We start from the raw sequence: 144179 nt of genomic DNA on the forward strand, positions 1-144179 counted from the left end.
TAGGAGGGATCTCCGCTTTCCTTAGGAGGGAACCAAGGCGCGGACAGGGGAATGAGCGGCCCGCGGTGTAAGTGGTGACTCCAACTCTGAGTCCGGGAATTCGGGCCCAGAGCCCAACCTTAGCCACTCTGTTCTACTGCTACCCAGGGGAGCTGACAAATGCGTGTAGAATGGGGAAGTGGGATCGCTTGGAGGCTGAGTAATGAATGAAGTTAGCACCAAACACGCAGTTAACCTGAGCGTGAATTCGTTGATCTTTCCACTTGGTTTGGCTCAAGTGGTTTCTGTGAATGTTGAATCTTCAAACAAGACATATGTACTTGGCATGTTTTGACTGATTCACAAGGGTGGTTTTATTTTAAAACAACAACACTATATATGCCTATAATCACCTATTCCACCGCGGACAGAAAAAAAGAGAGAATGGAAAACAGGGAAAGTGGCACATTCTCCATTTGTTAGGAGAGCCACAAAATTAGGTTTCTGGGCCTCATCCAACCTTGCTCCTCCTCTCCTCCTTCCTTACTGCTCTCAAAATAATCCCTACTTCTGGTAGCCATCAGAGTGAAGTCTGGGGTATTTCCCTGTGAAGTTTAACAAGAGGATGGGCAACAGCGGCCTTGGAGACAGTGTCCTGGGTTCAAGTCTTCATGCCATCCCTCCCCAGCTGTGTGGCCCTGGGCCTGTCCTCCTCCTCTCTGGCTTTAGCTGCCCCAGGGCTGGAAGGAAGGCAGGCAGGCAGGCTAGTGAGTCTCTGAGGGCTCTTCCAACTGAAATGGTCTATGCTTCTGAGATTCCCAAAACTGTTAATTTTCCATGCTCAACAATGACCTTTATGACTCACCTTGTCCGTCTCCTTCTTTCCTTAATGCTGTGCTGGCCTCACGGGTTTGTGCCTTCCTGGGTAGTGGGCAGTTTCCCCCTCTGTATTTCAGTTCGGTCAGGGTGGATCAGAGACCTGCCGAAGCTCACATCTCTCCACCTGAGGAAGATGCCCAGGCTGCGGATCCTGGAGGGGGCCGTTTTCAAGATGACCCCCAACCTGCAGCAGCTGGATTGTCAAGACTCGTCCGCACTGACTTCTGTCCACACACAGCTCTTCCAAGACACTCCTCGCCTACAGCTCCTTCTGTTCCAGAAGTAAGTATTTTCTTTCTTTCTTTAAACATTTTATTTATTTATTTGACAGACGGAGATCACAAGTAGGCAGAGAGAAAGGAGGAAGCAGGTTCCCTGCTGAGCAGAGAGCCTGATTCGGGGCTCGATCCCAGGACCCTGATATCATGACTTGGTACAAAAGCAGAGGCTTAACCCACTGAGCCACCCAGGCACCTCCTCAGAAGTGTTTCTAAGACACATGTGAATCCCGTCACTGATTTCTGCCCATTACACTAAATTGAACACATGTAACCATTTATAGCGCTAACCAGACCTTCATTCCTCTCCCTCTTCTCCTTTGCATCCTCCCTGGATTTCTGTTCTTCCTCCTCCTTTGGGTGATGTCTCGGTCGGGTACCAGATAGTCCATTGTCCTAATAACCATGCAACTCAGTCTTGTCCAGAGTAAGAGTAAAACTCCAGCGCTCGCTTCAGCAGCACATATACAGAGTAAGAGTAAAACTCCAAACTCTCATGCGTGTCAAGTTTTCTTTAAGCCCAGGCTGAGAAACTTGCTGTGGGAAGAGGGCAGGAGGCATCAGGGTCTTCTCTGTTACTGGATCCACCTGCTTTCCCCCACCCACCTGCAGGCGTTTATGCAGTTCAGCCCTTCCGAGGTTTGAATGGGTCTAGGGAGGAAAGGTGAGAGGATAGAAGGGTCCTACTTGCAGTTGGGACCCAGGGTGTGTCCTTTCAGGCCTAGCTGTCCAAAGTGTCACTGTACTCACCCTCCTGACCTGACTTCTGGAAGGGCAGCATACCTTTGGAGGTGAGCCCAGACCACCTCCTTTCCTGGGGGCCCACATCTGGACCCGTGAAGCACCTTTGCCCCTCATCACTTTCAAAGTAGCCACTTTTCTCTTTTCTCTGTTAGCACCAGCCATAACCCAAGTATTCACTTTGGGGTTTGGCGTGAGAACAAAGGCAACAGAACACACAGAGCACTTAGCTCAGTGCCTGACATATTACGGTACACGCTGTACTGTTCGTGAAGATGATACGGTGGTGGTGAAGAAGGTGATGGGGATGATGGCCGTGACGGTGATGTTGTTGGTAATGATGGTGAACTGGGGACAGTGAGGGTAATCGTGATGATGATGGTGGTGGTGGTGATGGTGGTGAGAGGGAAATTAGCCTTTTGGGCTCCGACTCCTCTTCTGAGCCTCTGACTCGTATGGAAGGTATCAGATTTGGAGCCACGCTGCCCCAGCTCAAATTCTGACCCCATCCCTGGTCACAACACGCCGCCTCCACAGACCCCAGGGTAAGAACACTTACCATCCAGTCACCACATTCAGCCAAGAGGTCTGTCTAAATCATAATCTGATTGAGTCTCCTGCCAAATGAAAACCGTGCAGTGCCTTCTGTGGCCTGAAGGAGGAGGTTTAATCCCTTCTGGCTCATCTCAGGCTCCCCCACCCCCACTGTAACACCTGTGTTCCAGTGCGTGGGGCGGGGGGAGCCAGCCACTTGCTTTCTTGGTGCTCTCAAATGTCTCCATCTGCCCCGCTGGACCCTCTCCCCCCTTCTAGCCTGGCCTATCTCTGCTCTCCTTAGCTCACCCTCAGCCTTCCCTGGGGGGCCTGTGTTAAATACTGAGTCATATTGGGTGCCCTGGCATGGTCACCTCCCACCGGTGAGGGGATGGCCACCTTCCTGGCTGCTCTGCCCACCCAGTGTTCCCAAAGCCTTCCACAGTCCCCTCTGACATGCAGGAGGGAGGGGCAATAGTTCAGCAAAGAAGTGAAAAGAGGGGGCACCTGAGTAGCTCAGTGGGTTAAGAATCTGCCTCTGGCTCAGGTCATGATCCCAGCTTCCTGGGATTGAACCCCATGTTGGGCTCTCTGCTCAGCGAGGAGTCTGCCTCTCCCGCTCCCTGCTGCTCCCCCTGCTTGTTCTCTCTCTCTATGCCAAATAAATAAATAAAATCTTAAAAGGCGGGGGGGGGGCACCTGGGTGGCTCAGTGGGTTAAAGCCTCTGCCTTTGGCTTAGGTCATGATCCCAGGGTCCTGGGATCAAGTCCCACATCGAGCTCTCTGCTCAGTGGGGAGCCTGCTTCCCCTCTATCCCGCCTGCCTCTCTTCCTACTTGTGATCTAAAAAAAAAAAAAAATTGAAAAGAGGTTATTTAGGAGAGCAAATGAATCTTCTTTCACACTAGGGCTCTGTAATTTACAATGTGACCCACACCAGGATGTGAGCCAGGCCCTCCCGTACCTCCATGTAGGTGGTGATTCGAATTGATTTCATCGCATGCAAGCTGCACTGGTGGCAGAAAGGGCCGCCGGATAAGGAAAGGACTCATTTTCCTTATCTGTAAAATGAGCAATATATCATTCTCTCACTGAATTGTCATAATGAGGTAACAGATAATGACTGTAAAGCCCTGGGCAACCTTACCTGCTCAAAAAGATGACAATCCTTTTCCCCTCTCCCCCTTCAGGCAAAATGAAAAATATTTCCTTGGGATGCTGGAGTGCTAAGTAATCTCTGATTCTAAGATTTCCACTCTGGCTCTGTGAAATCGGCTGAAAGCAAGCATGCATATATGTATATATTCATATATGTGCTTTACATTTCCATGTGGACACACCCCTTTGCAATGTGACTGGCAGCTCCTCCCATCAAGAACTGGAGTCTATCCTCCGCCTCTTGAAGCTGCACTTGACCATGTGATTTGCTTAGGCAAGTGGGACATTAGCAAAAGTGACCCAAGCAGAGGCTTGAAAGCAGTTGAGGATTGGAGCTTTTCCCTTCCTGGGAAGCCCACCTGGGAGCCCGCCTCCCTCACACCCCCCCACCACTAGGCTGGGCTAGCCTCTTGAATGATGAGGAGTATATGGAGAGAGGCCCCAACAAACCTAGTTGAGGCTTCATATATGTGAGGCTATCCTAGATCTTCCAGCCGCAGCTGAGCTGGTTCGGACCCCAAGAACCACAGAATCAGGAGAAAGAACAGATATTTGTTGTTTTAAGCTACTAAGTTTTGGGGAAATTTCTACTCAGCAAGAGCTTGATAGACTCCAGCGAAGCATCTTTCAAAGGACTAGTGTTGAGTACCATCAGCAACAGCTCAACTGCAACAGCCCATATTCCAGAGCGTTCTCATTAAGAGATTTTGCCATGTCTTGTGACTGGTCTATAATAGCAATGTCTTACTTTCGGGTAGAGATGTACACTTATAAATGGTCTCATTGTCATAGACTCTTGGCGATATAACACATGGGCAGGGGAATACTGTCTCCATTTGATAGGAGGGGTGAGAGTGACTGAGTTGGTTGGTATCTCTGCTTTACAGATGACAAAAAAAAAAAAAAAAAAAATGTAGTCCAAGGTCATTAAGGAGTTTCGTCCAAAGTGGTATCCTTTGAGCCCTAACAGAATGGTTTTGCAATGACACCACCATGACTCTCTTGCAATAGTTTTGACTAGGTTTTTAAAGCCTGACTTGATTTTTTTTTTTTTTTTTTTTTTAATGTTTCAGCTGTAACTTGAGTTCTTTCCCTCCTTGGAGTCTGCATTCCTCCCAAGTCCTCTCCATCAGCCTCTTTGGCAACCCCCTCATTTGCAGCTGTGAATTGTCCTGGCTCCTCAGGGATGCAAAGAGGACTGTCCTAAGCAGGTAAAACATTTACAAAGCAGATGTCTAAGAGGTGAGCCGAAATTCTCACAGCTTATGGCCTGCCCTTCTTGAGCAGGTTGGCAGCGTGGCAGAGAGAGCATGGAGGACCAGAGAGGATGGTTTTAATTGGTCAAGACAGGAGGTGGGGCTTCTCACCTCCACTTGCATCTCATTGGCCAGATGCTGGTCACAGGCCACACCTACTACAGGGGAGGCTGGGTAATGTAGTGGAGGTTTGTGTCCTGTAGTGGGGAATATGGGCCAAGTCAACTGGATTGTCTCTGCCAAGACAGGCTTATCTGTGTTCCATTTTACTGACCAGTGGTTTGGGGCCCAAACAGACGAAGTGCTTGCTTGGGTTCATGCAGCAGTTGGGTGGAGGAGGCAGGATCTCTCTCCCTTCAAAATGGTGCTCTTAACTACTGGGCCCCACTAGTGAGTCCCCAAGATGCAGTCTGGTCCCCTGAATCATTCAGTCCAAGGCCAGTGGGCTTACAGAGCTCTTGTGGGACAGGGGAAAAGAAGGACTTCCCATTGACTCTTGGCTAGAAGAGCTGTTTTTGCCGTGGGGGCCATGCTCAGGCTGGCTACCAGGAGACCATGGGGGCTGGCTGGGGACACCCCTGGTCATGAGTACCCTCAAACCAGCTCCACCAGCCCCTCTAGCTCACTTTAGGAGACACCAACCTCCATCCTGTGTTTTTTTTTTTAATGTCCCACCCAAACCCAGCTGTGAAGTGGGGATCAGTCTACCCCTCACCCCCTCATGTTATCTCCAAAGATAAGGACCCAAGCCCTTTGCAGGGAAGGGTCTCATTACAGTATTAATGAAAGGCTGAGGGTGTAGCCTCTGCACACCACTTACTACTGTTGATTTTGGCTGCATTACTGAACCTCTCTGTGCCTCTGTTCCCCATCATAAAATCAGGAGAATAGTGGCTACCCCATAAGGCTATAAAGATTAAATTAGTTGCTACAGTAAAGTGCTAACAGTAGTCACTGGCATATGGCAAGAACTCAGAAAACGTTAGCTGGTATGAGTATTATTACTAGTACTCAGCCCGGAAGTAGATAGGTGACTACAAAATGGCAGACTACACTTGGAGAATCAGAACCACTGTTCACAAACCTGCCCTGGGTTTAGGTTCTGCCACTTGCTATCTTGGGCAGTTAGTTCCTTTTTTTTTTTTTTTTTTTTAAGATTTTATTTATTTATTTAACAGAGAGATCACAAATAGGCAGAGAGACAGGCAGAGAGAGGGGGAAGCAGGCTCCCCGCTGAGCAGAGAGCACAACATGGGACTCGATCCCAGGACCCTGAGACCATGACCTGAGCCAAAGGCAGAGGTTTAACCCACTGAGCCACCCAGGCATCCCAGTTAGTTGCTTTTGCTGAGCTTCTGTTTCTTTCTCTGCCCCATGGAAATGATGAGGGAAGCCTACTCCGCTGGTTGCCCTAGGGGTCAGGGAAGTGAAGGATGGAGAGTGTGTGGCCGGTGGGACCTAGAAGACATGTTGTTTGGGTTTGATGAGAGGGACTGTCTGCACTGAGGACTCAAACACCTTCTAACTGGTTGGTCTCCCCTCTAGGGCAGCAGACACTGTGTGTGTACCTGCTTCAGGATCCCGAGACATCTTCTCAGCCCCTCTTTCGCTGTCCCAGCTGCCCACTGTGTGCCATCTGAACCAAAGCACCACCCTCAATTCCAGCTCGCCCCAGGCTGTTTCCTTCACCCACCAACCATCTACACAGGGTCTCACCACCCCATGGAGCACAGCCCCCTCCACTCGACCTGTGGAAACTGGACAGAGTGTCACCAAGCCCCCCTCCTTTCCCACGGATTCTGCCACACAAACCGCATGGTCCCACAGAGGCATCAAGGTGGGGACCACCTCCTCCACGGCCATCTCCACAGCAGATTCTAGCACCTCCAGCGCTCTGCGCAGGACTGCAAGCACAGCTGGGGCAGAGCACCGAGAGCACGCTGACATGCTGGTCCATGCGCCTCCCGTCTCAGCTGCTTTCACCCCCTCCGCCGGCAAACACCCTGGGCTCTTCCCTACCCCCTGGAGCCCGGTGCGGACGCCCCAGCCCAACTACAGGGCACAGGCCACCCTGCAGGTGCCCCACCCGAGTCCTTCTGAGGGCGCGATTCCAGTCTTGCTGTTAGACGACTCCAGTGAGGAGGAGGAGGGGCTGAAGGAGGAGGTGGGAGCTCCTCCCCAGGATGTCCCCTGTGATTACCACCCCTGCAAGCACCTGCAGACCCCGTGCGCAGAGCTGCAAAGGCGCTCGCGGTGTCGGTGCCCTGGGCTCAGCGGGGAGGACACCCTCCCGGACCCCCCCAGGCTGCAGGCAGTGACCGAGACCACCGACACATCGGCCCTTGTGCACTGGTGCGCCCCCAACTCGGTGGTACGCAGCTACCAGATCCGCTACTCTCCCGAGGGCTGGACGGGAAACCAGTCGGTGACAGTGGTGGCGGACATCTATGCCACGGCCCGGCAGCACCCCCTGTACGGGCTCTCGCCCGGCACCACGTACCGCGTGTGTGTCCTGGCCGCCAACCACGCGGGCCTGAGCCAGCCGCAGGCCTCGGGCTGGATGCGGGCGTGCACCGCCTTCACCACCAAGCCCAGTTTCGTGCTCGTCTTCTCGGGGCTGTGTGCTGCCTGTGGCCTGCTGCTCGTCACCACCCTGCTGCTGGCCGCGTGTCTGTGCCGCCGCAGCCAGACGGCACACCTGCAGCGCTATGACACGCACCTGGTGGCCTACAAAAACCCAGCCTTCGACTACCCGCTGAAGCTCCAGACGCTCAGTTAGCTCCGCGCCCCCTCCTCCACTGGAGATTAGGAACTGGCCGCCCGTGTTTAGAAAAGAGACAGAGGGTCAAAGAGGAGGACCCTGTCAGCTCAGAATGCCTCTGAATTTCTGTGAAGCCAGCACTCTTGAGGCACAACGGGAACTTACCATGCAGTTTCTCTGTCCGAGGAACCACTGCTTTCCCTGCCGCCTTCTCTGTGCCCAGAAACGTTACAGTTCACACCAGACCACTCCTGTTGCCACAGCACAGCCTTGTGTGTTATTTGTGTTTTTCAGCAGCCAGTGCCCCTTGGTGTCCAGTCAAATAGACTGGGTGTGTAAGTAGGAAGAGATAAAACAGTTCACACAATTCAGTCTCTTTTGCCATTCTGGAAGTGACATCCTCAAGTCATTTCAGAGACGTTCCCTCTGGTCAAGCTTCTGGCTAAAGCAGGTGGTATTCAAGGAATCAACTCCCCTGGATTCTTAATCTGAGAACTGGGGTAAGGGAGAACTGGTTATGTTTCCTGAGGCTGCCTGGGGTTTATTGCGTCTCTTGGCAAAAAATGTGCTTTTAGCTTTGTAGTTAAAACTGCAGTCTTCTGGGAACCTCTGTGAAACACAAGGATAATCTGTCCTTTTTAAAGTCATTGTCTACTGGACTTCTCCATAGTGTAAGTGGTCAAAGAAATTACTTACTCCTTTTCTTAAGAAAGCGCAATAAGGTCACTTCCAGGATTTGGTCTTTTAAGAGAAGAGATGAACAAAAAAAAAATGTCAAGGCTCTAGCTAGAAGCCAAAGCATTTGCTCTCCATTGCATCAAACAGTGCCTTCATGATTTCTATTTGGAGTGTGGGCAACACCTTTCAACAGCTCTTTTCACTTGTATACCAATGTTCAAAAAGCATTTTTTATAAAATTACAATGTGGTTCATTACTTCTAGGCTTTAATTTTCTAAGTTAGTATTTATTTCACTTTTCTGTGACTACTGGAACAATTACCACAAACTAGGTGGGTTAAAACTACAGAAATCTGTTCTTACGGTTCAGGCCAGAAAACCACAACCAAGGCATCAGCAGGAGTGGTTTCTTCTGGAGACTCAGAACTGTTCCATGCCTGTTCTGGATGCTAGCTGTCCTGGGTGCTCCTTGGTTTGCAAATAAATCCAATCGATGCCTTCATTGTCTTATGGCATTCTTTGCGTCCAAATTTCCCTCTTTTAAAAAAATACTTCTCCCCCCATCTTTACAGAGATAAAACTGACATATAACTTTAAGTTCATGGTGTGCAACCTGATTTGATACATGTGTATATTGGGAAATGATTATAAAAAGGTTCCCTTCACTTCACATGGGTACCTTTTTGTGTGTGTTAAGAACTTTGAAGACCTACTTTCTAAGCAATTTCAGGTATACATTATTAACTATAATCATCGTGCTGTCTTCTGGGGATCATTATCATTTCCAGAACTTACTCATAACTGGAAGTTTGTACCCTTTGACCATATTCACCCATTGTCTCCCACCCCTATGAACCACCAATCTACTGCTGTTTCTAGGAGTTGGGTTTTTTGTTTTTTGTTTTTAAGATTTCACATATAAGTGGAATCATTCAGAATTTGTCCTACTCTGCCTTATCTCACTTTGGTATAATGCCCTCAAGTTCCATCTACGTTGTTGCAAATGGCAGGGTTTCCATTTTTATGGCTGAATAATCATCATTCTGTGTCTCTATGTATTTATACCACATTTTATCCATTCATCCATTGACACTTGGGTTCCTTCTATGTCTTGGCTATTATAAATAATGCTGCAGTGAACATAGAGTGCATACCTTCAAGATGATTTCATTTCCTTCCAGGATATACCCAGAAGTCTAACTTCTCTTTTTAAAATTATTTTTATTAACATATAATGTATTATGTGCCCCAGGGGTACAGGTCTGTGAATCATCAGGCTTAAACATTTCACAGCGCTCACCATAGCACATACCCTCCAAACTTCTGTCTTCTTATAAGGACAACAGGCATTAGATTATGGCCCACACAAATCCAGTAGGACTTCGTCCTAACATGATTACATCTGCCAAGATCCCATTTCTAAGTAAGGTCACATTCACAAGTACCAGGGCTTAGAACTTGAACATTATCTTTTTTTTTTTTAATATTTTATTTATTTAACAGAGAGAAATCACAACTAGGCAGAGAGGCAGGCAGAGAGAGAGGAGGAAGCAGGCTCCCTGCGGAGCAGAGAGCCTGATGCGGGGCTCAATCCCAGGACCCCGAGATCATGACCTGAACTGAAGGCAGAGGCTTTAACCCACTGAGCCACCCAGGCGCCCCTGAACATTATCTTTTAGGGAGACACAATTCAATCCCAAACAGCATTTATTTCTGTTTAAAAAATAAAAATCAAGTATGGGCACCTGGGTGGCTCAGTTGGTTAAGTGTCTGCCTTTGGCTCAGGTCATGATCTCAGGGTCCTGGCATCCAGGCTCAGGTCAGGTTCCCTGCTCAGCAGAGAGGCTGCTTCTCCCTCTCCCTCCCTCCCTGCCACCCCAGGCTCATGCTCTAATAAATAAAATCTTGAAAAAAAAAATCAAGTTTGGGCACCTGGGAGGCTCAGCTAGTTAAGTGTTTGCCTTTGGCTCACGTCATGATCCCAGGGTCCTGGCACTGAACCTTGTGTCTGGTTCCCTGCTCAGTGGGGAGTCTGCTTCTGCCCCTCCCCCCTGCTTGTTCTCTAATAAAATAAAATCTTTAATTTAAAAAAAAAAACAAAAATCAAGTTTGATTCCTACATATCTTGCTTCCAAAATGTGCTAAGGCACAAAAACCATGCTGCAGAAACTCAATACACCCAAATCTCCCCTCAATAGGTGTCTGAAGTTTTGAAAAGGCTTTCTAAAATTCTAAGATGGATCCCAAGTTTCATCAGATATGTAACCAAGAGAATTGGACTAAGCAATCTTTTAAGATACCTACCAGCTCCTTATTAAGAACTGGAAAGCAAAAGCCAAAAATGTGACTACCATAGACTTCAGACAAATAATCATCTCAATGCCTTTTTAAATTTACTATCAGGATTGAATCCATTATATGGAGGCACCAAAATGAATTTGTTGTGCTTGGCTCCATATGAATATACACTCAAACATGCCTAATACAGTTCCAGTGTTTTGTAAACTAGCAGAATTCACATTGTATAATAGTCCAATATCCAAAACCCTCAAGAAACTTGTACCATTTTTCTAAGGGTTGAGGTTTATTAACCAGAGCCAGATTAAGACCTTCATACTAAAGAGACTATGAGCCCAAGACATGAGTAACTCCAAATAGCATCAACACTGAACCAGGAAATAAACATAACGAAGTACAAAATCCCAATTTTTTCCCATAATTACTTTATCTCGACTTCTCTTCCCTCATTTTAAAACATCTTTGTGCTCCCACTTTACTGGTGCCAAGATGTGTTCAATGTGCCTCTTGGGTAGGAATTCCACCTCCAGCCTAACCGCCACCCAAGCTATGAGACTACACAGGGGTTCCAGAAGGGGAGAATGGCCAGCCACAGGTTATCCTCCTTTTCACTCATACACCCTCCATCGGATTCAGTGACACTGTCCCTGGCTGCAGGCTTCAGTGCATTTCAAGCCTGGGAAGAAGGAAGCCAGGATGAATGCAACAGAGGGGCACGCTGATCCCAGGATGCCACTACCAAAAGGCATATATTTTGCTTACAACTTTGCGTCTTAGTTTAACACAGCTTAATATAACACATCTTAGATAAGCTCACTGCACAATTCCATAGGACACCTGGGACAGTGGGCAGCAAGAGGCTTCCACAGTTAAGAGGAAGCAACCAGCAACAGCCATCGTCTTCCTCATCCCTCTCTCTGTGTCTCCCACCCTTCCAAACAGGATGGTGGAGTGAGAGTAAGGACTTTAAGTCAGATGGTCCCAAACAAATGATTTTTACAATGCAAGTGCAAGTGATGTACTTGAATGGACTTTAGGAGTCAAAAAACTTCAACAGTGAGGATCACAGCATGTGAAACAGACCACCAGCACTGAAGGCACTTTTCCAGCTCTTTTATTTCTTTAATATCTTAACAAAAGATACCCCAAAATTTAAAAAACCTTTGAAAAATATACAGTTTCATATTATTTACAGAACATGTAAGTACAGGTTCCAACATCATACAAATGTTGCTACGTTAGAAACGGCGAAAGGCAGGATATAACTCACTGCCTCCTGGCTGGTGCAGCCTAATGGCCACGCTTTCCTATTTCAACCCTCTGTGTCACCTGCTAACCTGATACACAGACTGTTAGGCACCTGAGAGGCTGGAAGACTGCTGAACTTGAACTTCAATACCTTCTGCTGTGACCTTATTATTTTCAAAACTTACTGCATTTTAAATCTCTTCACAAGCCTATTTCATCCGTCACTAAGCTACCTTTATTGTCATTATCCTAAATGATCAAATAGTAACCACGCAAACTATTAATGTGTACACAGTTCTAAAAATCAAACATAAGACTGTGTAGCCAGGTTGTGTCCAATAGATACTTAAACCCAGTAAATTCCCTGGTGCTTTGTAAGCAATCTCCACTCTGTTGAACAGAAGTGGCATCTCTTTAGTTTCCATGCTCTGGACTATGTTTCTTAAAAATGTATTAAAACGTGACTGACGGTAATTGGAATAATTTGGTACCTTAGAAATTAATCAAGAACCCTAAGATACAAAATTCTAAATTATAGTTTTATTTGTATTTAAAAATACATTGGAAATTCTGCATATGCCCATGATCAAGCTTACTTTCAATGCACATTACTTAAATTTTGATGACATGGTTTGTTCTGACAAGTCCTTTTTCAAGCTGAACCCCGAATTAAGGAAACTCCTGTAGATTTCCACTTGCCCTGCCACCAATGATGTATATTGCTTCCTTGCTAATGATGATAGATGGTTTTCATCTGCCTTTTATCACCTGAACAGTTTTTCGACCATAATGATAGTAACTGTAAGCTGATGCAGCTGTGGTGAAAGCCGTGAGACACCTTTTTTGGAAGAAAGAAAAGAAAGGTTTAGGGGTCAACTCTGAAACACAGTAACCATGAGAATCACAAAGAATACATGTAACAGAGTTATTCAAAAAGCAAAAAGGCCATGCGTGTGATTCTTTTTTTAGCTCCAGGAATCTAAAGCTGCTGCTTTTAAGATAACTGTCAAACAGAATCTAGTTAGTGAGCCCAAAAAGAATAATACTAGCGATTGTCACCTTTACCCAGCCGTTATTCTAGGTGTCTTATGCCATCATTTTATGTTCACAAGAACCTTCTCTTACAGAGCAGCAGACGGAGCCCCAGGGAACTTTGCTGAGGGCCACAGAACCTTGACTGAGCCCTGTCCAGAGTCCTATGCTCTTTTCACTGCTCCATGCTGCTGATGGTGCTGGGCTTTTATTTCCTGCAGAATTCGAGCATCTGAGTCATTTTAAATTAAATCCGGCTTTTTAAAAAATGATTTTTCCTTAAGTGAACTGCCAGATTCACTAGATTCTCTTGGAAGTTCCATGAGTGATGCTCATGGCTTGCTGAATGCTCGTGGCCTACCAGGTTACTTTTTGGTGCACCCGTGTGTCTGCTTCCACCAGCTGAGCAGAAGGTCACCGAGACTCTGTTTCTGTTTGATCCCAAAGCTGTGTCAGTTAGATCATCTAAATTCACACCTGAACCAGTGCAACATACGTGTAGGAAGAGCTGCTATTTCTGAGAACTAAGTGGAATACTTTGGAAATAATTTATAAATCAAGGTGAGTTGCTAAGAACTACTGTCAAAGGCAATATGATTGTTGAAAGGCTGGAGAAAAATGATCAAAATCTAGAAAGTTTCTATACTTAGATTGCTTTGTAAATGCTTTAAGTTCTTATATCACTTTAAAGAAACAGAAAATAAAAGTCAGAGAGGTTGTATTATGGATATAGTTTAGCCAAGACAGTGAAAACTCCCAGTTAGACTAATACTCAAAAAAAGGGGCATTGGTCCTCTATCAAAAGATGTAGCATAAATCAGAAAAAAATGTACACATATATTTTAGAAGATAAAATGTTTAGCACGTCTATCATCTTTAAAGCTTCTTTAGCTGAACTGACTTTCGTTAACTAACCATTTTTGGGCTCAGACTGCATCAAGCAAGGCTTTAGTTAAAGTGCACTAAAATACGGTGCTTCAAGTTCAGTGTGGTGCATCTGGACTCTGACAGTTTGAATTTGACGGATTTTTAAGGAGATACATTTCAAAGCTATAAGTAAGCATAATAACATAAAAATCAAAACTCCTTTCTCAAGTTTCCCTTCCATTATGCCCTTGCACCACTAGGCTGGGTGCACTTTCCCCTACCCACTCTCCTACACCCTACCTTGCTCGGGGTCCATCCTTCACCTCAGAGGCCTCCCCCAGTCTCTCCCTGTATAAACCAACTAGGCCTCCTGCTTAATGCCACTTCCTCCCTGAAGCTTTCCCTCTTCTCCCTACCCAGGATCAAGAATCCTTCCCTCCTCCAAAACCCCGATACTTTATCTATACCTCTTCTTCCTTTTAACTTGCATGAAAGCTCCTGTAATTTCTATATCCCATGATATACTTCAGAGCAGTATCAGTCATAAAATATAGCCCCCAACTTTACCCAGCTGGTGCTCCTCAAACACGGTAAGAACCAAGTAATTCTAAGACCGTCGCAATAAGCCATTTTGCTGACATTCTCAGAGAAAATTCTACACTTAGCTTACCACAGTATCTGAAGATAAATGCTGTCAGCATAATTGAAAACTGGAGCTGCCAAAGAAGCTGCCACCAAGATTAACTGGACTGCTGTGTTTACCTTAAAAAAAACAAAACAAAAAAAAACCCTAAAGTCATAAATGAACAGTGCCAAGGAGATCCTGTTTCAAGCTCAAGAGACAAAGGCACAGCCCATCGTGCGGTAACATGACATCCCCGGTGTTGAAATAGCCTTGCCAAAAAAGCTAGCATTCACACCCAAGGGGGAACTTCACTAACCGGCTCATCTGTCTGCACTGGTGCCCTTTACAGTGAGGCTAAGGGCATCTGTCAGAAAATACTATTACCTTGAATTTCCACAGCAATTCAACAATGTTGCAATGTTCTTGGCCTTTTTTCAGTTGTCTGTTAAAACAGTCCCGTGGAATGGAAATAATAAAGCTACCTCTTCACAGGTGAAAATGTCATGAGCTAAGTGACTTGCCTGCAGTCATAGCAGGTTACAGGGCCGAACCCCGAACCCAAACTATCTAGACCTTCATCCAGTGCCCTTGGCTTGCCCAAATGTCAAACCCTAGGAGGTCAGAAAATTGAAATGCATTCATCTCCACGAGAAGAGGCTGTGGAGGCAAGGCATATGTTCCCCGACCCTACAAGACAGCATGGAGGACAGAAGGAAGAAAACAGAGCCAAAGAGGCGCTGGAGACTGCCTACTCATCCTGAGAAGCGCGCTGGGGAAGAGGGTGTGAAGGATGTAGCAGGGGACACGTGCACAGAAGCACCCCTATTGTTCATTCTGCAACCAAAACACAAGGATTCCACTTCATCTTTAGGAAATTAAATAATAAAATTGTCTCGAGAACTTCTTACACCTCTTTGAGTTCCTTTCTAAGCAGTGCTATACTCTGTTATGCTTGATACAAATGTAAGTCACTGGAATCTAAAGAAAAAACAGAAAAACAAAAACCCTATAAACTCCACCCCAGGGAGTTTTACGTATAATAGTAATAACCCATCTGTCCCAAAGATGATCTGTGTCCCTAACCTGTTAAAGTACTGTCACAAGGGACAGGGCAAAAGGATGGTAACAACAAACTTATCAAGGCTACTAGGAAAACAAACGTGCCTTGAGAGGCATTAATGGTGTGTTCTCTGTATGCGAAGACTGGCACAGTTACGGTACTGAAAGGGGCTCAGGAAAACAGGACGGACAACTAAGAGTAGGAGTTGTTTATTAGTAAGTACCGTTTTCCTACCCTTTCCATGTAATCATCAGTGATGAAAACAAAGGGCCTGATTTTATGGTGTTTTCCCCACAGAAAGAAGGGTATTGAAAGGAACCTCCATAATTTCTCTGTAGCCCATCAAGACGCAACTGTATTTTCACCCCATCCACCTTCCCAAAACAGTGACCCTAATACCTCCTTCAGACACTTAAAAGTTCAGGCCACCAATGCAAAACATATGCATATACTACGGACCCAAAAAAGCTCAAAGGACAAGAGAACTGGGTGAATGACCTCACTCTCTATCTCCTATAGTCAGCACACTGAAAGAAATCTCTCTGGCAGCTGCTGCGGACTGAGGCTTATATTATATTCATTATAATAAACATTTACAAGGGAATAACTTAAAAGGATGTGTGTGTCTTACCTTGCTGATGAAGGTTGGTTTTAACCTAGCGGTGGCATAGCAAGGATTGAAATACTTAGAAAGGGTTCGCTGGCAGAAGACAAAAAGATAAAGTTGATTCAATTTATCATTCACGTGTAAAACAAACATTTTGTTATTATATGTAGCTAACAGTTACTGAATATTCACCATATGCCTGGCTCTATGCTAGATAAGCCCTTTATTTGCATCTTCTTTTATCACCCTAAATGAGCAGTGTCTATATTCCTTGTAAATCATACACAGGTTACTGAAAACAGATTTTTTTTTTAATTTATAGATTACTCAATCCCTAGAAAACTCTAACACAGTAACTATCCTGAAGTCTGCCTGACGACATCTGTTTTCTAAATAAACTCAACAAATCTCCCTTATTGCTATTTTCTTTCACAGACTAAAACATGAAATGAGTAAGATCTTGCTGTTTTCTCTGGACTGAGAACCAAAAGATGAGGTGATTATGCTAGGCCTATGTGCTCAAGTATCTGTACGACAATGAACAAATATGCAAACAAACCATTCTGTGTTTATACAACTGTGATTTTATAAAAATCTAGTTTCAGACAATCCATGGTTGAGGCTAAATCAGGCAGCAGAGGGACCTGGTCACACAAACATTCCTAACAGTTTGCTGCTAGGGACAGGGCAATTCATTGTGGGTGATTCAAAGAGCAAGATGACAGTTATGTGTGATTTTAAAAAATTCTTAAAAAAAGCATAAAAAAATTAATGGCCATAAATTACTCCCATAAAGTGAAACTCAAGATACAATAGAGTGGTTCTGGTTTTTTGTTTTTTTTTACATTAAGTTTTAAGTAATAATAAAAGAATTTCTTTTTTTTTTTTTAAACAGACTCACCGGTGTTGGAAGAGTTCGATACCTGACGTAAAAAACAGCAGCAATCAGCATTACATCTCTTGAAATTATCATGTAAGTAAGTGGAACTGAAAATCAAATATAAAATAATTTTGATTGGGATTTTGAAAATTACTGATATTACAGCCTTATGAAGTGGTATTTCATAGAAGTAAAAATGTTGTAAATAAATACTTATTGATGGTTTAGGGTCCTTATAGTGAACCACTGATTTTTATATTCTTCTCTAACCCACCCTCAAACCAAGTGAGGACTATGTCTGCCTTTCAGAATGTCAATCCTCTTGCCTTTTTTTCCTTCTTCCCCATGTTTTTAAGCTGTAGTTATTAACATTAAGGTCAGCCCTACTCAGCCCCCACTATCTCCTTTGTGACCTCTCAGCCTTGTGAATTTGGAAAAATGATCACCATGCTCACTATACTTACATGGAGTTAATGAAATGGTGGAGACTGGAAAAGATACTGGAAGACTCAAACTATTATGCCAACTCCGGAGCTCTGATGGCTTCCACATTCTAGGCTATTTTGTAAACAGTAAAATTTGCTGTATGTAACACTTGTGAAAAAAACAAATATTTTCATTCTTGTCTGGTCAGTTCCAATCCAGGCAACTGCTAGTTTTTTCCTTCTGCCCCATTCATTCAATGAATTCTAATTTTAAAAAGAATCCAATCAGTTGATAATTTTCTCATTATTCTTAATATTCTATAGCATGGTGGTGCCTGGGTGGCTCAGTTGGTTAAGAGTCCAACTCTTGAGTTTAGTTCCAAGTCATGATCTCAAGGTCATGCAATGGAGCCCCATGTTAGGCTCTGTGCTGAGCCTGGAGCCTGCTTAAGATTCTTTCTCTCCTTCTCTCTCCCTCTGCTCCTCCTCACCCCCCTCCAAAAGAGTCTATAAAATGGCCCCAAAGCCAGAGCCAGCAAAATATAGATTAATACCCAAAGAATCGCTGCTCCCTTGTTGAGTAACAATGGGAGGGCAGAGGTCCTGTTTCACTTCACATCCTTCTACCCTATAGGAGGTCTTAACTATGAAAATATATTGTTTCTAGTAGAAAAAAAAAATTTTTTTTAAAAGAAAAAAATCCTGACAAATTGTTTCAAACTAAAATAACAGGGTCATATGTATCCCCCTTCCATAATACTTTCAAACGGCTCTTTTATGAATTACTTTTGAGATGATATTTATGGTCCTCTCCAGTTCTAAAACTCTTTTTTAAAAATTTTTTTAAATTAAAAAAAAATTTTATTGACATATAATGTATTATTAGCTTCAGGGGTACAGGTCTGTGAATTGCCAGGTTTACACACTTCACAGCACTCACCATAGAACATACCTTCCCCAATGTCCATAACCCAGTTCTGACATTCTATTCATTCTGCAACTCGATCAAAATCTAATTACAGATTACAATTAAAATCTGTGTTGGTTACGGCTATGATGTAAGTGTAGCTCCTTCGCCTAGTCCTGGATGACAAGACTATTTGAAAGAGAAAACATTTATCTACCACTCAAGTAATCGCATTTGGAGGACACAGAAGATACAGCTGTATGAGCCAAGTAACAAAACAAGACAGCCATGATTTTTAGGAGACTTCTGTGTCTGTGTAACAGATTTTTCTAAGCAGTCATTAGCTGGCAAAATCTAACCATCAGATTTTAAGATGCAGCACACTCATGCAAATTACATAGAGTAAACCTCCTAAACAGAACTTTAGAAGAAACACTTGTTAGTGTATTTCATCATCATAAGGGAAAAGAGACTAGGACTTAGTCTTAAATAAGTTTCTGCAAAAGAGATGAGGCAATTCAATACACTGCAAAGCCTTGAGTTCTTGTTCTAACTAGTAACACCCACACTACCATTTATTGAGTATCTGGCACTGTTGTACGCATTTCATACATATTGTCAGTTAACCTATACATCGATTCCACAAAACAGGGACCATCATTATTGCCATTTTACAAATAAGGAAAGCAAGCCTCAGGCAGGTTATATAATCTGGCCAAGGTAGTCAGTTAGTGAGTAGTACAGCCAGTACTAGTACTGTACCACTAGTCAACAATACAGTAAGCAGTATAGCCAGAGACCTAGAAGTGGAATCTAGGTCTATGAAATTCCAAGCCTATGCTCAGGCCAGAGTGCGAGGCTCCAGCCCAGCCATGTGAGTCATGATTACCACCTCCAGACTCCGTTTACCATCTGTAACAGCCTGGTGGAGGAAAGGAAAATTAACAAAAATCAAGTGTTCTCCAAACTGCCCACCACAGAATCACCTTGGGAGAGCTTCACAGAAATACAGATGACAGCTCCCTGGGGGATTCGCATGCACAGCCAGGCTGGGACCCTGCCTCACCAGGTGGTCTCTAAGGCCTCTGCCAACTGACAGTGTACATACAGGTTTTTACTTTGGTTCTTTGGGCAATTTTATTGGGTTCCCTGGCTTCTGCATTTTCTAACTGCTCCTCCTTTCTCTCCAGCCTTCCCTTTCCTTTTCTTCTACGGGTAAAACAGCTTTCATTTTGCTTATCAGAGTATAACAGTGTGTTAGTGAGGGTAGAAGGGTGTAAAATGCGTCAGGGGTTGCTCCAAGGTTTTCCTCCCTACTTGCTAACCCTATCTGAAATAGGTAATGTCTGCAACAAAGAGGCACATTACAGACGAATTTTATTAGGATTCAAGAGAAATAAATAAAACAAAGTTACTTTTACAAATCACAAGTGGTCATTTCAATATCATAGTTTATTTCACTGAGAATAACAGAGTAATTACAGAAATTGATTCAAACCAGCAATAAGAATTTGCTATACAGTAAACCAGAAATAATACAAGATACAGAAAAGAACTGTTGTTTAGTAAATGCGGCAGAACAAATGCACCCAAGTACAAATTAACTTAGACTCACATCCCAGACTGCTACAAATGTAACAAACCAAATAAGTTGTTTTCATCCTTATCTCTCCTCCCATAGAGAGCAAGAAGAAAAGCAGAATTATTTATTATCCTAATTGAGGAAGAAAGCACATTTCTTACTCTTGAGGAAACAAAGCTGTTAAAATCAAGGTGGATGGAACTTTTACAAAAATGCAGGCAGTATAAAAGTAAGAAGATGCACGATAGCATATATACAGCTCTCCCCCTAAAACCTGCCTAAAATGACAGTGAAGGAATGAAAAGACAGTCACAAAGAGAATGGGAGGAGAAGACAAATTGTCCAGTTTCACATTTATTAATAAGAACTACTTTAATTCAAACTGATTAAAGATATCTTAAAAAGCCCAACAAATCCCAAGCAAGATAAATAAAAAAGTAACTCATATCAAACTGATCCGAAGGAGGCATCAACAGATGAATGGATAAAGAAGATGTGGTGTGTGTATATATATATATATAGGAATACTATGCAGCCACCAAAAAAGCCAAAACGAAACCCTGCCATTTGCAACAATGTGGATGGAACTAGAAGGTATTATGCTAAGCGAAATAAGTCAATCAGAGAAAGACAATTACCATATGATCTCTCTCATATGAGGAATTTGAGAGGCGGGGAGGGGGTTATGGGGGGAAAGGAGGGAAAAAAATGAAACAAGATGGGACTGGGGAGGGAGACAAACCATATGAGAATCTCAGAAAACAAACTGAGGGTTGCTAGGAGGTGGTGGGGGAGGGATAGGGTGGCTGGGTGATGGACATTGGGGAGGGTACGTGATATGGTGAGTGTTATGAATTGTGTAAGACTGATGATTCACAGACTGTACCCCTGAAGCAAATAATACATTATATGTTAATAAAAAATAATAAAAATAAAATAAAAATAAAGAAACTCATACCAAGATATATTACTATGAAACTGCAGAAAACCCCAAAGACAAAGAGAAAATCTTAAAAGCAGCCAGAGTAAAAACAGTTAACTTCAATAAAGAAATGGATTAGCAGTTGATTTCTTTTATACCAACAACAAACATGAAAATTGAATGATATGTTAAATGTGCAGAAATGACTACCAACCCAGACTTCTAAACTCAATAAAAATATACTTCAAGAACAAAGGCAAAATCAGAGAAAGACATATACTGCCCAATATGATTTATAAGTAAAATTTTAAAAATAATAAAAATTAAATAGAAGTTGAAATAGAAATAGCAAGTAAAAAAGTGGCTGCCAGAAACTGGAGGATGGGAGAAACAGGGAAAGGTTGATAAAAGCGTGCTAACTTCCACTTTTAAGATCAGTAAAGTCTAAGGACCTAATGTATCATACGGTGACTGTAGTTGATTACACTGTATTGTATTAATTGAAATCTGCTAGGAGAGTAGAACTTAATATCCTCACACATACAAAAGAATAAAATGATCTCATAATACAAAAGGATAAAGGCAAAATAAAATTATTTTCAAATAAAAACAAGAATGTACCACCAGTTGACCGATATTAAAAGGATTTCTAAAGATGTACTTCAGATGAAAGGAAAGTGATCCCAGATGAAAGGGTTTAAGATACACCAAACAATGTAAGCCAGAAAAAAGTAAATACGAAGATACATCTAAATGAACACTACTAAAACAATATCATGTGGGTTTAAGAAGTCTATAAAGTATGGCAACAATAACCAAAGTTGAGAAAGGAGTAAAAGGAGGTCAAACACCAAACTTTGATAAGGATGAATAATTTTTTTTTTTAAGATTTTATTTATTTATTTGACAGACAGAGATCACAAGTAGGCAGAGAGGCAGGCAGAGAGAGAGAGAGGAGGAAGCAGGCTCCCCGCTGAGCGGAGAGCTGGATGCGGGGCTCGATCCCAAGACCCTGGGATCATGACCTGAGCCAAAGGCAGAGGCTTTAACCCACTGAGCCACCCAGGCGCCCCAGGATGAATAATTTTTAAGAAAAACCAAATGGAAACAATATAACACAGCCAAACTGGCACACAGGGAAAACAAGTATGATGATAAAAAATCTATACAGACGTAGAAAAGCACATATGAGCCAAATGAAACACATAAAATGGAAGGCTGCTATACAAATATTAGTAATCACAATAAATGTTAATGGATTCAATGTTCCAGCAGAAAGAAAATATTTTTAGACCGGATAAAAATAAAGAAAACCCAACTATCTTCATGCTATTTACAAGAAATATCTAAAATATAAAGACACAGAGAAATTGAAAGTGATTTATCCATCTGGCAAACACTGACTTGATCATTATTGAAGATATGGAGGGTCTCACTTCATAATAAAACATTCAATTTATCAAAAAGACAAAAAAATCCAATTTATATACACTTAACAGCAGGACTTCAAAAGACACAAAGCAAATATCAGACTACAAAGAAAAATAATGGAAAACTAAACACAAAGGAAACTAACCTACTCTCAGTAACTGACAGACAAGCAGACCAAACAAAAAAGAACTCAGTAAAGATTTAAATATCAGGATTTAAAATTTGACCAATATATAGATATTGGATATATAGATATATGGATATATAGAGAACATCACACCCAACCACTACAACTTCAAAAATTCATTTGAAGCACATGTAAAATGTTTATAAAATTTGACTGTAGGGGCGTCTGGGTGACGCTCAGTCAGTTGAGCATCTGCCTTTAGCTCAGGAGGTCCTGGGATGGAGCCCCAGGTCTGGCTCCTTGCTCAGAGGGAACCTGCTTCTCCCTCTCCCTCTGCCTGCCGCTCTCCCTGCTTGTACTCTCTCACTCTCACTCTTTCTTTTTTTAAGATTTTATTTATTATTTGACAGAGAGAGACATAGTGAGAGAGGGAACATAAGCAGGAGGAGTGGGAGAGGGAGAAGCAGGCTTTCCATAGAGCAGGGAGCCTGATGTGAGGCTCAATCCCAGGACCCTGGGATCATGACCCGAGCCGAAGGCAGATGCTTAACAACTGAGCCACCCTGGTGCCCCACTCTCACTCTTTCTGTCAAATAAATAAAATCTTAAAAAAAAAAAAAATTGACCCTATACTCGCTTGAAAGGCTAAAATCAGAGCATGTTCTCTGGATATAAGGTAATTATGCTTAACATTAGTAATAAAAACATACCTAGAAAAACTCACAAATTAAGAAATAAATTTTTATTAACCCCCTAAGTCAAAGAAAGAATTATAATGGAAACAGAATATTTTGAACTCAATAATGGCAAAAATACTTCTATTGACACAGGAGATTCAGTGAAAGGGATACTTAAGACAAAATGTACAGCCCTAAATGCTAACTTTAGAAAAGCTGAAAGGAATGAGTTAAATATTCATCTACAGCTGTGCTGTTCAATACAACAGCCACTAGCCATGCAGGAAAATAAAGCACCTGAAATGTGGCTGGTCTGAATGAGAGATGCTGTAAAATGAAAACTACACTGGCTTTTGAGAGCATACTATGAGGAAAAACTCACTCATTTTTTATGGATTACACATTGAAGTGATAATATTTTTGATCTAGTAGATTAAATGTTATTAAAATTATTTTCACCTGTTCCCTTTTATTTTCAATATAGTTACTAGAAAATTTTAAATTACATATATGGCTCCCATTATATTTCTACTAAACAGAACTGATCTAAAGAATTTGGAAAAAGAACAGCAAGGGAAACCTGGAGAACGATATAAAAGAGCAAGATTTAATGAAGTAGTAAGCATATCAGACAAAGCCCCAAGCTGGTTCTTTGAAAAGATTCATTAAACTGATACACCTCTGTTAAGACAATTCAAGGGAAAAAAACAAAGAAGGGACAAATAACTAATAATCAGGATGAAAAGGGGGACAGCACTGCTACATATCCTAAGGATATCAAAAAGTTAATGTGGATACCATAAATAGTTAATGGTAAATCTTCCTAAATGTTGTTGTAATGGACAAGGTCTTAGATAAACACACAACTTACCAAACAGACAAAAGATGAGCCAGAAAATCTGAATCATCCTATAACAAAAAAAATGAATCCCCTATTTGAAAACTCTTTCCTAAACTCCAGTCCTCAGTGCTTCAGTTAAGTGCTACCAAACATTTAAAGAAGGAATATTGCAATTTCACACAAACATCTCCCAAGAATGGGCGGGAAAACCCTAGACTTCCTAACTCTTTTTATGTGATCAGTATAAATTTAATAGTAAAGCCTAATATATCCTTGTTGGATAATCAGAGAAAAAAATTCCAAACCAATCCTGTAAGTACTGATACAAAATCTTCAATAAAATATTAGAAACTAGGGGCGCCTGGGTGGCTCAGTGGATTAAGCCACTGCCTTCGGCTCGGGTCATGATCTCAGGGTCCTGGGATCGAACCCTGCATCGGGCTCTCTGCTCAGCAGGGAGCCTGCTTCCTCCTCTCTCTCTGCCTCTTTCTCTGCCTGCCTCTCTGCCTACTTGTGATCTCGTTCTCTGTCAAATAAATAAATAAAATCTTTAAGAAAAAAAATTAGAAACCAAATGTAGCAATATTTTCATAATCTATCGTGAGCAAATTAGATTTATACCAGGAATTTCAGGTTGATTCAACATTAGAAAATAAATAATGTAATCCATAACACATTAAGAGCTTAAAAAAGAAAATAAATGACCAATACATGAAGAAAAAGAATTTGATAAAATTCAGTATCTAAATAAAAACTCTTAGCAATGTCCCAACAGAAGTGAACTTCTATAACCTGAAAATATCTATATAACCCTATAGAAAATGTCTTATTTAATAGTGAAATGTTGATAACTTTCCTTTTCAAACTGGAAACAAAACACAGACACCATTCCTATTCAACACTGTACTGCGCAATATGGAAAAGCAAGGAAAAGAAAAGGTAAAAGAACTGGAAAAGAAGAAACACACTATCATTAATTACAGACAATACATAATTGAGGATGTAGAAAATCCAAGAGAATTTACATTATTAGAGTAAGAGGTTTTAAAAATATTTGATTTGATAGACAGAGAGAGCAGGAATGGGGGGGAGAAGGGTAGAGGGAGTGGAGAAGCAGATTCCCCAATGAGCAGGGAAGCCCGACATGGGGCTCAATCCCAAGATCATGACCTGAGCTGAAGGCAGATGTTAACTGACTAAGCTACCCAGGCACTCCGAGAATAAGAGTTTAACAAGTTTTGCTAGCACAAAAATCAACAACAGAAACAGAACTGATTTTAGTCATTACAAAATGGAATAGTAAAAAGCTACCATTTAGAAAAGCATCAAAATTACCAAGTAATAAATACCATGTAATAAATCTAATAAAAAATTGTTTATTACCTCTCTGAAGAAAACATTCTGACATTTTAAAAAGACTAAATAGAGTAGATATATCATGCTCATGGACTGGAAGATCAATATTATAAAGATAACAATTCTTTCAAATAGAGCTATAGACTCAATACAATCCCAATTAAAATTCCAACAGGCTTTTCTGGGGGAACTTGAAAAGCTGATTCTAACATTTACATACAAGGGGCGCCTGGCTGGCTCAGCGGGTAGAACATGGGACTCCCGATCTCAGGGTCCTGAGTTTGAGCTCCATACTGGGTGTAGAGATTACTTAAATAAATTAATTTAAAATACATTAAAAAAATAAAATTTACACACAAAATGGAAAGGGGTAAGAACATCAAAGGTGGAAGGACTTCCTCTACCAGGTATTAAGACTTTTAGCAAAGCAGTACCAATTAAGGATGGTATTAGTATAAAAACAGACAAATCAATGGGGAACTAAGACAACCCAGAAACGGACCCATGTATATACGGACATTGCAGCGAGTGTGTAAAGTACAGACTTTTCCATAAAAAATGATGGGATGGGGCACCTGGGTGGCTCAGTCGATGAAAGTGTCTGATTCTTGGTTTTGGCTCAGGTGGTGATCTCAGGGTTGTGGGATTGAGCTCCAAGCTGGGCTCCCACACACAAGAATCCCCTTGTTCCTCTCTCTTTGCCCCTCCCCCTGCTTGCCCTCTCTCTAAAGAAAAGAAAAGAAAAAAAGAAAGAAAAATTTGTTTTTAAAAAGTGCTGGGATAATGTGATACCCACAGAAATAGCTAGAAATTTAGTTTTTAGGAGAGATAATTTTTTTTCTAAAATATCAACTAGAAAAAATGTAAATAAACAAAAAATCCTAAAAACTTTCCAATACAAAAAATAATCACATATAGGAAAAGGTACCAGAATGGCATGAGACATCTCAACAGCAAGATGGAATCTGGAAGTCTACAGAACAGGGTCTTCAAAATTCTGAGTGAAAATGATCTGCAATTGAAAATTATGCCCAATTCAAATCTCAATCAAGCATGGAGGATAGAATAAAGACATCGTGGATCTCTGAAACTCTGGTTGCCACACTACATCCTTACACAGGAAACAAGAGAAGGTTGCACTCCACCAAAAGGAAACTCTCAACAAGGAAGCCACGGAAACTTGGACAAACAGACCCAACACAGAAGAGAGACAACAGAAATTCCCAGAATAATAGCAAAAAAGAAATCTCAGTTTACAAAACAACATATACCAATTATTCAGGTAAATCTCACAGGAACATTATCTATTATACTAAAACCTGGATACAATTTCTTTGTTCAAACGGAAACATCTGATCAACCTTTGTAAAGTAATAAAACAAAATACAAAATAACTCTAAAAAATTGGAGGCATGAAAGTATGTGCACACATGCACACAGATACAGGATCATTTGGATCTTGAAAAAAATCAACAGAATGTTGCTTAGGTTCCTTTTCCCTCCACAAATTATATTAAAATGAGAGTATTCTTGTCCCTTCAACATCCCAACCATATATAGACCAAAATTCTGACTTTCAAAGAAACACATAAACATGAACATTAATCCAGTTTATTTTTTAATTTGGCATGGGAATTTAAAAGCCTAAAAATAAAAGAGAAAAAAGAGCCTCTAGATTGAGGAGACTACACTATACTGAAATACCATTACACTTCTTCCTATCAAATGGCAATAACAACATGCTATTGAAAGACCATGTGGCGGTGTTTGCTTTATTCTCGGATTCTATTTCTAACACTTGGAAATTAATAGTTTAATCTAAACCAAGGGAGAAAAATTAACAAATACAGCTTAAGTAGAAAATGAACAACTAGAGAAGCGCATGCAAAATAAAAAGCAAAAGATCATAAAATTTAGTTAGAAAGAGTATTCAGATAATGTACAAACTATACATATTATATATATACATATATATACACACATATATACATATATATATGATTTGAAGTTGCATAACAATGTCTAAGTAAAACTAGTAATGTGAAATTTTATAAACATTTTCAGGATTTCAGAGCTCTCTTTTTTTTATGATTAAACTGTACTAAGTAAGCAACAGACTTAAGAAAACTTTAAATTGCTTTCAAAAACCAGGCACTAAGTAAGAATATAAAATACCATTTCAAAAAATTCTAAACTAATATGAATTGGCAATGCAAAATAATATTTGCTTAAATTTAACTTCGAACAACCTAAAACAACAGATTCTACTAATAAACAAGGACATAAATTCTAAAGTAAAATAACAACCTTACAAGCAAAACAGTTCAATGGTTTAAAATTAGGGAAACAGTTTAAAGTTGAAAAATGTATTTTTAAAACAAAAATTATTTGTCTCTCAATCAAGAGAAGTTCTAAGCTGACTAATGTCATTCTTCCCTATGCTATTTAAAAGTACGCAGGATGGCATTCTTACCTGGAATAAGATCTGCATAGGTCAAGCTAATATATAAGATACTGATAAGTATTTTATCAGCAAGTGGATCAAGAGCACTTCCCAAAGCTGATTTTTGATTGGCCCAGTTTCGAGCAATAAATCCATCCAACTGAAAATAGAAGTTTTTTTTTTAAAACAAATGTCACAATAGATACAGAGTAGATATGTTGAAGGTTAATAGATACCAGAATAACAAGTATATTTTCATAAAATGTTAATAAAACCTCTTCTGTTTCTTACCCTCAAACCTTCTCAGTCTTTCACCAGATTGGTCTAAAAACAATTTCACTTTTCTACAGTACTTTTCTTTCTCAAGGCCTTCCGGTATTTCTTTTATTTTCATAAGGCCCTGTTGTGGATTGAATCCAAACACAAACTTAGAGATTTAAAGGACCCCCAACAAAGCCACAGAAAGCATGGCGGACAGAACACGGACTGGTAGCCTCTCCTTTGAGCCTTGGGTTATTTCACTACAGCCAAAATAGCTGCTTTTGCTTGCAAGGACTACGTGTTAACTCTAAGACTTCGATTTTCACTCCTAACTACTTTTCTATGATAAGAACCAACACAACAGTTCTCACTGTTATTTTCTGTTTAGTGCAACTGTTAATTCCATGTCTGACTGTATGTGAATAAAGAACTCAATCCTCAGGGGCGCCTGGGTGGCTCAGCTGGCTCAGCGTCCAGCTTTTGGTTTTTGGCTCAGGTCATGATCAGCCCTGTATCAGGCTCCGCATTCAGCTCCACATTCAGCGGGGAATCTCCTTAGTAAGACTCTCTCCCTCTGTCCCTCCCCTCACCTGCATGTGTGTGCTTTCTCTCCCTTCTCTAAAATAAATAAATCTTAAAAAAACCAAAAATTCTCTGTACCCGGCCTACTTAAAAATCTTCATATGAAAATTACTTACTCGCTATTCCTGGAAGCCAATAATATTTTAAAGCAGAGGTCATATATGGTTACCAATGGGCCAAATGGGGCCTGAAAGGAGCTTTTTGCTTAACCCGTCCAGAGCTTTAAAACTGTAAATTAGGTGCTAATATTTAAATAATCAAGTCTTACCACAAAAGTCCAGATCTCTAATTTCATTCGAGAAATAGAAAGATCTGATTACCCTGGGGCCACAAGATGAATTAAAACCAACTATCTACTGAAACCAACTCTTCCCATTAAATAAGGGAGGTTATTTTCTGGCTTTCCACGTCTCTACCTGGCTTTCATTCACTTTATTTAATTTCAAGCTTCAACAAATGTTTGAATTTTCTAGTCCTATTTCCAAGGACAAAGAATCAAGGAGAAATTAACTTAGACATAATTTAACATGTACATTTTAAAGGAAAAATAAGTCCTCTGTATCTCAGTGAGTGAGTTAGAGGTCTATGGTTAAGAACTTGCTTTTTGGCAGCAGAACATAACTGGTCAAGTCCTGGGTCAGCCCTTTACTATGTGACCTTGGGGAAATTATTTGGCCCAAGCTTCCCTTTCCTCATCTGTATAACCTATCTCAAAGGGTTTATTGTCTTCAGCACATAATGGAATTAATACTATTTAGTACTCAATAAATCCTCAAGGAAAAAAAAAGCAGTTACTAGCTTTTACTACAGCCACTGAAATAACTTATTTTCTTATAAATATACTACATGTAACAATGTCTAGAACTGGGCACTGGGGCCTTGGAAGATTCAGGTTTCAGTTCAGGTTTTGATCTCCAGGAACTTAACCCTAGACTCTTTTTTTTTGTTTTTGTTTTTGTTTTGTTTTTTTGACAGCGAGAGATCACGAGTAGGCAGAGAGGCAGGCAGAGAGAGAGTGGAGGAAGTAGGCTCCCTGCCAAGCAGAGAGCCCGATGCGGGACTTGATCCCAGGGCCCTGAGATCATGACCTGAGCCAAAGGCAGAGGCTTAACCCACTGAGCCACCCAAGCGCCCCAACCCTCCACTTTTCCCCTAGCATTCTGTTCTTCTACCTACATTAGATTCCAAGGTGACCAACATCACAGCTCCTTTGCAGACATCTGTAACTCTCTCACTTCACTCTCTATCCACCCTTACACAAAACTATCCATGTACTTACTCCAGGCCTGCACCTAATCAACTGACCATTGCTCGAGAACTCGTAAGTGGGCTAAACTGGTCTCACTTCAAATTCGGAATCATAAATCTTCCATGGGCGCTCAGGACTGCCTGGCAATCCCACACCTGCCTGTTTACCTTTTCTTTTCACACTGTCTGCTCACACTTCAAGTCTATTCCTCCTTCACTCCCAAAGCCTCTCACTCTAACTCATGATCATATCTATACTTTCCTTGAAAACCAGAAACAGATTGTTAGCACTCCCTTATATTCCCACCCACAAATCCACAACCTACCTGCTGTACCCAGATACATTCTCTGCCTTCCCTGATTCATGATCCTAGGCCCTCTCACCTTCTCTGATTTGCCTCTCTTCTCCCCCATCTCTCTTGCATCATCAATCTCCTCCTTTCTGTCTGGTCATTTAATTAACCAGGTAATTAACAACAAAAATTTACCCGGTACTACCTCCCTTGACCCTACTTCCCTATACCCCTATAAAGTAAAACCTTCTCAAAGCAATGTGTATTGTCATCATACCTCACATTTGTCGCCAAACCACTCTGACGGTCCCCACTCCTCTATAGAGATGGTGCTCATGAAGATCGCCAATGAATTCAACATTTTTAGCATGCTTGACCTCAACACAATTGAAGCAATGTCTTCACTTAACTTTTGGGACACCTGATGGCCTAATTTTCTTTCTTTCTCACCAGCTCTTCTTTCTCAATGTCCTTCACGGGCTCCTTTTCTATTGCTTCACCTACTGCTCATTTCTCTGACCTCTTCTCTTCTTTAACCTAGCCAAAAATCACTTCACGCAGACTTGACCATTCATATGCTGAAAACTCTCAAATTTATCTCTAACCCTGACTTCTTCCAACTCCAAACTACTACTACCCAACTGATTACCTCTACATTGACAGGTACAACAACTCTTGGTACTTTTCTATTGTGTCCTACCCTGAGTGTTGCTCATCACAGAAATTGGTACCGTCATGCACTAGTTGAAAAGAAAACAAAAAGTAACAGCCTTTCAGACGTATTTCTCTCACTGCACACATGCAATCCACTGACATATCAACTCAATCTTCACAACATATCCCAACTTACTCATTTCTCTCCAAACTCCCATCCAGACCAAGCTACTACCACTGCCACTCCCCTAGGTAACTGTAAGCCTCCTAACCAGCCTCTCTGCTTCCATTCTTGCCTTCCTACAATCTATTTCCCATATACAACATCAATCAGGCCTTGTCATTCCCCTGCTTAAATCTGCCCAGTGGCCAATCTAGAGGCATCAAAATCTCCATGAAGTAAATGTGAAATATGGTGCCAGATAGCTCAGGTTTTCACATACACTGTATATTTAGAAAAATGTAAATGAGGCCTGTCTGAGTTCAGTGAATACTGCAATCTCATGTGAAGCTAAAAAAAGGTATGGGCAAAAGAAGAGCAAATCCAGTAACTAAAAAAAGATCTTTTTAGATTTAAATAAATCCATTATCAATATAACGGACTTTGACAGACCTGGAGTGTGTCTGAGTAGAGACCTTCAGGCTACAGAGATAAAAGCAAGGACAAAAAGGGAAAAAAAAAGAGAAAAGAAAGAAAGAAATTGTGAGAATGGGGAGAAACAGTGACAAATAGGAGCTAAACTCTGAAAAAAAAAGTGGGAACCATTCTGAGATGCATATTTGGAAATGCTATATATGCAAATGTCCTCCTTTGTTTACCCTGCAAATTCTTCACTTAATCCTATATTGTTCACCAGTGCTAATGGGCAGGTGGAATTTTGTGTCTGTGAACCTCAAATGGAGTAGCTGACATTACAGATACTATACGACTGTTATTTATAGAAAATTAATTTATCTTCACTCTCACTAAATAAGTATCAAGCAATACTTTCCAAACATAAATCAGTCTGAAGAGGCACCACACCATTACTGCCTGTCTGGGTGCTCACACAGATCTCAGACCAGCCTTGTATGAGGATATAATGTATTTATTTCTACATGCAGACTCTGCCGTGATCTTAAACTTCTCCTCTATCTTTCCACCACTTTCCTCAACTCCGTTTTTGGAGGACGTGTAATTTTAAAAGTCATTTTAAATCCCTTATGCAACAAGGTGGATAATAAATACAAGTAATGCCACACATGCTGATGGCTGGTCAGTCCACAAAAGCCTATTTCACACATATGCTGCCTTCCGTTATAAAATTATTTTCCAAGTTCTAATTTGATAAAACTCGAATAAATCCTTCCCTCCTCTGAAACTGACACAGTGATATAAAGGGGCTATTTTTTCATCTGTCCATCTACTGGGGGAGTGGAAGAAGAAGGATGCCTAATGCCTGGCCCAGGACAGGATCTTCTGCTGGGTAGTCAGATAGACATTGCAGAGCAGGGATCAGAAACCAAATCTGTGTGGATGCTTATAGCCTCCCACCAGCATAAACCTGAGTAGAGCTCTGACCTCTACAAGCTCCCTGGTCACAATAACTGACCCACTGTTTCTGCCCCCCATCAGCCAAACCAGTTGTTGTTAAAGATCAGAGTATTTCTATTACAATAAACAGAAAAGTAGTCTCAGAACTTCTCTCCTTTATTTCTATCCCTAAAGCAAATACTTGGCTCCTTGGGAATTTCTAAAGGTTTTTCTTTAACAAAAAAGTTAAGAACCAAAAGTAAAAAGCACTCCTCCTATGCCTCCCAATAACTTTCCCTTCCTTCCTTAGATCACTTAAAAAATAAAGAGTTCCACACAGACGTTAAAGACAAGTCCTTATACAAAGTACTGGGTGAAATGCATCTTGAGGATTTCTTTCCAGGAAAAAGCAGACTAAGTCTGTGCTATTTCAGTGTACCAGAGACCCTGGGATTTGAAAGGGGAGCAAAAGAGGGGGAGTGCATTTACAACTTACCAAATCAGTTAGCCCAGCTAAAGCAAAAACTCCTAGTGCAATATTAAAATCCTCTTCAATAATCAAATAGCCCAAAACTGGGGCCAAGCCAATTCTTGTCATTGACAACATATTTGGGATTGTCCATGGGTTTTCATACTGAAACACAAAGACAACAAAATTTAAATTAAATGCTAGAAATTCATACTTTAACCATATTAGAAAAATATGCTTACAGCAACTTAGGAGTCAAAAACTATATAAACTTTAAATTTAATACTTTGACTTTTAAAATCCATTCTGTCTTTACAGACCATAGCTCTAAAACTGTCAGAAATACAGAAGATGAAGATATGTCATATACCCATAAAGTGTCTGCTATACGTACACACACATTTCCTAAAGAGAGAAAAGAATATGTATTATTTACCATATAGGTCAAGGCTTTCATATAGGACTTCAGGATTAGAATTCAAACCTTACAACACTCTGCTTTTAACAGTATAACTTCAAGAAGATGTTATACTTCAAGTAGAAAGCTTAGATGAAGTGTCAGGGAAAAACAAACAAACAAAAATGAGCCAAATTATCAACCCCAGGCATTCTGGCCTAAAATGCTTAGCAAATAACTTCTCTCCCTCCCCTGCACATACCCATCAAAGGAAGGCTAAATGCTATACAGTATACAGACATATGATGAAGAGGGGAAAAAAATTTAATTCCATGATCTCATCACTGAATGGATAATTGCTGGAAGAAAATGGAGATAGAAATAGGGATTGAGACCTTTAGGAAATAAAGAGAAATTACGTAAATCTGTTCAAAACAGCCATGAAAATGAAATGTTAAAATTTCCACCTAGAATCTGAGAGCTTTAATATTCCTTGAAACTTCATTTGGAGCCAAGCTGTTTGAAATTGGCACTAACAAAAGGGCTCTTTGGCAGCTACTACGAAGAACATTACTTACTTGCCAAACAAAATCTGTTGCATGAGAATATTTCAACTTTAAAAAGCCCCACCCTAGTGGAGCTAAGATACCCTGCCCAACAGGATAGAGAAATAATACCAAGAAAATGTCTCCCTAAAGCCTGGACTTTTTCTCTACTGGTGAAGGTTGCCAAGTCCTACCCCATGGGACTATCTCCTCACAAGACTAACCCTACTCTTAATTAGTAACCAATTAATCTGAACCTTAACTTTGATTTTTTAAAAACAGTTACAGTTTCCATTTCTAAAGAAATCTTTTTAAATTCCATGAACCATCCCATAAGAAAAAGCAGTTCTCTAAAGATACTAAATCTGTGGGGTGCCTGGGTGGCTCAGTGGGTTAAAGCCTCTGCCTTTCACTCGGGTCATGATCTCAGGGTCCTGGGATCCAGCCCCGCATCGGGCTCTCTGCTTGGCAGGGAGCCTGCTTCCTCCTCTCTCTCTCTCTGCCTGCCTCTCTCCCTACTTGTGATCTCTATCTGTCAAATAAATAAATAAAATCTTTAAAAAAAAAAAAAAAGATACTAAATCTGTGTTTATAAACAAACTGGTAAGAAATGTTCACCTTAATTTTAAAAGAGAATGGGGTCGTTATGGCAGAATACTGCCATTGAAAGCTACAGAAAAAAACTTCAAATTCTCCAGAAACAAATCACCAAACAAGAAGCAGTACAAACCTCTTCTCAAGGACCCTTTATTGAAAGTAGAACACATTATGTAATGAAATGGGAAAATTCTGGGAACATACTCCAAATTCAAGTTCAAAGGTCAGACTGTTTCAGAACCCAGAGAAAAAACTGTTTACCATGATCTGTTTACCATAATGTGGTACCGAGTAAGTCAAACACTGATCCAATATTACAGCTACTCAGAGCGGGGGAAAAAAAGTTCATGACTGAGAAAAAGGAATCACAAAACAAAAGGTCAAAATAGAGTCCCAAAATTAACGTCAGAAATACCTATAGGGCAAAATTAAAGACAAAGCTGGTAACAGCCAGATCATTTCATTTGGTTAATTAATCAACAGAACTATAATGTTGTTGGAACAGTGAAAGAGAGTTCTTTTTAGCTCCATATAAAATATTTTAAAGTACCTCATTAATTTCTAATCATTACATTTGCATAAGTTTCTAAATTACAATTAAGAGAGCTAATCTCAGATTACCCAACCAGATAACCTGTGGCATACTCGACCAACTACTGCCGCTCTGGGAAGGACTTCAGCCACCATATGGCAACCTCAAAGCATCCAGCATTCAAACCCCGACATACTTTAGCTATTAGTGGAGCTGAGACCCCGGCCAGGATGTGGCCACCTCAACCCATGCTGTACAACTGATGAAAGCAGTACAGGGCCCACTGAAGACCTAACAATTGAAGATGTAATAATTGCATGAGCCTTGCTAACATGACATCAAAAGCTCTCCCACATTCATGCTCTGGTGTCTTCTGCCTGGGCGGTATTTCAAAAGGTAAGCGGACAAATATTTCGTTCCATTACCTCAAAAAAAGAGTCGTAATCTTCTTCTATAATTAGAAATTAAAGAACCCTTTAATTACGATTATTTCATTATCCTTCATCTTGTAATACATAAGGTTACCAAAGGTCAAATGATAGTGAACCAAACCTGCACAAGCCAAAAGGTTTGTATACTTTTCTAAAGATTCCTACTGACTTGCCCTAAACATTGGGGAATGGCTTCAGAGAATTAAAAATAGACTTAATAAGACAAGTGAAGGCTATTTTTACCAATGCAATATCCTGTGGCCGATCCCGCTTAAGGTGTGGACAGAAAGGGGGTAGGGAAGGAGGAATTCTAACTTGACCGCCGAGACTAAAGGTGGACTCGGCTGGCACCTCTGAAATTCATCCCAACTGAATGACCTGCCCGTTACTCCTCTTCAGGGAACGGTTTACAAGTTCTGGAACGGAAATGTCTGACTTGGGCAGTCAGAGCACGTTATTTTCGTCCAAGTCCGACCTCCGTGAGGGCCCGCGATCCCGACCCAGGGTTGCCCCTCCGCCGCCTCCTCGGTACATACCAGGCTGGTGGCGCTCGCCTGGCCCCATCGGCCGCCCCGAGCCTCCGCGGCGGCGTCCCCTCCGGCTGCGGGCCCGGGAGCCGCCTTCCCCGCGCCGGAGCAGTGGCCCCGTGGGCTGGCCCCAGGCAGCCGCAGACCGAGCGCGGCGGGACGCAGCCACCAGCGCTCCACCAGGCAGCCCAGGCAGCCAGGCACCGAGCGCAGCAGAGCCCCGCGGGCGCGCCCCTTGCCCGGCCGCACCCCTGGCGCCCATGCCGCGCTGCGAAGGAACCCCCACGAGCCGCGGGCTACGCGCGAAGCCAGCATGGCCCTGCCGCCGCGCCGCGAGGACACAGGCGGCGAGAGCTCAGCAGCCTGGGGCACTGGCGAGCCGCCTCTCCATAGAGTCCCCGCGACGTCGGCAAAGCTCAGCCGCCTCCATGGCAGTTTTCAAACCCCAGCTCGCTTTGCTTATACAGGTGGCACGGAGCCGCCAAGGACGACGCCTTCGCGACGCTTTTGCGACACCGTTGGCGCTGGCCTCCCAGCGCCCCCGGCGGTAGCAGGAGGAGCGTTGCGTTAGGCACCGTGGGCTTGCAGGGAGCCGTAGGTTCGCGGTGCTGTGGTTTTCTTGCTGCGGTGGTGGGGAGCTGAGGTCCACGCGGAGGGGAGCACAGGAACTAGTAGGGCTGGGTGACGGCGGGGCCGATGTGGCCCGAGAGCGTAGGAGCCGTTTCGGATCTCGGCCTGAAGCCCTCCGAGGCCCGTTGGCCTGCAGAAGACCCCCCCTCCGAGGTGTGTGCGGCGCTCTGGGGGTCCTCGTGGGAGGTTTAAATATTAGTAAAGTGTCTGGTATAGAAGTCATTAATACAAGCTCCCTGCCTTTTCCCCTCTTCTGAGCGTTTAATACGCCAAAAATGTGGGTATTAGAAAATGACAGTTTACCAGGAAAGTGTTTATTACAGCTAGGTTCTAGTGCATTCTCCCATTTAATCCTTCCAGCAACTCCAAAACAGGTTTACAGATAAGGAAATTTAGGCTGAGAGAGGTTAAGAAACTTGCTTATTAGAGGAATATCCAAAATAAGAATGAGCTCATTGGTCAATATTATTATACATTAATTACTAATATTGCAATTATATTAATTGCTGACATATTTTGCATTAACATTGCAATGTTGTAGAACTGTTTTCTTAATTGAGTTCTGTGTCAAGTTGGATTTGAATGGGTCTTGCCGCCTCGGCACTGTTTCGCCCCCACCCCCCACCCCAGGCCTGTCTGTGATGACAGACCCACTTTAAAGTTGATCTTGTTAGTTCAGGTAGTTAGGAAAGGAAAAGACCACCTGAATTTGAAAATCATTGTAGATCTGAGTATTTATCAAAAGAATCTTTAATGTCTTATGGGCATATTGAAATACTGACATTGTGAGAAAAGTTGAACTTTCCGTACTAGCAATGTGAAAATAATTTTTTAAAAAACCAAAAAGAAAAAAATGAAAAAAACCATATTGGAATCAAATACCTACAATTCTCATAGACAGACATTGGATAATCCTGTGAAGTGAGAATGAGAAGTATCTCAATCTCTCCTGTGCTTTTCACTCACTAAATTGCCTTTATTCACTCTTTCCACTTCTTCCTAATTTAAGACAGTTTCTCACTGTTTCTTAGGAGTTTTCTTCTCTATGCTGCATCTGCCTGTAATAGTTGGCACTATGTGGGCTTTTATTGTGGTAATCATTTTCCAGTATATACTTGTTTCAAATCATGTTAAGTGTATACAATGATGTATATCAATTACAGCTCAAATAAAACTGGAAAAAATTTAATATGTATGTGTTATGTATATTAAGACAACTTTGCTATGGACTACTGATAGTACTGTGAAGTATAAAGTAGCACGGTAAAGGTCTGGCATTTTGGCCTAAAGGACAATAACAGGTTAATACATAGGACTAAAAATAGGGGTGCTGAGAGACTATGGACTCTAAAAAACAACCAGAGGGTTTTGAAGGGGTGGTGGGGTGGGAGGTTGAGGAACCAGGTGGTGGGGATTAGGGAGGGTACGTACTGCACGGAGCACTGGGTGTGGTGCAAAAACAATGAACACTGTTACGCTGAAAATAAACAAAAAAAAATTTAAAAAAAAAACAGTTAAATTATGATATACCTCCAAAAAAAAAAAAGTAGGGGTGCTTGGCTGGCTTGGTCACTGGAGTGTGCGACTCTGATTTTGGAGCTATGAGTTTGAGCCCCATATTGGGTGTAGAGATTATTTAAAAATTAAATAATTTTTTATTTAAAATTTAAATAATAATATAAAAAATTTAAAAATAAATAATAATGAGTAACAGTGCTTCTAGCAATGCATTTCCCTAACATTTTAAGACAGGAGAATATCCAAGTATTAATCTCTGATTTCATTTTCTAGAACATGACGGGTGTCAATAAATTACAGGTTAATCTGGGATGAAGGATGTAGAAAATGCAAAAACCCTGGAAAACAATTCCATTTATAAGATAGTAGGTACATAAAGTAAATAAAGAGTGTAACATATTTCCTAACATAGTTTGGAGGAGGGCAAAGGAAACCTTAAAATTCTACAGTTAGTATTTGTTTTATAGTAAGTTCATTTTCTGTTTTATAAATCTATAATTGTTCATTTCTATCCAGTAAGATTAAATAGGTGGGCAACTTACATGTCTGAGGGGATTGGGAATCTCTGTCACTGAACTTTTCCCCCAAATTGGGAAAAAATAATTAGAGAAGTCTGTAACAAAAATCCAAATAAGAATCCATATGTAGGAATGCCTGGGTGGTTCAGTCACTTAAGCGTCTGCCTTCCACTCAGGTCATGATCTCAGGGTCCTGGGATCAAACCCTGCCTAGCTGGCAGGCTCCCTGCTCAGCAGGGTGTCTGCTTCTCTCTCTGCTTCTCCCCCGCTCTTACTCTCTCTCAAATAAATAAATAAATAAAACCTTTCTTTTAAAAAAATCCATATGTAAACCCTAAGTCTCATGCTTGAAATTAATTTCAAATTTTTATCTCTCTACTCTTTTTATTAGAATTTTTTTTTAAAGAGCAGAAAATATACTAGTCAGGTATCTTATCCCAACTTCTCTAGTCAATCATATAAGTGCTAACATTAAGAGAACCAAAGAGGGGCGCCTGGGTGGCTCAGTGGGTTAAGCCGCTGCCTTCGGCTCAGGTCATGATCTCAGGGTCCTGGGATTGAGCCCTGCATCGGGCTCTCCGCTCAGCAGCGAGCTTGCTTCCCTCTCTCTCTCTCTGCCTGCCTCTCTGTCTACTTGTGATCTCTCTCTGTCAAATAAATAAATAAAATCTTAAAAAAAAAAAAGAGAACAAAAGAATATGAAAAGAAAAAGGACTGTAAATAAATAACCTTGGATAATTAGCCAAGTTGACAGTGTACTTTAGTTCTGTGAAAACATAAATGCTTTTAACAGCCACTAATATCTATAGTACAATCACAGTGATACTGTGTTTAGCTCCTTATCCTTTAATTGATCCTTTGCTGAGGAAGTTGTAAAAATAAAAATCCCGCCCTTAGAGAGTAGTAGTATCTTGCCACATTTATGCTTTCCTTGGTAAGTTACAAAGCACTAAAGTTCTGGCTGTGCTAACTATCAACACATTTGAGGCTTTTGAAAAAAAAAAAAAAAAGACTCTATCCCAAATGTATTAATATTTTCTATCACTAAATTGACAAACTAGAAATATGTTTGCCCTCCCCTTATATCAGACATATGATGAGGCATAGGTTTGTTATTTATAATAATTTTTTTAGTCTGGGACACTAAACTTGAGCCACTTTCTGTTTCTTGGAACCAGAAGAAAATAGTGATAATGCAAAGAAGTAGCTTTGCAAATGGATCTTATATAAGTATAAATAATAATGATTGGAAGTTAAAGCAAACCAGAAAATTGAAATTGTTTCTCTAGGAATCAAGTTAAATCTTGTAGGAGTGAGTCAGTACTTACTGACACAAAAGCCAGTATCTAGTAACTAGGAAGGCACAGGTTTCAATCATTCTAATAAATACACCAACAGCCTTAAATAGAAAGGAATAAAATGATTTGATTTAGATTCAAAACACAAGAGAGGGAATTCATTGTAGGACCAACCTCCTCAAGACTTGCAGAGATTAGCTCCAACAAAACTCTGTAATTTAGCTCACTCTTTAATTTACTAAGAGATTAAATTATTAAGAGATCTAAACTAGGGGCACCTGGTTAGCTCAGTCGGTTAAGTGGCTGCCTCAGCTCCCGTCATGATCCTAGAATCCTGGGATCAAGCCCCACATCAGGTTCCTGGTCAGTGGAGAGCCTGCTTCTCCCTCACCCTCTGCCTGCTGCTCTGCCTACTTGTGCTTTCCCTCTCTCTGTCAAATAAATAAAATCTTAAAAACAAAAAAAGAGTGAACTAAACTATTTCTTTTTTTGTCAACTTCTAATGCTAATTTTTCATTATTCCTTCCTGCAAAAGTACTGCCGGTACTAAATCTATCAAGGCTTTACCTAAAGTTTTTAGGCAGGCCATCCTTGTAGGAACCTCTAAAAGAAATAAAAGTGCTCACATAGACAGGCATTATCTACAAACGAGGAAGTAAAAAAGGTTGGTTTCAATATATTTACCCTCTTCCCTTTGCAATAGTTTAAAAATAACAAAGGGATTTTTAACATTATTTAGTGCATGACTTGCTTTATTTTCCATTCTAGTCCTCCTTCCTGTCAAAATGTAAGAGTCTTGTTTTCCTTTTTGTTGCTTAGGGTACCCCGTTTTCATGTTTTTATCTATCCTTTCTATTTCAGGACAAGTGGCTGAATTTTGGAAGGTGACAAATCACCCTCATTAACCACCAGAAAAAAAATTAAACCAATGCTGTGGACCCCTTCAGTGATTTTCTTCTGAGAGAAGCCTTCAAATATGAGCACAAGGTAATTTTTTTTCCTCCACAGAATCCTCAGCATTTTAGTTCATCTTAAAGGGGTCCATGTAGGGGACCCTACTGGCTCAGTTGGTGGAGCAAGTGACTCTTGATTTTGGGGTCTTGAGCTCAAGCCCCACGTTGGGTGTAGAGATTACATAAGAACGAATAAAGGGGTTCTTGTAATTACGGAAAATGGAATGCAAATATGAAAATTTTTCAAGTGTTTTGTGTTTTGGGGGCCACTTGGGTGGCTCAGCCAGTTAAGCATCTGCCTTTGTTTCAGGTAATGATCACAGGGTCCTGGGATTGAGCTCACATTGGGCTCCCTGCTCAGTGGGCAGTCTGCTTCTCCCTCTCCCTCTGCCCCTCCCCACCCACTCCTGCACTCTGTGTGTGTGTGTGTCTCTCTCTCATATAAATAAATAAAATCTTAAAAAAATAGTGTTTCTGAATATGTACATATTCTTTAGCTATTAATTTCCTGCACATATTTCATAGTCTTTAAGAATTGAGCAGAGTTATTATTCATATTTTTATAAACCATGTCTCCTTATAACTCAGTATTAATTTTTTTCCCAATTAAATCAGGTTATTTAATAACCTTATTTCTGGTGCACAGGCTGATACATAGGATAAGAGGGGACAGAGCTGGGTAGCTCAGTACTGATAGCATTAAAAACAGTTGTGTTTCTTGGCAAAATTGCAGTTAGACTAGGTCCCTTCTAACATTATGAACAAAGTATAGGGCTGGATCCCTTTTGAAACATTTTTCACTGCTTTCTTATTAAAACACAGATTTGACCCAGTAAAACTAGATATTACCAAAGTAGGGTCAACTTGTGCAGATGTCAGCCAGAGTTTGGGATGGATTTTCTGGTACTAAAGCCAACCCTCTCTTCTGTTCTTATCAACTCCAAGCCCATTTCCCAGGAGGCAAATTAGCCTAAATGTATTCTTTCCTTTTTTCCACAAATACTTAGAAAATTGTTGTATACCAGTCATGTCCTAGATTCTAGGCAACCCACACATGTCTCTGTTCTCAGAGAACTTACATGATTGCACACTATCTAGACTCTAGCCCCTAAAAGATAAAAAAAAAAATGTCTTCCAAGGAACGTTTTCCAGATCTCCTATTGAATCTGGTAAAAGCTATAAAACATCTGCAACACAAATTTTGTGTGAAATTTAAAGGATTCCTGTCACCCAGGAGACCCACTCACCTACCCCAAGGTAAGAACCACTAGGCAGTGCTCTCTGAGTTCAGGTGGTCTTATGAGCCGTTGGCCATGTTCCCAGGAGTCAGGTCTTGTGCTTGGTCTCTGCAGCCCCTAGTCTCATATATTAGGTGGAGAAAACACAGGGCTGTCACCTCAACTTTTCTTTTAGAGCCATTGACTTAGCAACCCAGAGGGGCACCTGGGTGGCTCAGTCTTTAAGCATCTGCCGAGGTTCTGGGGTCGAGCCCTGCATCAGGCTCCCTGCTCAGCCGGGAAGCCTGCTTCTCCCTCTCCTACTCCCCCCTGTCGTGTTCCCTCTCTTGCTGTCTCTGTTTCTGTCAAATAAATAAAGCAGCCTTTATTTATTTATTTAGCCTGCTTCCCCCTCTCTCTATGCCTGCCTCTCTGCCTGCTTGTGATCTCTCTCTGTCAAATAAATAAATACAATCTTTTAAAAAAATGTTAAAAACTTCCACAACTGAAATTTTAGCTGAGAGTTTTTTTTCACTGAGCAATTATTCAACATTCAGAGAGCAGGAGACAACAGAACGACATGACTTGCCTTTTTTTTCTCTAGCAGGTTTTCAGTGTCATGACTACATTTTGGCCGCTACTGTTAGAATACCATGTACGAGATGTTGTATTAGTGTCCTGTTGCTACTTGCAACACATTGCCACACACTTAGTGCCTTCACACAAATTTATGACCTTAGAGCTCTGTAGGTCAGAGTTTGACGCGGGTCTCCCTGGCTTTAAACGTCAAGGTGCTGACAGGTGTGTTCCTCTCTAGGGGGTTGTTTCCTTGTCTTTGCCAGATTCCAGAGCCCACCCACATTCCTTGTCCGATGCCTCCGCCCTCTGTCAGAAAAGCCAACGTGTTGCATCTGTTGTGCCTTTTCCCTGCAGTCTTCCTCTCACTGACGCTGTCATTCTGCCTCCCTCTGCCACTTTCAAGGTTACGTCTGATTATATCAGACTTGTCTCCCAATTTTAGGGTCAGCTGACGAGCAACCTTAATTTTCCTTTGCCATGTAAGCCAACATAGTCCTAGGTTCTGGGGACTAGAACCTGGGGACGATCGAAGCTGTATATACACATGGTAACTAATTCCACCGTGGAGAAAAGCTGATGATGGAAATCACTAGGTACACTCTACCTTGCCATCCCCAGGCCGACTCCCTAGAGCAAACCTAATACATCTTGTCTGTTTTTAGTTCTAATGGTTACCTCCATAACTTAAAGCCAGTATGCAGTTTGTGTGAATTAATATTGCCTTCTAACCAGAAGTATTGTGTAATGATCTGGGAGGAATGCTTTGGATAAGGATGAATCCGTGAGGGCTTAGTTGCTGGAAACACAAACGACGGTAGCCACAGTAAGAAGAAGGACTGCACAATGGAATTGGGTGCTTGTCATATTGTTGGAAGGGTGGAGGCGTGGGCGCTCTGTGCTGGGTCTCCAGAACTGACTCCCAGGAAAAGGCTGAAGGTCTGGCTTGCTGCAGGAGCTGCTACCCCAACAACAGTGAGGACGGTGGAGAATGAGGGCTGCTGCCATCACCCCACAGCTGCTTCGCAACTACTGCTAGGATAGAAATTAAATGTCTCAACTGCATATGCCATGTTGGAGGAAGATGGCTCTCTCCTCACTTCCACCTTCCAAATCCCACACAGTATGTCTCGTCAGTGCAAGCCAGCTCTCACTCAGAACGCTAGCTGCAAAAGGAGTGTGGAAATGTCAAGTTTCTTTGCTTCCTAGTCTCTGTGTGATAGGAAAGCCTACCAGGAGGTAGGAATGAAGGTTGGATATCAAATCGCTGTATTCACGACCTTCACCTCTTTGGCTCGGCAATATGCATATACGAAATTCTACCCATTCATAGCCTTCTGTATAACAATAGCAACTATAACACATTAATGCAAGAACCCTATTTCCCTCCTTTATAAAAGGGGAGTGATTCATACAGGTCCATCACTGACCGGTACACGTTCCTCTTCTGTTTCAGCTGCATTCTCACCTTGATAACCTCTATCCTTAGGACTCAATTGTCAAGTTAATTATCACCAATCCATTTAAAACACTAGAGGAAAATAAGAGGGGAAGGTAAATTGGTTAATGTACAGTGCAGAGCTCTCCCCAACTGGTCATGAGGGCCATGAGGTTGTTGTTAATGTTTAGAACTATCTTCCTGCATTCCCATTCCTCACTCCCTTTTTGCTCAGTCAGCATCTCAGCTGCTCTTAATTCTTTACCTTGTAGACTGACTCAAGCTTCATTCCTGAGGAGTTTGAGCCTACAGAAAACTTGCCTGTAGCCTTCCATCATCCCTTACTGGTGGATGTGAATATAGTAGGAGCTGCCCCAGAAGATTCTTTTTGAGATTCAGAAATGTCCCCCACACCCCCGTTTAGAGGAGTGACTCAGTTTCCCCCTCATTCTCAGGTAAACCCATTAATCCTGTTTTCTACTTCCGTCTCAACTTCCATTTCAGTGGGCCCATTGCTGTGTCCTCTGACAGACGTATTCCTCCTTCAGATAGTAAGACCTCTAGCTAGTAAAGCCCAATTTTATGGGGATCCAAAACAAAAACTTTATGGTCATTAGAAGTAACAGTGAAACTGTTCTAAAATTTGTACCTTGGTTCCTAGGCCCGTGACTTCTGGCTGTGGGAGAAACAGAACCATAAAGTGGGCACTGGCTTGGAGAAGTTCACATAGGATGGTACCACAGACTTGCAAGGTATTGTCACCTAGCTGGTACCATAACTGAATCTTCATGGTCCATTCCAATGTTCCCTAAGGCCAGATGCTTTTGGGGTATCTGCTATAGAGACCGGAGACTTAACAGTGAAGATAATAGTAAAAAATTCCTATCCCTATGGAGCTTACATTCTAGCCAGACTAAAGAAACATAAAAAGATGAATAAACTACATAGTATATTAGATTGTATTGATTGCTACAGAGAAACAAAGCAGGAAGGAAGGTAGGGTTGGCGGTGGGTTGGGGGGCGGAGTGCAGTTTTAAACAGTGTCTAGGAAAGATGGCACTACGAAGGTGACATTTGACCCAGATGAGTTGGGAGGATGAGCCATGTGGCTCTCTGGTGGAAAAGCATATTGGATGGTAGAAACAGCATGTGCAAAGACCCTCAGATAGGAAATGTGCCTGGGATGTTCTAGAACCAGCAGAGACCATCATGACTGAAGCAGACTGAGTGAGGAACAGGAGAGCAGTGGGAATCAAGGTGAGAGTGTGAACATGGGGTAAGATGTGAAAGGCGTTGTTCTGTTCAGTAGCTACTCCCCTTAGCTCCACCACTCCACTCTCATCTACAGTGGTATTCTGAGTTTCCCAGGATTAGAGTTAGCTTGCAGATAATACGACATTTATTTAGGTGTATCTTGCTTACAACAGTTTGTGAACCCATCTGAAAATCTTTTTGTTTCAATAGATGAGTCTATTTGCATTTATTAATGTGATATATATACTTAGGTTTAAGTTATATATATATATATATATAGGTATATACTTGGGTTTAAGTTAACATCATGATTATGTTGGACTCTTATTCTAAAAACTTTTCATGAGGGGCGCCTGGGTGGCTCAGTGGGTTAGGGCCTCTGCCTTTGGCTCAGGTCATGATCCCAGGGTCCTAGGATCGAGCCCCGCATCAGGCTCTGTGCTCAGCGGGGAGCCTGCTTCCCTTCCTCTCTCTGCCTACTTGTGATCTCTGTCAAATAAATAAAATCTTTAAAAAAAACCCTTTTCATGATGTATTGTTTTCTTGCTGTTTTTTTGTTCTGTTCTAAAATTTGTACCTGAGATTTGTTTTAATCAGGTATGATGAGTTGACAGACAAGAGACAACCACTTTTGGAAAGCATTAATTACATTTACTGAGAGAAGGGGGCATACCATGTCACAAAGGGCCACATGGGGAAGCACCCAGGTTGGTCAGGAGACAAGAGTGAGGGGAACCCTAGGTCTTTATTGCTATAGTTGTGGGAGGTTTTTAGGTGGGGATGGCCTTTACTGGGGAGGAAGTGAAATACAAGTGTTGGGGTTTGTGGTTGGAGGCTGTTAGTTGCAAAAGCTGGGATCACAAGAGGAGATGTAAACAATTTTGGCTGCTAGTTTGGCCTTGTGATTAACGGAAACAAAATAAACAACACAAGATGGAAGAAAACTAGAGGAGATTCTTCTGATAATTTATTATCATCTTTCCCCTATAACTTTCTCCCTATCATAGTTGTCACCTTTGACTTTTTAAACAGTATTTATTTTCTTCTTTGAACAATACAATGCAGTATATTTATATGGCTATATACTATATATTCTAGTACCTAGTATAGGCTATGTACTACAACCTATCTTCATCAATTTCTGTACTCCAGCAAGATTCTGAGAAGCTGCTGCTGCCAACCTATATGCCATATCCACACCACTGCAAACAGGGTTTTACTTTTTACCCCAAAAGTTATGTAAAGTACATTTTAAGAAATATGCTTTGTTGGTTTCTTCTACAGTACTCACCACCAGGCACCATCTCAGCCTCTCCCTCTTGGAAGGCTGTCTGGGTCATCCTGATAGCTTTTGGCAGCTTTTCCTAGTGTGTTGGGGTTTGGGGATTAGTTGTCTTCTAGTTCACAGAAGATGGACTATATATTTTTATTTTTCAGTTTCCTTTTTGGTTGTGAGCAACTTCACAGGAGAGAAAGGAGAGAATGCCTCCATCTCTTGCTAGAAATCTTTTGTATTCTCTTGAAAATTTTCATATACTTGAATCAAGTTGCTTACCTATTGGTTAAGTTCTGTGTCCTCATTTATAAGGGATATCATCACCCATTTATGTGTTTTGACTTCATGGTGTATGTATCAGAATCTGTTTTACCTGTTGGGGCAGCGGTTACAGAATGAAGCATCTTTGTCCTTACAAAGTGAGATGAGAGATGTGGTTTGGTCCAGGATAATGGAACTAGAAGTAATTAAAAGTGCTGAGTGAATTTTTTGATGGACTAATATGAGGGTAAGAGGAAAAAAAGAGGTAAAGATAACACCAATATTTTTGGCATAAGAAACTACCAGGATAGCTATGAAACATAATAAAATTTCAGAATACCTGGGAAAAGGGAGGATCCCAGTACCTTCTCAAGGTAAAAAAGATCACATGCCAAGAATAAAAACGATTAATGGCCTTGCATTTCTAAACAGGAACACTGAAAACTAGAAATAATAGAGCAACATCTATTTTTAGTTTTACAAACTAAAATTTTATGCCCAGACTATCAATCCAGAGGGAAGGGTAGAATTTGCCTAATGAACTGTTCTCAGGAAACTACTAGAAGATGGATTCTACCAAAAGGAGGCAGTGAAACAAGAAAGACATAAAAGTTAGGAAATGAGAAGTCCCAAAATGACAGCTATGTAGTTCAGACTGGAAAATGCTAGAGAGAGCCAGAAGAAAGGTCCCCAAGAAATTAAAACAGACTATTTGATTTGTTTGCATGTTCTTTTTTTTTTTTTTTAAAGATTTTGTTTATTTATTTGACAGAGAGAGATCACAAGTAGGCAGTAGGCAGAGAGGCAGGCAAAGAGAGTGAGAGGGAAGCAGGCTCCCCTCAGAGCAGAGAGCTGGATGAGGGACTCGATCCCAGGACCCTGAGATCATGACCCGAGCCGAAGGCAGCGGCCCAAACCACTGAGCCACCCAGGCACCCCCCCCTTTTTTTTTTAAAGATCTAATTTATTTGACAGAGCACAAGTAGGCAGAGAGGCAGGGAGAGAGAGAGAGAGAGAGAGAGAGAGAGAGAAGGAAGCAGGCTCCCTGCTGAGCTCAGAGCCCAATGTGGGGCTTGATCCCAGGACCCCAGGATCATGACCTGAGCTGAAGGCAGAGGCTTTACCCACTGAGCCACCCAGGCGCCCCTTGTTTGCATGTTCTAAGAGGAGAAATAGACTTGCAGTGGAGCCTCTGGGCCAATTAGTGGTAGATACAGAGAAAGCTAAATGGTTGAAAAACCAATTATTAACTCTAAGGAATACAAAAAATTCCGGCACAAGAAAGAAATGAGTAATATTCAATAGTCATAATAATGTTGACGCTAAGTGTAGATTTAACATAAGATCATGACATATAACTAAACTGAAGCGAAATGGGAAATTGTGTGTGTGCATGCAGAAGGGTTTAGAAGAGCATTTTCACTTTCTGTGTAGTAAGTTAATGAGGCTGCTTGGATTTTTAATATAAGCATTGTACAGCTACTGACTTAAAACAGGTACATATTTAACTTTGGTAATAGAACATAATATCATTTAAAATTTTTTTCAGTAGCTAAGATGTTAAGTTAAATATGTCAATATAAAAGATTTCCAATTTTTTTTGGAAAGTTGGTTTCAATTTATTTCTGAAAGATATTCAGTATTTGTATGTCAGAACTATTTAAACTTTAAGATGTAACTTTGCAAATACTTACCCAGATGGAAAATTTAATATTAAAAAAAAACCTATGAAATATTTCTAAGAATAAAAGAGGTCAAAAATAAAACTACATATCATTTAAAAATATAAACAATTTATTTTTAATCTTTTAGAAAAGCTGTAAAAAGTAAGCACCTGACTTTGTTACTTTTTAAATTAACATTCTTTTCCTATTAACTTTTAGCATGTCATTTTCTAGAGAACGGTATTTTTTTTTAATATTCTTTATTACTGAGATGGTTTTAAACTGCTAATAATCCCAGGAGGTGCTGGTTTGGTAGTCATTTTACATAGTTTGAAGCTGGTAAACCTTTGGGCCTTTTTTTAAGAGGTAACCTTGGTCATTTAGTGATCCAATAAAATTTTCAAAATCAGCAACCTGGAATAAAATATAAAAAAAACAGCCCATTAAGTAATATGCAAAAATGTGATTTATAAAATGAATCTCTCAAACAGAAATATACAAATCTCAAGTTTCTTGGGCAAATTTATTTTTATTTCCTCAGAGAAAATTGCTTACATATGAGCTTTCAGTTCTGCGATTCTATTCCAGTTGATTAGCTGAGCCAATAAAAAATAAAAACTCCAGGATCCAGAGTATTTTGAAGATTTTATTTATTTATTTGAGAGAGATAGCACAAGCTGGGGGAGAGGCAGAAGGAGAGGGGGAAGCAGGCTGCCTGCTGAGCAGGAGCCCAATACAGGACTCGATCCCAGGACCCTGGGATCCTGACCTGAGTGGAAGGCAGATGCTTAGTTGACTGAGCCACCCAGGCACCCCCAGAGTATTTTTTGTTTTAGATTAGCTTCAAAACAAAAATTAGACTAGCTTCAATTCTGAAATCAAGTGGGCAATTTTCCGTGTAAACTTTTGTGTGCTTACATCCATTTTCACTAAAACTTTTAAGTACGTAGAGCAGGTGGAATATGTCTATTTAACAAATGAGGAAACTGAGATTCAAAGATGTTAATATGACTTGCCCACATGGGACTGTCAGAGAAATATGGAAAGTGAGTCTTGCCATGTTTCTCCCAATTGTCAAGATACTGAAAAAGAGGTAAGTGTGTGTTTTAGATAACTTTTTAATTATTTATTTATTTTTTAAAGATTTTATTTATTTATTTGACAGAGAGAGAGATCACAAGTAGGCAGAGAGGCAGGCAGAGAGAGAGGGGGAAGCAGGCTCCCCGCTGAGCAGAGAGCCCAATGCAGGGCTTGATCCCAGGACCCTGAGATCAGGACCCAAGCCGAAGGCAGAGTCTTAACCCACTGAGCCACCCAGGCACCCCTAGATAACTTTTTAAAAAACCTCTGAGCAGCTCATTTCATAGCTTAAAGAAAATAAGCTTATATTTTGAAATTCTCCAAAAAATCCTATTCCATTCTTTTCATCCAAATATTGTTTTTTTCAATCTCCGTTTTATTTTTTAAATTTTAATTCCAGTAATAGTTAATTTATATAGTTTATATATATATTTAATTATATATTTAATATAATATATAGTTAAATATTTATATTATATTTAATATATATTATATAATTATAATATAATTAATTATATTATATATTAAATATATAAATATATATAAATTTATATATATTTAATTTATATATAGTGTTATATTCATTTCAGGGCACAGTAGAGTGATTCAGTAATTCCACATATTATTCAGTCCTCCTCATTAGTGTACTTTAATAAAATATATTTATTTTTATTTTTTTCTAAAGATTTGCTTATTTATTTGAGAGAGAGAATGCACCTGCAATTGAGCACATACGGGAGTGTGAGGGACAGAGGGAAAGGGGGAGACAATAATTTTTTTTTAAAAGATTTTATTTATTTATTTGACAGAGAGACAGTGAGAGAGGGAATGCAAACAGGGGAAGTGGGAGAGGGAGAAACAGGCTTTGGGCGGAGCAGGGAGCCCAATGTGGGACTCGATACCAGAACTCTGGGATCATGACCTGAGCCGAAGGCAGACGCTTAACGACTGAGCCACCCAGGTGTCCCAGGAGACAGAATCTTAAGCAGACTTCCTGCTGAGTGCAGTGCCAAACTTGGGGCTCAGTCTGAACACCCTGAGATCATGGCCTGAGCCAAATCAAGAGTCACATGCTTAACTGAGCCACCCAGGCGTTCCTAAAGATTTTTATTTTTAAGTAATCTCTACACCCAAGTGTGGGGCTTGAACTTGCAACCCTGAGATCAAGAGTTGCATCCTCCACTGACTAAGCCAGCCAGGTATACCTTGTAAAGTGTACTTTTAATCCCCTTTACCTATTTTACCCATCCCCTCCCCCCACTTCCCCTCTGGTAACCATCTGTTCTTTATACTTAGGAGTCTGTTTTTGTTTGTCTTTCCTTCTCTTTTTTTGTTTGTTTCTTAAATTCCACATATGAATGAAATCATATGGTATTTGTCTTTCTCTGACTTATTTCACTTAGCATTATACTGTCTAGCTCCATCCATGTTGCACGTGGCAAGATGTCATTTTTTTAATGGCTGAGTAATATTCCTGCGTGTGTGTGTGTGTGTGTGTATACATACTGTTTCTTCTTTATCCATTCATCTATATTTGGACACTTAGCTTGCTTCCATGATTTGGCTACTGTAAATAATGCTGTGATAGGGGCGCCTGGGTGGCTCAGTAGGTTAAAGCCTCTGCCTTCGGCTCAGGTCATGATCTCAGGCTCCTGGGGTTGAGCCCCACACCAGGCTCTCTGCTCAGCGGGAAGCCTGCTTCTCCCTCTCTCTCTGACTGCCTCTCTGCCTACTTGTGATCTCTGTCTGTCAAATAAATAAATAAAATCTTTTAAAAAATAATAATAATGCTGTGATAAATATAGGGGTACATATATCACTCTCAATTAGTGTTTTTGTATTCTTTGGATAAGTGCACAGAAGTGTGATTGTTGGATCATAGCATAATTCTATTTTTAATTTTTTGGGGAAATTTTGTACTGTTTTCTATAGTCATCCAAATCCTTTGGAAAAAAAAATTTTTTTTTTTAAAGATTTTACTTATTTATTTCACAGAGAGAGATCACAAATAGGCAGAGGCAGGCAGAGAGAGAGGAGGAAGCAGGCTCCCTGCTGAGCAGAGAGAGATCATGAGTAGGCAGAGAGGCAGGCAGAGAGAGAGTGGAGGAAGTAGGCTCCCTGCCAAGCAGAGAGCCCGATGCAGGACTTGATCCTAGGACCCTGAGACCATGACCTGAGCTGAAGGCAGAGGCATAACCCACTGAGCCACCCAGGCACCCCCAAATCTTTTGAAATTTAAAAGCTCTATACTTACTAAAGACCTCATGAGATTGTCATAAAAAAGATTTATTAAGCATTTGGTTTATCATACCTGAATGTTTTGTTCTTTGGCAATTTGCCGAAGTTGTTGAAATTGAAATAAATTATTGTAAGTTCTTTCAGCAATGTTGTTGAGAGCAGAAATAAATCTTTTTGCTGTTGACCTGTTGCTCATTCCAGAACCGTGCTGGGATCGCTCAAAATCTAGGTTCCCAAATTCATCAGAATAAGTTCCTAGCATACTTAGTGAGAGGAGAGAAAAACAAAGTTACACAATGTGGCATGGCTAACAAAATTTTTTGTCTCAGGTTATAAGAAGAAAAATGTGTACATAGCCACGAGGTTCATGTAGCAAAAATTTAAACATGTACTGACTGAATGGCCACCATGAAATTCACTATGGTTTGAACTATGTGGAGATGAAGACATTTTTAGACATAGTTACCACTTTTAAGAAACTTGTACATTTGAGAAGAGAAAAGCTTAATATAAAGTTGATAAACTGTGATATAAATACCTGGAACATTCTTTTTGATTCATGAAAAAAAGAAATTCTAAACATATTAAATTTAGGCTCTAGAGGATAAAGATATGTTCCCAGTTCCTAGGGAAGCATCTGACAAATGAAAGATGCTTAAAAATACCATGGGAATGAACTAGAAGGGTTCTGCAGACTTGCAGTCATGACAGAAATGAAAGGATCCACTAGTTCTCTGCTGCTTCCTCTTATTTTCACAGTATCATCAAAGAAAGACATATGTACTTTATAGTGGATTTTAGCTAGAAGTCTGAAAACACCAGAGATACAATTAGCCATCATCCCTAATCCAGCTCTGTGGCTGATTCCCTGCCTGTACAATGGAACAGATCATGGCTTACAGGCAAAAATGTTATTTAAATCCAGAATTGGTTAATCAAATACAAATTCATCACTTGCTAGGCAGTAGACTTGTAGTGGTGAATAAAACGGTTGTAATTCCTGCCCTTAAGGAGCTTTCAGCAATGAGTTTACAGGGTTTCTAAAAACATAGCTTCATTTTGTTCCTTGAACAATAAGAGCCCACATAAAAGAGAAAGCTGTACAAATAGGAATGCATCATCCAAATAAGACTGTAATAAATAATACATGTAGTTTAATTAATGTAAATAAATATAATGAACTGATAAAATCTCTGTTCTGAGGTGACCGACCAATCCAGCAAAGGAATCCCAGTTCTGGCCCCAGGGGCATTCCAGGTCTTCCCCAGCCCCACTGGCTGCAGCCACAAGAGTGGCACAGATACGGAAGTAAAAGTGTACAAAATAACCCCTTTGTTTGTGCTTGGGGTTAAGACCTTGAGAGATTACTCTCCTCTGAGCTTGCCCGTGTAAAATAAAGCTCTGATCCTCCAAGGTCTCTGAGTGCCACATGATTTTTTGGCCAGGATCCAGTCCATGTTCCATAACATTTGGTTCCCTCACTGGGAAACCCAACCCCACTGGCCCATTGTTGCCACCAGTGTGGGGGCAATGGTGTGGTAGTGACGGAACAAGGGGTTGTAATGGAGAAAGCGCACCCTGCCTAATCTTTGGCAGTCTCCCATCTGGTCATCTTGGACCGGCCCCGCTCTGCTGTTCCTGCCAGACTCAAGAGACTTGTCAGGTGAGGACCTGGTCCTGCGGGCCATCAATGAGGTAGCTGTCTCCCTACAGCCAGTGGTCCCAAATCCATGTACCCTCCTCCAGTATGTGGATGACCTCCTCCTCGCCAGTGACACACAAGACTGCACAAAAGGCACAAAGGCCCTCCACAGCTCCTGTCAAACTGGGGATACCTAATCTCATGGAACAAGGTACACATCTGCCAACAACAGGTCCAATCTCTCAGTTTCCTCCTCACCAAAGAGAAGAGAGAACTAGGGCCAGAGAAAAAGTCATCATCTACTTGCCATAGCCCTAGAAAAAAAGGGGGGCCTACAAGAATTCCTGGGGGCTGCAGGAGTCTGCCGCATCTGGATTCCTGGGTTCTTAGCAATAAGAAGACCCCTCTATGATCTCTCAGGGGGACCAAATCGAGAACCCCCTGCCTGGACTGAGGAAGCAAAGGCTGCCTTCACAGAGATAAAGGTTTCCTTAGGGTGGGCTTCAGCCCTGGGCCTACCAAATAAGAAAAACCTTTCAATCTCCTTATACACAGAAAAGAACTCGGGGTACCCACCCAGACTTTTGGGCCCTGGCAGAGGCCAGTTGCGTATCTGTCAAAGCAACTGGACTCAGTGGCTGCAGGATAGCCACCGTGCCTCAGGGCGCTAGCAGTCACAGTCCTACTCATTAAGGAGGCAGACAAGCTCACCCCAGGGTAAGAACTTAATGTCAAGGTTCCTCATACAGTTGCGACCCTCATGAACACACAGGGGCACTGCTTCCTTTCCAGCTCTCGGTTAACACAATACCAAGGACTCCTCTGTGAGAATCCAAAACAGTAAAGACATTAAATCCAGCAACATTTCTCCCCACGGAAGAAGGGAAACCAGACCATAACTGTTCCAAAGTAACTGATAAAGTCTACGCAAGCTGTCCAGGCTTACAGGATCAAGCCATAAAAAATCCAGAGCTCGTGCTGTTCAGTGATGGCAGCAGTTACCTACAAGAGGGTGCCCAGAAAGCAGATTATGCAGTAACCACAAGCACTGAAGTCTTAGAAGCTAAGGCATTACCAGCTGCACAGTCAGCACAGCAGGCCGAACTATACACCTTAGTCGGAGTCCTCACCCTCAATAAAGGCAAGTGGGTCAACATCCACACTGACTCTTGGTTCGTCTTTGCTACTGTGCATATACAGGGGGCCATCTACAAGGAGAAGGGCCTTCTAACTGCCGCAGAAAGAGCTATCAAAAACAAAGAGATACTAAAACTCCTCAAAGCCATCTGGCTTCCAAGAGAAGTAGCAATCCTGCACTGTAAGGGACACCTGAAAGGAGACAACTCCACAGCACGAGGAAATCACCTGGCAGATGAGGCTGCCAAGACCACAGCCAGTAAGGACATGGCTGAGGGGGCCACCCGGACTAAAAAGAGTTGGTGGATGATGCCAGATGGGCATGTCTTCATCTCAACAGCAACAGGAAGGCATCTAGTCAAAAAATACCACAAACTCACCCACCTGGAAAAAACTGCATTAGAGGCTCTCCAAAAAGTACTACTACATCAGCCAGCAGCCAGCACTATGCTGAGCAGCCAGTGAGCAATGCATAACATGTGCTAAAAATAATGCTCGATCTGCACCGCGGCCCCTGCCAGGTGTCCAGGGATGGAAGTAACCCCTTTCAAAGATCTAGAAATAGACTTCACAAACGTGCAGCCAAGCAGTGGATTCAAATATCTCCTAGTAAAAGTATACATATTCTCTGGATGGGTCAAAATCTTCCCGATCAGGACACAGTGAAGCCGGGAAGTAGCCCAAGTCCTCTTGTGGGAGATCGTGCCCCAGTTCAGCCTGCCATTAACAATCCATAGTGACAGTGGGCCCACATTGTAGCGGACATTGTATAGGTCTTAACCAAGTCTCTCAGCATCATCTGGAGACTCCACACTGCCTACCAGCCCCAAAGCTCAGGGAAAACAGCAAATGAATCACACCCTCAAGGGAACCTTAGCAAAGTTTTGTCAGAAGACTAGCCTCCCATGGCCAAATCTGCTACCCTGCCTCCTACAAGCCTGCTGCACACCTGGGACTCCACATTACTCCCCTTTCAAATTAGCACATGGATGGCCTCCCCCATGCCTGGGGAGCCTCCCAGGAAACTTACATCAAATTGGAGATTAAAAAACAAAAACAAAAACAGAAAACTTCAGGCCCTGGGGCCACCTTAAATAAATTACAAAGGTACACCATTGAGAGGGCCTCAATCTCCTTAGGGTCCCAGGTACACTCCTTCCAGGCAGTCAAGATCAAAGATTAAAAAAAGGACCCCCTCAAACCACAGCGCATAGGGTCTCACACTGTTGTTCTAACCACCGCTACTACCTTTAAGGTTTCTGGTATCACCCTATGGGTCCAACACTCCAGAATGAAAAAAAGCCCATCACTCGGATGAAGAGCCACACCAGTGGAAAGTCCAGTCAAACCCTGCAGATCCGCTCTGGCTTCATCTCCGACGAGACCCCACCAAATAATGGACACCTGCTTGCCATGGTCCCTAGCTCTCATCAGCATGATATTCCTCATCCTAGGGGTTGGATTCTATACTGTTGCCCCTTCTGACTGGACTTTCCCCCAGAGACTTGCCATTATTGTTGTTTACTGAGTAACCCTAGGGTGTTTTACTGCCCTTACTTGTCCATAGGTTTGATCTGCTGTCGGGCTAGCCACAATGGCTCCCTCTAACTAAGGTTGTGGACCCACAACTGCTGTCTACTCCTAAGCACATTTCACTATGGGTTTCCTGACCCCCGTCAGTCCTGGTCTTCTGCTATGTGGTGTGCTGTTCCTCCTTACCGCCTTCAGCTTGCCCGACCTGGCATTGGCAGGGGCGGTGGGGGGGGGGACCTCTCAACTCTCAGCCAAAGGTTACAGAGTCAATGAGTGGCATATGTAGGATCTGAATCTGAGCTATATGGGTTCAGATGTGAAGATTTATAAATATCTGAGTCACTTTCCTAAAAGAGAAAAAACTCAACTTTCTTTCATCTTTCAAGATGGCTCTATTCTCCCGTACTTCCTAGTATATTTAAAAAAAAAAAAAAAGATTGATTTATTTGAGAGAGAGAGTGAGAAACAGCACGAGGGAGGAGAGGGTCAGAGGGAGAAGGAGGCTGCCCGTTGAGGCAGGAGCCCAATGCCAGACTCAATACTGGGACCCTGGGATCATGACCTAAGCCAAAGGCAGTCACTTAACCAACTGGGCCACCCAAGTGCCCCCTTCGTAGTATATTTTTAATTTTAAAGAAAACTTATGTAAACTTTTGCTCATAAACATTTAGTTTTTATAGCTATGTGCTTTGATAACTATGATGAACTATATCACAGTTTAGATTTTTCTTATTTTGGCTACTGCTTCCAAGTTAAAGTGTAATTTTACAGGTTCAAAAACACATTAAGGGCAAACATTCAAAAACTCAAGAGAAAGAAACTCTGATATGAGGAGTTAATGAATGAAAAATGATTACTACGGTTAACTTTACTATCAATGCAGTATATTTACTGAGGGCATACTGTGTGGTAGGTATGATTCTGGATCCTGGTACACTGGTAAATACAACAGATAAAGTCCCTGCTCTTACAGAGTATAGACTAAGGTCAGAAAACATGGAAAGTTTAATTCACAATCTAGTCTCAATGTGTTTAACTGAGTCTTGAAATATACTATGGAAATAATAGCAGGTAATTCCAATCACTAGGACTCTGCCTATTCTCGTTACCTGAAAATTTTTATGAAAGCCAGTATAGCACATTCAATTCACAGAAACAACCTGGTAATGTCACATAGGTACTATTTATAGTTAACAACTATTTATAGTTAACAACAAGGTAACTTTTTTTGAAGTAAACTGACAGCCTAAAGCTAATTCAGAGTTACCAGCAAGGCAGTTTTAAGAAGTAGAAACAAATATAAAGTTCTATAAGAAATGCTACAGAGTTCATCTTGGATGGAAAAGTACAGGTAACCACTGTCCAAGATGAAGATTCAGACATGCAGAACCAATTACAAATTAGCAATATACCATTTTTATCAAAAAGGTTGAAAGAGTAATTTATCTTAAGTGTAATGCTCAGATATGAGAACAAATCAGACCAGTGGACTTATTGTGGAGAAATACCAGATGGCTGCTTGAGGCAATGTCTGGGTCTGAGGCCTATGGAAACGAAATAAGGGTGAAGCTTCAAAAACAGAATGTTATAGGTAAAAGAGGGTGACAAGGTAGTTTGATCCCTGTTTTGCTTGATAGCCAAAAGTCTATGAAGTAGAAGCACATGATATGTTTCCCAGAGTCCGGCCAGAAGGCCCAAAGGGTGAGAGATCATTAAATGGAAAAGGAAATGTTAGCCCCACCCACACAGATGGAGAGTTTAAGAGCAAGGTGCTCAGAAAGAATGTAAACAAAGAGGCAGCTTTTTGTCATTAAACAAGAAGTCCCTACTGCTTGTTCTTGTTTTTAACTGGGGAAAAAAGTTTAGAAGCCAGATTTTCTGTAAGTTTGGTTAGATTCACTGACTTAGTTTTCTAGTGAAAAAAAAAAAAAAAGGGGGTCTCTGTTAGGGCAATCTGTAGGTTTCTTACTGGTCTGGTCTACCAGAAGTCAGGCAGACAACCAGTATTTGTGGGCACTCTTCTATGTCATATGCTAGTACACTGAACCTCCAGCAGCACGTTGTAGGAGACAGTCTTGTAATTCCTAGACTACCTGGTTGCTTACAAATGGCAACTGGAGAGTCTCCAACACAATGAAGTCAACTGAAGAGGGAATGAAGCCAGCTTGGTAAAAATTTCATCTACAAGGGGCACCTGGGTGGCTCAGTGGGTTAAGCTTCTGCCTTCAGCTCGGGTCATGGTCTCAGGGTCCTGGGATCGAGCCCTGTGTTGGGCTCTCTGCTCAGCAGGGAGCCTGCTTCCTCCTTTCTCTCTGCCTGCCTCTCTGCCTACTTGTGATCTCTGTCAAATAAATAAATAAAATCTTAAAAAAAAAAAAATTTCATCTACAAGACCCCTCAAAACCAGTACTGAATCATGTGAAAGAGAAAATGGACAGTCCAGGCACTGTGTAATACTAAACCAACGCATCAGACAAAAGATAATGTTAGGAATTGGTTGAAAGGGTTAGTAGTCATTAAGTGCTGATGATTTTACCTATTATGATGTTGCTTTTGTGAATTCTCAAAATACATATTCTTGAATTTATTTTAGAACGATGTGAATGTATTACCCATTCAAAAAACATATTTTTAATATAAAGATTTACACAGATATTTTAAACCAAGAAAGTATAGTTTGTTTAGAGAATCAAATGAGCTACATAAAAATAATTTTGCTTTGCCTAATTAAATGTATAATTTGAGATGAAAAGATGACTGGTATTTCATTTAAAACAGAAGCTAATCTTACCTGTATTTCATAACTTCAACTATATCCTCAGCATCTTCCTTGGTTGCTTCCTCTCTTAATTCCAACCTTGCTCGGGCCTTTGAAAGAAAACAAGCATTTTTACATAACAAAGGTATATTTACACTGAGCAGATAGATATCAAAACTTATTTCATTTATTCATTTTATACAAAAACTGATTTGGGGGGACTAAGATATGAAAAGTCAGAATAAGATTATCTGAAAAATTGAGTATGAGAACAATCACTCGTTTAAAATCTGGATGAAAATCTGTTTGTATCTACTAACATATATCTTTCTAAGTGTTCATTTCAGAAAAACTGATTATGAAATACACTTGGTTTTTCCTTGCCTTTTACTTTCAGGAAATCATGCCTAACCAATTTGTTAAAACAACAGAGAAGGATAATCTGATTTTAAACGCAAAAAGCCCAAACTCAAGCTAATTTTAACTGCCAGAGTCTCTGAGCATTCCGAACCTGTCAATAAATGCTGCTGTTAGAAAAATAGGTACTATCCTTATGGACCTGTCATGTAGCAAATCAAATACTGACACATTCCATGTTTCCATATATTCAACTTAGAATCTCAGAATCCTTAATTAACCTAACCACTTGTCATAGTCCAAGAGTCTAAAATGTCAATAAAAGGGGAAAAAAGAAAAACTTGCATGGTAGGTGCTGGTCCCATGCCTAGAAAGAAGTGGCTATACTTTGATTAGTTATGAAAAAGATATGACCAAACATATTTTTTTAAATGGTGGTGTGGAAGTTTTGTTGCCCTTATTTTTTTTTAAAGATTTTATTTATTTATTTGACTGAGAGACAGTGAGAAAGGGAACATAAGCAGGGGGAGAGGGAGCGGGAGAAGCAGGCTTCTTGCTGAGCAGTGAGCCCGACATGGGGCTCGATCCCAGGACACCGGGATCATGACCTGGACCGAATGCAGACACTTAATGACTGAGCCGCCCAGGCGCCCCTAACCAAACATTTTTAAGAACTTTTATACATCCATTTCTAATGTCTTTTAGTTCGAAGAAAAATTGAGTTAATGATATGCAGGAAATGGAGAGAAATCACATCACTTCTTCCCCTCGTTTTTAAGTTAAAAAAAAAAAAAAGTCATGAACTTAAAATAAACCTCTGTTAGACGAATCAGAGATTCCAGTTGCCTAGTGGTGATGGGTGAGCTATTTAATCGCTGGCTCTGTTTCCGAAGCTCAAGGTAAAAATCCTGAAGAATCTGAGCAGCTTCTGTGGATAGCCTTGGATAGACATACTGCCGAGCATAACCAATGTACTTTCTCAATAGCTGGTGGGGAATTAGATCTATTGTTTCTCCAGGAACTACCTAAATAAAGCATGATAAAAAGGCCCAACATTACAAGGATAGCAAATAAAATCTTTCTGTTAAAATAACTTTAGATACATAAAAAAATTCTAAAAGACTTTCCAAATAAGACAAACACTGTAGTTCTAGCTCTGAGTCTAGCTGGCTTAGATTATTTCAATTAAAGTTTACATGAACCCTACTATTGCAATATAAAAGGTTTCAGTATGAAAGCAACATACCACTGTTCTACAATAAGCAACATACGAAACACTGACATTCAAACACAACCAACCTGAATGATTAAGAAACAGAAGCTTACCTTTAATCTTTCTGATAACGGCTTATCAGACACCACTTCAAGTACAGAAGTGTTTGAATCCTGACTATTTATGCGAGCTACGGTGGCACTGCTAACAGTTCTCTGCTTTCCAGCCCTTATTGCAATCACATGTTCAGAGAGTAAGTGATCATGATCCTCATTTGGGGTATCTAACAGGATAAAGACCAAATCAAATCGGGACAGCAGGGCGCTCCCCATTCTAAGAGGTATAAAAGAAAGAAATTGATTAGAATCAAAACATATAGAAAATGGTTTACTCACTTGTTTACTATTCAAGTTCCATGTCAATAGAACTTTTAAAAAATGAAGTTTAGGTTGAAGAAACAAGTAATAGCTTTTGGATTCAATAACATGCACCAACTCTGGAGAGACACCAGGCCACACACCCTTCAACGTGTAAACAAGCCATATATGTACCTACATTTTGTAAGTTGAGGATAAGGCCTCTTCTCAATCTCTGTTTTTTTAAAAAATTAATATTTATTTGTGTGTCTGTCTGAGAGAGGGAAAGCCCAAGCTACAGGCAGAGGAGGAAGCAGGCTCCCCGCAAAGCAAGGAGCCCAATGTGGGGCCCAGTCCCAGGACTCTGGGATCATGACCTGAGCTGATGGCAGATGCTTAACCGACTGAACCCCCCAGGTATCCCACGATCTCTGTTTTCCATATTACTACCTAATGGTGAGCTTCACAATGACTTTGAATTCTAAGATACATGATATATGATTCACCAGAGGTTTTCCAGTTGGGTGGTTTTAATCTTTTGTACGTTTTCTCTCACCAAAAGAGTCTCTCAATGCATCCATGATAACTTAGAAAAAAAGCCCACTTTTTCTTAAAAATCATTATAATCAGGGCACCTGGGTGCCACCTCGATTTCAGCTCAGGTCATGATTTCAGGCTGTGAGATCAAGCCCCTCATCAGGCTCCATGGGCATGGAACCTGCTTAATATTCTCTCTCTCCCTCTCTCCTCCCCTCACTTAAAAAAAAACCAAGCCATTATAATCATTATAATAAAAATGCTGTGTTTTGCCTACTCATCTTGTTATCTTCCCTGATCCCACCAATCAGATAATCCTTCTATTTGAGACAAGAAAACTAAAATCCAGAGTGATTAAAGAACTGGCCAAGGGCCCAAAGCAGGTTTGGATACCTCTAAAAACCAGAATCCAAGTCCTTGTTCAATAGGATCTTTCTGATTTTTCCAATATAGCAGTTTTTCATTTTACTAAGAAAAACCAATAGATGGACTTCTTTGGTGGTGGTGGTATAGCTTCTCCAAGTATAACTGTACATTTTGCTATGTATCATTTCTATAGTAAAGGTATATATTATCACCAAACATTAGGCATTAGGAAATCTGTTTTTTTTCCTCTAGAATTTAAGCTTCTAATTTTTTTTTCATTTTTCCTTTTTTTAAATTAACATAGAATGTATTATTTGTTTCAGGGGTACAAGTCTATGATTCATCAATCTTACACAACACAGTGCTCACCATGACACGTACCCTCCCCAGTGTCTATCACCACGCCACCCCATCCCCTAACCCTCTCCCCTCCAGCAGCCCTCAGTTTGTTTCCTGCAATTAAGAGTCTCTTATGGTTTGTCTGCTCTCTGGTTTCATCTTCATTTTTCCTCTCCTCCCCTCTGCCTTGTTTCTCAAATTCCACATATTAGTGAGATCATATGATAGCTGTCTTTCTCTGACTGACTTATTTCACTTAGCAATAATAACAATACTAGTTCTATCCATGTCGTTGCAAATGGTAAGATTTCATTTTTGATGGCTGCATAATATTCCACGGTGTGTAGCTATACCACATCTTCTTTATCCATTATCTGTCAAAGCTTCCAGTTTTTCACATGAGGCATCCTTTTGTCCTTTTTCTCACTTCTGCATCATTTCAATCTATTTCCCCCTTCCTGTACATTTTGTCCAATGTACACAGAAGAAATGAGAAGAGAAAGCATATACAAACGTTGTTTTTGGAAGTGGGATCATACCCCATTTATAAGAATATAATGTGTTTTTTTTTTTAAGAAATTATTTGAGAGGGGCGCCTGGGTGGCTCAGTGGTTTAAGCCGCTGCCTTCGGCTCAGGTCATGATCTCAGGGTCCTGGGATCGAGCCCTGCATCGGGCTCTCTGCTTGGCGGGGAGCCTGCTTCCCTCTCACTCTCTCTGCCTGCCTCTCTGCCTACTTGTGATCTCTCTCTGTCAAATAAATAAATAAAATCTTTAAAAAAAAAAAGAAAAAGAAATTATTTGAGAGACATAGAGAGTGTGCATGCACAAAAAGGGGGTGCCCAGAGGGAGAGGGAGAAGCAGGCTCTCTGCTGAACAGGGAGTCTGACACGGGGCTTGATCCCAGGACCCTGGGATCATGACCTGAGCTGAAGACATGCTTAACTGACTGAGCCCCCCAGGCACCCCTATAATGTGCTCTTTTAACAGTAAAGCACAGAGCTATCAGCACGTACAGAGCTTCTGTTTTTGTAATTGTTACTTTCCACCGTACAGTCTTACCATAGTTTAACCACGTCCTTATCAAAGGGCATTTTAAGTTGTTTCCGATTTTTGGTTGTGATAATGCCATCATACCCCACCTGTAAATATATCTCTGTACACTGGCATGTATATTTCTGTGGGTATGATTCCTAAAAGTAGAACTGACTAAAACAAAGTGAATGTACATTTAAAATACTGATAAATGGGGCACCTAGGTAGCTCATTTGGTTAAGCATCCAACTCTTGATTTTTGGCTCAGGTCATGAGCTCAGGGATGTGAAATCAAACCCTGAGTCAGGCTCTGCACTGGGCATGGAGCCTGCATGAGCTCTCTCTCCTCCTCCCTCTGCACACTCCACCCCCGCCCCCAACACTGGCTCATGCTTGCTTTCTCAAGAAAAATAGTGATAAACATGCCAATTGTCCTTCCGTATGCTAACTTGAATATGTGAGAACCCATTTCTCCAACCCTCTGTCAATGATTATAAATATTTGAAATGTCTGACAATCTAAGAGCTATCAATGGTACTTCATTGTCTTAATTTGTGGTGCTCAAACATGTTTTTGTACATTTCCTGGAAGGTTTCATTTCTGTGAACTATTATGTCTTCCATTATCTTTTTCTTATTGATTTATAAGTATTCACTATTTTAAAGGTATAAATATCTGAAGAGACTTACTTTAAATTCTCAGAAACTGTGCGGGCTTTATTGTAGTGTCCTCCAACTGGATTTGCAGCAGCAACGATGGATGTTCTTGCAGGGAGGCTACAAACCATGCCAGCCTTAGCAAGACTAATACTTTGCTGTTCCATAGCTTCTAACAAGGCTTGATGTTGATTCCCCATCTTATCAAATTCATCTATCCCACAAATACCTATAATCACAGTAAAATAATACAGACAAAAGCTTTCTTTAGTCAAGCTCCAAATCTTACAGGATGGAAACTGTTTCATAATAAAGAATTATTTGTTATTGTTTCCAGCAGTTAAAATTATGAACTGTCAGGGGTGCCTGGGTGGCTCAGTCGTTAAGCGTCTGCCTTCAGCTCACGTCATGATCCAGCCCCAAGGGTCCCAAGATCCAGCCTCGCATCGGGCTCCCTGCTCCGTGGGAAGCCTGCTTCTCCCACTCCCACTCCCCCTGCTTGTGTTCCCTCTCTGGCTGTTTCTCTCTGTCAAATAAATAAATAAATAAAATCTTTAAAAAAAAATTATGAACTCATACGCTTGAGAATTTGTGCCTGTTTTACAGTAAATAGAACACTACTTTTAATTAACTTTTATTCAGTATTTTCTCATTCAGCATTTTCCATAGGCAAGTGTTGTGAGGGCTATAAAAATGAAGATATGAGAGTGACCCTCAAAAAGCTCAAAGACTTACATTCAAACAGGTGAGATAAGATACAGTCATATTCAAAAGATAGTATTATTTCAACAACTGCAAGACACAGGCATAATTATGTAAGATCAGTTTTCTGGGTAAGGAGAGGACATTTGAGCAAAAATTTCAAGGTGGAAAGGGACCAGGCCTTGCAGACCTGTCTGGGGTAAAGAAAGCATGAATACAAAGGCCTAAAGCAGGAATGTGAGGTGCCTGGAGTGCTGATTGTGTTCCAGGCATAGCCAGAAGGCTATGTAGCTGGAGAATAAGAGGGGAGTAGTAGATGATGAGGCAAAAGAGGTGATTTGAAGGCCAGAATGTGAATAGCCCTGGACCACTGTCAAGCCTTGAGCTTTCACTCTGAGTGAGACAGGAAGCCACTGGATGGTTCTGAGCAGGAGAATAACTTGATCTGAGGTTTTTTTTTTGTTTTTTTTTTTTAAGATTGTATTTATTTATTTGACAGACAGAGATCACAAGTAGGCAGAGAGGCAGGCAGAGAGAGAGAGGAAGGGAAGCAGGCTCCTTGCCGAGCAGAGAGCCCGATGTGGGGCTCGATCCCAGGACCCTGGGATCATGACCTGAGCTGAAGGCAGAGGCTTTAACCCACTAAGCCACCCAGGCGCCCCTTGATCTGAGTTTTAATGGGATAGCTCTGCCTTGTTAAGAACAATAGGAAGGGCAAGGGTGGTCACAGGCACTATGAGATTGCACTACTAATCCATGTAAGAGTGACAGCAGCACTGGAGAAGAGGCTGGATGGTGGACATATACAGAAGGTAGAGCCCACAGTAATATTTGTTGATAGACTGGATATGGGGTATGAGCAAAAGTCAAGGATGACTGCACATTTTCTGATCTGAGCAAACAGAAGGATGGAATTATCACTGACTGAGATGAGAAAGCCTTTAAGAAGAATCAGTTTGAAGGGGAACATTAGGATTTCAGCTTAGGACATGTTAAGTTTGAAGAAGAGATATAAATTTGGAAATTTTCAGCAAATAGCTAGGCAAAGCCATGAGGCTAGATAAGATCAAGAAGGTAAGCACAGACTAAGAAAATAAAGGCGCATGAACGAGGCATCTGGAGATGCCAACCAGTTAAGGCTGGGGAGATAAAGAACAAGACTGAGAAGGAACAGTCAATGAAATGAGAAGAAAACCAGAAGAGTATAATGTCCTGGAAACCAAGGAGGTAAAGTATCAAGGTGGGGGGTCTGGGGGATGGCAGGCAGGTGAGGGTGCTGAGAGGATTCAGAAATGTGGAGGTCATTGACAAGCAAAGGAATGAAAGACCTTGACTGGAATCTGCTCAGTGCATGACACATGCAAGGGAACATGCTTTTCAGTAGGGTTAGAGCGTCACCAAGAGAAACTTGGGTAGCAAAGCTCAATTAGAGATCCCTTCTTGCTGAGCCCTCTAAGTGGATTTCTTATAAACTAGCAGTCAAATCCTGAAAAACATCCAATGAGATGGGCTAAAAATACAGCAAAACTTCTAATTATAAAGTAATAGCTCTAAATTCTTATTTTAAGTCCTCTGTGAGTAAAAGGGTAACATTCACCTTATCCTTGAACTATCATGATACAGATGATATGCTGGGCTAAGTAACAGTAAGGCATTCAGCAAATATTGACTGTGCACCTGTGTATTGGGCAATGTGAATATGGCAGTTAATAGGATGACCAAATCCCCCCGCTTAATGTAAAGTTTTAAAACAGGCTTTAAACAAATGATCACAAATGTGATGGTTGTTATGAAATGGGAAGTACAAGGAGCAATATATAATACTGTCTGTTGCAGGATTCTGAAAATGAATGACAGTAAGTACCAGTTTCAATTCTGCAATATAAACTGTATTTCCAGGTATTCTTTTCTGGTACTCATTCTCAACTCACTGGTTGATACAGTGCTGTCCAAATGCCTCTTGAACAGAATGTAAAGAAATTAACCGGAAAGAGAAAGTCTTAAAAAAACAGCCCAAACCTCCAGAATTACTAATTATTTAGACGTGGAATAATGCCTTTAAAACCCTTGGCTCAATTAAAAATAGAAGCTGTAATACTAGGGAAATTAAATGGTGTCAACAGTGGAGAGTTTGGTCTCTTACCTTGATCACCAAGTACAAGAGCACCGGCTTCCAAAGCAAAATCTCCAGAGGAACTATCTTTTGAAAGAGTTACAGTCAAGCCAGAGGTGGTTGTGGTATTACCACAAACATACACACCACGGGGAGCAACGCTGCATACTGCCTGGGAAACAGAAGGTTTAAAAGAATCAGCCAGGGGTGTCTGGGTGGTACAGTTGAGTATTGGACTCTTGATTTTGGCTCAGGTCCTGATCTCAGGATTGTGAGATCAAGCCCTGCATTGGGCTGCACACTGGGCATGGGGTCTGCTTGGGGTTCTCTCTCCATCTCCCTATGGCCCTCACCCACCATGTGCTCTCTAATCAATAAATCTTAAAAAAAATTAGAAAAAGAACCAGACAAAGTAAAAGGGAAAAACAGCTTATAGTGACTGCTCACAAATGTCAGCTATATGGCCAAGTACCCTTTAACAGCTTTACTGTATAATCTTTACTACCACAGTTAATAGCAAGGTATTATTACACCCCCATCTTGTGACATAGAAAACCAAGGCCTGCAGAGAGTAACTCATACTGCTATGAAGGTGTAAACCCAGGCAGCCTGCCTCTCATGTCTGTGGTCATATGAACACACACAGTTTCATTTTATGCTTCATTTTCAAGTTCAAACAGAAAATACATGAGGGCCAATTTTAATTTCAAAGGTTTCAATGCTTCTTTGTATAGCAGGTAATAAAACAGCCCAATAATGCTTACCTTGTGAGTAAACAAGCTATGGCAGGTCAGAAAAGTGGTTAAATAGCACAAGAATTAAAAGCCTGGACCTCCAGAGTCAGGAAGACCTGTTTAAATCTTGGCTTTACTGTATACTGGCTATGCTGCTCTCAGATCTCTCTGAGCCTCAGTTTGTTTTACCACCTACATTCCTGAGGAGTAAGTGAGATCATGTATGTAAGGCACTTAATCTGGTACCTGGCACACATACCCAATGAAGAAAGGCAGTAAACAATTCATAACTGTTAGTGTTAACCTAATTTTTAAAAACTCTGGTTTAGCAGGGCTAGAACACTTACATACAACACACTCCACTGTTTACAACATTTAATTTCTATTAATATCACAGTTTCTATTTTTAAATTAAACTAAATGGCATTATCCCAGGTTTTAAAAAACATGAAAAACTGCCAGTGTCATTCCTTGGTATTAAATTTTTTTTCAGTACCATTAAATGTATTTTGAAACCATCATCCGCCAAGAACTATTTCTTAAATTAAAAAGGAGTAAGAGAAGGGTATTTGGGTGGCTCAGTTTGTTGGGCTTCCGACTCTTTATTTTGGCTTGGGTCATGATCTCGGGGGTTGCAGGATTGAGCTCCATGTCAGGCTCTGCACTTGGACAGGAGTCTGCTTGGGATTCTCTCTTTCCCTCTGCCCATCCCTGCCGTGCTAGCAGATGCACTAGTTTGCTCTCCTCTCTCAAAAAAAAATTTTTAAGTCTCAATTATGTATTTGAGGGAGTGAGCAAGAGAGAGCATAAGCAGGGGAAGGGGCAGAGGGAGAAAAAGCAGCACACTCGCCGCTGAGCAGAGAGCCTGATGTGGGGTTTGATCCTTGGACCCTGAGATCATGACCAGAGCCAAAGGCAGACACTTAAGTGACTGAGCCAGCCACCCCTAAATAAGTAAATCTTTTTTTTTTTTTTAAAGATCTTATTTATTTGACACAGAGAGAGAGAGAGAGAGAGAGAGACAGCGCACAAGCAGGCAGAGCAGCAGAGAGAGAGGAAGAAACAGACTCTCCACTGAGCAGGTAGCCCGATGCAGGGCTGGATCCCAGAACCCTGGGATCAAGACCCAAGCTGAAGGACAGTGGGCTCATAAATGCAGTGATGAGGTCAAAGCTGTTCTCAATCCTGGCTGCCCAGTGCCATCACCTGTGTATAACCTGTTGGAGGTTATACACACACAGATATACTAGAACCCTAATCCAGAGGTTCTTAATTTAGTTGGACTAGGGCAGGCCCCAGGATTTTCAGAGTTCCAAAGATGATTCTGATATGCAGTCAGAGTTCCCCTGAACAAAGATTCAGTAGCCACAGGACTACTTACAAAGAGATCCCTGGTCTGGTCACATTTTCCTTCCTTTTTTTTTTTTAAATTTTATTTATTTGACAGAGACACGAGAGAGGGAACACAGCAGAGGGAATGGGAGAAGGAGAAGCAAGCTTCCCACGGAGCAGGGAGCCTGATGCAGGGCTCAATCCCAGGACCCTGGGATCATGACCTGAGCTGAAGGCAGATCCCTAATGAATGAGCCACCAAGGTGCCCCTCTGGTCACATTTTTCTACACTGGGGATGGTCAGATGGTCACATGGGCATTCTCAGAAAGGACATTATGATGGGCTTACCAGGTGTTATTCCCAGCAACCACAAGTATTCCAACAAGCAGAACCTACTAGGGCCATCATAAGCCCTGACGGGAGAACCACTAGGTTCTGACTGGCAGAGGCAGAATGTTCTTGGGCACCAACAAGAAGCTGGTCACAGAAGGTGCCTTACTTAAAACTCACAGAGAAGCAGTGGAGATGCACACAGATCTCTTATCTTTATCAGACGGTTCCTATAGCTCAAGACAGTGTTTAAGTAGTTTTGTGAAGAAAGAAGGCATGACCCTGCTTCCCTGCTCTTTACTTTCTCAAACTATTCTGTGGTGAAGCCACAACAAAATAGACTAGCAAAGCTGATACCAAAATAAAGGGGTTAGAGAAATGGTTAACACTGCACAATAGCTGACATCTCAACAAACCACCATGTCTACACAGCCTGTGCGACAGAAAGCGGACTCTATTTGAAAGGATGGCCAGAGAGAAGTGACACATTACCCACACAAACCCCAGTTCACTTGTACCACCAGACTAACTCTATCCTCTGGAACACAAATATTAGAAGCTTTGAGAAAAATCACTTATGAATCAGTTGTACATTTCATAAGGAATATATCAAATATTAGATGACTGATTTCCTACCTGTAGCATCTGACTCTTTCCCAAGCCTGGATCTCCAACAACAAGGACATGTGGATCTCCTCGAATCGGAATTCTGTTTTTGTCATCTGCGTATTTTTGGCTTCCTCCAAAAAGTGCTAATACCAAGCCTGCTTTAACAAGCTCAAGTGTGAAAGGGTGGGGGGGTGGGGGGAGGAGAAAGCCTCAAAACTGAGAAAGACACAAAGATGAATAGCAAAAAAGGGATGCTTCTCCGTTCATATTTACATTTACTTGAGAATTTTTTAAAAAACATGAATGAACTTTACCTCTTTTCCCTAAAGAAATTAACTTACAATATAAACTTCTATAAGGTAAATGATTAGAAAGCAAAAACTAGGAAGCACATAAAACCAAAGAAGTACCTTTAAAAGTGAGTGAGTAAAGACCTACCTTGCAAGGCATGAATCTACTCCACAAAACTGGGAAATACTTGCTAGCTTCTGCTTTAACACTTAGTGCCCAAAGTCACTTTAAAGGTACCTCATTCCCATTAGCTCAAATTAGTAAGAAGCTTATTCATACAATGAAGTGTAGTTTGCCTTTCATATCATTCGCTTATCAAGAGTAATGACATATTGAAATACAAACAAATGGCTTATAAAAATTAGCTCTTTTTTGCCAACTTTATATGTTTTTGGGTAAAGATGAAGTACTTACTTCATGACCAAAAATGACAGGGCAAAGTGAGCTGAAAAACAGAATACAACTTATAAATTCTTATTTATGCTTCATCAATCCATTAGAAGATCTATTTTATAACTTGCTTAACTTGCTTTATTTAGCATCAGAAAAGGGAAAAGGCAAACATAAAATTTAAATCCCTCAAACAACTCAAGACATTTTACTCTAACAGTAAGTTTCTCGAAACTCTGGTTAATTCATAAAAGAAGAAAGCTTTAAAAATTGTGGCTGTGTAAGGGAGACAGAATACTTGTAAAGCATTTTACTTTTTTGAAAGACTGAGCAACAGCAGGGGAAGGGAGGGGCAGAGAAAATCTCAAGCAGGTTCCACACCCAACGTGGGCTCAAACTCAGGATGCTGAGATTATGACCTGAGCCCAAATCAAGAGTCAGATGCTTAACCAATTAGGCTACACAGGTGCCCCTTTGCAAAGCATTTTAAAGTTCTACTGTTGATCTATCACCAGCTTTTAAAAGACCTCATAATCACGGACACCATACATGGATTACCACCCCTTCTCACTCTCCCATTCCCTTACCAGTATTCCTGCAGATTACCTCCCAAATAAATGCTTACCAAAATTGTTGCTTCTGAAGAAACCTAAACTAAAACAACCTTCCACTGTCTTCTCCATTCTCCTTTCATGGTCCTCCACTTGTTAATCTAGCAAAGGTGGACAAACTTTTTCTTAAAAGGCCAGAACGATATCTTTTCAGTTTTACTGTCTGGATCCCAGCTACTTAACTTTTATGAAAGTAGTTATGTCGATGAATGGATGGCACTGTGTTCAAATAAAATTTTATTTATAAAACCAGGCAGCCTGCCTAATTTGCCATGCCCTCCAAGATTAACAAATGGACAACCATGAAAAATTCTAGTTTTAATGCTGAAATCCCAAATATAGAACTAAAGGGTAAAAACAACCTGTGGGGAAAACCTTTCTAGTATTGCAGAAGTACCACTGCAAAGGTCTTTCTTATTCAAAATGGGTAAGAGAGACCAATCAAAGAGGTGTTTTGATCTTCAGCCAGGTGGCTCCTCCCTACCTGCTCATAGCCCCCTCACCACAATGTCCATGCTCCACAGATCACACCCTCACTCTAGCTCCGAGCACCCCTTCTTCTAGGGTAGGTCTGGATGGCTGTCTATTCAGAGAAGTGTCTGAAGGTTTAAGGACAAAGACCCCCTGAGGAACTCTATAATTTTCTTAGCTGACTAACATATTAAAGGAAGAAATTCTCTTACTGTCCTAAGCCTAAGTAAGGAAAACACAACGGGGTTATGTGTTCTAACACAACGCATTTCAAAACCTCAGTTCTTTCTACTGTTAGGTACATCTGTTTTTCAGTCTCTCTTATTTTCCTATTTCTTCAAAATCATCCAAAAAATTGTTTAAAAGCTTTTAAAATAACAGCATGCTGTGTTAACTGTGTTAAATATGTTATAAAATCCATGTAATCCTTGGAACGACCTTCTGAGGCAGGAATTATTTCTATTTTAAGATGAGAAAAATGAAGGAGGTAATAAGTAACATGGGATTCTAATTTAGATTTAACTAAAATTTAAAAAAAAAAAAAGCTCTTAACCACTAAAGCAAAAGTTGCCTCAATTTGCATCTTTTTATAAAAGAATATTACGAATATTTACTGAATATAAGTGACTTCTATCTGAATCTCTTTCTTGCTTTTTAAAAGTAAACAACCCCTTATATACAGCTAACTGAAATGACTGGAGTTCAAAGTCCCATCACTTCTTCTGCTCAATAACCAACTTCTAGTGTGAGATAGTAAATTTCCTTTATGGATTAAACACGGAGATCAACAAACTTTTCCCTAGAGGTACAGACAGTAAATATCTGTGAGCCATTCCCTATTGCAACTACTCAGTTCTACTACTGCAGCTGGAAAGCAGCCAGGCACCTCACAAATGAATGATTATGGCTGTGTTCCAGTAAGTTTATTTGTAGGAAGTGAAATTTGAATTTTATATAATTCTGTGTGTCACAAAATAGTCTTTTTTTTCAACTATTAAAACTATTCTTAGCTTATGGGCCATAAAAAAATGGGCAGTGGGCTGGATTTGACCTATGAACTGTAATTTGCAACCATTTTGACTAGTTTTTGTTACTTGTAGCCAAGAGCACCCCTATGGGGGTACATAATAAAACTTCAGATAATCTCATACATACTTAACAATTAGTTTAAACAGGTTTTCTTCAGCTTGAATCTCCTGGATGGCATAAAGGTCTTTAAGTGAGAACTCCATCAACACTCCATGCTTACACCCATCCTCAGAAGTCTTTGTTTTCTGTCCTTTGCTATTACTAACAGAATTTGCTTCAATGTACAATAGGAACATGCATTTGTCATTCTTATTTCGAGAACCTGTAAATTTCAAAGTACGAAATACAGTAATTGGTATTTTCATTTTCTCTACAAAGACTTAAACAGAATGAAAAAAAAAGAAAAGGCAAACTAAGCTACAAATAAACTTTTACTTTAAAGGAAAAGTTTCACCCATGTAAGAAATAAGAAATTCCCTGTATTAGTGGAGATTCAAAGGTATCTTCAAAAAAGATGCTGGCAAATTTTTAAGAAACAATCAAAATGAGAAAAGACTTATATAATACCTTCTTCAGCATTTGAGACTTTGACAACTCCAGTAATGGTCACTGTGTCTCCTGGGACACAGCTATCCACAAGATCGTGAACAAGTTCACACTCTATTGTTCGTGGAATCCGACCTGCTTCTCGCTGATCATCAGACATCAGCTCCTGGATTCTAAAAAGTTAAACAACTTTCAATGAGTATAGATACTGACTTTAATTTTTTCAACATGTCATCTATTCACGACCCACAAGGTACAAAGCTAGATAAAGGGCAGATGGCGGGGGGGGGGGGGGGGAGCTCAATGGTGTATCTAATATTACTTCAGCAGTTTCCCATTAAGGATGGCAGGATGAGCATATACACTTGCCTACCCTCTCTCCAAAATGTCCACCAAAATGGCAGTTACTACATAGGTAAAGAGAAGGTTTAGGGTGTGCAGAGGTGTTACCAATAAACAAGACCTCTTGATATTTTAAAAAACAGCAAGTTGGGAAAGTATAGATGAATAAGACAAAGTCCAAAGTATGCACAGGAAAAAGTTACAAGGATCTAAGAGAAGTGGGAGCCTCTAGGTTGGAGTTAGCAGGAATGGAGAGTAGGGAATTCTTGTTTCTTACATAGGTGAAACATCCTTTCAGTGGCTGACTAAAAGGAAATAGGATAATCAACTGAAAGACAACAGAATAGCTGTTGAGAATTCCTTGGTAGGTGGGTAGGTAAGTGAAGAATGAGGGCATTCCAGCAAACCAGGCTTTACTGTTTAACAAAAACCAGGGCACAGTTCTAGAGTAATGGATTCATCCATTGTGAGGGGAGCTACAGCATCTAATGAGGGCATCAGAGCTCCAGAAGCCTCCTCATTCTGGCATCTGAGAAACCCAACTCTGCTTCAAAAACATATTCACAGAGCAACTGTGAACTGGTAACTTCTTACCAGGAGGCATGCCTCATGAGGAAAAACTCCTACTTATAGTAAAAGAAATCTATCCTACTTAACTCAAAAAATTTCTCATTGTTCATCAGATATTTCAGGATGAAATGGCAATAATTCAGAGAAAAGAAGAGCATTAGAAACAAAGCTGCCTAAGAGTTTCTGAGAAACTTTACCATCATAAAACAGTAAGTGGCTATAAAAAGGGAACTATGAGAAAACAAGTGTGAGATCAGGGAAATTAAAAATACGTATATAGAGTACCTGGGTGGCTCAGTGGATTAAAGCCTCTGCTTTGGGCTTGGGTCATGGTCCCAGGGTCCTGGGATCGAGCCCCACATTGGGCTCTCTGCTTAGCAGGGAGCCTGCTTCCTCCTCTCTCTCTCTGCCTGCCTCTCTGCCTACTTGTGATCTCTGTCGGTCAAATAAATAAAAAAAAATCTTTAAAAAATATATGTATATAAAAATCAAATATTTATAGGAAAGAAACAAAAAAGCCAAAGAAATCTAGAAAATGGCACAGAGAAGGCAAAGGGTGAAAAAAGTTTAAAAGACAGATGAAAGTCCAATGAATGTATCTGATAGGAAGCTCAAAGACAGAAAACAGATGTTCTAGAATCCAAGACAACTCCAGAAGAACTGATCATTGTCCAGCAGGATGAAGACATTTAGATGTACTCTCATTACTTCAGAACACCACAGACAGAAAGATTTCAAAAAGTGGGAAAAGCGCTAAACAACACAGTACAAATATGAAGCATGCTAAAATAGGGAAGAATGCAAGAGAGTAGAAGAAAAGAGAATTCACTTTGATTTTGACACATGGATCATTTCTTTTAAGGGAAAAAAACAAAACAACACAATAACATAAATTACATTTCCTTTTCTTAGCATTTGACCACCTTCCTTGTTTCTTTGTTAAACAAAGATGATCATAAAAATATAAATGCTCTTCTTTTTGTTAGATATGACCTATAGATTAAATAAGGAAGACAGTTATGATTGGAAAAGAGAAGTAAACCTTGACAATGTAAAATTAACATGCTGAAAGAAGTCCAGCAGTAGAAGGGGGAGAAGTAAAGGCAAATGCATCATCTCTAATATCCTTGGTTCAGAGAGTGGGTGAGAAAAGAGAGGGCAGCCGTGAAAAGATGTCACCTAAAGTTATGTATAACACAATAAGCAGTTGTGGGAACTGTGGCCTACTACACTGATTTTTGAAAAGTATTTACAGGCATGACCTTAAAACTTTTTTTTTTTTTTTCTTTCCACACTCACATTCCAGTTTAATTATATAGCAGTTATATAGCATGAGGTCAGGGGCTTAGGGCCTCTCATCCATCTTTTCACCAACTGAATTAGTATCTCCCGCAGCAAGTGTCGCTTGGCCCCAACCCCTGGGGATGGCCACCTGGAGCCCATCTGCTGAAGCCAGTGGCACATGTATTTTCTCATTCCACAGAGCCATCCTGATGGCTTCCAAAGGACTTCATAAAATCTTCTGGGTCAATGGATTTTTGGTGGCATATGATGGGAACCAATGCTTTAAACCAACCATGGCTTTGAAAGCCCAACTGTTACCAGTCCAGCATTTGTGATCTGTTCTTAGCCTTTTTTTTTTTTTTATTTTAATTCCAGGATGATAACATACATTGTCATATTAGTTTCAGGTGTACAACATAGTGATGCAACAATTCCATACATGACTCAGTGCTCATCTTGATGAGCCCCTATTTCATCCATCCCATTCACCTCCCCTCTGGTAACCATCTGTTTGTTCCCTATGGTTAAGACTCTGTTTTTTTGGTTTGTCTCTTTTTCTCTTTGATCATTTGTTTTGTTTCTTAAATTCCACATATGAGCGAAATTATATGGTCTTTGTCTTTCTCTGACTGGTTTATTTCACTTAGCATTATACTCTCTCGATCCTCCATGTTGTTGCAAATAACAAAATCACATTCATTTTTATGGCTGAGTAACATTTTGTTATATTTATACACACACACACACACACAGACACCACATCTTCATCCATTCATCTATCAATGGACACAGGCTGCTACCAATTATTTTTAATTCTCTTACTTCACAATGGCAGTGAGCTGAATTATGACTCCCAAAAGATATGTCTGGAAAGTTTCTGTTCAACAATCAACTGATAGCCTTATGGGGTTTCCTCTGTATGTAAATGTTTTCATTCTTTTCTCTCACAGCTTTTAAAACTCAATTTATCACCTTTTTTTTTTTTTTTTTTACCATTTTAACTACTATGTGTCTTGGACCTCCTTAATTTGATTTGTGTAGTGCCTTTTGTGCTTCCTACTTCTTTCCTTCCCCAGATTTGGTAAGTTTGGGGTTCCTATTTCTTCAAGTAATTTTATGACCCCTTTATCTCTCTTCTTCTTCTGGGATCCCTATAGTAAATGTTACTATGCTTGATGGTATAACTGAATTCCATAAGTCTATTTTCATTTTTTATTATTTTTCCTCTCTCCTGTTCAGCATGCTTTTCATTACTGTCCCCCAAGTCTCCGACCTGTTCTGCTAGTCTACAATTTATTCCGACTAGTATATTTTTAATTTCAGTTATTGAGTTTTTCATCTCTGATTTACTCTTTTCTATGTTTTCTCTTTGCTGAGGGTCTCACTGAGGTCCTCCACCCTTTTCTCTAGTACAACAAGTATCTTTATGACCATTACTTTAAACTCTCTATCAGGCATATTGTTTATCTCCATTACATTTAAGTCTCTTGCTGTGATTTTCTCCTGTTTTTTCACTAGGGACATAGTCCTCTGCTTCCTTATTTTGACTAACTCTGTTTCTCTGTTAGAAAAATCAGCTATGTCTCCCGCTCTTGAAAGTAGTGGCTTTATGAAGACGGGGTCCTGTAATCCCCTGCAGTGCAATGGCTCCTATTCTTAAGAACTTGCCCCTTCAGGGGTATCTCCTATGTGTGTTGCATATGCCCTATTATGGCTGAGACACATTTTATCTTCAGCCCAGTAGTCTATAATGGCTCTCTTTGCCTGTTATGGGCAGGGTTTGGTCCCTGTGTTCTTAGTGGGCCAGTCTGGGCCACCCCAGGCTTGAGTTGACTGAGGCCAGGTGTTTGTCAGAGCTGCAGGAACACCAAATTGCAGGGTGCTCTCCCTGTATTATCCCCTGAGAAGCTTCTCTTGGTGGGCAGCACCTACAGTCAGACCAGATGTCTGTCCCAGCCCACTGCTGGGGACACAGCTGGATTGGTGTGAATGGTTATCTTCCCCTCTCCCCGAGGGAGGAGTCACTTTGGAGTGCTCCTGGCCCTTGTCAGGGCTGCTTGCTCACTGCTACACTGTGGTGTCACTCTGGATGCTCTCCTGCAGGAGAATGCAGGGAGTTATGTGCACAGTGCCAGCAAGGTCCACACCAGCTGGCTGCAAGAGGGGAGCTGTAGTCACTGGGAAAACTCCTGCTCCACTTGGAGGGGCTGAGTTCACCGAAAAGTATAGGGGTGGGATGTGCCATTAGCAAGCTAGGTGGAAGGTGGAGAGTACTGCACTGTCCTGGTTCCCGCAGGTGTCTCTGTATCTAGGCTGGGGATCAGGGAGGGGAGATAGCACCCACCCGCTCTTTTGTTCTTCGATAAGTCTCCCAAATATGCCTGCCCCTCCAGTAAGTGCTCTGAGATTAGTAAACAAATCTTCCACCTGTATAACAAGAAGCTTTTTTTTTGAAGCTCCTTTTTGTCTAGGTTTTTTATTAATTTTAAAAATTTTTTAATTTTTTAAATTAACATATAATATATTATTAGCCCCAGGGATAACCAGGAATTTTTTAAACTGCTGCTTCTATGCTGTATCTTAGCAGGGCTGTTTGTTGTGCTGTCTGTTTAAAGGCAGGGACTCTACTTCCTCTCACCATCCAGCTCTCCCAGAGCTGAGCCACTGATTTTTAAAGTTCAGGTGTTAAGCCCAGCTGATTGTAAGAACTCACAAAATGAGGCCCCTCTGGTTTTCAAAACCAAAGGTTATGGGTGTTTGTGTTCCCCATGCAATTTCCCTGTGCCTGGGTGCCTGCTGTGGAGGTCTGCTTCTCTCCCCTCCCTACAACTGCTGCTGAGTGTCTCCCCCACATAGTCCCGTGGATCCGTTTGGCTCCTGACCACATCTTCACCCTTCCTACCACCCTCTTGTGTCCTCTTCTCTATGTGGAGAGTCTCTTCTGCCAGTCTTCAGGTTGCTTTTGGGGTTATTTACACTGATGTGGGAGTTACCTACTTGTATCCATGAGACCAAGTGAGCTTAGGATCCTCCTACTGTGCCATCTTCCCCAGAAGTCTTTAAAACTTCTTTAAATAATGAATGTAAGTAAAATCCCTGAATGTTAAAATAACAACTTTGGAATACATCCATTATACATCTGGATTAGCCTCCCAATTTAGACTTTTCTTACTAAAACAGATAAACAGAAAGAAAAATTAACAATTACTCCAATCTCATTTCCGAGAGTATCTTCTCAATATATTTTTGTATTTCTTGCCAATTTTATCACTAAAAACACTGTATACGTTTTTAATGTCATTTCAAAATATTCTCTTGCAACATCATATTTAACGGCTACACAATACTCTTGTACCATCCTACTTAAAACATTTTCTTCAGATGTTTAGGCTGTTCCCCATTTAAACACACACACACACACACAGTGAAAACATATACTTTCAGCAAGATATTTCTTCACATACTGTGACTGTTTTCACCAGGTAAACCTTTAGAACTGGGACTGCTTCAAATGCAAAGCTTTCACTTTGATGCATTCAAATATTTCAATGCACTAGCTGAGAAACAATAATTCTTTATGACCACTCCAAACCAAGCCTCAGAAAAAAATGAAATTGAATTTACTCTAAGTGCAGGAAGACCTTTCACCTAGGGCACGTTGTCATTTTATATATCTATACATTAGTAGAATAAAACCATAACATAAGCTAATACTGTACTAACAAAGTGTTACTATAACTCAATCAAAATGAACTCTAGCAATACCTTACATTTAAAGATTCAAGGAAAGGGTGCCTGGGTGGGTCAGTTGGCTGGGCATCTGCTTTCAGCTCAGGAAGTGATCCCAGAGATCCAGGATTGAGCCCAGCATCGGGCTCCCCACTCGGCAGGGAATATGTTTCTCCCTCTGCCTTCACCCTGCTAATGCTCTCTCTCAAATAAACAAATAAAATATTAAAAAAAGAAAATGATTTAAAGATTCCAGAAAAGGATTTAAATGGCCTCCATTTTTTTTTTAAGTTTATTATTTTACAAGGTGGGGAGAGACCACGGGAACTAGGAGATAGAGAATTTCTAACAGACATCCCAGTGAGTGTGGAACCTGACTCAGGGCTCATTCTTATGACTCTGAGATCATGACCTGAGCCAAAACCAGCTTAACCAACTGTGCCATTATGCACCCCTAAATGGCCTCCCTTTCTAAATCTGATCTAATGTCAAGAAATCATCATTCAAATCCAATTAAATTATTTAAGTCTATTTTCTTGTCTGCTATTTTTACCAAAAAGCAAAGAGATTTTGTTCAAATAAATGAATTACCATGGACCCTCTATGCATCTATCCTATTGTGAGCCATACAGCATCTTTGAGGCCCTTATCACCCCCTTCAGTGGTGAAAGCCCTACAGCCTTTGCAGACCCTTGTGAACTAAAAGGGCACAAATCACGCTCAAGAGTCTTAAATGCAGCCCTAAAAAAGAATGAAATCTTTCCATTTGCAACAACATGGATGGAGCTATCTGGTATTATGCTAAGTGAGATAAGTCAATCAGAGAAAGACAAATACCATACAACTTCACTCATATGTGGAATTTTAGAAACAAAACAAATGAACAAAGGGAAAAAAAAAAGATAAACAAACCAAGAAACAGACTCACAACTATAGAGAACAAACTGTTGATTACCAGAGGGGACATGGGTGGGAGATGGGTGAAATAGATGAAGGGGATTAAGAATACACTTACTGTGATGTGCACTGAGCATCACTGTATTGTACATCTGAAACTAAATATAACACTGTTACCTATGCTGGAACTAAAATTATTAAAAATAAAATGAAAAAAAATTCTCAAACATTTCTTCTTTTATAAAATGGAGAATTTGTGAAGATCTCAGCATACTGTAGAATTACTTATGTTGGTATTAGTTTTTACAGAACAGAAGGAGGTGAAGTACGTAGGTAGGACAGGGCTTGGTAGCAATCCATCTCACCTTTTCTCTAGGTTCTTAGTTTTTTTAAGACCATCACCTGTTTTAGCTAGTTTTGGTAGCACTCTGACTTCAAAACTACCCATTATCAGGGTGCCTGGGTGGCTCAGTGGGTTAAAGCCTCTGCCTTCAGCTCAGGTCATGATCCCAGGATCCTGGGATTGAGCCCCACATTGGGCTCTCCGCTCAGTAGGAAGCCTGCTTCCCTTCCTCTCTCTCTGCCTGCCTCTCTGCTTACTTGTGATCTCTGTCTCTCTGTCAAATAAATAAATAAAATCTTCAAAAAAAAACCACAAACAAACAAAAACTACCCGTTTTTCCATATTCAGGGATGAGTTATGGGACTACAGCCAGATAAAATGGAATAAATTATTGGGTTAAAAATAGACACACACACAACCATATGATCTGCAAAAAACAGCTTAAAAAATACAAACCTATAGTAAAATGCCTCACAGATAGTTAAAACATGAAATAAAACATGCCTGTTTCTAAGGGATTCTTTATTTTAAAACTTCTAAACAACATTTCTATCACAGCATGGAAAGAAAATCATACAACTTTGTTGGTGTACATCCAGTTCAATGAATCACATAAGTGAGAAATAAAATGAACTATCCCTCAGTAATAAAAGGACGTGATACTTGTACTTAAAATCTTTTCTGGAATCTAATATAGAACAAATTTCAAATAAAGGCAGTAATTTCAACATATAAACCCTTAACCAAATAAATCCTTTATTATATACTTTATCACTGTCTACAGAGAAGACTCACTGTATAATACAGGAATGTTCTAGATTTACTTGGCAGTATGAGAGATCTAAAACCTGTGTATTATTTAGTCTGATTACTTACTTGATTGACTGCCAGTCCATCGTAACCGTAAGAGGTGAGCTACGGAGAGCAGTGAATGACCTCCCTCGACATGTGGGCACAGGACACTGCAACAAGATTAATTCACATCCAGATTTTGATAAACTACAATTACATCTCAGGAAAATGCAAATTAAAATGCTTCATTTAATATTGTTTTAAGTTGGTCCCAGAAGGGTGTTACAATAAAATGCACTACAAGCTTAATGACTTTCTATTTCCACCTGCACCAATTCTGTATTCAAGCTTTTGAAGCATTTTTCAGCAGGTCCCTCTTGATCACTGCTCTTATTCTTTCGGCTGTGGGTGTGCAAGGCTCCTCACAAGCCTCTCACACTGAGCACATATTCCTTCCTTTGTATGCAGTCTCCTGATCCTTGAATGCCCTCTTGCATCCAGTCCCACATATCCAGCCCAATACTCACCTTATCCAAAGTCTTCCTGGGTCTCCTTTAATCCCTAGCTCTCCTATCTCACTTCCTTTTGCACTGTTTATATAATATTTACTGCACACAGAGACAATCCTCAAAAAGCAAGTGAATTGTGTTCAAGTTTTTAAAAGTCACTTGTTTGCTATTTGGACCTCAAGATGCATTTACAAATTCAGAGATTGTGGTTGACTGTATTTTCCAAATATGGTTGCAACAGTATCTCCCCATAAGCCTTTCTATAACTCCTACTCCCCATCAAGAAATGGAATCTAATTTCCCTCTTCTGGGATCTGGACAGGCTTATGACTCACTCTGTAACCAACAGAAGTGATGTCACCTGATTTCTGAGGCTAGGTCAAAAGAGGCAAAGCCATTTTTTCATGAGAGCTGGACCCATTTCTTGAAGCTCTCAGCAGCCATGTGAGCAGACTAAGTTGCCATACTGTGTACCAGAAGCCAAAACCAACCCAGAGAGACTCATGGAGATGCCAAGCTAGCCCCCAGCCTCTTGCTGTTCTGCTTTATCTGCCGTTTGACTACCACTCTGTAAGAGACCTAGATGCAGAACTACCCATCCAAGCAGTTCTTCCAAACTTCAGACTAACAGAAACCATGAGAAATAATTAAATGACTGTTGTTATTTTAAGCCACTAGGTTTTAGGGTGATTTGTGATACAGTAATAGTGACTAAAACATGGATCACCTAAACGACCATCTTTCTGGTCACTTCAATTCAGGGAAGTTCAAACACATGAAGAACGCTTTTCACACTAGCACTCATCTTCCCAGTCAGCATTACCACCCATTATATTGGGAGGCCTGGAAATACCTTGATCAAATACAGTTAACAGAAATTACCCAGTAAGTCAGGATTGAAATTCTGGCCTCTGAACTAAAGGCAGAGCCTGAACCTTAAGCCCAGACAAATAGTAGATGATGCTCATTTACAAATACCACTGATTATTCGGAAACAATAGCCAAATCTCACATACCCTATTCTTCCTGTAAGAGAAGGAACCCTTAAAAATTTTAATTTGTGTAAAAATGTAATAAATGTAAAATTTATTAAAGTCCAAGGATGATAAAGGCAACTCTGGAAAAGAAGAATAGATATGATAAGTCTCCCTGCCATTTCAAAAGTTTTAATGAGATCAATGTAAATAGGACTGTATAGAGCTGGTACAGGACCAGTGAAATGAAATGCATTCACATGTCTACAGGACAGTGTACCATAAAGGAAACAAGACACATCTGTAGGAATACAGGGCTTAATTAATAAATAAATGGTGACAACTGGCTTTTCACTTACAAGAACAAAATTAGATCCTCAGCTTTATGCCATTCCTAAGGTTAAATTCCTGATGGACAAAAATCTAAATACAAAAATGAAACTTGGGGCACCTGGGTGGCTCAGTTAGTTAAGCATCTGCCTTCAGCTCAGGTCATGATACTGGGGTCCTAGGATCGAGCCCCAAGTCAGGCTCCCTGCTCAGCAGGGAGTCGCCTTCTCCCTCTCCCTCTGCCCCTACCCCTGCTCATGTGTGTGCCCTAACTCACTCCCTCTTAAATACATCGATAAAATCTTTAAAAATAATAAAATAAAAATGAAACCTAAAAATATTAAAAGAAAATATAAGAGACATGTTTATAATGCTCAAGTGAAGAAGGCTTTTTAAGCAGGGCTTTTTAAAACATAAAAGTTATAAGGGAAAAAAATATGATCAATTTAACCACGTCAAAATATAAAACTATAGAACAAAAAATAAACCACAAGGTTAAAAGATAAAGCAAATACTGGAAGAAGACATCCGTAATATGTATAATCCATGGTTAGTATCTAGAATTCATAAGGAACTCCCATCAATAGTATAAAAAGAAAAATAAGATTTTAAACAGAAAATTCAAGAAAGAAGGAAATTCAATGGCCAATAAAGATGTGAAAAGAGGTTTAACTACAACAGAAATTGGTATAAATACTACTTATACCAATCAGCCCGCCAAAATCTAAAGAGTCTAACAATACCAAGTGCTGATAGAATACAGAGAAATGGCAATTGTTTAACACTACCAAGAGGGGTGTAAGCTGGGACCAACAACTCTCGAAAGTGTTTGGCAACATCTCTTAGTTAACAATAAGTATATCCCACTACTGAGAAAGTCTTCTGCTAAGGAGACATGTGCAAGAATGTCTCTGTAGCATTATATAACTGTAAAAAACTAGAAACAATACAAATGTCCACCAGGAGAATGGATAAATAGTGGCTATTCATTCAATGGAATACTCCACAATAGTAAAGATGAAAGAACTAGGTGTGTATTAAGATAGGTAAAGTCCAAAATAACCAAGTGAAAAAAAAACTGGCAGAATGTTATATTCAGTCTATCATTTTTGTAAAAACAAACACAACAAAACAAACCTTCGAGGTATATAGTCAGGTATGAGAATGCAGACTGGAAGAATTCATGCTAATTTCAGAAAAGTGGCTCCCTCTGAGGATGGAAAAAAGTGCGTGGAACTGGGGAGGGCAACAAAGAAGAAACTTCAACTCTAATACTTGGTATTTTATGTTTAAAAATTTAAGCTAAAATTACAAAATATTAATATTTGTCAATTCAAAATGGCGGGTATTCTCTCCACTTTTCTATGGCTTTAAGATCTATAGTCTAAAAAAAGTTAATAAAAAAGGAACACCTTTCAGACAGCAGAATAAAGAAAACTTGATGTGTATACCTACTGAAGTCAAAATATAAAAATATGAATAGAAAGAATACACATTAACTTCAGGATAATGATTGTCTCTGGGAATGGTACAAGCAAGGGGCTACAAGAGACACTAATCACCATCGGTAATGCTTTATATCTTTAAAAATATATCTGGAACTGGCAAAATATAATTTCTGGGTAGTGATTAATGTTTTATTTCTTTATTTTCTATACCCTGAAGTATTTCATAATTTAAAAACTGAAAGTTAAAAATAAAAATAAACTCTGTGTTCAGAAACACTGGAAAATGTTTTCTGTGAACTGATTTGCCTTCTTTGCCAAAATAAATAATTAAGTTAAAGAACATATTACCTTTGTGGGAAGATTATATTTTCCATCTGGAAGAGAAAAACCTTGAACTTCTCCACATGCAGCACAAAGAAAAGCCATCTTGGTGCAAAGAGGCTTTATATTACTGACTCGAACCACTGTCCCTCTCAGAGCAATGTATTTTCCATAGTAATTTGCCCGGACATTCTTGAGCTGTGTCAGCGGCTCATAGTTATAGACCCTAGAAACAAAAACAAGAATGTATTTATCTGTGAATTTACAAATGAACCAACAATAGACCTTATCTCTATCTTCACAACTTTCTTTTAGGAGCAACTGGAGTGCTCCAACCATAACATCCCTTTACATCAGGAATTTCACAAGAATTAAATCATTCTTAAAGATTAAGAAATGCTAAATCTTCCCTTTTCTTATTTCATTGGCTGTTCTCTAAGGGAAAAAAGGAAAAAAATAATACCAACAGAAATTTTTGGCAACAAAAAAGTGACTTTTCAGTTTCTAACTTCTTTTTCAAAAACTGTTAACACAATGTCTTCTATAAGTTCCAGAAAAGAAAAAAACCCTGGTAATTATCTTATTCATTTCTTCTAATGAGAATTTAAAATCTTAAAATAAAGATGAATTAAAGAAAAACAAAATGCAATTTGCTCTGTGTCTTACAGAAACCTAGTAAATGCAACAAAATATAATCACACCACTTAGTGTATTATGTACAGTATTAATTTAAATGGCAGGGACTTGATAAGTATATACCCAAAATCAATGTTTATAAAAATATGAAGGTTGGGAAAACACCTAATTTAAAAAGGAAAATTTTATTTTTGTCATGATCTCTTAAGAATGCTCAGGGGGTTCACTTGGTGTTATAACCAATGAGATAGCAAAGAACTCATATCCTTTTTTATCAATTTCTTTGGCTTTGTAAAACAATGTTCTCATTCTTAAAAGCCTTAAATGTGAGATTCTAAATAATACTTCAATACTAGCAAATCCTCACCTTGCATGAATATGTGGCACATTTACTATTGTTTCCCCATCCCTAGATAATCCTTCTTGGGCTTGTAATTCAGCTGCATGCCTTTCAAGGTCCCTTGTTAACACCTAAACAGGACAAGTATTTACTTAAAAGTTGGAAAACAAAACATCCTCTTAAAGCAGAACTTTTACAGAAAATACAAAGTTTATGAATATAAACAGTTCAGAGCAGAATATTAACAGAACTCTAACAGCCTTTTAAAACTGATACTTAATTATGACTACTTATTTTTTTTTTTTAAAGATTTTATTTATTTATTTGTCAGAGAGAGTGAGCACAGGCAGACAGAGTGGCAGGCAGAGGCAGAGGGAGAAGCAGGCTCCCACTGAGCAAGAAGCCTGATGCAGGACTCAATCCCAGGACGCTAGGATCATGACCTGAGCTGAAGGCAGCCACTTAACCAACTGAGCCATCCAGGTGTCCCATGACTACTTAGTTTATAGTGGATTGTTTTACCTAGGATTTTGTGGTCCCTGGATTGGAAAACTCCAGCATCCCTATCTACAACTTTCTGTCCAAACTAAGCTTAATAGTAAAAGTCGTTACAGTGGTCCCTAAAGCTATTATGACCTCCTGGACAGGCTCTGGTGAAAATACTCAATATTTTCAAATACTCAATAACTCAATACTCAATAACTTTTGAAATACTCAATAACAGCTCCCTTGGCATCAACATTAAATAAGTATTTAATAATCTCTTGTATATAAAGCAGTATGCTGACAATCTAAGAGTGAGAATGAGATGCACATACATAGCTCTGATTGTTACAAAGACCATAAATATTCAGAGACAAAACACTATGCAAATTTTGAAGAAAAGGTCATGAGAAAGGTTTCATGGAGAGACAGTAGTATCACACCCCCCAAATTTGGACATGCAATGCAAGGGGCATTCCCTGGTTAAGGGACAGCATGTGTAAGAGATTAGACTATTGAAAGAATCCTGGGGAGAACTCAGCTTAGCTGAATGGTAGTGAGTGAAAGTGGAGGAGGAAGTTGAACTAGATCATGGAAAGCCTTCAATGCCACAGAGTGGATTTAGATTTCACTTCGCAGAAATGTCACCAGTTTCTAAAGACAGATCATGTTCTACCAGGTCTAGCAAGTTTAGGAAACATAATGAAGGTTTAAGACTGATGCACTAAAGGTGGAAAAGAGGTGGATTTAAGAGATGTTTCAGAAATAGAAATGAAAGGATGGGGTGACTTGGATACAGAGAACAAATGAGAGGACTCTGAAGACAACACCAAGGTTTCTGGTCTCCAGTACCAGCAGTGTACACATCTTTGTAATGAACTATTCCTTGCGCCTGGCTACCATTATCTCCTCTGCTCTATGTGCACTTCTCAGTACACCTTTAAGACCCGTCATAACTGTACCATCTCTACAAAGTCTTCCTCTGAGCTTTCCCCATTCCTCCCCACTCACTGAGGGTCTTATCTCTATCTCTGAATACAGCCAGTACTTTATCCACAGACAATACTTTATCCGTGCCTGTTCTGAGATTTACTACTCTTTACTCTGAAGCATTTACCTCTTTGGCAGCCTAAATACTTTCACATGTGTTTTGTCAACGAGCCTGAGAAAAAGTCAGGCAGACACAGCACATATTATCATTTTCAGTTTATATTTGGAGATGCTCAGGGAGAGTAAGTGACTTGCCTCATGTCATAGAACCTAAATCTGAGGGTGCTTTCCAAGTTTGTAATTGATAAAACGATCCTTGTCTTATCTTCTCTATGAGACTGTTTCCAAGGAGCTCTTTAATTTCTATATTATCTTCAACAGACTAAACTAAATCAAATAAAATAAATGTTGTATTTAGATAAGCTATTGTATACAGAATGAATGGTATCTTTTAGAAAGTGTACTGTTATTGTAAAATCTTCCTTTAAAATTTTGACAGAGTCCGGACAAGGAAAGTCTTTACCTGATGTATTGCCAGACCCATGCAAGCCAAGGTTTTCTCAGGTGTATCCTTCAACTCATTTGCTATATTTGGTATCAAGTCAGCCATTTCATCGTCTTCTGTCAGTTCTTTAAAATCCACCAAAATACTTCCCTTTCTTTCTATTTCATCCTAGAAAATATTAAGGCATGAAAGCAATGATGGTTTTTTTAAGTTAACTATCATAACTAAACATTCAATTACACACTTTGAAAAAGCATATTTATACAGTGATAACAATAAGTACAGTAAGTTTTGTACCACTTAAAGTATTTAAAATATATTAACTTATTTATGCCTCTGTTTTTTTAAAAAAAGATTTTATTTATTTATTTGACAGACAGAGATTGCAAGTAGGCAGAGAGGCAGGCAGAGAGAGGGGAAGCGAAGCAAGCTCCCTGCTGAGCAGAGAGCCCAATTCGGGGCTTGATCCCAGGACCCTGGATCATGACCTGAGCCGAAGGCAGAGGTTTCAACCCACTGAGTCACCCAGGCGCCGCTTATTTATGCCTCTTAACAACCCTTGGTGGTATTAATACTATTATGCCCAACTGATACATGAGAAAACCAAGGTACAAAGAACATAAGTAATACACTCAAGTCCACACCGCAACTAAGTGGCAGAGCTGGGATCTGGATCGAGGCAGTCTGGCTGCAGCATCTACTGATCACTAGCACCTCAAATACATTGTTCAAGAAAACAACCCATAAATGTGGACTAGTAGCTTTGCTGTACAGGAATCTTACCTTATCATATAGATCAATACGCCTTGTGAAAAAATGTTCAAATGCTTGAATCTTCTGAATCAAAGGAGAGCTACTGCTGTAAACTAATCCAACAAAATGGCGTTAGCACTAATAATCACATGTGTACAGATATATTTTTCATGAGATGGAAAAAATGTGTATACATGCTAAAGGACTTTTTCCAATTACTTTGCATTCTGATTACATTTACGTAAGAATATAGATAAGTACTGAGTGAATAGTTAAGATTCTAAAATAAGTGTAGGTAAAATAAGTGTAGGTCTGCATAATCTTAAATGCAGATGGGAAGTGACTCTAAAAGCACCAACATCTGGGAACCTTTGTACTGAACCTTTGACACTTAATAGGACCAAGTAGTTCAAACAGCTTACATAGTAAACCTTAAAATTAAAATTATAACAATTTATTTTATAATTATTAATATATATAATTATAACAAAGCCAAAGCTAGACACATGATTAATAAATTCTTATTCAGAAACAGAGATAAAGACAGTAAATCTTTACGAAGTAAATTCTACTAGTCCAAACTGCCACATCCTGAAATCAGGGGAGAGAGATCACTACACTTCACTCTGGTCCTAAAACCTTTACAGGGTAAAGTTCTAGAACATTTTCAAATTGGTCTTCCACAGAGAAATAATACTGTGAAGCAGTTTGTAAGTACAGATGCTTAAACCTAAGGCATCCCCTGAACTCATCTTTAGGACCAGTCTAAAGATCACTTCTAGTGTTCTGGGCTAACTGCTAGGTACATATTGCAGGTGCTGGTAGCTAATGCATCCTAAAGCAACAAAAGACAGATTACTTATGAAACACATGTGTGTATATAATAGAAAAAAAAAACCAACTCTCAATACAGAAAACATTTGTAAAGCACTTTATTCATTCACCAAATGAATACTGAATGCTTTCTATGGGCCAAGATCCTTGCCCTTAAAAAAGTACACAATCTAGTGGGAAAATAACCCACAGATATATATGACCATGTAACCCATAACTAATAAAAGATAGAACACAGAAACTGTAAGGATGCAGAAAAGGCTAGTCTACAAACCCAAAAAACAGGTATATGATGTTAGCCGATGTTCTTGATTATTAAAGGGGAGATCCCTTAAGTGTGTTTCTACATAAACCTGTTGGTGGTCTCTCCATTCCAAGCCTGCTGTTCTATTTTCTGCTCTGTGACGCTATGATCGAGATCTGCACAGTGCATTTCCCAGATTTCCTCTAGGTTCTGCCAACTGAAGGCACTTTAAAGACTGGAAGGTGGCAACAAAAAAGGATTCTATTTTTGTTTCTAATTCTTTTCAGCATCTCTCCAGCGGCAGAAAATAGCTGTAGTTCCAGCCTCCAGCTCTGCACATCAGCCGTGTAGTCCTCCCACCAGAGCTACCAGCCACAAGCAGCTTCATCCACTGCAGTGGTCTGAGCACAGGTGTGAAGGGTAACCCTCAGAGGTCCAAGCACAGCTTTGTAGGGTGCCCTCAGAGGCTGAAGGAACAGCCCTTCCTTCGAATTCCTAGGTCCTGGCAACCTCAGAACTTCTTACCTTTTGTACCCTCAGCCATAAGGACGGTTGCTGCTTCCAGAAGCTACTATTAACTGGGGGCTTACCTCAATGTTCCCCTTTTGCTCTTTTAGACTTCCATCTGTATATTCAATTTCCTGTATTACATCCCCTTTTTGAAATACTTAGAGTGGTTTCTGCTTTTCTCATATAAAACCCAAAAATATTCTTGAAATAAACATGATTTCTTTGGGCGAACTAAAATTAAAGATGGTGGTACCTATCAGTAAGCCAAATGAATTATAATAATATGAGATGTCCAAAAACAAGTTATGAAAATAGAATTTATGGTAGTCTTTGCACTTTTAACTCTACCTTCAGAGAAATAAAGCTTCCAGCCTTTATATGGTATTAATTGGTCCAATGTTGATTGTAGTAGCAAAGACTGTGGGGTTTGTTCTGAAAAACAAACAAACAAACGAAAAAACCCCAGAATACTATGTTAGCAGAAACAGTATATGTGCTGTCGAAGCAAGCACTACATCAGTGGAAATATATTACATTTTTTTCCAATTTGTTTCTCCTTCCAGCAATGAAAAGCTGACAAAATATATAGTAGTTACAGGTTAAGTTACAAGTTTCAGTAAAAATATTTTATCTTAATGTTTAAATGCTACTCTAATGAATAACATCAAGTAAGACTGAAATTTAAGTTAAACTACGTTGTAGGACAGGCATAGTTTCCCTCATAAAGGAAAAAAAAAGTTGGACAATATCTGACCTCCCCTACCAGAAGTATGTTTTCCTGTGGTTTTATTCAGGTCAGGTCTACGTTCTTTCTCTCTCCATTTTCCTGTGAAACTCCCACCACCTCTTCCTCTTTTCCAGCTTTGAAATCTTCCTCGTCCATATCCTCTGCCTCTATAGGCTCCATTCATATTTTCTAAAAGACTAAGAAAAAAATCTTCACCAAGGTAACAGTGAAAACAGTGCTCAAAATGTATTAACATAGTAAATAAGAGAAAATTAATGTATTCTAAAACTTTCCTTTTTTAAAGATTTTATTTATTTGTTTGACAGGCAGAGATCACAAGCAGGCTGAGAGGCAGGCAGAGAAAGAGAGGGGGAAGCAGGCTCCCCACCGAGCAGAGGGCTCGATGTGGTGGTCGATCCCAGGACCCCGAGATCATGACTTGAGCGGAAGGCAGAGGCTCAACCCACTGAGCAACCCATGTGCCCCGAAAATTAATGTATTCTAGTTGAGATTAGCAAACAGGCCTGCAACAGTGTACACTATGGTAATATGAGATGTAGCCTCAAACACTCTGCAGATATCCTTCCAATTCCCATCTCTCTCTTTTTTTTCCTTCTTTTTAATTCCAAGTAGTTAACATGCAGTGTAATATGTTTCAGATGTATCACAGTGATTCAACACTTCCATACAAGCCTGGTGCTCACCACAAGTGTACTCCTTAATCCCATCATCACCTATTTCACCCATCCCCCTACCCACATTCCTCAAGTAACCATCAGTTTGTTCTCTTTAGTTAATATGAGTCTGTTTCTTGGTTTGTCTCATCACTCCCCCTTTGCTCATTTGTTTCTAATTACACATGAGTGAAATAATATTTGTCTTTCTCTGACTTACCTTCCTCAGCATTATGCTAACTCTATTCATGTCATTGCAAATGGCCCCATCTCTTTTTAAGGTATATCCATGGTGTTTCACCAAGTATACTGAATGTTCATGGTATAAAAACAAAGTACTGTACTTGTTTGCAAGGAATGCCTACTATAGAAATGAAAATAACACAATAACTCTGAGATGACTTTATAGTGTTTTATACTTATAAAAGAGCAGCACTGGCTGAACATAATCCTGATCTGTGACAATAGGAATATATCACCATCACAGCGCCTTATACCTAGTCAATCCTGCATGTCTTATCCACTTTTATCAGAGATACAAGGATATTCTTACATAGGCAACTAATGCAGACCTTTTAAGAGAAGAATAGGAGTGATATATGGTACATACACATTTCAATCTTTCCTCTCTGTAGGGGTGAAATGGGAAAGAAGTTAATTTTCTGGACCTTAACTTCTTAAAAAGACAACAGAAGATCATTTCTAGGTGAATATTGACTAGATAAATTTAGTTTTTAGATAAATTTGCTGAAATGCAATAGTTTTTTTTATATCTATATTTGTTAATATAATCCTTTTTATTTTGCTAATTATCTCTTCACATTTTGTTTTGTACATAGCAAGATACTCATTTTTTTTTAAACTCAAAGATAGTTCTGGCTAAGTATCAAAGATTCAAAATATAAGTGACGGATAAAATGGGTTTTGAAATAACTCATGTGGGTGGAGCACAGGGCAATTTTAGGGCAGTGAGATGATTCTGTATGATCCTTTAGTGGTGGGTACACAATATTATGCATTTGTCAAAGCCCATGGAATTGCACTACAGAAAGAGTGAACCCTAACATAAACTCTGGACTTTAGCTAGCAATAATGCACCAATATTGGTCCATCAGTTGCAGCAAATGTAGCACAATACCGCAGGGTGTTAACAAGGGGAACCTGGGCTGAGGGGAGGGAAGAGAAAATTATAAGTAACTCTCTGCAATTTCTGTGCCATTATTTCTGTAAACTAAAACTGTTCCCCCAAAAAACACCTAGTTAAAAAAAAAAAAACCAGTTCCTATCCCAAGGATTAAAAAAAAAAAAAAAGAATATATCCGAACACTGGGGTGCAATTCTTCACAGAAGACTGTATCCAAATCTGTCTGAAGGGATTTAATTAATAAATAAGTTAATACCCAAACAAGTTCACGATGTTGGGACAAGACAAAACTGATAATCGTCCAGACCATATGGCAAGTTAGGAAACTGAAGCCCCAAGAAATTGATCAAGATTCAAGTTGTTTGGTGGCCGTAGTGAGCTCCAAACTCCGTCTTCACTCTCTCAAGACGAAGTGCCCCTTCGAGAACACTACATACCGTATCTTTCCCAAATGAAAACAGAGTGAGCACAACTAGTAAAAATTCCAACACAAACGCAAGAAATACGACTGCAGAACTGAGTAAAGGAGCCACCCGTGCTTCGTTAAATATCCTACTTCACTTGGGTCTCCTCACGCTATTCTTACTTGCAAAGAATAGAGGTCCCAGAGCTCTCTCGGTTCTCAGCTGGGCAGGGCCCTGGGTGGCAGCTGGTGCGCCCTGCCTGGCTCTCCCCTCGTTCCGGAGAGGGGTTGGAGGAGACAGATGGGGACAAGAAGAGACAGGTCTGAGCTCCTCAGGTGACTCCTGCCGAAGTCCCTTCGGTCGCAGTCCTCCTGACGTCCTCGCACAGGGGCCGAGTCTCATCTGTTGGAGCAGCTCGGGGACCTGTTTCCCCCTACACCTCAGAGGCTCACGGAAAGATGTTTAGCTGTTCATCCTGAACTCGTCGTCTTCCAAATTCTTTTTTGGCGCGTTTGTGACGCAACTTCCGTCCAGGGAACGGCGAGACGAGAGGGGCGGAACAGAGTGCAGCCAATGAAGGAGTTCGACCAGGCGGAAGCCGTGTGGCTGCCGGAAGTCGTCCAGAGGTTCCGACCGGAAAGCGGAAGCGGCGCGCAGCACGTGGGGGTGGTGCCGGTTGGAGGGTTCTGCGTCCCCTCGGCTTGTGGTAGTGAGGCTGGCCGCGGCGACAGCAGAGCACGAGGGGCGGGGCGCTGGGGGCCGGAGGGACGCTGCAGAACCCCGAGACCGGCTAAGCTCCATGGAGGGCTCAGGAGAACTGCCGGGCCCACAGCTACCGCATCCCGGGGACCACCGCATCCGCGACGGCGACTTCGTGGTGCTGAAACGGGAAGATGTATTCAAAGCAGTGCAAGTCCAGCGGAGAAAGTAAGTCAGGTCGCAGGCCTTAGGGGTCCCGTCCCCATTTTCTCGTTACTCCTTCCCCCAGGTCTTCCCACAGAGCCCCTTCCGAAACCAGGGTCCATTCTTGATTCTGTAGATCCCCAACCTCCTCTTTCGTTATTTCCTTTTGGTCTTCCTACAGAGGCCTCTTTCCCCAACATCCCATCCTCGGCCCTTGGGGTCTCATCTATCACTCCTGTCTTCCTGCAGAGTGCTCCTTCCATGATTTCAAATCTGGTCGTCTGCCCTCAACATCCCTCTCAATCTTTCCACAGGGTCCCTTTCCCATTCTTGCCCCTCGGGTGCTCAGGTGCCCTCCCCGCTCCCCACGCTTACATTTCCTTCTGTCCTAGGGTTCTTCCAAGTCCGTGAGATGTTCTCTCCCGTTACCTCAAAGAACCCATCAATCATCCTCTGATATCCTTGCCTCTCAAGGTCCTCCCCTCCCTTGCCTTTTCCCCACAGACCATCCTTTCTCCCTTTTCCTGAGCAGGATCAATCCCACAAAAAATGAAACCTCTCCCACCTTTTCTGTCCCTTAGGGTCTTCTCTCTGCCCAAACTGGAATAACTGTTAGAGGTAATAATGTTGGAGAACAACTTCTCATAGCCCATAGGATCATTCTAGCGTTCCTTCACTTTACAAGAAGGGATGGCAGGTCTAGGAGCGTTACATTTCTCAAAAGCAGTTTGCTCAAGGTCTCAGAACTTGAAATTATGCTTGATTTGTGAACCTGTTGATTAGTTACAGCTCTGTTTTAATATTAGAAAAGTGGGAATTTTGGGTAGCTTCTTGGCAGGGGTGGTGAGGTTGTTATACCCTAACAGCTCGTTAATGCTGAAATGTATTGAGATGTTTCTGTTAATTATCTGAAAAGTACAACCACGCTTTCTTTTGAGTTAGGTTATTATAGTACTTTTGACAATGAAATAAGTTGAGTTCAGTGTCTAGAGAACAGCTTTCTGCAGACCATAGCCCACGTAGTAGTAGATTGGGAGTTTCTAAGTGTGCACATGAGGTGAATTATTTTACTCCTCTGTGAATCAAACTGTTGATTGGTATTTAAAGTGAAACAGGTGTCATTAGAAAATAGTTAACAGTCCCCAAAGCAGCATGCTGGTGACAGCCAAGTCTTATTGCATAAGAATCAATTTAGGAGGGTGCCTGGGTGGCTCAGTTAGGTAAGCAACTGTCTTCGGCTCAGGTCATGATCCCGGAATCCTGGGATGGAGTCCCACCTGTGGCTCCCAGCTCCACGGGGAGTCTGCTTCTCCCTCTGATCTCCCCTCTCATGCTCTCTCTCACTGTCTTTCTCTCAAATAAATAAATAAAATCTTTAAAAAAAAAAAAAAGAAAAATCAATTTAGTAAAGACAAAGAAATATGGAGTGGTTTCCTTTAGTCCACAAGTATAATATCTGCACCACTCTCTCTTTAGAATTTCTGATTAAAAATATGGGCCAGCCTTCAAGTATATACTTTTTGGAAAGAGCCAGTGCTAATTATTTAAACTATATAATTGAAGTGCAGCGGTGCAGCACAGTCCTTGTAAGTTTAATGAAATGATACCAAAGTTTACACAGCTGTATAATGACCATGCCGGTGAAATTTTGGTTTTTCTTCCTTTTCTTTCTCATACTTTTAAGTTGCTTGATTTTAAAATGTGGTTGTTAATGTGGGTTTTTTTTTTTTTTTTTTTTTTAAAGACAAAGCTTTTACATTAACAACAAGGCAGGTAATAACATCTTCATTTCAAAAAGTACTCTGGAAGCACTCGAGACATACTTATTTTGAAACACTTTTCATTACTTTTCTTGGCAGAAGCCAGTGCATTAGTTGCCATTTTATTTAGTATATGACCCTCTGAGCTCGTCTACATCCCAGGGCAGACTCTCCCTTCACTTTTCTTTGGGTCTGTATGCATCTGGCTGGGCAGAAGCAATCTGACTTATGGAGAAGACTCTGCAAATCCCACTCCTTCTCAGTGACGACATAGCATCACATTCTTCTGCTTGGCCCCATTTTCCTGACTGGGGCAGTGACCTCTTGCCATGCATCAGTTTGAGCGACCCACCCTTCTTTGAATATCAGACCAGGCTCAAGAAGGGTATACCCAACCCAGCTCAGTGTTTCCTTAGCACCAGGGTGCTCAAGGGATGAGCATATGGAGTGCACATCTGGGCTGAACTGAGTTTCAGCTGAATTGACTGGACTTATGTCAGCAAATATTTTAAAAGTCTGTTATGTTCTGTTATGTTACAGAAACTGGGCACCTAGCAAAGAATAAGAGTTGACCCTATCTGGCTCACTTAGGATCTCACAGGAGTTCACTCGGATGATTCAAGTGAGGAGATTTAATGAAGATGTGACACATACACATACAGTGGTGCGGGAAGGTTTAGAGAACCAGCAGAGAATGGTGATGCACCCAGGGTCTAGTAATGGTGGGAAAGTTTTGGCAATGGAGTCTGGGTGATGTGGTCTATGCATCTGCCATAGACTCCTGGGACACAGAGAAAGGAGAAGAAGGTGTAGGTGGGGGACAAACAAAATTAAACAGTATGTGTCTTCCAGGATTCAGAGTTCTGTAGACATGGGTCACGTCCTAAAGTTAGGCTGGGCTTCCTGAGATCCATTAGCCTTTTCTGGAACAGACTGTGTGGTATGGTAGAAGGAAGCAGGCTTTGGGGTCAGGCAGACCTGGATTTTAATCCCAGCTTCCACTTTGTAACTGTGAATCTTGGACAAGATACTTTTCCCTAAGTCTCAGATTGCTCTTCTGGAAGGAGCTATGTCCTAGGATTACTGTGAGAATTAAATAAAAAAGTATGAAACACACTGGCACATACTGCCTAGCCACTGGTCAACACTCAGTGGATATTAGTTTTCTTTTTTGGGAAAAACAATTTTTTTTGTTTTTGTGGGATTTTCCTTTTAAATGATAATATAAAAATCCAGGTAATGGGGAAAGCTGATGTTGCCCGATCCTCAGTAGAGCATTGTCAGTGTTAAGCACCATTTCGAAATGTATAGATTGTCAATAATGTTTACTTGTAAATATAATTTGCCTTTACTATATAATTTTGTTTGTTTGTTAAGTAGGCTCCATACCCAGTGTAGGGCTTGAACTCATGGCCCTGAAATCAAGAGTCTCATTCTCTGCTGACTGAGCCAACTAGGCAACTCTGTTTTTACTAGATAATTTTGAAAGAAAATAGCCAGTTAGACCAGGGAATTTGTTGAATCCCTGTCATCCCAATGATAGTTCAGTTTCGAGAGTTTTCTAGTTAGAGTTGCAAGTAGTATGACAGTGTGTGTCCAGTGGCCTGGCAGTCTCGGTGACCCTTTATGCTGTACAGGAAATCCACAAAGCTGTGAGTCTGGACATCCTGTCATTGCAAATTGGAGCCAGACCAATGCCTCAGAAGAAGGTCTTCTGTCCTTGTTTCTCCTTCCAAATTCAGTGTTTTTATAGGTTCTTACTAATTTTATGTCTCTGCCCCAACCCAGTTCTCTCTAGTTTATTTGTTTATGTTCAGAGGTAATGCTGCTGATCATTCTTTACGGAGACCAGTTTTGAAATAAACTTGATTAAACCTTTCTTTTCTGTACTGAATGCAAATGAGATTCAGCTAATTGCATTTTCTTCCCTAGAAAAGTAACTTTTGAAAAACAGTGGTTCTATCTGGATAACGTCATTGGCCATAGTTATGGAACCACATTTGAAGTGACCAATGGAGGAAGCCTTCAGCCTAAGAAGAAGAAGGAAGAACCTGCTTCAGGTGCACTACTTTGGGTATATAGAAATAGGTGCTCTCGAGCTGGCTAGTCAGAAACCTGTCGACTCCAATTCTAAAATGCTAACTCAGGCTATCCCCAAAGAAATTTAAACTTGTATTCTAAGAACTGGAGCTTGGTGGAATGAAGCAAGGTCTGCCTTTGGCTTTGGGTACCTGGATTCTGGCTCCAGCCCATCATTAACTGGCTTTCTGACTTTGGGACAAGTATTTAATCCTAGAAGAATCCTTGCTACTTCAGTGTAAGGGCAGGGAGACTCCTTTCATAACAGCTGCTGGCATTTGAGAGTCTGGCTTCGAATTTAACTGACTAGGTTTAAGTTCCAGTTTCATCACTTGCCTTGTAATCTTTGGCAGGTTACTTGGTTTCTCTAGGTCTTCTATCTGCACTTGTAAAATGGAACCATAAATACATTTAATGCCTAGGCTGTAGCCAGTTTCAGTCACATAACACTTGGGAAGTTCCTAACAGTGCCTTGCCTATAGCAAAGACCCCGTAATTTTAGTGGTTATTGTTAATTAAAATTAAATATTTTAATATTTGTTGAAATAAATGTATATAAAATAGTTTATTAGTAAAAATAAAAATAATTAATTTTTAAAATCAAATAACTACAATGCTATTGAAGTTTTGGTTCAAACCAGTTAATTAATTACTTTTAAACTAACCTCCATATTTTTATTGAGCACCAAATCTGTGTCAGGCATGATTAGGCATTGTCTAAATCATCTCATGAAGTGTACAGAGCAGTGGGGAACACCAAGAATAAGTAGAAAAGCGAACAACACACTTGCAGATAGTGATGTGTGCTGTGAAGATGGTAAAGCAGGGAGGTGTACTGGAGGCTGATTGGGTGAGACGTGGTTGAGATGATGAGCTCAGTCCTGAGGGCTGGAAAGGACCTAGACCTCTGTCATGAGGGCACTCGTAAGTGGAGGGAGCAGCAGGTGCCAAAGCCCTGCAGTGAGCCCGTGCTAGGTGTGCTTAAGGAACAGAAGAGCAGCATGGCTGAAGCACAGGGGCCAAGACATGAGGTCAGAAAAGGTCATTGGGGGCCAGAGCGTGTACAGGATGGGCTGGATGTGGACATGAACTTAGAAGAAGAAAGATTTTTACATAATTTCAGATCATCAATGTCATTAAGCAATTTCCTTCCTTAGAGACCAAAGAAGCAGGCACTGATAATCGAAATATAATTGATGATGGGAAATCTCAGAAACTTACTCAAGATGACATAAAAGCTTTAAAGGACAAAGGCATTAAAGGAGAGGTAATATTCAAAGGATGTTGTGTTTTGTTTTTGTTTGGTATTGAGGAAATTGCTTGGATTTTAAAGCAGGATTTACTTAAGGTGAAATGTAAAAATACTGCTTTTCTCTTAGCAATAGCTTGACCTGTACATGCCATTCAGTAGACGAAAGATTTCATTTCTTATATACAGGAATGTAAGTGAGTGGCAACTGATATTATTAGCAAAAGAGAGTTTAATAACTTAGTGACTATCAGAGCTTAACTTGGTTCATTTTCAGTAATGTTTTCAGCCAGTGTCTTCAGGAAGGACAATTTCCTTTATATCCCTTCTCCCTTTATAATGTAGCTCTGTTTTTGTTTTTTTTTTATCCTGTTTTAAGTACAGTTACAAAGTACTTGTATTTTAATACAAGTTCTAGGTAGAGGTAAAAAAAAATGCAGTTTATTTATTTGGACTTCTGTGGAAAAGGGACTGGAAAATCAGACCTTTGGATACATTCTAGGGTAAGAAACCTTTGAAGTTATCATTTCCATGGAAATAAAGTTTCAGGAAATCTGCTTGCTCCTTTTCTTATAGGAAATAGTTCAGCAGTTAATTGAAAATAGTACAACATTCCGGGACAAGACAGAATTTGCTCAAGATAAATATATAAAAAAGAAGAAAAAGAAGTAAGTGGATTTTGTATGAAAAGGATGAAAGTATTATATCTTTATAAGTTTATAAAATGTTTATTATTTAAAAATAAGGTATTTTTAAGCCAGTTTTTAAAAACTGATGTCTTCTTTTTTCTTCCCCCAGGTATGAAGCTGTCATTACTGTTGTGAAGCCATCCACCCGCATTCTTTCAATTATGTATTATGCAAGAGAACCTGGAAAAATTAAGTACGCTTTGTTTCCTTTCAAAAGTATAATTGGGGGAAAATATATCTTTAAGAACAGTCATGATTTTAAGTAAAATGAAAAACTTGCTCACCTGCATAAAGTGTCCTCCTACCTCATGAATTGTAAGTTCTTTTTACTGTTGCCTCCAAAACAATCTATAATCTTATCAACAAAATTTTTATGAAATAAACAAATAAAACTTTAAAAAATGATTAAAATAACTGCTTCTGGTTAGCTAAAAATAAACAAATCATTCTTTTTTCCTTAGCCACATGAGATATGATACACTAGCCCAGATGTTGACTTTGGGAAATGTCCGTGCTGGCAATAAAATGATTGTAATGGAAACCTGTGCAGGCTTGGTGCTGGGTGCAATGATGGAACGGATGGGAGGTAAGATTTACCATTTTCAGGTTCATTAGAGCACTACCGTGATGTGAGTAGGAGGCTTAAACATGTAAGGGTACAGAAAGTGAGGCTGAATTACTGCAAGATTCACGAAATGGCTTGGGTGGACCCATACCGCCCTCGTCCCTGGGACCTTCGTGCAGAGTCCACATCTCCCAGCCAGTGCTGTGTCGGTGCCGCTGGATGGCAGTTGCTCTTTCCCCAACTTCGGTATCAGTGGGGGTGTTTAAGAAGCCTTTGGTCGGCTTGGACCTCCAGGACAGTGATTTCAGTAAATTCTTGGATAGCTGGTTCTCATTTTATTGGCCAGAATTGAGGGGATTGGATGAGAAGACTATGTGGGGTATATTTTGTCCTGGAGGAATGCACACAGCCTGGTTTGCCTGCCCTCCCTCTAGCCCTGTGGCAGGTAAGAATTTCGAGCTGCCGTGATTGAGGTTCAGACTGGGGGAAAGCTGAGAGCCAATCGCCAATCACATGACACCCAAATTTGCAAGATCACATGGTTTTACCATAGCATCACGTGGAGGTTCATGTGTTCTGGAATTATTTCCTTCATTGGGAATATTCAGGGGTTAAACGACCACCAGGGGGAGCTGCATTATCCTGCAGCCCCTGCAAAGAGTAGAGACATTCAGTCTTCTTACAGTGGAGGACCCTAAGGGTGTACTGAGTCTAGAATCCCCTCCATCCACCAGACGTTTATTTTTTTAATCTCTTCAGGTTTTGGTTCCATTATTCAGCTGTACCCTGGAGGTGGACCTGTTCGGGCAGCAACAGCATGTTTTGGGTTCCCCAAATCTTTCCTCAGTGGTCTTTATGATTTCCCACTCAACAAAGTGGACAGTCTCCTAAATGGAACATTTTCTGCGGAGATGTTATCTTCAGAGCCTAAAGACGGTGTTTCAGCTGAAGAAAGTAATGGCACCCTGGAGGAAAAACAGACTTCGGAACAGGAGAATGAAGACAACGTGGCAGAAGCCCAAGAGAGCCATCACCCGCCGGAACAGGAAACAATGGAAATCGTCTCCCAAAATCCAGACTATAAGGAGTCTAAAGAGAGAGGAAGCAAAAAGGATTATGTAAGTGTTAAGGGTCCCCCTACCTTCATAATATTCCTCTCCGAGTTTCATTTGGCACTGAGATTTGGTGTGGCTTTGGAGCATCAGTGCCCAAGATAATAAATACCAGAACAGACAGAGAAAATGTGTGCATGGGTGTGCACACGTATGTCGTGTATTCTTTGGCACAGAGCTTTGGGATCCAGAAGCATTGTGTAGGTAGCTTACTGATGGTTCTATAACAAACGGGTTTGTGTGTTTCCAGCTTCCTCAGGAATGACCTTCTGTTGCTTTAGTCCAGGTTGATAAATACCGTTGAAATTTTTGACAGACCATCATTTCCATAAGCCTGATTGAATGACTTCAGTACGCTAGTTTCTTCTTTTTCTTCTTGAAGATTCAGGAAAAGCAGAGAAGACAAGAAGAGCAAAGGAAAAGACACTTAGAGGCTGCTGCTCTGCTGAGTGAAAGAAACTCAGATGGGTACGTTGATGAAGGAATACAGATACGTGGGTGTCCATGGGCTGTGCTTCACATGGAATTCTTCGTGTGTCTGCTTTTATAGTGGGAGCAGAGATGATGATTCTATCTTGGGTTTTTGAAGACAGGAGGCTGCATCTGGTGGATGTGGGAAATTGTGTTGGTTTCAGAGTTCTAGAATAAATTTGAAGTGTCTCCAGTGATAGTGTATCAGATGAGTCTGTGTGGTCCTGCTATATGCAGGGGGTAGGCCATTCAAATTGATACGACTCTGGCTAATGGTAAAGGCTAAGGAAAATCTGACAGGAGATGTAGATTCTGATATCTGCAAAGGCAGAATTACAATGTTGGGTTTGTTTCCAGATGATTTTTTTTTTTTTTTAAGTCAAGAATGTCATTAAATGCTATTTAGAGTTGCCAAGCACCAGGAGAGCTTTTAGTTCATTTTGTGTTTCTTAGAAACACATGATTTTATTTTGCGGGGGGGAATTCGTAGAATGTGGTATTTAAAGCTCTTCCTTGTGTGAGTCATGGCAAATGAATAGATGATCATTTTTTCTGAAGATTTTACTTACTTGAGACAGAGAGAGACTACAAGCAGGGGTAGTAGCAGAGGAAGAGGTTGAGAAGCAGGCTCCCCGCAGAGCAGGGAGCTTGACACAGGGCTCAATCCCAGAGCCCTGGGATCATGACCTGAGGCAAAGGCAGATGCTCAACCAACTGAGCCACCCAGGCATCCCAGTAGATGGTCATTTTAAATGCATTTTAAAATCTATGCTCTACCTTGCCGAGGAGAGAAATAATTTGTCTAACGTTTTCTTTGCAGTTTAATTGTTGCTAGTCGTTTCCATCCCACTCCACTCCTGCTGTCTTTGCTGGACTTCGTGGCCCCTTCAAGACCATTTGTGGTCTACTGTCAGTATAAAGAGGTAATGCCGAAATGGAAGGGCTGGGAGTTCTTGCATCTGTGTGTTAATACTCAAATCACAGCCCTCATGGGCATTCTTAACAGAATTCTCTTTATGCCTTTAGCCTCTGTTAGAATGCTACACAAAACTGCGGGAAAGAGGAGGGGTCATCAACCTCAGGCTGTCGGAAACCTGGCTCAGGAATTACCAGGTACGTGTTCTTCCAGCTGGTTCCAGGGGGCTGCTCTCCTGAGTCGCTGGCGCTCTGCAGTGGTGCCAGAAGTTGTTAAATAGATGCCCGTATTTCCATCTACAGATGAAAGAATCTCCTGCTTGTAACTCAGACAAAGTTCCCTGGCTCTTCCTGACCCTTTTCCCTCCTTCATGTCAGGGTCTGTTACTCTGAAACTCCAGTCCAGAGCCACTTAAAATGCAAACAGTTATTGTTTGTGTTTCTCCAAGGCCTCAAGATCACTGTGGAGGGAATAACTGAGGATAGCAAAATCCCTAGGCCAACAAGAAAGTGACTCTGCCCTCTCAGCTGAAATGTCTTTGCAGCAGATTTTCAGGATTTACTGGTGGATCCAACATTAGTTCAGGTCCTCTGGAAGGCATACGCTAAGATGGAATTAGAAGTGTAAGGGATTTATGGGAGAAGATGCCTCTGAAAGAAGAGAAGGAGAGGGAGCAGAGCCAGGTAGGAAAGCCCTCAGACAGTGTTGGAGGTCTAACTGCTGCAAAAGGAGGGGGAGAAAGGAAGATGGGGAGGAAGAGCCTGCAGTGCTGCCTTCAGAAAGTCTCAGCCAGGATGATGGGGAACCCCAGAGCAAAGCTTGCCCAATAAAGGTGCCATGTCTTGGGCAGAAATATTGCGGTCTTGGGTACCCATGCTCAGTAATCGACTTGGAGCAGCCCATGGCCTCTCTGTGTATGAATGCTGCTCAGGATCCCAAAGGAGCAGCAGCTGGAGGCTTTCTGCTCCTCGAACTCCTCACAGCTGGTTCCCTCTTGAAGGGAGAACTGAGGGAGTACCTCCATGGCCGCCACAGGCCCTGCCCTGCTGCTTGCACATCTACTGCCTTAATTCAGGATACTCTAGGCCCTGAGCAGACTCCGCCCTACATGGCAGTGATCTTCTTGAGCTATGGTAACAGCAGAGAAGAGATTTTGTCAGAGTTAACAAGGTATCAGGGGAGGGAAGCTCTGGATATGTCCAGTAGCTACTTCTCCGTGGACCCACACTCCACTATTGGCCATGAAGCTTCCTGCAGCCAGTAGGAAGAAAGCTATATGCAGGCCCAGAGTACTACACAGACTTTTGCTCGTTCGCCACTAGAAACTTGCCTCAGGTTTGAGAGCAGCAGCTTCAATTTTATTTTTCAGAAGAAAATCCTTAAAACCAGTTTCTACACTTTAATCTGCACGTGAAGGAAGGCGCTCTTTAGAAATTGATCAAACTGAATCTTCAAGAGAATCTCTGTCATTTAAATTCTGATATCTGGCATGTGTATTGTTAGCAAGTGCTTTATCTGCTTAGGAAAACATGAATGTCTTTCTGTCTTGATTAGGTTTTGCCAGATCGAAGTCATCCCAAACTACTGATGAGTGGAGGTGGGGGGTACCTTCTCTCAGGCTTCACTGTCGCCATGGATAACCTTAAAGCCGACCCCAGTCTCAAATCCAACGCAAGCACTTTAGAATCACACAAGACTGAAGAGCCAGCAGCTAAAAAACGGAAATGCCTGGAGTCTGACTCTTAACCTTTCAGAAATTGCTGTGATGTTTTTCCTCAGGCGTTATATAGTTAGTAATTAAACTTTAAATGCCATCACTAATTGTTTTCTCATCTTCTAAAAGTAAGTCTATACACTTGTTCCTGGGAAGGACGAGTAAGCCTTTTGTCCACCTCTGGAACAGATAAATTTGGTCTATGAGAACATCGAGCCAGAACACCCAAGCCTGGGGTGTACACAGTGGACTAGTGTATATGTGACCAATTCTGTTGATTTCACTTGTATTCTGTGAAAATATCTTGAGAATTTAGATATCCTAAAAATATCTTTATACAAGACTTTGTTTATACGTTAAACTAAGTGGAATGACACAACATATCCAAAATTTGGGTACTAAAAGAAAGAATTTGTGGAAGAGATTTCTTGTGTTCATTCCACTCTCTTCAACGGAAGCAATATGGATGTGTGAGTGTATGAGATTGACAGCACCAAAAATACCCTCCCTGTTCCCCCCAGTGGAATAAACTTTTTTAAAACACTAGATTTTTTTATTTTAATAGTTGACAACTTAGGAAAGTTCTGAGTATTTATTTGTACCACTTTTTTGGGTCAATATACACAAAAGTGTAGTAGGGTACTTTTTTGCGTTAATTTGCCCATCTCCTCATTCTTTGTTCCTAGTGAATTGCCTAGAATTTTTGTGTTTTATTAAGTTAAAGGAAACAGCAAAGGTTTTTTCCCCCCATCCAGAGACTTATGGAGATAGACACACACTCGTGTTTATGGTTGTTGGTATATACACACATATATATTTATATATACGTATGGAAACAGAGAATGCACTATTTATATGATCTGTGACAAAGTTTAGTGCAGGGCTTTGACCAGTTCTCATTGCATTAGCGTCACTCCTTGTCAAGTGTATTTTAAAGTGCCTTTTTTGGTGATTAATAATGCTGGTCTGTTGAGCTCTGGCATGATTAGGTGGTTAGCCTTTCTAAGCTCTGAAAATGTATAATCAAATTTGGTCATCTGCTACCGCCAAGGAAAGTGTTTAGAGTAAGCCGTGGCCCTTGTCTTGCTCTCTAAACCTGCTTGTAATGTGTGTCATTGATATCATAGCATAGATGCCGATCAGCAAGGAGCATTTCAGACAAAAAGAATTTACATTTTCCTAATAGCATGTACTATCCTGATAATGGTCATTGTGATCACCAACCAGTACAGTTTTGATTCCTTTTTCTTAAAACAATGGCTTTTAAAGAATAAAAGTGTTTCCTATTATGATTCGTCTGATTTACATTAATGATACCGTCAGTGACACCGCATTCACTGGCTTTCAGCTGATTGTGACATGTGGTCTATCTAAGAAAACAGGCCCAAATCGACACCTCTCTGAACATATGCTTGCAAACAGTCGCCACCTATGTACAACCTGTCCCAGTTTGTCCAGGAGAACACGTGTGCACAGACTGGATTCTGTAGTGGCTTGTTTCCACTGGTTGCTCTTGTTTAAATCCTCTCCTCAGGATTCATCCAGTTTTCAAGGTTCATCTTATTTCATTCATTCCGGACGTCTGAGCTATCAAGGCATGTGCCCATGGAGCCACCCCTGGAGCTGACTTGTGAACTCCTGTCATGTACCAGCAGCAAAAGTTAACCTTAACCTGTGTTATTTTTTTTTTCTCTTGCATATAATGTACTTCATCTTTGAGGACTGATGCTTATTAATTCAATAACGTGAAAACTTAGTGTGTGCCAGAATGCCCTGGTGGGCTTATTAAATCCGGATTGTTTAACACCTCCAAGTTTCTGATTCAGTAGTCTGGGGTGGGCAGAAGATTTGCATTTCTAGGAAGTTTCCAGGTGTGTATGCTGCTGGCCCAGGAACCACTGCTGGAGAAACACTCCTGTGTGTGCACTCACATCAAGAATGTGGCAAAATACATGATGCTGTTGTCCTGTTTGTAAAGTGGACATCCACCTTTGGAGCAGATGAATGGATAATTCTATGACTTCTGGACATCTAGCCACCAGGAGAATTATGTGAAATAACACTTTAATGAGTGGCAGTCAAAAAATAAACCCAAAAGTCATTTAGTGATGTCTGCCTTGTTTCTTCACTGGATTAGGATACTTGGAAATATACAGTGGTGCCAATTAGATGATTTTTTAGCTTAGAGGTACACTAAAATTGTGTGAAGCACACCCCTCCCCCCAGCTTTATTGAATTGACATATAACATTGTGTAAATTGGGACACCTCGGTGGCTCAGCTGGTCAAGCATATGATTCTTAGTTTTGCCTCGTGGTCTCAAGAGCCTTAAGATTGAGCCCTGCATCAGGCTCTGCACTCAGTGGGGAGTCTGAGATTCTTCCTCTCCCTCTGCCCTTGTCCCCACCCCTGCTCATGTATGCACATTCTCTCTCTCCCTCTCTAAAATAAATCTTTAAAAAAAGACAATATCATGTAAGTTTAAGGTGTATAACTTGTTATTTGTTATATTTATATATTGCAAAGTGATTACCACCGTAGCCTTAGCTAACACCTCCATCCCAGCACATAATTACCATTTCTGTTTGTGGTGAGAATGTTTAAGATTTACTGTACTAGCAACTTTCAGTATATAATGCAGTATTGTTAACTATAATCACTATGCTGTATATTAGATCTCCAGAACTTACTCGTCTTATAACTAGAAGTTTATACTCTTTGATCAATATCTCCTCAGTAACCACCATTCTACTCTCCATTTTCATGAGGTGTTTTTTTGTTTGTTTGTTTGTTTTAGATTCCACGTACAAGTAAGTTAACACATTATTTGTCTTTCTCTGTCTGGCTTATTTCACATAGCACCATGCCCTCAAGGTATCCAAGTTATTACAATGGCAGGATTTCCTTCTCATCGATCTAATTAGTGTTGCATTGTGTATAGATACATCTTTATTCATTCATCGACAGACACTTAGGTTGTTTCTATATCTTGCCTATTGTAAATAAGGCTGCAGTGAACATGAGAATACACATACCTCTTTGAGAAACTGAGTTTGTTTCCTTCAGATATAATCCATATACAAAAGGTCTATATGTTTACACTCCCTGTGTTTTATTATTTTGATTGCACAATTTATTTTTTTCATACTGTGTATATTTGTATTTACAGTTATTTTTAATCCTTTTGTCTTTTAACCTTTGTACTGGAATTATTAGTGATTTACCCACCACCATTACAATATTGTGAATTTAACTATATCAGTGAGTTTCATACTGTTTTCATTTCAGTTAGCTGATTAGTAGCTTCCATTTTAGTTTAATGAATTCCCTTTAACATTTCTTTTCAGGCTAGTCTAGTGCTGATGAACTTCAGCTTTTTGTCTGGAAAACTCTATTTCTGGAGGACAACTTAGAGGATTCTTAAGTAGAGTATTCCTGATTGACAGTTTTTTGGTTTTTTCAGCACGTTGAATATATCATCCCACTTTCTTCTGACAAGAATTGGTGCTGAAAAATCCACCAGTAGTCTTAGAGGGGTTCCTTTGTAGGTAACAAGTTGCTTTTCTCTGGCTCCTTTTAAGAGTCTCCATATCTTTAATTTTTAACAATTTAATTATAATGTGTCTCGGTGTAGCTTCATCTTATTTGGTGCTCTTTGGGTTTCTTGGATGTGGATGTCTGTTTCTTTTTCCAGGTTAGGGAAGTTTTTAGCCATTATTTCTTTAAATAACTTTTCTGCCACTTTATCATTTCTTCTGGGACCCAGATAATGCATATGTTTGTCCACTTTGTGGTGTCTCATTAAGTCCCTTAGGCTATCTTCACTCTATAGTTTTAAAAAAATTTTTGCACCCCCTCATTGGATGAATTCCACTGCCCAGTCTTTGATTTCATTGATCCTTTCTTCCCTTTGCTCTATCTGCTGTTGAACCCCTGCATTGAATATTTTAGTTCACTTATTGTGTTATTTAGCTCTATGATTTCTTTATGGTACTTACTTTTATTTTCTGTCTTCTGAAATTCTTACTTTGTTCATGACCTGACCATGGTGAGCATTTTTATGACCATGATTTTGAACTCTATAAGATAAATAAATCTCTTATCTCTGTCTCATTAAGATCTGTTTCTGGAGATTTATCTTGTTCTTTTGTTTGGAACACATTCCTCTGTTTACTTTTTTCTTCACTCTGTATGTTGGTGCTTACATATTGGTTATGACAGCAACCTCTCCCAGTCTTGACAAATTGGTCTTGTGTAGGAGATAAGCCTCACCAATCAGCTGAGTCTGAACTCCTGGTTGTCTGTCAACCCTTTGTGATTGTCAGGGTGCCTGGATGGCTCAGTTGGTTAAGCACCCAACTCTTGATTTCAGCTCAGGTCATTATCTCAGGGTTGTAAGATAGAGCCTCACGTCATGCTCTGCAATGGGCATGGAGCCTACTTAAGAGTGTCTATTTCCCTCTGTCCACCCCCCCCCCCCACAATACACACAAAAAAGGAAAAAAAAAACAACTTTGTGATTGTCTAAGCCTCCATCTTTGTTCTTAGTGATCCCCAGTAATTGACGGTGTGCCAAGACCTGCTAGTATCCCAAAAGGGAGAGTTAAATGTGTTGTCTCACAGTCCTGGAGGCCATAAGTTCTAAATCAAGGTGTCAGGGGGGCCATTCTCCCCCAGGCAGTTCTAGGGAAGAATCTTTCTTTGCTCTTCTAGCTTCTGCTGGCCCCAGATGTTTCTTGGCTGGTGGCAACCCAGCTTCAGTCTCTGCCACCATTTTCACGTGGCCATCTTCCCTCTATGTCTTCACGTGACATTGTCCTCTGTGTCTATCCACATTTCCCTTCTCTTTTAAGAACACTGGTCATATTGGATATGGGCCCACTCTAACAACTTCATCATAACTTGATTGCATCTGCAGAAAATCTTCAAATAAAGTCACACTCACAGGTGCCAGGGGTTAAGTCTTCACCATGTCATTTTGGAGGACACAGTTCAACCCACTATATGCCTTTCAGGACTACTTGATGTCTTGCCATCAACATACATGACTTTGATCAAAAGAAGAGAAAACTACCTGGGTAATCCTTGAGTTCATCTTAAAGAAATGGTGGCATGGCATCCCCAGAGATCCTAATTGCACTTTGCTGGCACCATGGGTCAGATGGGATTTCTTGACTGTCTCCTGTATCCTTGATGGTTCATCTGTGCCTACACATTACCCTGCCCTGAAGTGTTTGCAAACTAAACCAAAAGGATGTGTTGGTGCACGGGACATCACCAGGAGGCCTGGACCATGCAGTGCTATGCTCCACCTGCCAGCAGCCAGAAGCTTCTCATGAGCAGGGCCGTGTGCATTTGTGCACACGTGTGTGTGTGTGTGTGTGTGTGTGTGTGTGTGTGTGCTTGCCAGGCTAGCATTTGGTGAATTGCAGTGTTTTGTCTTCCCTTAACCAGTGAGTAAATCGCTATTCATCTTGGGCCCTTGAATCCTTTTTATTAGGAAGCGATTTTGTTTTCTGCAGAGCTGCAATAGAGAAAAAGGAGAGGTGTGTCTACTGCAATGTGTTAAGTATTTCTTAGTAACTTGTATTAAGATGCGATAATACAAAAGGTTATAATGGCAGTACATTAAAAACATTTGCCATATAGTGAGTGCACGTGTTGCATGGAGCACTGGGTGTGGTGCAAAAACAATGAACACTGTTATGCTGAAAAGAAATTTGAAAAAAGGAAAAAAAATAAAACATTTGCCATAATACAAGCCTAGCTTTGGATGGTTTCTTGAGTTGGGGTCCCCCAGAAGCAGACCCTGAAATAAGAAGTTGAGGACAAGCTGTTTATTTGGGATCTGATTCCAGGAAATACCTCCTGAGGTTATCAGTAAGAAGTAGCACAGGGAGACAAAGACAGCCTAGAAAGGGTATATTACCAAGCAGCTCACTGCTTGTGGCACCTGGGGCTCAATCCCTTGGGAGGCACTGGTGAGGGATGAGATGACAGGTAATAGGAAGGAGAAGAGGATACTTTCCACTTGTCTTGCCATAGGAAGCTAGCTGCGGGGTTAGTAATGGTAGCGGCCAACATTTCCTGCACCATGCCATATGCCAGGAACCATTCTAAGTGTTTTGCATACTCATTATCCTCGTAACAACCCAAAAGGCAGGTATCCTTATTTTACTGATGAACCTGAGGTCCAGAGAAGGAAAGCAACTTGTCTGAAGTCATACAGCTACTTAGTAATAGAGCCAGAGGCCCATCTTCTTCCACGTCCTCAAGCAAAACATCAAGTAGTCCTAAAAGGCATATAGTGGGTTGATCTGTGTCCTCCAAAATGACAAGGTGAAAACTTAAAAGAGACCGGCCCTGAGGGTCCAGGAATCTGTCTGGATCAGCCTACCTGTTCTGATTCCCAGCCCAGAGTTTTTCCCATTATCCAGACTCTCTCCTCCTTAGCCCTGAAAAATGACCTGTGGCTGGCTACTCCCAGAGCTTTCCAGATAACAGGATTTTAAAAAGTAAATGTCTTATGGTCATTTTTGAAATAGGTTCTTCAAGTCTATTTAATAATCTTTCTTTACCCTGGGGGAACAGATGTCTTTTCCTGTACTCTTTTGCTTTATATCCCAGATGTTCTTTTACTTCAAAGATTTTTTTGTTGTTGTTTATTTTCTTTTTTCCTATTCTGCATCCAAAGACCAACAAATCCTAATGCTGTCTTTTAAAATTTACTTTAAAGAATGGGTTTGAAAATCACACTCTTCCCTGTTAGCCCAAAGGAAGCTAAGAACATGAAACTTTGGCCTTAGGTGAATCTTTTATTATTTCAAACCAAGACAAATGTATTTCTTTTTCAAGGATTACAGCACAGTCATTGTCACGAGCATGTTCATGTGTCTATTTGGCGAGAAAGGATATGTTACAAGTCATGCTATTCATATTTTCAATAGCATTCTGGCAGAAATTAAAGCATTTCCAATTGTGTCAAACACTGAATGAACAGAAAACTCTACTTTCTGCTTTTGGGTAAATAAATGGTGTCTTTCGGTGAAATGGTGGAAAATAGATAATGTGAGGACTGCTTCTTAAAACTACTCTTTGCTCCAATGGCCATCAGCCCCTTCGGTTACCACTGAACTTCTCAGCTATTTTCTGTAGTTCCAGATCCATCGCAGCCAAGTTCTCAAGTTCCTTTTCCTAGAAAATACAGAAAAGGAAAAGTGGAGGCATGAGGTCCCAGATCGATTAATTTTATTGTGGTTTGAGAGAGTATGAACAGAAGGGAATTTTTGATATGTTAGAAGCCATATGAGACACCCTACATTGGTGGTTCTCAAAGTGTGGTCCCCTGACCAGAGACATCAGCATCACCAAGGAACTTACCAGAAATGCATATTCTTGGGCCCCACCCAGGATCTACTCAATCAGAAACTCGGAAGCTAGGAATCTCTTGAGATTCTGATGCACATTCAAGTTTGAGAAATGCCAATCAGCATAATTCAATATTAGGAAAAAATGATTGTTGAAGCAGGTATTGTTCTGATCATGTTAACTTTTTGAGATGTAAACTAATTTTTATAGTCCAGTAGCTGAAAAAGATAGACTAAAGAAGCAACTAATTTCTATATCATCTGTTCCTTCTTAACCCTGGGAAATAGTGATGAAAATTTAAATGACCAAAAAGGCACCAAAAGTATGATTGTCAACCTTGGCTGAACACTGAAACCACCTGGAAGCTTGTAAAAATCCTGATACCCAAGTAGCACCCAGCACCAAAGATACAGAATCCCTGGGGGTTCATCCTAAATGTCACTAATTACTCAAGCCCTCCAGGTGATTCCAACATGCAGCCAAGGTTGAGAAGCACTGCAGGAGGGTAAGTGGGTAGGGATATGGACAATGGAACTCCAGCCCAGAGGTTGTCGGCATTCTCTTACTAGGGCTGTATCCTCATGGTAATCAATTCCTACCAGTTTCTCCACACAACTTTCAGATAGTCTTGAAGATATTAACATTAACCATTTTAATTTTAAACAAAAGCCCCGCACCATACCTCTTCCTCTGTCAGAACTCCCTGGCCAGCCCTGTCCTTTTCATTCTCTGCTGCATGGCGTGGGGTTATCTGCTCCTCAGAATCATAGAAGTCTGGAAATTCGGCTGACTTCTTCCGGTAATGAAGAAGCTGGTCTAGTTCAGCCACTCGGTCATACTGCCTTTTCAGATCCAGTTTGGGGGAGAGATTTCTCTTCTCGTATCCCCAGTTCACATCCTCCTCGAAGGGCTTTTTCTCCCACAAGTCATAGTTGTATTCTGGAAAGAAATTCTTCTCATTCAAGGTCAGCCCATTTTCCTCTTCTCCCTCAAGAAAATTGTCATCCATGTTGTCTTTCCTCTCAAAACGGCTGGTCTTCCACTGGGAAGGGTCATAGTATGGGTTGAGCAGCTCCCCTAATCTCTTTCTCTTGTCAGTGGTGTAATGGGGACCATACTGTTTACCTTGAAGCCTAGCTTCCTCCCTGCTCTCTGGGGCATCTTCTAGGTCCTCCTGCTGTTGCCATTTCCCTTGGGCTTCTTCCTCACCCCTTTCCTCGCCATAGTTGAGGTAATTTCTGTCCTGCTCCTTCCACTCGCCTTGTGGGTACATCCTTGCCTTGTCCATCTGGTTGTCTTGGACACGGTGGTGTCCTTCACCCAAGAACCGTTTTTCTTCTTTGTTGTCTGGAATGGAATATGCACCTGGTTCCCCTCCCCTGGCTCTGTGGAGATGTCCCCCCTCATGGCCCCTCTCTTCCTCACTTTCTTCGTTATATCCCCGTGCTATGTTGTCAAGCTCTGAGCTGGGGCGATTTCTCTTATCCTCCTCCTGGCTCTCCTCACTGGGAGGTCTTGGAGCCCTGTACTCCTCACTTCCTCTGCCCCCATATTGTCCCTGCTCCAGATCCTTGGGAGCCTGGACAGCCTGGTAGCTCCTCACTTCTTCCCCATATCCGGGTTCTTCCTCTGAAGCCCTATAGTGGGTTGGATGGCGGTCCCTCTTTTCCCCTAAACTGACTGTGCCCACGTTTGAGTCCTCAGATTCCTCACGGAAGTGTCCCCTTTCCTCAGACGGAGGTTTCCCTTCTTGAGAGGACCTGTCAGGCCTGGTCCTCCCGTGGTGGTGTCTTGGCTTCCAGCGTCGCTTGTCCACATCAGGCTCAGCATCTTCCTCACTTTCCTCAGATTCTTCCTTGCTCCCAACTTGGCTTTTAGACTCTGGAGTGTGTTTCTCCTGGCTTCTTGTATCCTCTCCACTCTCCTGGCTGTTCCTCTCCCGGCTGTGTGTCTTCTCCTCAGGGGGCCCAGCAGAGTGTAGACCATATCTGGCCTCTAACTCCTCTTGTTTCTTAGCTGGAGCCTGGTTTCTTTTGTTGAGAAAGGCATTCTGTGTCTCTCCTAGGTCTTCCACGTTTTTCTCTTCACTGCCGTCTTTCCCATGCTCCCTTTTCTGATATTTCTCCCCCTCTTCTTCCTTCCTGTCCTCTTCCTCGGTTTTCTCAGAATGGCGTGGCTTTGCTTCTTTGGAGACTTGTCTGTCAGAGGGGAAGAGGTCCCTTTGGAGTTCACTCGCTCCTTCTCGGCTGTGCCCACCTCCCTCTGTTTCTGCCACTGTGGGGCCTTGGGTGTCCTCCTCTGCTGGGGCTCTTGCTTCCTCCCTCCCAGAAGGCCTATGGGCTTCTGAGGCATCAGCTGGGTCTCTTAACAATCTTACTTCAAACCGTGTGTTTTCATTTTCACTTTTCTCTTCATCTTTGACTTCTTTTCTACCTATAATGAAAATAAAGAAGTGTAAGTGTAACTTCAGAACTGCTTGTGGTTCAACAGGCACCAGTGTCAGTGATCACTACAAACCAAAGGCCCTGATTACTTGGATGATTTTTTAAGTTAATAAAAATTATACTCAGATTCCTTTTAAAAGAAAATGGTATGGAAGCTTCTTGGCTCTGTTCAACTATAATTTAAAAAACCCTCTATTTTAACTTTTTTCATAACAGCCAGCCAGCATTTCTCATTGGTACTATATATTTTTTTTTTTTAAATTTTACTTATTTATTTGAGAGAGAGAGAGAATGGGAGAGCACACAAGCAGCAGGGAGGGGCAGAAGGAAAGGGAGAAGCAGATTCTCCACTGAGCAGGAAGCCCGATGTGGGCTCAATCCCAAGACCCTGGTATTGACCTGAGCCAAAGGTTGATATTTAACCGACTGAGCACCCAGGTGCCCCTCTCACTGGTACTATTAATGATCAAATTAAAATCCAAATAGAGATTTGTAAAATGTTAGTATTAATAATCAGAAGAAACCTTAGAATTCCTCTAATTCAATCTCCCCTTTTTACAAACGCAGACACTGAGACTCAGAGAAATACAATTTTTTCCATATTTGCTCTAAGGACTAAAAAATTAGCATTATGTGAATAGTTCTAACTAGAATCCAGCTAAATAAAGTTAAATAGCCAAAATGGGAAGAGTCAGGATTCAAAGGAGGATTTAAAATTTTAAATTATTAGTTTATCAGCCTTTTTGATCCAATCCACTGTGTAGACTCAGTGTAGCAGTGGCAATATAATTTAGTAACCGGTTATAAGAAGGATGTGTATTTCTTCCCTGAGAAACCTGCATAGCAGTAGAAAGAACCATTTCTTCCATCACTCAGGTCCCATCTGCCCAACATACTCTCAGATGCTGAGGATGAAGATCAGTATACTGAGTTATCTTTGTGTTTCATTAGTCAACAGTAGATGGTATAACTGATACTTTAATTGAATGTGTTCTCTCCTATCTTTTCCAAATGTCAATAGCTCCTTTACTGTACCCTTCTTAATTCAAGGGCGTTTCATGAAAGGAGATATGCAGCTAGCATTGCCTGATTGTTAGCCAGAAAGGCTTGGATTTCAACTTATGTCACTGGAGTTCAGAGAGAACTCCTGAAGCCAAGGCCTCTCATAGCTCTCGGTCCATATCTGTACTGTCTGTTGTGGGAGCTGCCAGCCCTTTGTAGCTACTGAGTACTTGAAATGTGGCTGGTCCAAACTGAGATGAGCTGTAAGTCTAAGACACCCACTAGATTTTGAAGACTTTGTATGAAAAAAATGGAAATACTTCAATTTTTCATATTGATTATATATTGAAATAATATTTTGGATGTATTAGATAATATATATTATAAATATATTGGTTGTGGGTGCACCTGGCTGGCTCAGTCAGAAGAGCATGTAACTCTTGATCTTGGGGTTGTGAGTTCAAGCCCCACATTGGGTGTAGAGATTACTAAAAAAAAAAAAAAAAGATAAACTTTATAAATAAATACATAAATAAATCTATAAGTATGTATATAAGTATATAACTATAAATAAATAGGTAAGTATTATATATTGAATAAAATACATTGGATAAATATAAAATATATTATTAAAATTAAATTCTCCTATCTCTTTACTTTTTTAATGTGGCCACTAAGAAATCTGAAATTATATCTGTGGCTCACATTATGTTTCTACTGAATGGCACTGATGAGTCATTTTGAACTGACATTTGCAAAATGGAAAAATTGGTCATTGTAAAAATGTCCAAGAAATAGTGGATGGTCTGTACCTTTCTCCTTAAAGGGTAGGCTGGCATGATAACATTCTCATGTTTCACGGATCAACCAAAATATCTCTGACCTCTCACACCCAGACACCTGAGAGCTGGTCCCTCCCCAGTGATTTTGTCTTTTAAAGAGCCATTACAGCATTGAAGCAGGTGGGCACACTGATCCAGGTAGGCACAGGTGAGCAAGGAGGCTTTGGGCAGATACTGACATCATTCTGAGAGGCAGCTGACATAGCCCTAATCATATAGGAGCTCAGCTTTCCAGGGTGGGGGCTGTGCCACCCCTTTCCTACTGCCTACTGGTCAAGAACAGAGTATTTTTATTTTTTCCCAGTTAAATGTGCGTTCCCTGTAGCAGCTTGTACGTGAGTCTTAGCACCTCTTCCTAAATTTAGTTTTAAATTCCCGCAGGTGAGATCAGAGGACTGTGATTAGCAACACATAGTCATTGTCAGTCTGTAAAACCAAGGTATTGAAGCTCATCCTTACTTTCAAGTAAAAAAGGGGGAAATGTACCTTCCATCCTTAACTCCCCATTGCCAGGATGACCAGATTAACCTGGACAAAGAGATTCTTGCACCTATTAAGAAATTGGGTTATGTATGCCCTAAGGTCTCTTCAAGCCAGAAAACAATGATTCTCCTCTATTCCCCAAGTGCTCATTCACTCTACAAGTGTATGCTTGCTCCACAGACACTCTGGGGAGAATGGGAAGTGGAGATGAAGTTGCCCCAGGGGCAGGAGGGAGATTTCTCCTTCCAGTTGGCCAAAAAGCTCCACCAGTCTTGGGGGCAGTTTAAGACATATCAGCAGGAGAGAAAACTAGAACTGGGCAGAAGCCACAAATTGGTAACCCAGAGGTGAGTTCTGCATGGCCTAAATGAGTCACTTCCTATCTTCCTATCCTGCCTTACTCCCTATACTGTCTGTCTGGCCTTGGCTGCTGTCTGAGTCTGCCACCAGGGGGAACTCTTAAACCCTCCCGATCTCAGCATTGTATAATTCTCTGGGTAGTGTGTCACCAGGGTCCTTCCTGAAGACAGGAGTCATTTGATTTTAACCAGTTTCCCTGGGTCTCTCTGAACAGACATGAAAAGACTCCAGGGCACAGTCAGTGTTAAGCAGAGGCTAGAATCACTATGGCCTCAACCGACCTAAAGGCTGAATCTGATCTTGGCAGGCAAGCAGAGCCCTGCGTTCAACAGCTCTTCCTAAGCAATCACAGTTCTTCAATGACCTACTATGGTAGACCCCACACATTTGCATCCATCTGGTAAACGAAGGAAGGGGAAGGGAGATAGTGAGACAGGCTTGCCCAGAGGAGCTCCCTTTAGTCTCTGCCTGAAGACTCATTCTGTCTGTGTTCATTCCCTATAATGGCTGGAAAAGAAAGTTGGGGAGAAATTCGGAAAGACGTGTAAGCTGGGATTAATAATGAAGCTTCCTCCCACTGTTCATGGGGTCTGTAGAGGTTCAGGTCCCCACATCTGTGATTACCCTGAAGCCCCCAACGGTGGACTGAGTTCTGCCAGGTTACTCTTGGTCAATTGCCAATACTTACTTTTGCCATTTTATGCACAAGGGCTCATGTGTGGCACTAGCAGGAGAGTACTATCTTGCAATGAGAGATTTTGGAGGTGACAGGAAAAACAAATCCGCTATTCCAAGCCTAACTATAAATTTAAAAGCAGAGAAGGTGTTGAAGAGAACAGTGGTTTTTGGATTTGATTGAGTCAGGTTGACTTCATGCAGAAGAGACGGCAACTGATCTCAGTGTCAACTTCCAATGGACACTGCTTGCATTTCTCTCCAAGTTTTGTCTTGAACAGAAGTTGATTGTATAGAGAATGCATCCCACTCTAGATTCAGAAGGTCACTGCTCTGACTCACTGGCTGCTCTACTTCTACCCTCCCTCTTCTAGTTCTCTGCCATTTGGGAGTACCTCCCATTCTAATCAGCTCTAAATTAAGATGGCTTGAGCAATCTGTCATGTAAAGGGGCCAGAAGTTCCCAAGTCATTCTTCAAGCTTCTAACATCTTACTGTCAGAAGAGCAGAAGGCAAAGAGAAGAATAATTTTAAGGTCTCCTTCTATCCTTTTGTCCTGCAGCATTCCCAGAACAGTTCCACCCAAGCGAAAGCTGTTCTAAAAATCGAAAGTCTGGAACCAAGGAATTTAAGAACTGATAGCGAACTCAAAGCCTATCATTGAGTTCAACTCCCTCATTTTACTTTGAGAAAATAAGCCCAGAAAGGCAAGAGGTCCTTCCCCATATACACATAGCTGTGAAGTGGCAGAGTGGGACTAGAAGTCATTATCTTCGATCTCCCCAGATCCTAGTCCAGCCTGCATTCTTCCCATTGCATTATGCCCTTCCTGTGCCCTTTCACTTGGAGGTAAATTGGAAGGTAATGGAAGCAGGAGGAAGGACAAAGATTTCCTACAGTGTAGGACACTTACTCTTTTTCAAGACTTGGCGACACTCAGGGGTGATGGGTGGAGCGTTGGACTTCGACAAGGCATTTGAGAGAACCTCAATGATGCAGTGAGTCACCTGGGGGGAAACCCAAGAGCAGGTTGGCAAAAGCTGATGTCACTGGGATGACAGACTAACTCACCCAGAGCTGCTATAGCAAAAGGCTTGGCTCTGTAGCCTGTATTGGTGTGGAATCCTTGGGGCAAAAATGTAGATTTACAGGACTACAGTGAAATTTCATAGGCTTCTCCACAGAACAATGCAAAATAGCACAGGTCGAGATTACACAAGAGAAGAGACAAAAATACCCATTTCTTGCAGGTTGGAAGGAAAATGGTGATCACAGTTATCCTTAGGGGCACTGAAGACACCAGGAAGGAAGTGAGAGCCCAGAGCAGGAGGCCCATTCTTTGCCTCCAATTCCCTCAGGGATGAAAACCTGGCTTTATAAGACTATATTGTAGGTTTCCTGTTGCTGTATTTGTTCTTGTTTTTTTGTTTGTTTGGTTTGGTTTGGTATGATAAGGAGTGGGAGAATCTAGAGTCTAGATAAAAGTCTAGATTCTGGACGTCCAATTAAACTTACCATTTCTTCATTGTGGTTCCTGTTATCCACTGGCACAGAACTGACTGCTTTGAAGGAGAAAAAAGAAATGGGAAGACTTCAGTTGATTTTTGGAAGCTGTGTGGCCCCAAACTCACAAAATCACCCCCCTCCCTTGCATGTTATTTGGAGAGAGGGGCAGAGTCACAGCTGAGCAGAATGGAAATAGTTGAAGAAAATTGGTCCAGGAGCCATAATTGCCCCAGTACACACACACACACACACACACACACACACACACACACACACAGAGCTGTTTTCCCTAGCAATGTCTTAAACATGATTTGGAAATGAATACCTTCTTATACAGAGTATAATTCAAATCCAGACCAAGACACAGAGAGCTTCTAAGATATTGGCTATGTTTGCTTTCTTTCTTTCAAGATTTATTTATTTATTTGAGGGAAAGAGAGAGAGGGAAGAAGTTGGGGAAGGGGGAGAAGGAGAAGAAGAGAATCTCAAGCAGACTCCCCGCTGAGCATGGAACCCAAAGTGGGGCTTGATCCTAAGACTCTGAGATCATGACTGAGCAAAAACCAAGAGGTTCATGCTCAGCCAACTGAGCCACCTAGGCACCCTGGCAAATTCTGTTTCTTGATCAGAGTAGTTCTTACACAGATGTGCTCAATAAGTGAAAAATTCATTAAGCTGTGCGCTTATGATCTATGCAGTTTTCTTAATGTGTATTACACTTCAATAAAAAGTTTAAAACTTAGTTTAAATGAAACCAGCAAGAGTGAAACTCTCAGATAGCAGAGATGAAAGCTACTCAAATGCAGTTTATTTTTAACTGATGACCTGACCTCTTCTCACAAAATGTCTGCTCTCCAAGTCTTTTTAACTTCCTGCCTCTAATCAGTTATGGATCATAGGGCTCAATATTGAAATACAACACCTATTTCATGTACTCACCTTACTGAATTTTCCTTTTTCAAGCATGGCCTGGGATCTACTTCAATTGTTTCAAAAAGCCCAAAGCTATCCAGCATGTTAAAATTCATGTGTAAAGTGTTTGAGGAGTGGTTAACAAGGTAAGAAGACCCCACAATCTTCCTGAAATGTAGTTCAGACAAGATCTGGATCGCCTACCTTTGGCACCCAGGGTCCATTATGCTAGGCCATTATTTTATCCCCCAAATGGCTGTTATTTGGGAACATTTCCACTCCGGCACTTATTCTTTGGACCTAAATCTGTAAAATTCCCCAGAAAGAAATAACTGAGAGAATTACTCCTCTAATGAACTAGAAAGTGCCTTTTTAAAATCTAGCTTTACTAAACCTTCTTTGTAATGCATTTTCTTGCTAATAACGTTTTCCCCCATAAATGTAAAAATAGATGTTTTATTAACTACTGACATTGCCAAAGTATTTATAGTCATCAGATTTTGGTGGAGAGAAATATTTTTCTTTATCACTCTAAACAATTTATAGCTCATGTTTGTTATTGCAGGACAGTCCTGTTTCTCTGACTAAGGCTCTTCCGACCTGTTTCTGTTGCAAAGGAGTTAAGGTCTCCTTATAAAAGTGCATTATGCATCTTGGTGAGACATCTAAGTTCCACTGTATTTCTTCCAATAGAATCTGTGACAGCAAAGTAATAACCAAAGATGCGTTGATCCCCCTAAGGTAGTTTTAACTTTTTTTTTTTAATATAAATTAAGATTCAGGAGGCACCAAAGAAAACCCAAAGATTGTGATAGAAGTGAAGTATTCAGATGGTAGAAAATCTTCAAATTATATTGTATGATAAACCTGAGAATAACTTCCAAAGTATTCTATATCATAAGACTATCAAACTAAAGTTTGATTCCAGAATAAAAATGCAGCTATAATTTTAAAAGTTAAGCAACCTCATCTGAATGCAGAAACTATTTTACCCAGTATAATGTGGATATCACAGAGTTACTTCACTCATATTAATTTTTTAGAGTGCCCAGTAGCTACTGTAGAAAGGTATAGATCTCCCTTCAGAAGCTCTTAAGGGTAGGAAATGAACCAGATGGTTTCCTGAGGGTTTCTTCAGCCCTGTGATTTTGTTAAATAGCAAGCTTTGCTGGAAGGCTACCATGTTTCATTTCCAGGCATTTGTGGAAGGTGGGAACAGGAAATGACTGCTAACCAGTATAGGGGTTTCATTCTGCGTAATGAAAAACTTCTGACATTTGATAGTGATTACAGAATCTGAATATACTAAGTCACATACTTTAAAAGTATGGGTTTTATGGTGTGTGAATTATAGCTCAGTAATTTTTTAAAAGAATATAATGTCTCAAAAAATAATGTCTCAACTTTAGCCAATGTTAAAATATGAACCCTTCTTAAAATATTCTCTTGCATAAAGGAGCTATAAATATTTTACCACTATAGTTAAATAAGTCTCACAAATGACAGTTTTGTAGTCCAAAGTCAATGTATATAATAGCTATAGCACTTTAAGCAATCTCTTTCTGAAAATATTTTTGACTGGAAAAGACTGTAAATATTCATTTAGTTTTCTTTAGATTAAGAACATTTATAGACAATTTATAAGAGTGACAAGAATGTTAGAAAATTCTGAATGTGTGTAGCTTGAAATAAGATAAATTATCATTGGTTTTCATCTTGTGTCTTTATATTTGGGATCCAGCATTTGCTGTCAATGAAAGCTTCATATTCATGGGTGGCAATACCTCAGTTCCAGTTAGGAATTGCAGTCTCAGATAAGAACAATATCCTATGAGATTATTAAAACAGCCACAGAAAACCTCCAGTTTAATCTGGTGATAGCATATTTACTTCCCAATGGTCTAGTGATTTTACTTCAGCGCACGCGCACACACACACACACACACACACACACACACACACACTTTTTATAATCTTCAGAGATTATTTCTTCAAGATTCAGAGTAGTTTGAAAGATTAATCCTATAGTCTTCCACACATCAAGAGACACTGTCAAATACTTGCTACTTAAAATTTCATTCTCCCAAATTGACTGAAATGATGTTTTTTGTTTTTGTTTTTTTTAACTTCTTCAAGGATATCTTTGTGGTTATTTTATAATTGTTATTTTCCTGGAGTACAAAAGTCAAAATATCTACTGCAGTTTCCATTCATAACTTTAAAATGCATGAATTTGGGTATGAAATTACCTCTCCCCAGAAATGGAATTATAAAATGCAAAAAAAACTTAAACTTGTACATACATATATGTGAACACATAGAGGAACATGTTAAGAGAAAGATATCTGATATACATATGAGACTTACTTTCATCTCATCATATTTAAATAATAATAAAGAAAATTATGCAGGTGCTAAGTAATACCATAATACATGTACTCTTGTGTCTCCATAGTCCTCTGGCTTTTAAAAACCAAACCAAACCAAATTAAATACTTAATTCCAGTTACATATTAAGGTTTTAGCAGGTAGAGAGAACGTGACATATTAGAAGTGAGCACAAAATGTGGGGTTTCCTTAGAGGTACAGGTACGTTTCTCTCTATCTACAGGAAAACTCAGATATGAAAAGACTGAGACTCTTCTGGTTGGGCTAGGAAGCCCTCTGGCTTTTTCCAAGTCAGACGATAAAGCAGGGAGTTTCAGAAATTAAGACTGTCAAGCAAAAAGGAGAACGCTTTCTCTCAACCATTCCTCTCTCCCAGTATATATACAAGCCAAGCTTTCCCAGGAGCCAGGAAGACCGAGGCGAGCACTGTCCACGGTGCTGAACAGTCGGCTGAGCCCACTCACCGGCCACCACCGCTGCTCCCAGGAGGCCGAGAAACACCGCCGGCTGCATGGCTCCGCTCGCCCAAATCTGCACGGAGAAGAGGATGGGGGCTGGACCCGTGAGTGAGATGCGGGCCGAAGGCGAGATAAAGGTGCTCCGGGAAAGCAGCTGCGGGTCCGGGTCCCGACGGTGTGGCGCGGTTGGCGCAGGCCCCCGCTCTTTTAAAGGGCAAGCCCGGCCGCAGGGACAGGAGGGGTGGGAACCCAGGAGGCGGCGCCCCCTCGCTTAGCCCTGACGTCACGAGGCGGCCCCCGGGGCCGCAGCGCAAGTAGGAGGAAATTTACGCCAGTCCAGTCTCCTGGGTGCTTGAGGTCTGGAGCGGGGGTGGGGAGTAAGACGGACATAGGAATGAAGGGCTAAGGGGGGTAGTGCAAATCTGACGCGAAGGGAGAGACTGAGGTCCCTCTGAAATTGCTCAAGCTTGTTCCTCATCTCGCTCCACCCCACCTCCAAATCTGAAAGCGTGTGTTAGTGTGTATGGCTGTGTATGGTGTGCGATTTTGGTGAGAGGGTATCTGGGACTGAGTCTGGTTTGTGTCTTTATTACCCAGCAGAGGATAAAACTGCTAATAACTAAAGAGGACTAAAGGGTGGTGGCGGGGGGGGGGCATGGAAAAAGGAATGATGGCTTTAAAAATAAAAGGTGCAGCTAGAGAATATGGAGCCTGCTGTTCCTTCAAATTTTTAGTCTTATATTTGTCTACCCACCCATTATTCTATCTGTGTCTACCTACCTACCTACATACCTACCCATGTTCTCTCTTTCTCTCTCTGAACACATAACAAATACACATGGTAAACAGTTTTTAAGTCAGATGGTACAAAAGGGTCTACTATAAATGTCTCCCTTCTACTTCTATTTCCTCAAGTTTTCTAATTACCCTCTGCAGAGTCTACTACTTAACCACTTTCTGTTGTTTCGGCTTAATTTATTTTGAAACATACATAGCTGCATCTTCTTTTGAAAGGCTGCACTATATTACATTGACTGTATTAATAGAATTCATTTAACCAGTCCCCTTTCTGACTGGCATTTATTTAGTTTGTTACCCTTTGGCCTTTAATTACTCCTTTATAACAGAGCCCTAGTGTCAGGGGTGGGTAATGGAATAACCTGCTTATAGAATCTAGTACATCCCATAAGCACTGTACATCCTGTCTTGCTTTAAAATTGAAATAGGAAGGTTATTATGTGTGAGAGGAAAGTGAAAACATCTTCCAGGATATTTTTAACATGAGCTCTCTCAGTCTAATGAGGAATCAGGAAAAAAAAGCAGGCAAGTGCCCTGCAACAAAGAGAAGCCATCCAGAATCTTCTCTGATAACACAGGCTTTAGGGAATAGAGTGAACCTTCATTTGGGGTCTTTTTTAGGGAAGGCAGATGTCTGTTTCAGTGTCTTTTTCTGGAAAATCAATGATGCTCAAATCCTTTAGGCATGCACTACGTCTTCCTGAAAAGGCGGGGAATTATTTCACCAAGACCATGGCCACAGAATATTTAAAAGAATAGTCTTGAAAAGAATATTAGTGGGACAATTGGTAAAATTTAAACAAGATCTAAAGATTACATAATAAATATTGTATCAATGTTAATTTCCCAGTCTTGAGGATTGTACTGTGATTATGTAAGAGAATATCTTTGTTTTTAAGAAATGCATGTTGAAGTAGCTAGAGATAAAAGGTATCAAATATACAACTTACCCCCAAATGTTTTAGAAAAAAATACAGATAGAGAGAGGAAAAGAGGGAATATTAAGGTAAACAGGGCAACATTTGAAATCGGGGTGAAAGGTATATGGGAATTTTTAATACTCTGCATTTTTCTGAAATCCAATATTATTTTAAAACAAACAGAAACGAATGTTCTTGCACAAAAGAGTCCGTATAAAACCTCTAGAAAGAAGTGGCTACAAAGAAGATGTTAAGGGAAGGCCCTTCCTTGGATGCTGATCTGGGGGAAATTCTTTAGCTATTATTGAAATTGTATAAGGGTTCCAATTGCTGTTTAAAATACACTGATTGCCAATAATACTTAGAAATTGGTACCTTCTAGGACAATCTAAATTCTGTGTTTCAGCAATTTCCCTTTTGTCTTGCTGTCTTGTAAAGCACAGGGTTAAAAATGTTAATGTCATGTCATGGCCTCTCAGATAGGACTTGGGCTGAGTTTATTACTCATCAAGAAAATTCTTTTCATTATTGTGAATTGGCTCACCACCAGTTCCTATTTTCAGACTGACCTTTCTTTGTTCTCATTATTTTACAAACTTTTTATTATTTTGCCTTTCATATTTAGATCTCCATGTACCAGGGGGAAAAAAAGCTTTTGGAAAGAACATTTCTAAGGAATTCTTTCAAAGCAGAATGACAGAGGAAAACCAATATTTTCCTTAGGAACCAGAGCTTAGAATAAACCTGGTATGAGTTAGGGGTACAGTCGCACTTTTTTTTTTAAAGATTTTATTTATTTATTTGTCAGAGAGAGAGAGACAGAGAGAGAAAGATCACAAGTAGGCAGAGAGGTAGGCAGAGGCAGAGGGAGAAGCAGGCTCCCTGCCGAGCAAGGAGCCCGACATGGGACTTGATCCCCAGGATGCTAGGATCATGACCTGAGCCGAAGGCAGCCACTCAACCAACTGAGCCACCCAGGTGTCCCTACAGTCGCACTTTTTACCACATTGCTACTTAATTGTCCTGAGAATTTTTTATTGAAGTGACCATCCTTTCTCACCTACTGCGTAGTGTCACTGAAAAAAAAAAACAAAAAAACAACCCTAGAGTTCAGATGCGCATAGGTATGTTTCTAGATTCTTTCATAATACTGATCTGTCTCATTTGTCTATTTATCCTTGGAGCAGCACCACACTTTCTCTATCGCCACAGCTTTTTTTTTTTTTAAGATTTATTTGTTTATTTATTTGACAGAGAGAGAAATCACAAGTAGGCAGAAAGACAGGCAGAAAGAAAGGGGAAAGCAGGCTCCCTGCTGAGCAGAGAGCCCGGATGATTTGGGGCTCAATCCCAGGACCCTGAGATCATGACCTGAGCCAAAGGCAGAGGCTTAACCCACTGAGCCACCCACCACAGCTTTTTAATAAGTCTTGATATCTGGTTTAAAAAAAAAAAAAAGGTCTTCCTACCCTGTTTTTCTTCTGGAAGGCATTGGTTATTTTTGACCTTTGCATTTTCATATAAATTTTAGAATTTGTTGCCAATTGCCATGTGACAAATCTGTTAGGATTTTGAGAAGAATGGCATCGAATCTATGGATCAATTTGTGGGCAGCTGATGTCTTTACAATATTGGTAAGACTTGGCTTTTTGATTACTGATCATGTTTTGGATATAATCTTTTTTCAAGTAGTATAAAATACTATTACCATAGGAAAAGAAGAGAAGCCAGGGGGAAGAGCATTTGTCAGGAATGTTCTCAAAAAAAAAATTAAGAAGGAAAACAGGTCTCCTTTTGGAACCAGGGTCTAGAAAAAAGCATGGTTTTATACATGGCTCCCGAAATAGATTATCCATGAGCGTCCAGCCAGGAAAGTGAAACCACTATAAGGAATTTAATAAAGGAAATAATACACAGGGATTAGAAAAGCTGAAAGAGCAAATAGAGGAACAAGAGGAAACGCAGAGATTAGTAAATGCAGGCAGCTGCTGCACCTCTAGGGAATGGAAGGATAAAGAAGTGTTGTGTCCTCACTGGAGCCCAGAAACCTGAGCCACTTGGTAAGAGTGGGAAATTCCGCAGGCTAGAAAGGCAGAATTTGGGGCCGTGGAGGGTGAGTTGTCTGGTAAGAGCTGGAAACACAGAAGAGAAGCAGCCACTGCTACCAATGCACCCTATTCTTCCCAACGAGAAAGGAGGAGACCTCTCTTGGCTTCTCTTTTCTTTCAGTGCCTGTGCCTCTTATTGACTGAACATACCTGGGTATGACCGGCAGGAAAGCCAGAGCAATATGGTTTAAGGAACAGCCCCTCCAATGATACAGAATAGAGCAAGGAACCGGAGAGCAAACAAACAAAGGGCATATAGGTCAAAACCACCTAGCAATACAGGTACTGAATTTAGCTTTTCTCTCAAAACTCATCAATTTCATTTGCATATATAAATACTCAGTACATATCAGGCACAGCGGTTCATGCATATTTGCCTACAACAAGTTACACAGTCAATCCCAACATTAACGGTGAAAGGAAATATACCTCGTATATTCTAGCAGAGTTCATCAGCCAGCCAGGGAGGAAAGGTGGGAGCGGCGTGGGGTAGACTCCAGGTCTGCAGAGGAGGGTGAGAAAACATGGCATGTCAGGAAAATGGCAATACCATGGAAACTGCTGCCCTGCAAATGTACCTCTTCAGAGTGCTGAGACTTCCCGCAGATTCCCAGAACCCTCTGAGGTCTGTGTTCCACAGAGGCTCTGAGAGGTTTCCAGTGGGACTAAGCTTTAGTGACCCACAATGGAACGTTCCTGATACCAAGCTCTTTGGGCCTGCCTTTCCTTGCTGTTTTGCTTTTCCACCCCTTGTCTCTGCTTCTTAGCATTATCTCCAGAAAAAATTATTCCCAGTCAGATTTTTGTCTCAGGGTCAGCTCCTGGAGGAAATTGAATGATGATACATATATTCACAAACCTATTACTAGCTGTTAAATACAATTTGGCTTTTGGCTGAAGCTTCAGAACTAGAGAACATGGGTTTTAAGTGCCCACATATTCCAAAGAGAGGAGTCAGGCCCCTCTCTCTGAAACTCATTAACCCAGACACAGTGGCTGTCAGAACTAAGAAATGCAAAGGGGACTGGTTGGAGAAAGAATCTATTTGATAGGGAGCCCTGTACTGTTTCATGATGCTGCTTCCTACCTCTGCCAAGTGAGAGGCCCCTTGAGAACAGTTCACAAAACATGGGTTGTTTACAGGAAAGGAGACTGACATCTCATTTTCTGGCTGGAAGCTTGCTAAGCTGCAGATAATAAAGACTTCCTATAAAGCTACAAGGAGAAAGGGAAGGAGACCAAAGAGCAATTTTATTCGATAGTTCAGGAGTTAAATGAAGATGGAGACAGTGGGAAGTCAGTTGGAGCAGCTTGCAAATTAGGGAGAAGGACAGTGGCTGGAGCATCTGTATATCTAGAGATCTTCTCTGGGCCAAGTGGACTGCATGGAATGTGACTGGCCTTGAGTCACCCAAAAAAGGCTCCTGCTTGATGGAGCAAGGGGACCCAGGGATGTACTCATGATGGTAGCTGAGAGGTGTTGTGAAAGATCAGACAGGGAGCGTCACGCCTGTCAGGGATTGGTGGAGTGAGGAGGTTACCATGGAAGACTCTGAAGAATTGAGAAAGATCTCTTGTGAAAGGGCAAGTCAGCATCTGGAGGTCCCCTGGAGAACTACAGAGAACACTAGCGACCTCTGATCCCATCTCAATCTTCTTTGATCTTCTGCCTTGTTCCAAACCAGAAGGAGCTGAGTGGAGGGGGTTGGGAAAGGGGGTGGTTATGATAGGAAAGAAAGAAACAAGGAGAACAAAAGAATGAGCCAGCTTTTTTCTCTTTTCCATGATTGGTTCTGAGTCAGGCAGCAGCTGGGTGCTGGAGGAGCTTTGAAGTGGGTGAAAAATAGAAGTCCGGACTGTTGTAACGGCCCAGAGTTAATAAAAAGCTGTTGTTCCTGCCTGATAGTGTTCAAGGACCAGGAAAGGAGATTTGACAGAGCATGCCTGAAGGCAGTTGTGAGAGAAGATTGAAGCTGTTTCCTGGGTGTACCTTCTAAGTTCAGCTTGTTCAAAATGATATATGTGTAACATAAGATTGAAAAATGCTTCCACATTGCTTACCTATATGAGTGCTGTGGTATAAGAGGGAATGCTCCAGCTGGACCAGAGATCACGAGGAATCTCCCAAAAATAAAAGCAGATGGGTTCCGAGTGAAGGAGAAGATTCATAGCCCCTAAGATAGAACTAATGGGAAAGATTGGATGAGTTTTGGAGTTCCTCCAAGCCCAGATGCTAGAGGGAATCTGTGGGTCACCACTGAGGGGGACTAAGGGGGCCCCTGGAGAAGCACTTGGGTTGTATGGCCCTCCCTCCAGCACTTGTGTCAGGCCATGGTAGCAGAGATGCCGGGACCCACACCCTGTTGTTGGGTCCTTCCCATCTTAGTGGCAACTCCTCTCCACTCCCGATGCCTTGATGCCCACAGCCTCTTCGTCCTCTTCCCATTGGAAAGCCTTCTCTCTATGGCACTCTTCATAGGGATTTGTGAAATTTGGTCTCATTCCAAAACATGTATTTCAATTTGTGGAATTTCCAGCACCAAGCCAGAAATGGTGGTCATAACCTTGAAGTCACACCAGCTTCAGACCAGCATGGCTGTCACTGGTCCAATCCTGTGCAGGGTGTTCTAAGGTCTCCCTCTTGGGCTGCCTGCTGAATTTCTCTGACCCTTCTCTCTGCAGCTCATTCTCAGGAGTCATGAAATGTAAGTTGGTTCTGCCTCTGTGATTCTGAGAGGTCTGGAAGACTGAATAAAACGCTCTTTGCTCTAGGAGGAGGCTCTCTTCTGCTGATGGTGACTTTTTAATTATTTATGGTGAATATTAGAACACATCAACTCCCAGGCAGGCCTCTTCTCTACAAAAATGTATTCTGTGGATGTAAACTCTGGGAAAACTCCATGTAGGCTAATTTCAGTTTTACACCTATGAATATTTTATTTCCCAATCATTCATAACGGTCCTTGAGGAGCCATTCCTATTAAGTAAATATATGCAGTCCCAAATCTCCCAAGATGTAATTGCCCATATTTTTGTTCTGGGTAACAAAGATATATATGTATGGTGGGCCACTTCTCGTATGTATTACTGAAGGATTGCTTTCCCTCTCTTTCTCACTCTCCCCTAGCTGCCTTTTCTCTCTTTTGTACTCACTCACAAGGCTGAGGTAAGAGCACCAAATAATATACTGCCATATAAACATGGTACTCCCTGAAACTAGAAGTAACTAGTGAATGAGCCACTCTCAACTCAATCTTTTTGTCTTTCAGAAGGCATATGACCCTATCAGGTAGGAAAATAAACATTGGCATACTTACTGGATTTGGTCCTTTCCCCCTAGAAATATAGTGGAGGAAGACTTCATAGCTAACTTAAGAAGAAAGAACCTTTGCTGGAATATGACCAATGGGGAAAAGTGGTTCCCTAGATCTTGCAGACTAAAGGCAGAAGCCTTGGGGTTCATTGGGCCTGAACCTCCTGGAACACGGGGCAGTTTCCCGCCCAGAGATGGAAGAAGAAGCAAAAGGGCATCCAGAAGACCTCACTGAATCTGTATAGCACAAGGAAATGGTCAAGATAGATCAGAACAGCACAGGAGTTGTCTCAAAGGAGATGGTTTAGTCACTGAAAAGTGAATCTGAATCCCTCAGTTCCTGAATTCACCCAAGGACTCTATGAAATGGATAGACAATAGTCTTCAAAATCTAGAGCAATGTTTGCATAATAATTCACCATTTTATTATACTACTCAGGACACTGTTTTGACAGTGAGGATGTGGAGGGAGAAAAAAACCAGGAAGAGTATTATAAGAGGCAGAGTATCATACACATATATTCCTACTCTCTGTTCTCTAGGTCAGTCCGCATGGTTGTTTCTTGGATGCTGCTACTTCTTAATTTGGGAGAAAAGGGCACATAGGAGGTAAAAACACAAGCCTCAGGGCAGGCATCAAAGTGCCAAGTCAGTCAATGGCCCCCAGTCCCCTCCTTCCCATGTCCTTTTCCATTTCTCCTTGTCCCTCCAGATGAAAGAGAGAATCCAAAAGAACTTTGGGAGGTAAGAAGACCCCATGCTCTGCCTTCTTGTCATTCCACTCTAGAGTAAGCATCTAGATGGCCTAGTTTCCATCATCTGCCTGTGTTTCCAGGATAATTAACATCCCAGCATACCAGATCTAAACGCGAAGAGTGTAATTTGTACAAAATATGCTATTATAAAGTGGTAATGAATGCTGAGAGACTCCAAACCAATATTACTCCTGGAACGATTTCAGAACAACTTGTCCCTGAAGATATCTGAGGAGAGGGAGTCCATGAGTGGAATGTTAGCACAATGCAGAGATCCCCAGAAACCCACTTCAGTTACTAATCTTCTTAGGGTCCCTCAGCTCATACATTATCTGTGAGCCATGGCCCACTCAGTGCCAACTATGCTCTTGGTGTACATAAAAACAGTAACTCCCATGATAACCTTCTTGGGATTGGGGACTGCTGCTGAAGTGGACATTTATGTGAACATTGCAGAGTGGGTGGTGGTTTGGAAGACCTTGCAGGACTCCTGGAAAGGGAGTGCAGGTCATTTTTTTTAAAAAAATCTCTGTACCCTGACAGCATCTGGCCCAACCTCTCGTTGGGGTGAGGAGGTGTTGATCTTTTTTTTTTTTTTAAGATTATTTATTTATTTATTAGTCAGAGAGAGAGAGAGAGCACGCAGGCAGAGTGGCAGGCAGAGGCAGAGGGAGGAGCAGGCTCCCCAATGAGCAAGGAGCCCGATGTGGGACTCGATCCCAGCATGCCCAGATCATGACCCAAGCCGAAGGCATCCGCCCAACCAACAGCCACCCAGGCGTCCCATGATCTTGAAGTATCTTTTGACTGCCACTGTTGTTCTCCTCTGTCTACAACTCGCCTGCTTTACTCTGTGTTCAACTTTGAGCATAACTCACATGCTTTACTCTGTGTCTGTGGACTCAGCTTTGCTGAGGCTTTGGATCTCCCTTAGCTTCTATTAAGAGAGATACAGAAAGTTCGGCGTCAGGCCACATTTCTTACTGTTTGGGCTCAATATTCAATCTGACTTCTTGTGACTGGTCTTGTTTCCAATTCATCTCTGACCTTTCTGAGCCACCTCTACTCTAGCCCAAGGTTATATAATGTGTGGTAAGAGTTTGGGACCTCATACCAGTCAAGGATATCTCCATACTCAGCCACAAATCTTAGAGTCACCCTTAACTCCTCTATTCTCTCTCATCCAATAGTTGGTCTTCTGGCAAATCCTGAAGACTCAAACTTCAAAATATATCCAGAATCTAACTGCTAATTTCCATCTCTAACTCCTACTGCCACTGCCGCAAGTCACCATTTTCCCTCAGCTAGGTAAATGAACAGCCTCCTCACTGGTCTCCCTGCTTCTCCCCTTGTCTCTTGATAGTCCATCCTCCATACTGCAGCCAGACAGAGCACACTAAAATGTCTATTCAACTCATGCCACTGCTCGGTTCAAAATGCTCCAATGTCTCCCACCTCATACACAAAACCAGAATCATTACACTGACCACCAGCCCTTTATGATTTGGCTCCATTTACCTCCCTTTACCTCTTCCTTCTTGTGCCATGCTCCCCTGTGCACTGTGCTCCAGCCATGCAAGTTCCTGTGCTGTTCCCAAAACATGCCAAGCATCCTTCTGCCTCAGGGCCTTTGCATTTACTGTGTCCTCATGCAGAGCCAGAGATCCACATGTTCCCTCCCTCCTTGAGAGCTTTGCTTCAATGCCACCTTTTCAATGAAGGCTTCCCAAACCTTCTCCCTCCCCTGTTGCAGGCATTCCCTACCTTTCTCCTGCTTTATTCTCCAAAGCACTTATCACCATTAGTAAAACAACATATGCGTTTTTCCTTATTTGTATGCTGCCTACCTCTTCTACTAGAGTGCAAGCTCCATGAGGGCAGGGCTTCTCTGCCTGTTTCATTCCATACTCTGTTCCTAGTGCCTACAACAGTGCCAGCACATAGTGACTGCTCACAGCATATTGTTGAATGGATGAGTCATGCATAACCAGATGTGGGAACCATTGTTGGGGAAGATGTTCAACCAACAGGAAGGTAGGTAGTCTGCTTTTGGAGGTATTAAAACTACAACATTGTTTAATTCTAGGAAGGATACACTGAATGCTTGCTGTGAACATGGCACCAAGAAAGAAAAAACAAGATCGAGGCTCTGACCCCTTTCCTCAATTTGACAATGAAGTCCCTGCTGGGTCCGGCATTATGTGAGTTGTTGGGACTCAAGGACAGTTAGGACATATCATAACTGCCCTCAACAAGCCTATCAGGAGTTCAGAGGTACAAATAAATAATTGTAATCCAAGGTACTGAGTGCTTCCTTAGAGGAAATATAAAATAGGACCAGTACAAAGGTTGGCAGAGATGTCCCAAGGCTTCTGCTGGAGCTGACTTTGAGCTGGCTTTTAAGTAAACATATGCCAGAGAAGCTTATTATTTCCTAGGATGATGAATAACATTAAAGACAAAATAGCAGTTACAAGGCAGTGTGCCACTCATGCTGGAGCTGGCTTGTACTAGTTCATGAGAGCTGACTGTTACATTTTCAGGAATTTCAAGAGAGTTGGCTGACATCACATTGCAGCTTGAACTCAGCCATCGTGGGACTATTACACACAAAAGCCATATGTATATATGATATATATATATGTGTGTGTGTGTGTATATATATATATATATATACTCTCTCTCCCTCTCTTTATATATCAGGTCTTTCCCTCCCCAAAGAACTGGTTGCTGAAGACTCATGAACACACCACCAGCTACAGAACAGACATGATCCCATGGTTCACATGACTGGATGGTCAGAGTAGCTGTCGCAGTCAAGGACAATACACTTCAGTGATGGTAAAGAGCTAGGTCTTCCCAGTGGGTGAGATTTGGATGTACCAAAGTGAATGTACTGGGTGAAATAATGTCCCCCCGCTGATTCATTTCCATGTGGAACCTCAGAATGTAATCTTATTTTGGAAATAGGGGTTTTGCAGATGCCATTAGTTAAGTGAGGTCATGCTAGATTAAGATGGGCCCTAAATCCAGTGACTGGTTTCTTTATCAGAGGAAGGAGATTTGGATACAGAGACAGAGGAGACCTGGGACAAGAGACTCAGAAATTGAAGTGGTGCAAAGAGAAGCCAAGGAATGTCAAGGATTGCTGTCAACCACCAGAAAGTAGGAAGAAGCAAAGAAAGAGTCTTCCCTGTAGGATTCAGAGGGAGTATGGCCCTACTGACCTCTTGATTTTGGACTTCTAGTTCCAGAACTGTGAGACAATGGATGTCTGCTGTTTTAAGCCATCCAGGTTATGGCAATTTGTCACCATATTAGGAACCAGGCTACCATATTGGGAAAGTAATGCAGAACTTCATAAACAAAGAAAATGAGGGGGCATACGTATGAGATGACTGAAGGAAAGGAAAAATAAGAACTGTTGTCATTTGTTTATTGAGGGCCTCCTTCATTCCTGTGATGTGCTGACTGTGTGGTCAGTATCATTTCTGTCCTTCTTCCTCTGTTTCAGGCATTCCCTATCCTTCCTCAGGCTTTATTGTTCTCCAAAGCACTTATCTTTGGTTCATCATCCTCATTTTGAAGTGAAGAACACCAAAGTTCGGAGAAGTTAAGTGACTTGCTCAAGGACACACAACTATTAATGACTTAAAAAACAAGCTTGTCTGGCTTTTAATGCTCACCTTCCTTCCCCTGTGACACACTCTCTCTCTCATGTTCTCTTCCAGCTGGGCAAGAACCATCCCAGTGTCTCAGGATGGCTGGGTGGCTTAGTCAGTTAAGCATCTGCTTTGGGCTTAGGCCGTGATCCCAGGATGCTGGGATCAAGTCCTACATGGGGCTCCTTGCTCAGCAGGGAGCCTGCTTCTCCCTCTGCCTGCCCCACCCCCAGCTTGTGCTCACTCTCTCTCTCTGACAAATAAATAAATAAAACCTTAAAAAAAAAAAGAACCACCTCAACATCTCAAGTGAAAGAGACAGTAGTGATATTAAAATCCTTAATAGTTACATCAAGGAAGCAGGGCAAGGAGATTTTTAGGATACAAGTAGAGTTCAACACTTTTTGCCCTGCAAAGATCACCTCAATCTGATAGAAAGATTCAGATGTCATTAAAAAATAGAATTTTAAATACCCACAGGCATGAGAAATGCTATGAGAACTGAGACTCTTTATATGGAAGGAAACCATCATCACAGTCAGAAGAGATATAAGCAGCTGACATTTATGTTGGTTAGAATTTCTTTTTTCCCCCCAAATCTAGTCTTTTATTTGGCATCCTGGTCTGAAGTTGAAAGAATAAAGATCTGGCTGCTAGAATAGCAAGCAGTAGTCACATACCATTCTACACATTTGTATACTTTAGATAAGTTTTCACTTAAAAATAAAAATAATCCAAAAAATTTAAAAAATAAAACAAATGAAAATAAAAATAAATCCACCAGAGCTATAAGGGAAGATCACATTGAACAATTGTGGTTATATTGCCAATGAGTCCCCTTCCCCCTACTTCCAGTAGATTCGTGTAAAAACTGTTCTGAGCTATATAATTTTAGGATTGTGTTTGAATTTGCTTATTGATAAGGGTAATCAACCAATTATCTAATAAAAGGAAACATTCCTGACACAAGTGCAATAATTGAATGGTGGGGAATATGATGAGTCGTATACATGTTACCTTGCTTACAAAAGCACAACCTTCACATGAGAGAGAATTTTCTTTCTCATATGATTACTCAATTTATAAAAGTTTAACATTAGAAATACTGTGATTTTGCCTACTTGGTTTTTATTTCTTAGAGAGAGAGACAGAGCACACGTGGAGGGGGTTAGAGAGGACAGAGGGAAAGAGAGAATCTTAAGCAGGCCCCACTCTTGGCACAGAGTTGGACGTGGGGTTCAGTCTCACAACCCTGAGGTCACGACCTGAGCTGAAATCAAGAGTCAGACTCAACCGACTAAGCCACCCAAGGGCCCCTTGCCTACTTGGTTTTTAAAAATTATTATTATTTCTTCTGAATTGTGGTTGGTTAGAATCTTTTAACCTGTGATCTTAACTGTTGGAGTCTGAATTTGGCCTAGCAACTGGAACTGGTTTCTGTTGGGCCCATACCTAGTAAAAGGCTATGCCTGTACTTCACCGACTGTATTCTAGCCTTTGGGAAAACACTTTCCTCAATCTTCTTTTAAGGTGTGACTGCAAATGCAGGGTGCACCTACCCCAAGCTGTCTAGACTGACTAAACCGCAGGTGGCATTCAATGCAGAGATCCCAAACCTGGTAGAGCCTGGCCCTCAGTGGCCGGTTTGGTTTGTATAGGTTGGTAGTTTTAAATACTTGAATTTGAATGCTTTTCACTGAGGCTTGCACTCTCCTGTCCGGCCACACTAACTCCACCACTTTTGCGGTCTTAACATTTAGCCGAGTTCCCACAGTTTATCATTTATGTGGCCCTTGGAAGCATTTGCTTCTACGACCCAGGGAAGGAATGCCTTGGACTCTTCTCCACACTTGCAGATATGCTTTCATTGTCTTGATTATGCTTCTACTCCCCACGGGAGTCATCGTAGTTCTTCTACTCAATCACATTGCTTCCCTCCTGAAGCCTAAAGTCAATGCAGAGAGAGCTGGAGTCTTGCTGGCGGGGAGTGTGTACCTTTGAAGCTTGAAAGGGCAGGTTTAGAGGGACAGAGTAGCAAGGAGCTTTGGGCAGTCAGAGAGCACGCAAGCTGGTACCGGATGAGGAGCTGCTGAGGAGTGTTTCCATGAGGGCATTCCTTCCCAGCATTTCTTAGACAATTTATATACTTTCCAGATACCAAATTCTGAGACAAACTGAGAAATCGGGAAAACAGGAGAAGGTATTACAATTCTCCGGTGAGAAGCAAAGCTGAACCATGAGCAGAGAGATACCACTGGTCTGAAGGGATCTGTAGAAGGGATCCACTGAAGGAACAGGAAGCGCTAGCCCTGGAGTTGAAGGTTCAGGTAGACATTTCCCAGGCGTGTCGCGGGGATATGCGGTATGATTTGCCTTCGTGCCTGTAGCTATTACCATACTGTGTGTGTGGTCCTATCTGCTGCTAAGGGAGAGACACTCTTTTTTTTTTTTTTTAAGATTTTACTTATTTTTCAGAGAGAGAGAGAGCGCACAAGCAGGCAGAGGCAGAGGGAGAAGCAAGCTCCCTGCCGAGCAAGGAGCCCGATATGGGACTCGATTCCAGGACCCCCAGCTCATGACCCGAGCTGAAGGGAGCCGCTTAACTGACTGAGCCACCCAGGCATCCTAGGGAGAGACACTCTTGCAAACAAAATAAATATGAATATCTATAAACTTTTATAATGTTTGGGTATTTGCTATAGTCTACAATTTTTTGTATACATAAGCTGCATATTTCTCATCTATTAAAAATATTTTAAGAAATAGGAGTATCTGCCTGGCTCAGCCAGTAGAACGTGTGACTCTTGATCTCAAGGTCATGAGTTCAAGCCTCATGTTGGGCATAGAACTTAACTTAAAAAATATATATTTTAAGAAATCCATAGGGGCACCTGGGTGACTCAGTCGACTAAATGTCCAGCTCTTGGTTTGGCTCAGGTCATGACCTCAGGGTCCTGGCATGGATCCACCCCCACCCTGCTCCCAGTCAGGCTCCATGCTGAGGATTCTCTGTCCCACTCCCTCTGCCCCTCCCCCACTCATGTAGGTGCACACACGCTCTCTTTCTTTCTCTAAAATAAATAAATAAATCTTTAAAAAAAGAAATCCACAATAAAAGTAAAGATTTTCTGATTTTTTTTTACTTCCAAATCCCAAAGATTAATATGTTTTTGAGAATTTAGAAAGAGTACAATGAATGAGGATTTAAAAGGGTGGTGAGAGGGACGCCTGGGTGGCTCAGTGGGTTGAGACCTCTGCCTTTGGCTCAGGTCATGATCTCAGGGTCCTGGGATGGAGCCCCGCATCAGGCTCTCTGCTCAGCGGGGAGCCTGCTTCCCCCTCTCTCTCTGCCTGCCTCTGCCTGCTTGTGATCTCTCTCTGTCAAATAAATAAATAAAATCTTAAAAAAAAAAAAAAGGGTGGTGAGAGACTGTTCTGAAATTTTGCCTGGGGCCAATCTTATTCCTGGAGGAAAACTACTGGTCTCCAGGAGGCACAGGCTTCTGCAGGGAAGCAAAGCTATTTGGTAAAGTTCACAGGGTATAGAAGCCACAGGGATTTGCTATTGTTTGTCTTATCTCCCATGTTCTCAGCGTCCCCTGGAAACATCATTTCACTTTTGTCTTGACTGACAAATCAGCTTATACGGCTAAGGAGGCTTACATGAATGTCGTTGCTGAGGTGCTGTTTTGGTCCAGAATCTGAGGTCTTTTAACTACTCCGTGGCCCAAGGCACTTGGCCAAATAGCAGGATCTGTGGCTTCTCTTGTGCCAGACCAGTTCAGGTGGAACCAGATGTGATCAAACCATGCCACGGTCTCAGCAGTGATAGCTCTTTTGAGAAGAATTTATTCTCTATCACCCTATGAGAGACAGTGGTGTCTGTATAGATGCCCTCTGGTTCTGGGACACTGGCAAGCAAAGAGAGGGCATGAATGAAGTCCAACAGGCCATGCTTCACTTCTCATTTCAGTCCAACTCAAAATGGAAGCCAAAGGAACCAAAATTGCCCTTGGAGACCGGGACAAAGCCAGCAAAGAACTCTTTGCTTCTTATACTTTAAGGAGTGCGATCGACAATGGTTGACCTCTGTTCCACTCACATTTTTGTATGTGGCCAGAGGAGGGGAGAATTAAAATTCTCTTTCTGACATAACAACGAGGCTCTGAGCTGTTAATTGGGTATACAGGTAGATGCAGAAATAAAAGACGTACATCATAGAGATGTAGATGTTGTCTGTGGTGAAGCAGGTGATGTTGATGTAGATATTGTAACTGTTGTGATGGAGCTGTCCATGACATTGAAGTAAGTGCAGATGTCGCGATACAGATATAAATATAGAGTAGCTGCCAACAGAGATGTAGATGAGACTGGCGTAGCCGTAAACGTGGATGTAGTTGATGTGGATGACAGATCAGAGTTTCTCAAATGTCAGCACTATTGACATTTTGGGCTGAATAATTCTTTATTTTCGGAGCTTTCCTGTGCATTATAGGATAGTTAGTAGCATCTCTGGGCTCTACTCACTAGATTCCAGGGGCACACTTTTCCTGCTGGGAGTTGTGACAATCAGAAATATTTCTGGATATTGCCAGATGTCTCCTGGGTACGAAGTTGTCATGGTTGAGGACCAATGCTTTAGACAATGTGGATGTAATGTCAGGTAGACGTTGATGAGGATGTGAGCATAGATGTAGACAATGCAGATGATGAACAAGAAAGTGTAGCTGTAGGAAATACAGATACAAACATCGATGTTGGAAAAGAATATGTAAAGACAGACGGACGAGATGATGTAAGAGGAGATGTAAATGCTCTCACTTTGAACATGGTTGTAGATGACATACATGACATGGCCAATGTTGATGGTATAAATGTAAGTTGTATGATCTGAGCAGAAAAATGTTGCTGTTGGTGATGCAGATGAGAGATTAGGTAAAACCAGACTTCAGGCATATGAGATAGATATCTGGATAGATCAATATAAAAAGAATTTTCCCAATGAGAGCTTAAGTTTTTGAAGATGAGGATCAAATTTATATATATACTGATACCTCCCAGAGCAATTTGGAGGTAATTATGAATGGTCTATTGATTGTCTAATTAGTTCTACCTGTTAAGAGCCAATAAAGTTATCTCTTATATTCAAGTATATTTTCAATTAAGTAAACAGATTGTCTTCAGGAAAGTTTGTGGTTATTTAAAACTCCAAGTTATAAATAAAAGTATGTGGGTAGACATTTAAATACTCAAAACATATCCTGCATATATTTTTCCAACATTTTGTTATGAAAATTTTCAAACATACAGAAGACTTGATAAAAATCTACAAATAAGACCTATATACCCACCACTTAGACTTTACCATTAACATTTACTTTACTATATATAAAATTTATTGTATATTACTATGCTATACTATACTATATATTTATACAACTCATGTCTTATCCATCTGTCCATCCATCACTCTATCTTATTTGTTGATGCATTTCAAAGCAAGTCCTACATGTGTTTTTCACTGATTCCCTAGACAACTAAATTCCCCCAAATACTACTTTTGACTTCCAATAATTCCATATTGTCACTTTGCCTAGGATGGTCATAGATCACCCAGGATGCTTTTCAGAATAAACCTTTGCAGGACTTAGGAGATCATCAAGACATTAGTTAAAAATTTGAAACTGAAATTCAAGCCAGGATAAACCCAGAGTTTATTAAGGAGAGACACTGAAAACAGGCAGGCTGTGGCATTTCTCCCACTTCTTTGGGAGAGTTTCCAGACCTCAGGTAAGCAGCATCCTGTCAGGAATGGTTTTTTTAAGTGTGGTGTTGCCTGAGGCAGAGAAACTGTCCTGTGATCTATTAAGGTCCTTTTCAATAGAGTCATCTGATTCTGAGGTCTCCCATTCTCGACTAAAGACTGATACTGACATTGAAAAAAGACAAAAAATGATGAAAACCAGAAAGACATTAGACTTCAAGAAATAGATAGCTTCCTTAGTACAAGATCACCTGACAAGTCTCAGATGGTCTCTCAACTCATTCAGTAAGCCTTTTTTTATTTTAAGATGTATGTATTTATTTATTTGAGAGGGAAATATAGAAAGAGTACGAACAAGGGTAGGAGCAGAGGGAGAGGGAGAGAATCTCTCAAGCAGACCCCCAGGCTGAGCCCACAGCTTGATGCAGGGCTCCACACTGGGCTCGATCCCATGACCCTGAGATCATGACATGAGCCCAAACCAAGAGGCGGATGCTTAACCAACTGAGCTACCCAGGCGCCCCTTCAGTGAAACTTGGTAGTATGCTCATACATCAGACAGCAACTGCGTCAATGGTTCTGCTTTCACAGAGGTTCTAGCCTTTCTCACAGACATTGCCAAGTAGTCAGTTCTCAGCTGGCTGACCCACAGTTTAAGCAAATACTATTCAGAGTCCTGAGGCATCTGAATTCTTCCCCTAGAAATGACCAACATGAGACTCTTCAGAATCACAGTTCTCTACATCCCCCAAATTCTTTATGCTTAACCAAATTTGGAAATCTCTCCAAAACATCAAAGCTGACAAGAACCCACTGAAAGTCTATTGGCTGTGGACTGTTGCATTTCCAAATATCTAGTAAGACATTTACTGAGTGGAAGGAGTGTCCGTCTGTCAAGTTTATTGAATTGTTACAAGGCTGTGGTCAGTCTGAGCTGCCAACATGTTACCAGGCTGGGCTAAAGAGGGTTAGATACAAGACCCTGTGACATGGGCAGAGAGCTACTGAATAGTGAATAGTGAAATAAGCCATCTGCACCAATTAGAAGGAGATGTACCTCCTACTTGATTCTGGGAAGGTTTTCCCTGGGCTTTGAGGGTGGGGAACAGAAAGTCTGTCCATGAGTCTGGAGGATGAGAGAACACAGAGTAGCAGATGCTGTAGATGCCCAGCCTGTATCTCCTTGAGCCTCGACATTGCATGGATACCAACATGACTTTGAACCGCCAGCATCTGCCTCTTTACCTGAGGGCTCTGTGTGGTGGCCCGAGTCTGCTCTGCCCATGCACACAGCAAGCCAGATGTGCTGGAGTATCAGTGCCTTCCCGGGTGCAGCCTTTGACAAAAGAGTGTTGGGAGCTGGTGCTCACATGCCCTCGCCTCTCGCTCCTCATGCAGGATAACTCTGAGGCTTACGTTCTGCCCTGGTGCCCCAAGTTGTGCAGTGGATTGAGTTCTGGTTGTCCACAGCAGCAACTTGCTTGATGATGCACCTCCTACTGGCCTCCTTTTCTCCCATCTCAGCTCCCCACTCCCCTACTCAACTAAGCTACTTGCACTTGAATTTGTGCCCCAGAGTCTGTGTCTGAGGGAACCTAAACTAAGCCACACAGGCAGCAAACAAAAACTCTGAAGGTCCCTCTGGCTCCTTATTTTCTGTCCTGTAATCCGTGAAGGCCATCAGAAAGCAGAGAAGACAGGGCCTGCCAAACTCTCTTACCTCAGCCCAGAAAACTCAAGGGCATCTTTTCCTAGTAACAAAGAAATTCTGTGCCTTTGGGAGCAGCTGTCACAGTGTCAGCTTTGGCTTCATATTACTTAACCACGCACCGCCACCTCCCAGGATGCAATCTGAGAGCCATCAGAAATACACTGAAGGGACAGCGGCACAATCCTGGCCGTGGCAGCAAACCTCCCATGTCCCCGTTCATCTCTGCCCCAGCCTGATACGTAGCAGCATGGAACACTTTCAAGTGCACGTCCAATCACTAATGGAACCCTTGGAGAAGAGGTTTTAATGGCCCTGGAAGCCACTGTGCTTACACTGAGCATCTGAGTGAAAGTCAAGAGGACAGATCGATCTTCGGTTTTCCCCCCAGAGATTAGGCCAGAAGACAATCACTGAAACACCAAGACACAGAAGAAACTGTTACCTCTTCAATGAGGTTGAAGGCTTTGCAAACTCGTGCTTAAAGGGGTCCTGAGCCTGGGTGGCTCAGTTGGTTAAGCAGTGAACCCTTGATTTCAGCTCAGGTCATGATCTCAGGTCTTGATCACAGGGTCCTGGGACTGAGTTCTGGATGGGGCCCCAGACTCAGTGGGGAGTCTACTTGGGGATTCTCGTTCTCTCTCTCTCTGCCCTTCCCCCTGTTTGCACTCTGCACACCCCCCCCCCCAAATAAATAAATCTTTACCAAAAAAAGAGTGTTATTCTGTTGATGTAATCCAATTTGCAGGTTGGGAGATACCTCCATATTTTGTTGAAATAAAATAATTACTGTTGTCTGTCTATGTCTATATACTAACAGAAGTTCAAGTGGGGAGATGGGCAGGTCATTTACTGTTATGAGGAATACTTAGCATCCTAATTCCCTTTTCTCTATGATGTGGGAAATGGTGAGAAGCAGGATTCACCCCCGACTATAGAAGCCAAATCAGATGGACCTTTCCCTGACCCCCAGCTACTAGAGGACAGCCACATGATCTAGTCTCAGCAAATCAGATGTTCCCACGCAGGACTTAATTTAGACTCGGGAACAGTTCAGAATCTAGTGCAGCAGTGGCACCTAGGCTCCCGGCCATAGCTGCAGTGGTATTCAACAGCCAGAGTGCAGCCAGGCCAGAGTTAGGAACATTCCAACCAGACCATCCCTGCAGCATGACCTCAGCTGCGTTCCTGCTGCCCAGCCTCCTTCAGATCCTGCCTGTTTTCAAAACCTGATTATCCAGATTTCTGGTCAATTCTGTTTGCTACCCATTTGCCTTCTACTAAAGTCAGCTGGAGTCCACTTCTGTTGTGTACAGTGCAGAGCTCGACTGGCACAGACAGTGACATCCCCTAGTATACAGAGTCACCCTGGAGGTCAGAGATGTGGGTTCTTGTTCGGGTGGGGGTAGGCATCTAGATAACTAGGCAAAGGGGCCTTTATCTCCTTCCCTGCAGAGAGCTTGACTGCATAATCGCTAAATTACCCTTACTGTTCAAAGTCTATGATTCTACATGAAATGTTGGCCAGTGAAGACCCGAAGCTACTGGAATTTCTGCCTCCTTAGTGATAGGGAAACAGTATCTGGAAAAAGATGTCACTGTGTGAAGTCCACAGATAGTTCTGGTCCAAATCAAAGAATCAAAGAGTGTCTCAAGCTACTCTATGTGTGCATAGGTCCCCCCAAGGGGTGAATGTACCTGGTAAACACTGCTTTGGACATGTCAAGGCCAAGAATATCCATGGTTCATTTAATTGTGTTCATAAGTGTCTGCTACATAAGTGGTCCCCATTGGAGACAAAGAAAGTCAGAGATCAGACCACAAAACTGACTGGCACTTTTATGTATGCAGTAATCTAAATAATCTTGTAGCCATGAAAACAAGTGTAGAGAGTGGGAAATGTGGTCATTACATGCATAGATCATGGATTTTTAGGGGGAGAGTAAATGTCACTTGCTTTGAAACACTTCCTATGGTCACACTATAATAGATGCAGGAAAACCCCATTGGAAACATGGCACATCAGGAAAACTTTTGCAGTTTAATGACATATGAATTTATTTGTAGAGTAGTTCCAGTTTTTATAGGAGAGCAGCTAGTGCAGATTGAAAGAGGTTTGAGAGCTACAAATGCAATGGTAGACCCTTGCTTAAATCCTGATTCAAATAAAACAACTGTAAGAAGACATTTTTTCAGACAATTGGGAAAAACTGAACATGGATTGAGTATCAGATAACATCAAGGAATTATGGATGATTATCGTCAGTTTTTCAGATGGCCCTTTCAGATGGTGCTTTCTTTTGTTTTGTTCTGCCCAGTCCTTTTCCATTAGCGATAGATGCTCTGTTCACAGGGGAAATAAAAGAATGTCTCAGATTTGCTTTAAAATACTCTAGCACTGGGACACCTGGGTGACTCATTCAGTCAAGCTTTTGCCTTTGGCTCTGGTCATGATCCCAGGGTATTGGGAACGAGTCCTGCATCGGACTCCTTGCTCATCGGGGAACCCGTTTCTTCTCCCTCTGCCTGCTGTTCCCCCTACTTGGGCTTGTGCGCTCTCTCTCTCTGACAAATAAATCAATCAAATCTTTTAAAAAATAATAAAATAAAATACTCTAGCATCGTACTCTCAGAGTATGGCCTGTGGATCAATGTAAATTGCGTGCTGTTGGTGTGTGATAAGTGCCTTAACAGTAAGTGTTTAGAAACCGTTATGACACTTGGCGTTGTCATAGCACCCAAGCAGGGGTTAGTGGCTCACTAGCCAGGGAGGAGCCTGGTCTGAGTGCTGTTGAACTTGAACGGTGAGCTGCATGTGCTCTGA

The 144179-nt window shown here is 41.1% G+C and overlaps 5 protein-coding genes across 11 annotated transcripts in view; 2 read left to right on the forward strand and 3 right to left on the reverse strand.

Annotated features, from left to right (window-relative positions):
• The window catches only part of LRRN4 (leucine rich repeat neuronal 4), a 9686-nt gene extending 1952 nt beyond the window's left edge, over nt 1–7734 (forward strand). The window contains exons 3-5 of the mRNA XM_045981219.1: nt 936–1140; nt 4643–4780; nt 6371–7734. Coding sequence (XP_045837175.1) covers nt 936–1140; nt 4643–4780; nt 6371–7604 — 1577 coding nt within the window. The 3' untranslated portion in view covers nt 7605–7734. The remainder of the gene's footprint in view (nt 1–935; nt 1141–4642; nt 4781–6370) is intronic.
• A 3926-nt stretch (nt 7735–11660) lies between these two features.
• Nucleotides 11661–36094, reverse strand: CRLS1 (cardiolipin synthase 1). The gene is made up of 7 exons (XM_045980445.1): nt 35651–36094; nt 32640–32777; nt 27623–27752; nt 16903–16988; nt 16026–16094; nt 14380–14471; nt 11661–12648 (listed from the first exon to the last, which is right to left on the reverse strand). The coding sequence occupies exons 1-7, from the start codon at nt 35954–35956 to the stop codon at nt 12561–12563; spliced, it is 909 nt and encodes a 302-aa protein (XP_045836401.1). The 5' UTR covers nt 35957–36094; the 3' UTR covers nt 11661–12560.
• Nucleotides 36095–48355: 12261 nt separating this feature from the next.
• MCM8 (minichromosome maintenance 8 homologous recombination repair factor) lies at nt 48356–92913 on the reverse strand. 2 transcript variants are annotated; one of them, XM_045980444.1, is made up of 19 exons: nt 92615–92913; nt 90247–90407; nt 89832–89915; nt 87926–88008; nt 87161–87310; nt 85192–85295; nt 84216–84414; nt 80691–80776; nt 72671–72822; nt 72230–72425; nt 70017–70047; nt 69339–69479; nt 66336–66477; nt 63524–63719; nt 60316–60535; nt 59805–60014; nt 58666–58742; nt 51636–51825; nt 48356–48658 (listed from the first exon to the last, which is right to left on the reverse strand). In XM_045980444.1, the coding sequence occupies exons 2-19, from the start codon at nt 90392–90394 to the stop codon at nt 48566–48568; spliced, it is 2502 nt and encodes an 833-aa protein (XP_045836400.1). In that variant the 5' UTR covers nt 90395–90407; nt 92615–92913; the 3' UTR covers nt 48356–48565. The 2 variants fall into 2 exon arrangements, with proteins under 2 accessions (XP_045836400.1, XP_045836399.1); XM_045980443.1 differs by having other exon boundaries at nt 90238–90407.
• A 175-nt stretch (nt 92914–93088) lies between these two features.
• TRMT6 (tRNA methyltransferase 6 non-catalytic subunit) lies at nt 93089–105995 on the forward strand. Of its 5 annotated transcripts, none has more exons than XM_045981760.1 (11): nt 93089–93359; nt 97028–97155; nt 98332–98441; nt 99000–99091; nt 99222–99305; nt 99574–99698; nt 100437–100795; nt 101172–101257; nt 102081–102183; nt 102287–102373; nt 103731–105995. In XM_045981760.1, the coding sequence occupies exons 1-11, from the start codon at nt 93232–93234 to the stop codon at nt 103920–103922; spliced, it is 1494 nt and encodes a 497-aa protein (XP_045837716.1). In that variant the 5' UTR covers nt 93089–93231; the 3' UTR covers nt 103923–105995. The 5 variants fall into 5 exon arrangements, with proteins under 5 accessions (XP_045837716.1, XP_045837717.1, XP_045837719.1 ...); XM_045981761.1 differs by having other exon boundaries at nt 93179–93363; XM_045981763.1 differs by lacking the exon at nt 98332–98441 and having other exon boundaries at nt 93209–93359.
• A 4689-nt stretch (nt 105996–110684) lies between these two features.
• On the reverse strand, nt 110685–122745 carry CHGB (chromogranin B). Of its 2 annotated transcripts, none has more exons than XM_045981646.1 (5): nt 122334–122745; nt 118579–118622; nt 117977–118070; nt 111940–113690; nt 110685–111083 (listed from the first exon to the last, which is right to left on the reverse strand). In XM_045981646.1, the coding sequence occupies exons 1-5, from the start codon at nt 122380–122382 to the stop codon at nt 111000–111002; spliced, it is 2022 nt and encodes a 673-aa protein (XP_045837602.1). In that variant the 5' UTR covers nt 122383–122745; the 3' UTR covers nt 110685–110999. The 2 variants fall into 2 exon arrangements, with proteins under 2 accessions (XP_045837602.1, XP_045837601.1); XM_045981645.1 differs by having other exon boundaries at nt 118579–118625.
• Nucleotides 122746–144179: the final 21434 nt, after the last annotated feature.

Source organism: Meles meles, chromosome 16, assembly GCF_922984935.1.
Source record: "Meles meles chromosome 16, mMelMel3.1 paternal haplotype, whole genome shotgun sequence".
Taxonomy (NCBI): Eukaryota; Metazoa; Chordata; class Mammalia; order Carnivora; family Mustelidae; genus Meles; species Meles meles.

Excerpts from the sequence above, each read along its gene's own strand:
- TRMT6 (XM_045981760.1), top strand. The coding sequence starts at position 93,232 with ATGGAGGGCTCAGGAGAACTGCCGGGCCCACAGCTACCGCATCCCGGG. Across the intron at positions 99,306-99,573 it reads AGAGAACCTGGAAAAATTAA|CCACATGAGATATGATACAC; the intron begins GTACGCTTTGTT and ends TTTTTTCCTTAG. Across the intron at positions 102,374-103,730 it reads CCTGGCTCAGGAATTACCAG|GTTTTGCCAGATCGAAGTCA; the intron begins GTACGTGTTCTT and ends TGTCTTGATTAG.
- MCM8 (XM_045980443.1), bottom strand. The coding sequence starts at position 90,394 with ATGAATGGAGCCTATAGAGGCAGAGGATATGGACGAGGAAGATTTCAA. Across the intron at positions 80,777-84,215 it reads AATATAATCTTCCCACAAAG|TGTCCTGTGCCCACATGTCG; the intron begins GTAATATGTTCT and ends ATCTTGTTGCAG. Across the intron at positions 63,720-66,335 it reads TCTTGTACTTGGTGATCAAG|GTATTTGTGGGATAGATGAA; the intron begins GTAAGAGACCAA and ends CTGTGATTATAG.
- CHGB (XM_045981645.1), bottom strand. The coding sequence starts at position 122,382 with ATGCAGCCGGCGGTGTTTCTCGGCCTCCTGGGAGCAGCGGTGGTGGCC. Across the intron at positions 118,071-118,578 it reads GGAACCACAATGAAGAAATG|GTGACTCACTGCATCATTGA; the intron begins GTAAGTTTAATT and ends GTTTCCCCCCAG. Across the intron at positions 111,084-111,939 it reads GAGTTCTGACAGAGGAAGAG|GAAAAGGAACTTGAGAACTT; the intron begins GTATGGTGCGGG and ends TGTATTTTCTAG.
- CRLS1 (XM_045980445.1), bottom strand. The coding sequence starts at position 35,956 with ATGCTGGCTTCGCGCGTAGCCCGCGGCTCGTGGGGGTTCCTTCGCAGC. Across the intron at positions 27,753-32,639 it reads TAGCTGGGCTAACTGATTTG|TTGGATGGATTTATTGCTCG; the intron begins GTAAGTTGTAAA and ends TTCTATTTTCAG. Across the intron at positions 16,989-27,622 it reads CTATGCAGATCTTATTCCAG|TTCCACTTACTTACATGATA; the intron begins GTAAGAATGCCA and ends TTTGATTTTCAG.